General features: G+C 41.0%; 1 protein-coding gene across 1 annotated transcript; it reads right to left on the bottom strand.

The window, feature by feature from the left end:
• Positions 1-35,163: 35,163 nt before the first annotated feature.
• On the bottom strand, positions 35,164-140,601 carry MTNR1A (melatonin receptor 1A). The gene is made up of 2 exons (XM_030563824.1): positions 140,304-140,601; positions 35,164-36,063 (listed from the first exon to the last, which is right to left on the bottom strand). Exons 1-2 carry the CDS (start codon positions 140,482-140,484, stop codon positions 35,195-35,197), a joined length of 1,050 nt encoding a protein of 349 aa, XP_030419684.1. The 5' UTR covers positions 140,485-140,601; the 3' UTR covers positions 35,164-35,194.
• Positions 140,602-144,179: the final 3,578 nt, after the last annotated feature.

The raw sequence follows: 144,179 nt of genomic DNA, 5'->3' as shown, positions 1-144,179 counted from the left end.
GTAGAAATCCAAATAAATAAAATCTCAGGGAGGACATGACTCAGAAACCAATATAGAAATTAAAAGAATAGCTGGAATATACATTTCAGCCTTTTCCCCAGCACAACTCACTAGGAGTGCTCAAAACCAAAATGGGTAACCAAGAAGGTAACATACAGGGTTAGACCAAAGGTCTATCTAGCCCAGTGTCTTGTCTTCTAACAGTGGTCAATGCCAGGTGCTTCAGAGGGAATGAACAGAACAGGTAATCATCAAATAATCCATCCCCTGTTGCCCATTCCCAGCCTCTGGCAAACACAAGCTAGGGACACCATCTCTTCCAGTCAAGGCTAATAGCCATTGATGGACCTATCCTCCATGAACTTAACTAGTTCTTTTTTTTAACCCTGTTATAGTCTTGGCCTTCACAACATCCTCTGGCAAAGAGTCCCATAGGTTGACTGTGCATTGTGTGACCATATGTAAGTACATCAACCCAGGCAATAAATGAATCTATGGCACCCAAAAAGTAGTACTTTTGGGAGTTAGGTTACAAGCATTTGATAATAAGCACTGTATCCCTGTGATTCCCAGGTGTCTCTTCGATAGCCGTTCTCAGGGATGTCAGACAGAGAAGCTAATTAACCTAAAAATACTAGGGAGTCTACAAACAGCCCCATGTCCTGAGGCACCTGCAGCAGGATAAGCTTGTTTGCTTTGAATTACTTGTGCCCAATTGGTACTGTATACATAGCACAATATAAATAATTTGGTGTGCTACAGTAATGTACAGATATAAATTCTGAAAAGTAATAGTTTTCCGCTTGTGTAAGATGGCAATGAATTTTCTTTTAACAATTTCTTTTAATGCTGTTTCCAAAGCTTGAAAATAGCCATCCTTTCGTACATACAGATGAATCATTCTCACATTTCTGTAGATGGTCAATTTGCTGCATAGTATTTGTTAACCCTGAGGTGGTATAATGTACAGTGCTTGCTTTGTGTAAGTGCATGAAGTTGGTGACTCTCAGTAGTGGCCTACTACTTCTAGGAGTACCTATGGGAATTCTCCTATAACCAGGCTCCCCTGCAAGGAATCACTGTAATTTGCCAGATTCTTCTACATGCCTGGTAGCACTGTGGAACAGACTTCCCTGCATGGTGTCACTGTGAGTGCTGCAGTACACCAGTCACCTCTAGATATCTGACAATGTGCTCTATTTACCACAAGCTTGGAGGCCAACACTATAGGCTCTCCAAGCACAAGGCTTTAATTCTCCAGCCCTTGGTAGATCCCTGAGTGAGTTAGGGAAGCCCTCTTTTTGCTCATACTCTTCCCCCTCCGCTGTCTCCTGGGTTATTCCCTAGTGGCGGTTCCAGGAGTACAGGCTGGCTGCTGCTTCCACTCGTCCTCACACCAAGAAATCTCACATGTATACACAAACACACTTGATAGGGAGCCAGGAGAAGGAAACCCTCTTTCTCAGGTAGAGCCAGCTGCTGCAGGAAGTCCAGGGCCAGGTATCAATGCAAAAGGTTTAATAAGGTAGCCTTAGCATGAGTTCTCTAGCTATCATGCTAAGCCTTGGATCAGGGAACTAGTTAAACCACATTGTTTTCCCCTGCTGTAAGTTTATGACTTCTTCAACATACAAAACCATTTTAATTGTAATGGCTCCTCTAAGACCCAGCCTGCTATTCACAGGCATCTGGGTCAGTGGCCAAGGGACTCATAGTAGCTGTCGGACAGAGAAGCTCCAGCCATATTCTTTTATCCCCAAACCACACTCTCCAACCTTCTGGAGGGTGTGATGAGAGGTGACCTAGGAGCTGTTATGCTGGCTCTATGACACTTGAGAATTCACCTACTCTGGCGTGATATTTCTTGGGCCAGATATGCCAGCTTTAGGGTCCTTTCCCCTGGTGGGATTGTGCAAAACAGCCATAGCATATGCTTACTGGCCCACATTCTCTCCTAACATTTAGTTAAATAAAGCCAAAATTTCTCATTCCCTGTTGGTGTAAATTTACATAGTGGCACTGAAGGCACCAGAGCTCTAGCAGTTTAGCACATCTGGCCAATCATCACTGTGATTTCAGATTACCACTGGCATAAAATAGTGGTGAATCAGGCCCAATGATACTTGGAACATTCCTGGTTGGACTGAAAAGGTTTATCTTGATTATCAATCTCTTAGTGGTAAAGTACACTATAGAATATCATTAAGAGTCAAAAATGAGATCTATTTAGCTCTACAAATACATTTTGTTCTGGTAATGACCTGATGTTCCTTTCTTTGTGTCACTTTGTGGTCAGAGGCAGAGCGATACACCATGAAGTCATACCAAAGTTTTATTTCCTAAAGAGCAGCAGTCCCAAGGCAAATGTACACTGTTTGTTGCCAGACTGACATCAGCATTTTCTGTTGTCTCTGACAGCAAATCTTCATGTTTTTGATGGCTAAGATCTCTCCGCTGTGCTTTTGAAGTCCTTTGGCCAGGATCCAGAATGTTACACGAGCTTTTGCCATCCACTAGATGAGGACACATTTTGCTTGTTGAAAATAACTACCAGTTGATCAAAATGGTTCATCCCAAAGACTAAAATGGTCTTCTGATAGGTGTACATAAATTATTTGTGAACATCATTTCTTTACCCTCCTCTGCCCACCTCCCCGAGTACCTTTTCATTTATAGTCATGAAGAGCTCAGCTAACTATTTACAGGGAGTATTTTAAGGAATTCTATCTTTTTCCACTCAAGAATTGTCCACAAAAAGGTATCATAAGTCAAATTTTGATTATCTGGAATTTGCTTTTTTTTGTTTCTCCCAGAGAATAATTCTTGGTCTGCAAATTGTTTACATTGTGATCACAATTAACATAATTTGCATTTCATGATGTAACATTCATTTGAATCATAGAACATCAGGGTTGGAAGGGACCTCAAGACTCCAGTTAAATCATCCCAGCAAGGGCTTCATCAAGCCTGAACTTAAAAACATCTAAGGAAGGGGATTCCACCGCCTCCCTGCGTAACCCATTCCAATGCTTCACCATCCTCTTAGTGAAAATGTTTTTCCTAATATCCAATCTAAACCTCCTCCCTGCAACTTGAGACCATTACTTTTTGTTCTGTCATCTGCTACCACTGAGATCCATCCTCTTTGGAATCCCCTTTCAGGTAGTTGAAAGCAGCTATCAAATCCCCCTTCATTCTTCTCTTCTGCAGACTAAATTATCTCAGTTCCCTCAGCCTCTCCTCATAAGTCATGTGCTCCAGCCCCCTAATCATTTTTGTTGCCCTCCACTGGACTCTTTCCCATTTTTCCACATCCTTCTTGAAGCATGGGCCCCAAAACTGGACACAGTACTCCAGATGAGGCCTCATTAATGCCAAATAAAAGGGAATGATCAAGTCCCTTGATCTGCTGGCAATGCCCCTATTTATACAGCCCGAAATGCCATTAGCCTTTTTGGCAACAAGGGCACACAGTTCACTCATCCAGCTTCTCATCCACTGTAAACCCTAAGTCCTTTCCTGCAGAACTTCTGCCGAGCCATTCAGTCCCTAGTCTGTAGCAGTGCATGGGATTCTTCCATCCTAAGTGCAGGACTTTGCACTTGTCCTTGTTGAACCTCATCAGATTTCTTTTGGCCCAGTCCTCTAATTTGTCTAGGTCCCTCTGTATCCTATCCCTACCAGCATATCTACCACTCCTCCCAGTTTAGTGTCATCTGCAAACTTGCTGAAGGTGCAGTCCACACCCTCCTCTAGATCATTAATGGAGATACTGAGCAAAACCAGTCCCAGGACCAACCTTTGGGGCACTCCACTGGATACTGGCTGTCAGCTAGATGTGGAGCCATTGATCACTACCCGTTGAGCCCGATGATCTAGCCAGCTTTCTATGCATATTAAGTTGCTTTAAGTTGTGTAAGTTAATTATATATTCCAGTGCAAATTTTGCAGTTCATACTTCATGCTGCATTGGAAATTTAAACTGGAAGTTTTACAAACACATACAACTGAAATAAGTTAAGAACTGTTTTCATGAATATTTGTGCTATCACAGCTCCAGCATTCAATACCTGCAAAAAGTGAACTCAAAAGGATCACAAACACTGTCTCTTTCAAATAAATATTCCTGGAAATTTTTCACTTAGCTTTAGTAAGCAAACTTTTGCTTCTTATAGGAGATGTGTTTTGCATTTTTACTTTGCATTTTGAATTTAACTTATGCAAGTGCCTAATGGCTTAGGAGGGTTCATTTGGGTTGACAAAAACATCTGTGAGGTAGTAGTAACTATCACATTTGTAGATAGCTCACCTGCTCACCCCTCATTTTTACATTCCCATAATTTCACTTAAAACATCTTGGGTATGTATTAAGCACCATAAGAGTGTATGGTATTTTGTAGACAAACAAAAGGTAGTATGTCTTACAACCTAGTTTAAGACATGACATTGTTTCATGTACTGCATGTTGGGTTATAAAGTGAAAGGAAGAAAGAGAAATATAAGATATATTGCAATTGCAACTACCCTGCTAGTGAAAAAGTTTTTCCTAATATCCAACCTAAATCTCCCCCACTGCAACTTGACAGAACAAGGAGTAATAGTCTCATCTGCTACCACTGAGAATATCTGAGCTTCATCCTCTTTGGAACCCCCTTTCATGTAGTTCCAGCCACATGCACACAGACTTGCTTCCTCCAGTCTCTTCCCTCCTGCAGCCAATGCTCCTTCCTTCAAGTTCCAGGTCAGTTGCCAGAGACATGATGAGAGATGGTGAACATTGACTGAGTAGCGGAGGCAAAACCAGAGCTGCAACAATTAGAACTTTTATTTGCATTGATTAGTAATGAGAAGATCTTGACTGTTTTACATTTTCTTTTAAGGATCTTAACTAATGTTTGATTCACATTGATTTTTGAGGGGTCCTTATAAGATTTAAACAGATGTTAGAATAATTGTTTTTTTGAAATGAGTAGGATTTTTTGTTTGTTTTAAAAGCTTGGTTTGTTACTTTTTATGATTGTACAAGCTTAGCCAATAATTTTACTAGGTTATACATATTTGGGTTTTTTTCCTATACCTTGTTGGATTATGTGTGCGGTTTTTGTAACCTCTGAAATAATAATTTGGAATGTGGTAATCTAAATCTAATTCAGGTGGCCCTGAAACATATTGGATATCTGAGAGAGCTTTCAGAAACCATTAATCCTGGGACTGTTATAGATGAAAAATATGAGTGAGTTCTGGTTCTGTTAAATCCTGAATCCATCAAAATTCCTTGTTGTGTTGGCCCGTAGATTTGTTGGGGACTGTTGCATTGTCTATGATCACTGCATAAAGATCATGGTATGCTGGTAAGCATATATTTGCCACTTTGATTAATTAAATACATTTTCTTTCCATTGGCCATGAGTCATTAATGAAATACTCACCTACTTACCTATAGACATGCCCACTAATACACCTCATCCTGTTCCCTGACTACCTTGATTGACTTTCTGGATATAGAATTTCCTACTTATGGAAATTCTAATTCCCTGGTTGTGCTGAACTCCTGTTCTGGAGTCCAAGTCTTTTATTCCTGATATAAGCAGGACATTTCCTGAAATTTTTTTTTTAGCACCATGAGTAAATTGTAATGTCTGCCCTTGTCATGGTCTGTTTACTGCTAATCTAATCTTTGTGAGCATTAACATGCACTTCATCCATAACCAAAACCAATCAGTTTTGTCCTCTAATCCTCTTTATCTCTTCAATTACAATAATAAAGCAAAAGTACTGTTTTCTTTTTAAAAGAGAGGACATTTTCCTAAATAAGGAATAAGTAAATAAGTGAAGTAATAAAATCCTAGCTTTTTGTAGGTGGTAAAGACTCGTATCTCTTAAGCTCTTTGGTGAAGCTTTGAGTGATATTCTTATGTCATTTACTGTACTCAGTCTTCTGAAAATCCTGTTTATCCCAACAGTTCTAAGAGTTATACACAATTTATATAGCACGCAGCTCATCTATTATGTGACAAAAATTAGTTTGCAATTTTCTCATACTACCTGGTCCTACAATAGATTGTTTGAAAATTCCGAACTCCAAAGGAGGAGGGGGCAGAGGTATTGGAACAGAGGTGACATCTGAACATTCTGAAATTATTTTGCATCCTGGTAATGGCTAGGAGCACAGAAGCTCAGTGGAGGTCTGGGATTGGTGGAACATGTGTATGTATAAGTCAGTGTTTTTGGTTCACATTGGTTTGCATATATTTATATTGGCACAGAGCTTCAAATAACGCAGCAACATTGAAATTAGTTTTTTCTGTTTTCTTAAGGCCTCGGATCCTGGTGTCAGTGATTACATGAGAATCTCAGCTTTCATTGATAAAAATAAGTTTCTATCCCTCATGGTTGCAAGGAAAAGCTTGAAAACATGAAAGCAAATGTTCCCAACCTCTCATATTTATTCTTATTTAAAATCTTGTGATCTTTAAGCCAAACTCATAATTTGAGGGTGGGGGAGCTGACTCATGACTTGTGAACGGTGTTTCCCCCAGAAATTGAAATTAGTGTTCAACTATACAGGTGGGGGTGAGGAGTATTTGAATATGTAAGGGGAGGAAGGGTGAGGGACAATGACCAGGAGGGCAAAGGTGGGCTGTATCACATCATAGTGAAAACTATAAAAAATGTTTCATGACCACTTTATTAGATTTAATTCATGTTTTAAAATCATAAAAACATTTAAAGTTGGTTACTCATGCCAACTATGAAGCACTACATCTACATCCTTCTTGATTTCTTGTAATTTTGCATAACTCTATTAACAAACTTCTCAAATGCAATGCATTCATCTTTGGTGGCTTCTTATGTGTCCGGTACTTCCAGTCCTTACTGATATGTTCATGATCAGGCAGAAGGCAACTTCTTTCAGAACACACAATTCTATGCAATGAGAAGAGATTGCTCAATTGTAGCTGTTGTGACTGGGAGTAGCAAAAAATGAATTCCTACTTCTTTCATCCCAGGAAACATAGCACGAAGATTGGGTCAATCCACTAGTCACGATAAAGAATAAATTGAAATCAAATCTTTATTCGTTCCTCATATGATATTTCACTCTGTGTTCACATTGTCTATTCTGTTCTGATCATATGGCAGCCCCATTGCTGGTAGTGCTTCGCTCCACTCAACTGTCAGTGTTTTATAAGTCTGGGATCTGTAAAAACTACATAGAGCCTGAGTAGAATTCAGAAGCTGCTGTTATAAATTTGTAAGAATCAAGTCTGTGTACTTTACTTTTCAAGCTGGCTTAACAAACACTACTTGTCCTCTTCATGTAAGGAGTCAGTATAAGTGCCTTAATTAGTCAACTTGTGAACTGAAGTCTTTGCTTCTTCCAGTATGTTGTGGATTTCTTTCTTTTTTTTTTTTTAAAATGGACCTCTCTCTGATCCAAATGTAGCTTTTATTACTGGGTAATGATCTACTACTTTTGTAGCAGATGCCTTTATTGCATTGTTTAATGACCCATGTGATTTCAACAGTAGACTTAGAAGATAGAATGGTGACAGTCTTCTCTGAACTTAGAAAAAGTAGTCCACTACCCTTACTACTTAAATCTGTCCCATCTCAGTAGATACTTTCTAAAGCCAGTAACAATGGTTGCAGTAATTTTCAGAGAACAGCCAAGGATCGCTGATGAGAAAGCCAGTGGTTTTCCCAGGTTGGACTAATTTGAACTTCAGTACCAGTGTACCTTCTATTTTCCAAGACATTCAATCCTTTTGGACTTTTGCTCAAAAAAGAGTATAACAAAGCCATTTAATTTATGGCTTTTTAAATGTCTTTTGAGGATTCTGCAGCTCATTGTGCTAGTAGAAGTAGATGGCCTCTGCAATGTGTATAGGAGAGATTTCTTTGAGCAAAGCTTGTACTCAACTATGTCTTCTAGAGAAGTTTGCAGCTCCATCAAATGCACAAGCAGCCATCTCTTTGGGGTTCAATTTATAAGCATTCCACTCTTCTGAGATGTTGGTTGTGACAGATGCAGCTGATGTGTCTTCTATTACCTGAACATCTAGGAAATGCATCTACTAACTTACCACTGACATCAAGATAACGTGTGCAATGACTTAATGCCTGATGCCTATTTGCATTGGTGCATTCATTGGCCATGTATGCATGTTTTCTGACAGAGTTGTTCATTTTTTCAACTGCTGACACTTTCACAGTTGCACTGCATGCTTCTGAATAGTCAGTTGAATTTCTTGCAGAAAGATAGTGAGCATTTGCTGGTCTTGGTTGGAACCAGTGTCCAACTTCAGGGATAACAAGTGACAATGCACTTAACATTGGCCTCCAGTTTGTAGTATGTGGTATCTCTTGCTTAAATAGAAAGTATGATGTGACAGCCATGTTTGTTTGCATAAACTGTCTCCAGCATTCTTAACAGCCTCATAAAGTATTTCTAAAATTGGCTTTGACAGTGACTGGCTTATAAGGTTTTCTTCATGTTGATGCAGTCCAGAGATGTGGTGTTTTGCAGCCTTTTCACATAGGTTGTCAGCACTGGCTTTGTTGGTTGGTCTGGCAAACCATGTCCTCCACTTTTACTATATCCATGGTATGCCCACATCTTAAATACTATGTGCAGTTCTGGTCATCCTATCTCAAAAAAGATATATTGGAGTTGGAAAAGATACAGAGAAGGGCAACTAAAATGATTAGAGTTATGGAACAGCTTCCACATGAGGAGAGATTAAATAGACGGGAACTTTTCAGCTTGGAAAAGAGACTACTAACAGGGGATATGATAGAGATCTATAAAATCTTGATTGGTGTGGAGAAAGTGAATAAGGAAGAGTTATTTATTCCTTCACATAACATAAGAACTAGGGTTCATCCAATGATATTAATAGGCAGCAGGTTTAAAACAAAAAAAAAGTACTTCACAAACGCACTTTCAATCTGTGGAACTTTTTGCCAGGGGATGTTGTGAAGGTCAAGGTTATATAACGGGGTTCAAAAAAGAACTAGATAAGTTCATGAAGGATAGATCCATCAATGACTATTAGCCAGGATGAGCAGGGATGCAACACCATGCTCTGAGCCATGCCCCAGCCTTTGTTCACCAGAAGCTGGAAGTAGACAACAGGGGATGATCATTTGATGATTGCCCTGTTATGTTCATTCCCTTTGAAGCACTTGGCATTGGTCACTGTTGGAAGACAGGATACTTGGCTAGATGGTCCATTGGCCTGACCCAGTGTGGCTGTTGTTATGTTCTTTTGTAAAAAAAATAATTTTTATAATAAAAATATTTAGTACAGATACTCAAGATGACAATCTCTCAAGATAGCAACAATGTGAAATAACTACCTTGGCAAATAATGCATTTTACAAATCTTGGCCTACTAGGAAATGTATTTTATATAAGTTTCCTAGTCACAAATCTCGCATTCTGGAGCAAAGTCACTAAAAAGTAGTCCAACATCAAATGTTCCTTTAACATACCCCTCCCTTCCCCCTTCACTGCACCCCACTCATAATTGTTGTCCTTGGTCAGGGTCAGTGGAGACCCAGAGTTCAGAGGTGGTTTTGAGTGAGTTCACCTCCCACCCTGGGGGCAGGAGGAGGGAGAAGGCACCTTCCTCGTTCCTCCAGCCGCTCACCACTTTGCTTTGGCTGCTGTTCGTCGTACCAACATTCACTCCACCTCTCTGTCGCTGATGGCTCTGTGCCATCACCTTCTGCTGCCCCTGTCACTGGGACTTCTGAGTCAGTCTCGTGAGGTTCCACCCAGGTTTCAATAATTTCAGCTCTCAGTGTGGCAATCTCACTGCTAGTGCAGGCTGGGTTATCTCTTCTACAGAAACTTAGACCTGATAATCAGCTCTATTTCAGCGCTAGTGGTCATTTAACAAAACAAAAGACTTGAGCTTAATCAGCTCTATCTCTCAACAGAGGAGAGGGGCAGGTCAAATAGTGCCTGTGACTCTTCAGCAGAACCCACGCTACTGAGCAAAACACTTCCCACCCTCTCTCCACTGGGATATGCCATCCAAATCTCTCGCTTAGCAAGTGCAGTTCAGTTGAGGGTGACCTGTGCTTAATTTGTAATGAAAGAGGTGCCAGGAATCAAGCAATTGGCTTCTGGGGCTCAAGCAAGTTTTTTACTTTAATGACTGATGTAGCAAGCCCAGAGGTGCTGGGGCCATTAAGTGCCAAGCCCCAGCACAAATTAAGCTCTGAGGGAGACCCCCTCATTCAGGCAGGCTAAGCACAGTTCTGCTGCCCTTTACTCTTATAATAAGGATAACAACATCTCATTACTCCTGCATTCAATACTAAAGTGATTTGTAACCTACACCAGATAAAATTGATTACTTGGGCAACAGAGCTGTCTGCTGGATACCTAGGCAGAGTAGGTGTCTTCATGTGAATATTGTCTGGTCCTGAAGCCTTTTCCTCTCGCTCCCTGGCTCATCACTAGATGTCAGCAGAGAGCTTATTCAGACCTTGCTTACAAATAATAATCTGAAATTACTAGATTGGCCAACATCACCAAAATGAATGCACCAACATTGTCATAAAAAGCAACAGCTGTGTGAGGAAGCTAGTATTTGTTCACACTTTTCAGACCTATTATGCTTTTTCAGATACAAATATTTTATCATATACTGTATATGCTTTTAAAGTCTACATTATTGCTTCAATTTCCATTCAAATTTTCAACCAATGACTAAACTGGCAACATGGCATGTAACTAGTTCACCCCTGGGGGAAATTGGGGTGTTCGGGAGGAAATCCCTGCTTGTGAAAGCTTGAGGCAGACCATACTGACTTTCAAAGTAACACACAGAAGATTAGTTGCAGACTCTAACTCGGGTCGGTAACCTATAGCACGCATCCTGATTTACTGTGGCACACTGCTGCCAGCCTGGGGTCCTGGCCGCCAACCCTGCTCAGCTGCTGCTGGCTTGTATGGATGGAACCCTGGGTCGGCAGCAGACTAAGCGGGGCCAGTGGCCAGGACCCCGGCTGGCAGGAGCCGGCGGACGGAACCCCAGATCGGCAGCAGGCTGAGCCACTCAGCCCGCTGCTGGTCTGGGGTCCTGGGTCTGGCCCCCCTCAGCCTGCTGCCAGTATGGGGTTCTGTCCGCCAGCTTCTGTAAATGTAAAATGTATTACTGGCACTTGAAATCTTAAATAACCATGATTAAATGAAGACTCAGCACACCACTTCTGAAAGGTTGCCGACCCCTGCTCTAACTGAGTAAAAGATGGTTACCTACCTTTGTAACTGTTCTTCTTCGAGATGTGTTGCTCATATCCATTCCAGTTAGGTGTACGTGTGCCACGTGCATGTTTGTCAGAAGATTTTTACCCTAGCAGCCCCCGGTGGGTTGGCTGGGTCGCCCCCTGGAGTGGCGCTGCCATGGCGCCAGATATATACCCCTGCCGAACCGACCACTCCTCAGTTCCTTCTTGTGAGTTACTCTGACAGTGGGGAAGGAGGGCGGGTTTGGAATGGATATGAGCAACACATCTCGAAGAACAACAGTTACAAAGGTGAGTAACCGTCTTTTTTTCTTCGAGTGCTTGCTCATATCCATTCCAGTTAGGTGATTCCCAAGCCTTATCTAGGCGGTAGGGTCGGAGTGAGATGTCGCAAAGTGTAATACTGCAGAGCCAAAGGCTGTGTCATCCCTGGACTGCTGAACCAGGGCATAGTGAGAGGCGAAGGTATGGACCAAGGACCAGGTAGCTGCGCGACATATCTCATGGATGGGCATGTGAGCCAGGAAAGCAGCAGATGAGGCTTGAGCCCTGGTAGAGTGGGCAGTGAGGTGGCTCGATGGAACATGAGCCAAGTCGTAACAGGTGCAGATGCACAATGTCACCCAGGATGAAATCGTCTGTGAGGAAATGGGTAGGCCCTTCATACGCTCTGCCATGGCAACGAAGAGTTGGGGGGTTCTGCGGAAGGGCTTTGTCCACTCGATATAAAAAGCGAGTGCTCTACGGACGTCTAGGGAGTGCAGCTGTTGCTCCCTGCGTGATGAATGTGGCTTCGGGAAGAAGACCAGAAGGAAGATCTCCTGGTTAACATGGAAGGCCGATATCACTTTGGGGAGAAAGGCTGGGTGTGGTCGCAACTGCACCTTGTCCTTGTGGAACACAGTATATGGAGGGTCTGCCGTGAGAGCCCAGATCTCGGAAACTCGTCATGCTGATGTGATGGCCACGAGGAAAGCGGTTTTCCAGGACTGGTAGAGAAGGGAGCAAGTTGTTATGGCTCGAATGGGGCCAACATGAGTCTGGTAAGAACCAGGTTGAGGTCCCAGGTTGGGGCGGGGTGGCGTACCTGGGGGTATAGGCGCTCCAAGCCCTTGAGGAATATAGATACCATAGGATGTGAAAACACCAAGCGGCCATTCTCCCCTGGTTGGAAGGTAGAGATGGCCGCCAAGTGCACCCTCAAAGATGACACTGCTAGGCCCTGTTGTTTAAGGGACCAGAGGTAGTTCAAGATGGTGGGGATGGAGACCTCGGCGGGAAGAACGTTGTGCTCTCCACACCAGCATGTGAAACGCTTCCACTTGGCCAGATATGTTGCTCTAGTGGAAGGTTTTCTACTACCCAAGAGTACTTGTTGCACTGGGGCAGAGCAAAGCAACTCAGACTGGGTCAACCACTCAGGAGCCATGCTGTGAGATGGAGAGACTGTAGGTCTGGGTGATGCAGTTTGCCATGGTCCTGAGTTATCAGGTCCAGGTGAAGAGGTAGTGGGATGGGGTCGGCTATTGACAGGTCTAGCAACATCGTGTACCAGTGCTGCCTGGGCCACGCTGGAGCGATCATGATCAAGCGGGCTCTGTCCCTGCCTACTCTCAGCAGGACCTTGTGGACAAGCGGGAATGGTGGAAAAGCTTATAGCAGATGAGTCATCCACGGTATCAGGAAAGCATCTGTTATTGAACCCTGTGAGAGGCCTTGAAAGGAACAGAATATCTGGCATTTCCTGTTCTCGCAGGACGCGAAGAGAGCTACACAGGGAAATCCCCACTTCCGGAAGACCGAAAGAATAACATCCAGGCGAAGCGATCACTCGTGAGAAAGGAAGGATCTGCTGAGGCGATCCGCCAGAGTGTTCTGAACCCCCAGGTGAAAGGATGCTATGGGGTCTATAGAGTGGGCTATACAAAAGTCCCAGAGTCGTAAGACCTCCTGACAAAGGGTCGAGGACTTGTCCCGCCCTGTTTGTTTATATAGTACATGGCTGTTGTGTTGTTGGTGAATATTGACACACAACGGCCTTGCAAGTGCTGTTGGAACGCCTGGCAAGCAAGGCGGACCACTCTCAGCTCCTGGACATTGATGTGCAAGGCCAGTTCCTGAGATGACCAAAGGCCTTGCGTGTGTAGATGCCCGAGGTGAGCACCCCAGCCGAGAGATGATGCGTCCATCATCTGGGACGCAGAGGACTGGGGCAGATGGAACGGCAGCCCTGCATACACCAGGGAGGGGGTCAGTCACCATTCGAAGGAGCCTAGGATGCTTGGGGGAATGGTGACGATCATGTCTATGGCATCCCTGCCTGGTCGGTACACAGAGTTGAGCCACAATTGGAGGGGACGGAGGCGCAGTCTGGCATATTTAATCACAAACGTGCAGGCCACCATGTGACCCAGGAGACCGAGGCAAGTGTGAACTGAAGTCAACAGAGCAGCTTGCAGACTCTGGATGATGGCCACCATTGCCTGGAACTGGGGCACCGGTAAGCAGGCTCTGGCGAGGTTGGAGTCCAGGTTGGCGCCAATGAAGTCTATCCTCTGAGTTGGAATCAGAGTGGATTTTTCCACATTGATCATTAGGCCTAGATGTAGGAAAAGGTCCTTGACAAAGCCGACGTGATGGAACACTTGTGCCTCGGAGGTCCCTCGGATGAGCTAGTTCCAGCTACCGACTCGTCAGGGGAGGAGGATGAGGAGAGACCTGGGACAAGCGGGTCAGTCAAGGGCTTTTCTTGGTGGACAGCCTCTGTCTCCCTTGGGATCTGAGATTTGAGCAGGGTTATAACTCTCATATTCTTTCAATGGTATCATGAGGGGTATTCTTAGCATTTCAAGTACTAATATTTCCTTGATTATATGTCTCATCTGAGAAACATGCCCCCTAACATAGTACTGCAGAATTTGGATCAGAATTGATCAAAAGGGAAGAGGACCACCTCCTAATTCACTGATCACACTTCTTGAAGTTATTGCTGGTCCCGTATTCAAGAACCAATCAAACTCAAATTTGCTTAGCTTGTGGCATATGCTGATGTTATAGCATATGCTAGTATGGCTGCAAGTAAATATGAATATGGTTTTAACATGAATTCTTAACTAACACTGCAGTTCTACTATGTTAAAATATACACCTTTTTTAATTGACACAGAAAATTTTTAATTTCCCCCCTTTGAAAAAGTAACAGCAATAACACTTCCAGATCTCTCATCTCGAATCAGCAAGCAAAAACTCTGTAATACTTAGTATCATGGCAGAGTCAATGGCTTAACTCTGTAATACTTAGTATCATGGCAGAGTCAATGGCTTCTGTCTAACAGCCTGGCCCATGATAATAGCAGTTTGCAATAATAACTGGATACTGTGCAAACCTGAAAAAAAAAGAAGAATCTGGATTATAGCACATTGAAAATAAAATGATAAATTGGCTGAGGAAATAGGACCTCAATAGTTCAAAATAATCCAATTTTTTTGGGACTGATAAAGCAGTTCATGTGAGCTGTGAATGATTCAGTCACACTGTGGCTTTGAGTAGTCTTAACTTTATCTGTGGTGAACTTGCATGGCAGCTACAGTAAGCAGACCCAGTCCCACACAAACATGATTAAAATCGAATTGCTTGGTACCTTTAAAGAACCATCAACTGCTAAAGAGATTTAATCCTGAAAATGCAAAGAGAGATGGAAACCAAAAGTGTCATGGGCAGATTTTAGACTGTCTCATTCAGTTGAGAAGGGTTGCATTGCAGATTGCTCTTTTGACAAGTTAAAATATGTAGTTTGAGTTCTGCAAGAAAGAGTTGTCAGAAAGAAATGCTTTACATTTATTAGATGTGTAACCAATACACCTTCTAGATGTTATAGGAATATTCTATGAAGATTAAAGAACTGAAAGAGGTGGAAAGAATTACTGTTTAGCTGGGTAAATAAGAAATTTTTCAATAGAAAAACTGGTTTCTTGGGAGGCTGCTGGAGAAATTTCTCTGGAGAAATTTAACTTTGCATTATAATGAAATAGTGTAGTGGCAAAGATGTTGCTCCAGAACACCCCCTTGCAGCCAGATGCAGTGAGAAGCAACTTTTGCCTCAGTTTCCCACACTTATTTGGCCTATTCCAACTGTAAGAATGCCCTGGTCCTCTTGCCAGACCACATTATGTAGTCCTGTCCTTTCTGAGGCATAAGATTCTATATTAAAATTCAACCAAAATATATAGCGAAGCCAAGCCTTCAGCTCGACTGGACTCTGCTGGCAGCAGCCTCACTGCACATATGCCTCAGTTGCTCTAGACTATCTGCTTGTTCCTCTTGTGGGTCTTCTCTGAACTCTCTTCCATTTATCAACATCCTTCTTGAATTGTGGGCACCAGAACTTAATACAGTATCCCAGCAATGGTGGCACCAGTGCCAAGTACAGAGGTAAAATAACCTCTCCACTCCTACTTGAGATTCCCCTTTTTTATTCATCCCAGAATCACATTAGCTCCTTTTGGCCACAGTGTCACACTGGGGATATGTCTACACTGTCAGAGTTACAGTGCCAGCAGTTACAGCACTGCTCAGAGAGTACTGAAGAGAAACTGCTGTTGTGTGTTCACGCTGTCAGCTGGCTGCACAATAGTGTGTTCACACTTGCGGCACTTGCAGTGGTATTTGGAGCAGTGCACTCTGGACAGCTATCCCACAGAGCACCTCTTCCTCTTCTGCTGCTAAGAGTTGTGGGAAGGCGAAGGGGGTCTCAGGGCATCCTGGGTCCTGTCCCAATGCCCCATGATGCATTGCTTCGCATCGCAGCAATCCCTGTGCTTCTGTCCGCATTTGGTGCCATCTTTTAATGGTTTGTGTACTGTGCACTCCGTCTCTTCAGACTACCAAAATGGATCCCAAACATGGACAAATATGCTGCTCGCTCTGACTAAAACATCACGAGTGGCAGTGGAGTTATTCCTTAAACTACAAAGGCAAGAGGAATGTGATATTGATCTCACTATGCGTAGTAGCTACGACATGAAATTGCTTGTGGCATTCACTGACCACAGTGGAATGCCACTTTTGGGCTTGGGGAAACCAGCACTGAGTGGTGGGAACACATCGTCATGCACATCTGGGATGACTAGCAGTGGCTGCAGAACTTTTGGATGAGGAAAGCCACATTCATGGGACTGTGTGATGAACTAGCCCCAGCCCTGTGGCTCAAGGACACAAGAATGAGAGCTGCCCCGCCGCTGGAGAAGCGTGTGGCCATTGCATTGTGGAAGCTGGCTACTCCACACTGTTACCAATTGGTTGCTAACCAGTTTGGAGTGGGAAAGTTGACCATTCAGCTCATGTTGACGGAAATGTGCAGGATCATTAATGGCATCCTGCTCCAAATGACCATGATTTTGGGCAACGTCCAAGACGTGGATGGCTTTGCACAGATGGGCTTCTCTAACTGCAGAGGGGTGATAGATGACACAAATATTCCAATTCTGGCACCAGACCACCTAGCCACCAAGTACATTAATTGGAAGGGGGAGGAGTGAAATGCCATGAATACAGACTGGAGCAAGGAGATTTATAAGAGGGTGGTGGTGGTGGTGGTGTCTTGGGGGTGCATGGAAAGAGTTTTTTGCAACAGTGGCTGCAGGGGAGGGAGGGAGCAGAGCTCCTCAGTTTCCAGTTCTACAATACCAGTGTCCACTTGGCACTCCATAACACTTTTAAGAGCTGCTCCGTGCCCTCATTCTGGTGCACTGCGTTCTCCTTTCAGTCCCTCTTCTCACTGTCCTTCCATTCTTGTTTTTTGGCTGCAGGGTGCATCATGACCTCACAAGAAAGTCCTCTTTAGTTCTTCATGGCTGCTTTCTAATTCTGTTCAGCCGACCATAACAAAGAGGGAGTTTGGGTTCCGAAGGTCATCTCTGTGAAGCCAAAACACTGCATTTTACAGAAGCAGTATTGTTTGCAACACATAGAACACTGATTCAGTGATTTTAAACAAAGCCACTATTCACATACCTGTCACTAATTGGCCGAAACCAGACAAACACACACGAGCCACAAGACCCCCCAAAATGGTGAATAACTGCAGGGGCAGAGGAAATCAGTGTTCCTGGACCCCAGTGTACACTGGGCACGTGGCTCTCGGGGAGAGCCAGCACTGTAGGAGGGTCCTGATAATCATTCCTGTCCCTACATTTTCCACAGGATGTGATCATTCTGGAAAATATCTCGCTGCTGAGGGTGAGCAGGGAATCAACGGAGGGTCTTCTCCAAGACTGCGGCTTCTGCCCTGGCCCTTAAGTGGTTCACCTGTGTACAGCAATGGTCCTCTCCCAGTGACAGCATGGTGGCATGGGAAAGTTACCCTTAATGGGGCAGGAAACAAAACATCTCTCCAAAGTGGATTGCACAGTATTTCCTTGAGAGATTCCTGTGAAGTGAGGGAGTCAATCAACAACCCAGTTCCACTGCATTTAGAGTTACATCAGTTAGGATATTTTAATCCATTTAATATGTGCCATGTTAATTTTATATCTCTATAGTTTCTTTCTCTCTGTCTCTCTTTCTCTCAGTATTAAGTCAAATGTCTTACAGAAATCTAAATATATTACATTAATACTATTATCTTTATCAACCAAACTTGTAATCTAATCAAAAACATATCTAGTTAGTTTAACAAGATCTATTTTCCATAAATCCACATTGATTTGCATTAGTTATATTACGCCCCTTTAATTCTTTATTGAGTCCCGAATCAACCACTCCCTTATCATGCCACTGATCAATTTCAGAATGACAGCCCAATAATTATTCAGCTCATCCCGTTTACCCTTTCTAAAAATTGGTGTAACATGAGCTTTCTTCCAGTCTTGCTGGAAGTTCCCCAGTGCTCCAAGACTTATTAAAAATGAACATTAATATTCCAGTCAGCTCCTTAGCCAGCTGTTTCAAAACTCTTGGATGTAGTTTATCTGGACCTGCTGACTTAAAAACGTCTGACTTTAGTAGCTTCTGTTTAACATTCCCCAGGCATACTAGTGGAATGAAAAGAATGGTGTTCTTACCATATGATGAGACTATATCATCTGTTTTCCCCAAATACACAACATAAATATTTATTGAACACTTCTGCTTTTTCTACATTATTGATAATTCTACCGTTTCCTTGTAGTAATGGGCCAATACCAGTGTCAGGATTCTTTTGTCCTTATTTTTTTTAAAGGATGTTTCTACTCTGATTAAAGAAATACTGCAAGATGAATGATCGTTTTAACATAATGTGTGGTAAGAATGATTCACAGACTGAATATGATAGTCTATAATTTCACATACTGTGTTTATTTGAAATTGAAACATGTGGCTTATTTTTCAGGACATATCTAGAAGCCTTTTTTAAAATAGCTACTATATTTTCCACCTAATGTGGAAATATTCATTTCCCCTAGAACTTCCTTATTACTCTCAGAAAACAAGTTTAAATTCGACTAGGGAAATGATGATAGGGCAGGTGTAGAAAGCACTATTTTAAAGAGATTTTTCAAATTATTTATTAAAATTAATTCATAAAGGCCAATGTCCCACTGAGGCAATTCTCAGAGGACTCATGGCAATGTCCAGGCAATAAACAGCTCATCAATTCAAATCAAACTGTTACATGTTTTAGAAATACAAAACTAAAATCTTCTAAGAAAACCCTGTTTGCCAGGCTCTCACCTCCTGTTTTCATCCACTCAACCATGGATCTGACCCTACTTCTGGGAATTTTGCTTTTGACTTCAATGGGCGCAGAACTGGGCCCATAACAATGAATATCATGCTAAACTTTTCCCAGTATTTTCAAATTAATAACTCTGCTTATGATGATGATGGAATTTATTTGCATTTGGACTTCAATGATGAAAGCAGTGTAAAATGTTGAAATAATATAAAATGTTGAAATAATATAAGCTTTTCATTTAGAAATGCTGACATGTAAGTGTCTATCTCTAATTCCTTTGATACTCACTATCTGAACAATGATCATCAGTGACCCCTTCCATGCCCAACACATCAGAGTTGTACTCCAAGGGAAGGGCTATTTTCAATAGGGCAGCAAGCAAGGAGATACTGTGTGTGTGCGTGTGTGTGCGCGCACCTAAAAGAGCCATACCAGTGCTGCTTTGCTCCTTTATGTACTCTGTATTTATCAACATTCACCAGGATTAATTTAAATTTAATCTGGCTGGCTTTTTCTGCTTCCCAGAATATTTTACCCTGTAGTTCAGAACAGCGTTCAATTGACGTGTCTGCCTCTTTAAATAACAGCAATTATGAAAGCACTTTTTTACCATCTAAAATTGAACATTTTAGTGAAGTTTAATTACTCCGGGGTGCACACTTACAGCTTTTATTCACAAGAACAGTAATTGCATGCATTAAGGACTGCTTTCATGAGTAAGGTTTGCAGGATCAAATCCTTAAACTGAAAATGCAGAATTTGCTAAAATATTTCTGATGTACTGTTCAGCTGGATTTGATTTCATGTTGGTTAGCTAATAAGATTGAAAGAACAGCATGTATTTATTCTCAGATTCTGCCTTTATTAGATCAAATATATAGTAAGTGGGGTTGGTAGCAACACCTAATAATAAGTTTGCCTGAACTTCCTACTAGAAGACACTGTTTTCAATTGGTTATACCTTAAGTTTGGCTAAACAGTTTGGGCTGATATTTTTCATACCAGGGGCAGGGGCACCAGAACAAAGGGAACAGGAGGCCATGACCCCATCCCTTTTTACCGGCCATAAAGATGAGTGACCAGGGGTTGGAGAAGAGTAATCAGGGATAGGGCCTTGGGGAGAAAGGGCAGCGCCTCAAGGAGAATGGGCAGTGTGGGGTAGGCTTGGGGGTTAGGGAGCTTCCACGTCTCCTGACCAGGCTGAATTTGTTTTTGGAAAATTTTGACCAAAATAGTTCAGCCATTTGCAAGAACAAGGTTAGGGAGAAATACATTGTTTTGCCCAGGTTAACAATTTCTGGTGACCTTTTCTTTATGTTTTTGGATCAGGGACTCAAAACTTGGGAGGTGTGTGGCCTCTGGGTCAGGGATGTGGCTTTTGCCTTCCCTCTATGAACTCTGTATAAAAGTGGCCAAATTGAAAAATCCCAGTCCACACGTATTCAGTACAGATGTCTGAAATTTAGCTGCTAACTTTGCTTAAGATTCTATCAGCACTGGATGTACTCCAGCCTGGGAAGCAGCTCTGGACTGCTGTGGAATGTACTAGGTCCAAGTCTGGGCCCAGGCACTTGTGCAAATAGGATAGAAACTGTTTCTCCTGTGCACTCAGTGGCTTCCTGCTGGGGCTTCCCCATATGCATGAGAAAGTTGCCTGATATGATTGCAGAGGGCACAAGACTTGAACCTTGGGGGATGGGAAGGAGCAGTAGATTGGAATAAGCAGCCAGGAAGGCAGAAACTGGGAGCAAAGTCTGGCTGGGCAGAGAGAAAAATTTGGGATTGGGAGCTTGGGGTGAAGGACTGTCTAGGCAAGGAGCATTGAGGGTGGGGGACAAGGGATAGGGAGATTGGATAAAGAGACGAGGGAGGAAGATTTTGGACTGACAGCCAGGGGGATGAGGTTGTGGGGAGACTGGAAGCCAGAAAGGGGATATGAGTGTTACCTATCAGCTCTGTGTTCTTGGGGAACCAGGGTGCCGTACTCAGCCTTTCTGACTCGCAAAAGACCTCCCTGTCACTCCCCCACCCCTGCAGCCTCTCCTTGAACCAAAGCCAATCAGAAGAAAGACCTACAAAAAGCAATGCAAAAGCAGTGGGAGACACACCTAACCCCCCTCGGACATGGGTGACAAGATTAAGGAAACTCCCCTAGCCTCATTTGCATCGAAGATGGGACAGGGGGGCATCTCCATTAGTACAGAGTGGAGAACAGAGATTCCAAGGCAAGAACCACATGGAACTCCGAGACCAGGAAAGCACTGCATGATGGGGAATCTCTGCTCCAGATGTTAATGAACCCTCTCCTGCACACACCAAGCTCAGTAGTTGGACCAATTCTAGTAAAAAATCCTTTATTGGTATCCAAAATACTGAAGCTGCCTAATTGCATTGTGAGCTCCCTCAAAGGAACAAGCCCATAGCCAGGAATAATCAGTTCCTATTGTCTTGCCTGGACAAAACAACTTCGGTGTACTCTCTTGAGCCATCAGTTTACCCATAAACAAATCTAGTGTTCTCCCTTGAGCCATTGTTCTTTCCCTACAAACCCCCCTACCCATGCTCACATAAGTGCTCTGATGCCTGGATCCAAAATCTGCATCAGTTCCACTGGGACTTCATCTTCTCCTGACTGATCTGTGCTGGGGGCTCTGCCTGTCTCCAGCACTCTAGACCCTCAGCTACCACCTCCACCACCTGGGACCCTCGATTGATTCAAGAGTGGTGAGAACCCAGTGCTCGCTTTCTCTCGGTATAGCCTTCTGACCCTGACTTGTGTGATCAGTTGTTATAGTTTTCTAAACCTGATTTTTATAATCAAATTTAAGTTAGATTTGATATTATAACTGTTTTGTTTGTTTGGCTTCCCTTGCATGATTATTACCTGGCAATAAATAACTTTCGTGCTTAAATTGGTTGCTTCTTTCTCTCTCCTTCTCCTCCTCTTTGGTGTTTTTTTGGCTCCCCATTCGCTCTGCAGCAATGCTCCTCATACCTAAGCTAAAGATCCCTGCAGTGCCCAAAAATCCTGTGGGGTTTGTTCATCAAGTTTACTATGAGAACAATTGTAGCTGGAAAGTGGGGATAGGGGCATGCTGAACCTGAGACATATGAGGGTGGCAGATTGAAAGTGCAGCTTGACCCAGCCTGCTCAGGCGTACTCTATTAGGGTGCAGTGCACATGGCATATGCAGGTGACAGCTTGGGAGGTGTTGTTCGACCCAGCCTGCTGAGTCCAAGGGCATATGAGGGTGACAGCTTGGAAATGCTGCTCGACCCAGACTACTGAGTCCAGGGACATATAAGGGGGGGGGGTCAGCTTGGGAGTGCTGATTAACCCAGTCCTCTCAGAGATGCTCTGTTAATTTGTGCGGGTTAATCTGATTCTGGGGCTGGAAGAACCCAGCCCTGGGGAACCTAGGTCCTGCAGGATAGCTCCATTGGCAGGTAACTTACAGCAGGGACAAGTAGAGCTCCACATGAGAACACAAGCGACACAAGCAGTATATTGATAGAATTACAGAACTCCCCACCCCAGAAGAGTAACCCTAATAAATGAGCGTACCCAAACTAATGGGCAAATCTGGTAAAAAGAGAGAGAGCATAAGAAGATGGGAGTGGAGGACTGGGTCTGGCAAGGCAAAGAGCCTGCAGAGAAGAAGCTGTGAGGTAGGGGAATGGACACGGCTGGGCAAGGAGACTGGGACTGTGCGAGGTGCGGAACACTGAGCTGGGCAGTCTGGAATAGTAAGACAAGGACTGGCTGGACAAATAGACTGGGACTAGGAAGAGAAGCTGAGGAGTGGAGACTTGTGATGCATGGCCAGAAAGGGCTAAGCGTTCTGCAGGATAAATGACTCCAATTCAACCCTTAAAGACCTATGGGGAGATAATGCTTGTGTTTTTGTATATTTACATATATATGGGTAGTGGTCAACAATGTAACCAATAGTCCCTGTCTATCCTGATATTCTGATAATTCAATGATCAAAAGAACATCCTAGAATTGAAATGAACTGTAAATACAGGATGTCACTGCATTTATCTCTTTGAAATGTATATAACTGATAATTTGCAAATGGTAAAAAAACAGGCAATTGCCTTATGTTAATTTGTTAGCTAATTACTGGTGATGAACTTACTTCAAAGTCTCTCTGATTAACTATTGTAAGCCAAGGGAAGTTGGCCTGTCAAAGAAGGCTTCAAATTGTATAAAATATCCTTGGATCCTGATCCTGTCATCTCAGAACTGTTTAAGCTTAATCAGGGAAAGTTTGAGTGGCAAGATAGAGATCCCAGGTAAGCTGGTATACCCTGAATATGCAACTACAAAGCTCACCATCTCTACCGTGAATCTGAACCTCAAGAATTAAGCTCATGTCTGTATGTATATTGATTTTTAACCTATACTCTCTATTTTCTTTTAAAATAAATTTTAGTTAATAAAAATTGGCTGTAAGTGTGTATCTGGAATATTCAATAACCTGGGAGGTAATGTGTCCGATCCTTTAGGATTGGTAGAATCTTTTTTCTTTTATATGCTGAAATAAGATTTTCAGAAATCTTCATTATATTTGATGTGGATACCTGGATGGAGGCCTGAGGCTGGATTACTTTAAGGGAATTGTGGTGTTGGCTTCTGGGCAACCAATGAGGTAATAAAGAAATAGTTTTGTGCTGGCTTGGTAAATTTAAGTATTGAAATATCCACCAGCTTTGGGGATTGTCTGCCCCAGTCTTTGCAGTTCAGTGACCTCAGCTGGCTCCCACTGGGATTCTGGTCACAAGACTGAAACTGGCTAAAGGAGAATAGGATTGGGATGAGGAGCTAAGGGTAGGGACAGGTTGCAGGGGAGGAGCAGAAGGGGTCATGCCTGGGGAAAAAGGCAGTGGAGTTTGTGTCCACTGCAGCACATTCCTCTGCTGCCAGCAAATACTTGTTAAACACACTGGCAAGGTGTTCCACCTTTCTGTAGTGCTGATTCACAGAGAGGATGACCTACTACTATTGTTATCAGTTATTGCCTTAGCTCGCATCGCAGAGGTCTGTGGATCAGCCCTGCTTATGACTCATGTAGGTGCCAATATGATGACACATGACAGAACATTTGGTTTTTTTCACTTTTTTAAAAAAAATCTAAGAAATTTATGCGCAAAAACAAAACCTGTTTTAAATGACCATACATTGCAAGGCCAAGCACTCAAAAGATGCTAAATGCCAGAATTAAAGTTGCCTGTGCAACCTTAGTTCTCTAATGAGTATGCATTATGATACACTCTTTAGTCACAGATCACAAACAATTTTTTTCAGCTGGACCCCATCCTGATTCAGAGCATAGGATGGACTTGCTCTGGTGATGAATCAGGATTGTGTAGGGAAGGCGGAGACTCTGCTTTCTCTTTTGCAGAAGTTGGAAGGTGTTTAGTGAATGAGGCAGGGGACTGAAAGGAAAAAAAGAATGGGCTCAATCTTAAGGCAGTTGAGCACTGCTCATGAGAACTGGACTCTGTTGCAGCCTCTGCCACAGAGTTGCTATGTGATGCTAGTCAAGTTGCCTAAACCAAATGTTTTACAGATGATTACTGATTTTGTGTTCCTCCTTTTCTGGGTCCCTGGGGGTCTGATTTGCAGACGTACTGAACATTCATCTCTGTGACTGAAATCAAAGGGAGCTGGCTCTTGAATATACCGAGTGCTATATAATACTAAATGCTCTGGAAAATCAGATAATAGGTGTCTCAACATTGGTGGATTTTTTTTAACCTTAATCTCTCTGTGACTCATCTTCTCTCCCCATCCCCACTTCACAAAAGCATTGTGGAAATAAATTCATGTTTGTGTAGTACTGAGCTACTGTAATGATGAGTGCCATTGACAAGCCCATGATACATTAATAATTGACTTCAAAGCAAGGTTTGAATTGTGTGCAGGAGTTTGACTAATGTGCAGTAAATAAGCCCTAGGGTCATACATTGAACAATGAGGAGAACACAAAATATTGAATAGCTGCTCATTAAGTGAGCTCCATACATTCTATGCCCTAAGTAAAGCAGAGGTCTATGGAAAAAATAATATGCAGTCATTTAATTAAAGTTTGTCTCATACTGCACACACATAAGGGGATGAATTGAGGTTGTCCTGGGCAACCGTAATTCCTGCATTTCCTAACTTTGGCATGTTTGACTTTGCAGCCTTAACATTCTTTTAATGGAGGATGATGATATATGTATAAAAATAGGATATGAAAAATGTCTCAATGGAGGAGCCTGTATTAGTGTAACTTTATGGGTACTATATTAATATTTATAAACACAGTGCTTCAAAACTGACAATCATTGGGCTTGAGCCTTTTTTCCTTGTATAAAGAATACAAGATCAGCACCTGCTATTTCTTTGCCCGTTATATTCATTAATCCTGTTTCTCCCACTGATATGTCTTCAAGATTTTTGTGGCACTACAACAGCTATTCTCGGTAGCTGAAATTAACTGAATTTAATCAACTTCATCTGTGCAAACTGGAGACATTTTTTTCAGTGTTTAAATACTGTTAAAACATTGCTAAATGCTTGATTCTGTTGTTTCCATCTTTATGCGCATAACAACAAAATAAATTTAATATTTTAAGGCCTTGGGTTTCTTTGTTGTTTCCAGTATTGCCAACTGCAAGCATTCAAAAATGAGTCAGGCACCCAAAATAATGATTAAAAAATTGGAGGGTTTCTTTTTGCTTGTCTTCTGGTTTCCAAATGGTGACACTGTGGTCACATTTTCAAGCTTTACTCTGCAACAACAAGGGCCAGAAACATGATTTTTGTTTTAAATAAAAGCTGAGTTGCTCATCTAGCCACTGGACTCCAGGATCTGTGACTGAAGAACAACAGATGTTGCCAGATTCCCAATAAAACCATAACCATTGGGAACATGGTGTTTCATGTCAGTGATAGAAATGCAGGAAAGTATGTTTTTAATACCTCAGCTATATTGTATAAGAGGGTGTAATTACACATCTTGGGTTCAAAATCCCTTCCCCTCACAAAGAGTTGGTGTTCTCTTGATTTTTTTTCTTATTGCCTTGTACTAGGATGAGAGAAATTTTACTTAGACCCTGATACTCTGAAGTATGGTCAGGGCACCTGTATGGAGTTCCATTGACGGTTATAGGACCCAGCACAGTAATAAGTGTCCACTACATGGATCAGCTCGTAGGATCAGGCTGGAATTTGTGAATTTCATCCTCTGCATTTAGAAACACCTGCTTTGGTACTCCTAATTTTTAGCTTAATCTTACATTTCTAAAAGTTCTACATTCAGTTGTCTGGTAGTTTGAGAGAGATGGCTAAACCTATTGATAAATTCATTTTTCAAACTTGGGGCGTTATGGAGGTAATTAGCTAAACATGAGCTCCTAGTGCAATGCTGTGGCCAAAATGTGCAGGCATAGGCCACACCTACAGTTGGAGCTGGGGGTGTGATTCCCAGCTTGAGTAGACATACTTGCACTAGTTCTCATGGCACTAACGCACTAAAAATAGTAGTTTAGCCATGGTAGCACAGGCAGCAGTGAATGGTGTTGAAATGGATCTTTTAATGGCCCACAGTTGGGCAGTGGTTTACCAGTACCAGTGAGAATCTGGAAACCAGTATGCTTCATGCACAGTCATTTATTTGAGAGAGAATCACACAGGCAGCTAAAGTTATAGTGTACATTCTTTTCCATAAACCTCAGTTTCCCAAGCATTAAACCCTCAGTAATTATGTTGCCTTACACAGTATCCTGATTGGCAAACAAAGCAGATATATCTACTAGCTCTAGATGGAGACTGCTTTTCTTTCCCCTCTAAGGCACTTGGTCTGTCCCTCAAAGCAGGGTCTGTCCCTCAAAGCAGATGACCTCTGAGTCTAAGATTCCTCGAGGCAGGGTCTCAATTACCCTGGTGACTTCCGTCTCACAGACTCAAACCTCTTTGGATATTAATTGGGGAGTTGATCTGATTTCATTTACTTTGCTTAGCATTTATATACCCTTTTGTTCTCAAAGGAACCACATGTTCCAGAAATATGCCTTGTAAGCATTTATTACTGGTTTTCGTCATAATTTTGGAAGAGACTGCAAAGCAAACACACAGACAGACCAAAGCTCATCCATAGTCTACCATCTCATAAATCATTCACTCAAGCTCTTAGTGTGAGTTTATTCAAAAAGGGTCATTTTGAGCCATGTCACCAAGCCTACTGCTCACATGATCTTACATATTCTTTACCTTGTGAGCAGGTTCTCTGCTGACATATTCCAAAAAAAATTGGGATTAAAACATACATGCCCATCGAGCCATTGTTCACCATTCCAGTGCAGTTTCAGCACCTCCAGTAGTATTCCACTCCATTTACCTAATGCTAAGAGACTCTTGCTTCCAAAACCTTCTAACAGCAATTCATAATAATTTGGCACCATTTCAACAAATGGCAGCATTGGCTAGCTGCCCTGAGTACAAACACTCCCAGACCCCTGTGGGACTGTACTCAGGGTGGCTAGTCCATGCTGCAGCTCACCTTGCCTGTGCTACCACAGTTACACTATTTTTAGCGCACTAGCATAATGACAAACATGAGTATATCTACTTGAGCTGAGCATCACACCCTCAAAGAAGGGTAAGGGGTGACTTGATCTCCCTCTATAAGTATCTATATAGGGAACAAATATTTGATAATGGGCTCTTCAATCTAGCAAAGGTATAGCTTCCAATGGCTGGAAGCTGGAGCTACACAAAGTCAGGCTACAAATAAGGTGCATGTTTTTAACAGTGAGAGTAATTAACCATTGGAACTACTTACCAAGGGTTGTGATGGATTCTCTAGCACTGGCAATTTTACATTCCAGATTGGATGTTTTTTCTGGAAGGTATGCTTCAAACAGGAATTAATTCAAGGAAGTTGTGTGGCCTGTGTTATGCAGTAAGTCAGCCTTGATGATCATAGCGGTCTGTTCTGGGCTTACAATCTACGAAGCAATGGTGTGCATAACTAAGTATTCACTTTTACACTTCCATAATTACATACAACCATGTAATGACAGCAGAGTTGGCTGAATAATCAAAGCAATTGAAAAAACTGTATGTGAATTTTTTTTTCAATATGTTACACATTCATGAATTAACATTCAATTAAAATCTTGTGTCATTCTCCAACATGAGGAAGTTATGAAAAAAGTCCATTTATTTTTAAATTTTCACAAATTTCAACCAATTTAATGATTAGACAAATGTTCAACAAAATCTTGATCAATAGCTACGTACTCATAGAATGACACATAACAGGCAAAGTCTGGGTTTCACATACATTTACGTAGCTGTTATGAAATTCAGTGTAATTGAAAGCAGAACTAGGACCATGAGGTTCATTAAACTGCCCAAAAGATCATCAAGTTCATTAAACTGTTCCAAACACTCAGCCATAGGAAATTGGTCTGGCTGCAGATAGACATTTATATGAACAATAATTGTAATGACTACATTTTTTAATACTAACTAGGGAGGACAACCATTTATAACCTACATATTTCAGGAGATTAAGCAAATTATCCCTTGCCTGGAAATTCTTCCGCTAGCTACTTTATTGTGAAGTTGGTCATTAAAGAGGTTGGTTGTCTTCGGCAGTTTGAAGTGACTAATGTCAGAGAGAAGATACTGACTAGATGGACCTTTGGTTGGAACCAGTATTAGTGAGATGATTAAGGTAGCTGTGCTAGGGAGGAGGCAGGAGAGTAGGCTGAGTTGTGTTGTCTATCTGAAGTGAGGCATCTCCCTATTGGGAACCAAACACCACCTCCCAGCTTGCCTTCTCATGGTTTGTCTACACAGAGAGTTTGTACATGGCAAGCCAAGGCTGTGAATCTACAATGCATGAGCTTTCTGCACATTAACTGGCTGTGTGGACCTTTCTACTGTGTGCTAAACATTCCATAGTGTGCTATCAATACTCCTGTTTCAGTGCATGCTAGGCAATAACTTTCCATGTAGAAAATCCTCAGTGAGAGTTTGTTCCCTCCCTCAGTCCAGGAAGCAGGGGAGGGTGAATTGTGACTGCAGAACAAGAAGAGTTGGGGGTGGGCAGCAGTGTAACCACCTACATTTCATGGAAATAAAAACAAACTGTATGAAAAATACAGGACACATCTTTTTAAGGAACAGCACCTCGTGGTCGTTTATTCATGGTACAAAAAATATACATTGGCATCACAGTGTAGAACCCTTTGCATGATTATTGCTTAAACTATATATATATATATATATATATAAACTATAAAATGCTTATCCTTATTAGATATGGGTGGAGGCCCATCTGACGTCCCTTAAAATAAAGGACTGGTTGTTACATTGGGGTGGGGTCACACAGCTGAGAGCACTGCTTGTGAAAGCGTGAATTGGCTACAAACAGGTGGGTGAGGGGAGACAGGTTGGCAGCATGTTCAGAATTGGGGGATAAAGGGCTATGGTTTGGAATATGAAATCAGAGAAGGGTTAATTCTGAAGGGAGAGGGAAGGAATTATCCTGGAATATGGCATGAGCTACGTACTGGGTTGGAGCAAATGCTCAGTTTGAGCATATACATCATCAGTGCAACTATCATTCTTCTTTTCCAAGGGCTGTACACTGGTCTTTTGGATTTAAACATGCATATTTTGATGTATCGCCTGACCATGGACACAAATGTCCACCTGAGGATAGTATAGCTGTCCATCTTTGAACAAATTCTCCAATGTTTCATCGGGTAGTCAGTATTCTGTCACACTTTCTAACTTATGGCTTCTTAGCAGTAATTTAGGTTACTATTCCAGGGCTTGATCCTGGAGCAGTTAAACAAGTAGTTCTTGCGGAAGTCAATGAGTTTACTCCATTTTCATGAGAATGCTTGTCTGAGAAAGAGTTCTCAGGATCAGGATCCATTTACGTGTTTGTAATTAAATGCAATCCTTGAGCACCCATATGGGGGCATCACTAAGGGGAAGTGTGTGGCATGTCAATTTCCATACATCCATAGAGTTACATATAGGTGATACTTTCTGGATATCTGCCAAAAGCTTGTAGGATTTCACCAATGTAGGAACATTGAAGCATGGCTAGATAGCAGAAGTTTAATCAAGCCATTGAGTTAATATATTTACTTTATTTGAAAAATAAATCACATAGACAACTCCATTGGATGAGGTTTATTTTGCAGAGATTTGGCAGGCAATTTCACATTCCTCAACAACCTTGGGATAGACCTGGATAGCTGACAGTGAAGGACTCTTTAAAATTAAGAGAGAAACGTAGCTAGCATAATGGCATGAGAGGTGTCCTGTACATGTATGAAAGTAAATATTGCCAGATCCTCAGCTGCTATAAATCAGTGGGACTATGCTGATTTACATTAGTTGAGGAGCCAGTCTTTTATCTTTAATATTGTTTAATTTATGGGAATAATTTGTTTATAGGCATGTTATACATAATGTATCAAATATTATGTTCAGTATTCAGTAATATGGCTGTTTTGGGTGGCCAATGTGTATTAAAGTAATCCCAGATCAGTTTTAACCTGTGCACCTCTTCCTTTCACCTTTCCTCTTTCTTCTAGAATAGAATCTAAGAGGTGTATAGTGTGGGCAAGTTCCACTCTTTGTTTTATAATTAGAACTTCACAGAAACATACAAGGTATTGAGGTAGGATCTTTTTCTTATAATTGAAAAAAACTGAATCACATAATGGGGTTCTCATTTAAATTAGGCAAAAATTTGAACTACAGAACATGGCATATGAGGCCATAACTACTGTTTTTCTACAGGTTCTGAATTGATAAGCAAGTTTCGATTAGTTGGCACATAGCTAGTCTAAAGCCTCAGTCAGCAAACAGACAGTAGCAAGTCTTAATTCTTTTTAAGTACTGGGAATTATTCATTATAAACAGAAAGAAAGTGCACATATTGGAAAGGGATTAGAGAATATCTGTTATTTTGCCTTACTACTGGTTTAGAAACAAGCTACTTTGAATGCTAGGGTTCTAGGCTTTTTACACTGAGTGTGTGTGTGCTTATTGTATTTATGTTGTTTGCTGTGCAGTTTCAATGGACCAATGAATTCCTTTATGTCAATTCTTTTTGAAGGTAATCAACAACAACATTGCAAAAGTAATTAAAAAAGCAATCCAAAGGTGCAGTACAGACTGGTCGTAGAAGGATGGGTTATTTGTTACTACACAGACTGATTACAGTAGAATAGATTATTGAAAGATAATCTTCTGAAACATAAGGTAAAGAAAAACCAAAAAACACCTTTGTTGCTCTGATGTCCATATAAAATAACACATTATTTGCTGTTTTTCCGTATTGTTCCACGAGTAGCAGAGTAGAGAGAAAGAAATATTGTGACGAGCACTATAAATAAATAATTCAAAATGAATGTACATAGCTGCAAACAATCACTGTTTATATATAATAAACACTAATTTATATTAATGTGTTAATTTCTGTGCTAGTTAAAAGGAAACAGTGCTATACTTTTGTGTTAAAGCTTTCTGCGAAAATCATCACCAATAAAATGACTGTACCAAACACTGCAATAGTGTTATTCAGGATGTGATGACACACAGTGACAGATTGGTTGTTAGCACAGCCAGGATCACACATAAAAAAGAATTTCCATAGGGCAAATTGAGACTCATTTAACCTTTGATCCTACAATTACATTGCAGGAATGGGGCTTTAAAGAGTGAAAATCACCCATATTCAGAGGGCCTATGCACCATTTAAGCCTCCAAAATACAGATTAATTGGATGAAGTGGTATAGCAGCCGTATGCTGGTTTTCTACATGGGGTGAATTTCATCACTTTGAAGGTAAAAATATCTTTACTTATATCTCAGGGCTCATCCATTTGTACAGTTCAATTACAAGACAGTTTGTGTAAACCCACAACTACCAGATCTTAGTCCTATTTTTACTGAGAAAGAAGCATCCAAGGTGCTGTAGACATTACCTATTGATTATAGATGGCCCAGTTCTGTGAGGTGCTGAGCAACTTCCAGCAGTTCATCAGTTTGCAAGCCCCTCACAAGATCAGTCCGTAAATCATTCTAGGGAACTAAACATTGGTACTTTGGTTTTAATTTGCAATCGTTTTGCATTTGGATGTGATACTGGTTGGGAATGACTTCGCAAACCATTCCTAAAAACTTACTATGGAATGGTCAAAAAATAAGCAGAAAAATTTGAAGAGGTCAGAAATAATTTCCTAAAACTTCCAGCCAGCTGGTCATTAATTTGGGGGCAAACAAATAGCTACAACCAACAATACCCCCAAAAGAGCAGGAGATTAATCTTTTTAAATTATTGCTATATTTAGCAGCTCATATCACCACCAACATACACAATTTCTGTAGCTTTAGAATTAATACCAGAATTAATTTCAAAATACCAGAAATGAAAAATGTTCTCAATTTTAATTACAGGCCTGCTCACCAAAATATAGACCTTTTGTATAATATATGATTTATTGTGTTTAGCAAATGAGTTTTTTATTAGAATCAAAAATATATTTTAGCACTTGTGAATTAAAAGGGATTTTAATTCCTCAGATAACCCAGACTAATGGTTGTTTCAAGGCTTATGTGTGTAGAAATGATAAACATGTAAGCTTCCAGTTTGAAATAGGCAAGTGAAGAAATCCTTGACAATACTAAATTCACCGATGGTTAGGCTACTGAAACTACCTTTATGCTACTTTATCAGATTAATCATAAAATATTACATTGTTTTAAGTGAAAATATTTGTTTTAAATAAGGCAAGACTTTTTGTAGTAATTTAAATAGTGTATTTCTTATGTGACTAATATAGGGTGGCCTTGCCTCCCTCATTATTGTGATATAACTACACACTATAAGCAATGTCATTATACAGCTAAGCATCCTCTAAGGATGAAATCACTGAAGGAAGCTGTGATATACTTTATGCTGTTAATCATATCATATTATGATACCACAATAGAAGAGAAATGGTTATTTACACATCAGTTTTTACATTACAGATTTGAATATAAACAAAAATGAGTCAAGCACCTTGATAATGCAGTGAGCGGCTTGTTCATCTGGCAAATGTTTCATCATTGTTAGTTAGGTTCATTATAAGCCTGAAGTGAGTGAAGGACAACATGAGGCACCTGTTTTTAAGGTAAGAAACTATTCAGTTGCCAAAATGTTAGTGTGGTTTCAAGTATGCATGTTCTGTTTAGCTCATAATTTATATTAAGTCAACTGTACAATAAATATATGCCCAAAATACATGAGATGCTCTTAAGGTCATCTACAGTTAAGGAATTATAGAATACAGTGTTTATTTAATGTTTTCAAAGACATCTAATCTGTTGAAAACCAAATATTTTTCTAGTGTTTCATGTAATTATTTTAATGAACCAGTTTCAATATAGTGTATATTTTAACATATAATAACAATGTGCTGATAAGCTATTAAAACCTCTTAGTCCTGTAGGGATGGCTGGAACTGTCTTGGAAAAGCTCAAGCATCAGTGATTGTGGGAAGTAAATATATGCCAGGAGAGGATGGCTAATGATTAGAAAGCTATAATAGCTGAAACTTTTACAGATCTAATTCAGTGGATCATTCCTTTTAATGATAGTGCGAGTTAAGGAGAGAACAGTCCTTGCATAGTGTTCGAAAGGATCTCAGCCCATTAACTGAAAAAGCTGAAACCTGTTCTTATTAAAAAAACAAACAAACAAACAAAAAACGAGTTCACTGGAAGTAGAGATTCACTGTAGAAGGCCAGGGCCTGCCTAGCTGCACTTCCTCCCTTCCCCACCCTCTTCATCTCTTGCCTATGCATGGAACACATCTATGGGTAGGCCACATAGGGGGTAGCTAGTCCAATACTGGGAACCATCTATTTCTTTGTCCCTCTACCACAGGGTAGCGGTGCCTTTTCTTTTCTCTTCTCTATTATTCTGGTCTGTTAATCTCTCTAGGCTTTTATACCATTTTCATCACTGGTAACTATAGATGAGGTATTTAGATACCAACATTTCAATAAGCTTTTTTGGACAATTTTGAGAAGCAGCCAGGGCTCTAGAGGCTTCCAGGGATTAGAACATGCTCATTTTGGAAAGCAGTAAGGGAATTTGATATGATTATCTCAATCCTCCAGGCTTCATGTGGTTGAGAGTTCAGCTAAGCGGTCAGACCCCACAGAGGCCTCGTCCTTCTCCAAACAAACTCCCATTCCTCTCAGATGCCCCTCTTAAATGCATTTGGCTTCCTGAGAGGCCCACTGTCTGGCAATTCCTAAAAACATACTATGGAATGGTCATGGAGGAGCAACAGGCACTTCTCTCTGCTACCTCCAGAGGATATCTCCCCGATTCTCTCCTTTTGGGTGGCTTCCAGGCTTCTCCCATTTGTATTTCTCCTGGACATTAGGGAAGTTGGAAGATCCCATACTTCAAAAAAACACCTGTGTGCTTTGAGCTCCTGCTGAACCCATGTGTGCTCCATGCTACCCACCATGCTGCCCTAGTTGTTCTATAGGCTTATGTAGCTTTTGAGATAATCAGACATCCATTTTTTCCTCCTCTTTAAAACTTTTTTTTAGGAGAACTCAACAAGGGCTGTTTAGTTACCTGAAAGGAGTGGTGAGGCTTTCTTGCCACAAAACTATGACAAAAACTTAAATATATAGACTGAGATTCTTAGTGAAGCATTTCAAGTATTCTCCCTCGTCTTTTCACATTCCCATACACTAGAATGAATAGCTCCCATTTTTCCTTTAACAGAAGTTGTTAAGGGTGGCAGGATCAGTACCATAACCTGCCTTGCAATTTAGGGAGTCCAGCTGGGGGTAGATGATGGTTTTTCAAACAGTTATTATGGCAGTTCAGTTCCAATTCATCTTCAGTTATCTATGTTAAACACAAAATTCGAAAAAGTCTGTAACCCTGTAAAATCGTAAGCATATAAGTGAGTCATTATTTGAAAGATATGTTTTATAACAGGAGGCTCTTTATGTCAAGGCTGTGTTACTTTGGCTCACAAATACTGTACACAGAACATTGTCCAAGTACCTTTCATATAGGACTAGTATTTCACTACAGCACTTCAACTGTGTGGCTAATAAAACAGATCTAGTGCTTGAATGTTGTAGATCGGCAATGGCGAGGGCCCCATTTTCACACAGAGTCTACCTTCACTTGATTGTTGTTCGTAATCAGTGGTGAGGGTTTGGTTTTCATCCTATCTGCTGCATCGTTAGAACTATCCTGAAAGAAAACCTTTGCTGTACAAATTGTGACAATAATTCTCTTGTATTCTCTTCTGAAATTCTGGTTCAGGAGTCCATATATGATGGCATTAAGGCAGCTGTTGAAATATGCCATGTAGTAACTGGATACAAACAACCACTCTGGAATCCTGGGGATTATTGTGTCTGGGTCAACAGCCACAGCCAGGCCTATGAAGTTCAAAGGAGCCCAGCAGATCGCAAACAGTACAAATACCACAAACATGGTGACAAAGTTCCTAAAGTCATGTGGCTTGAGCCTGGGCTTGTTGTCAGGTTTAACCCTTCGCCTTACCTGAATAACAAGGATCCATATTCTCAAGTAACAGAAAGTAACTATGGCTATGGGAAGCATGAAATGAAAAAACACCACTGCTATTGTATACGGTGAGCTCACAGATTGTGCAAATGTGCACGAGTAGATCCGTGGATCATATTGTAGAGAGCCAACAAACAGATTGGGAACAATAGCAACAAATGTCAGGATCCAGATGAGAATGACATAGCACAGAGCATTCTTGTCACTATATAGCTTGTCATACTTGAGGCTGTGGCAGATGTAGCAATATCGATTAATAGCAATGCCTGTAATGTTGAATATTGATCCAATAACACTTAGGCCCATCAGGAAACCACTAATCTGGCAGTGGAGGTAGCCCAGATTCCATCCATTATGAAATACAGATGTCAGGACCAGTGGGTATGGGTAGATCGCCACTACCAAGTCTGCAATGGCCAAGCTTACAACAAATATATTTCCTGCAAAATAAATATGGAAAAAAATATTTATTTTTCTTTTTTCTTTTGTTCCTTCTTCCTTTGTGTCTCTCCATATTTTTTTAACAGCCAGTCTCAGAGGAAAACTCTAATTTCTATTAACACCAAACTTTATTTTCATGTATCAGAAATAAGACACTTATTTTTCTTTAAAGATGAAATGGTTCAATTCTAAGGTGTACCTTTAAAATAAAGGTTTTATTGGGTTTAGTTACCATAAAAATTCTATGTTTATAATGTCACTTACTTGGATTCTCCTACTCACACAGATCCAGAATTCATGTCTTATTAAAATAGTCTCTTGAAAAATGAGCATGAATAATATGACGACTAATATGGTGCCATTTAAAACTCTCATTCACTTTTCACATTTAACTCCATTGCTTTTCCTTAAATTATCCCCAAACTTTTCTACTTCTGAAACTTAAATCTGTTTTCCTGTTTGTATCTCAAGCCTTTCTTGGATGATGTTACCTTAATAAATTGTAAAGACTCCAGCTACAATATTGCAATTGTATTAATATTTAGAGAAGTCATCCTTCTGGTATTTCTCAAGTAAAGAGTTTCTAAAATGCTAAAAAAAAAATCCAAATCTAATTTTTCATCCTAACAAAGATAGTTTTAAGATCTTCCAAATGGAACCCTGATGCCACATACTCTTACTCCTTCTTCCTGATTGTTCTACCTAAAGGTAAGCAAAGCAGATGCAGCAGTAAAGAGAAGTCGCTGAAAAGATACTGTTGACTTTTTAATGGGCTTTGGATAGGGCCTGCAATCAAGCAGGTAAATCAGAATCAATCTATTTTAGATACCAATATAGCATCCATTGCTGTAGCATCTGAGCACCTCATAATCCTTCAAGTACTTTACAAATGTATGAGTTTATATTCAACTAGTTTATTCTCATGCATCTTTAAAACTAGCAAATAAACATGTAGATTGACTTCTATATTGCAAGTATGAAGATTATTATTCTCAAAAGACATTTACATCATACACTGGAGGTCACATGTGAGGTCTTATTGCAACTAGAGAGACTATCTTCCCTCGAGAGTGCTCAATCCCTGGTCTACTGAGCACATACAGAACTCTTAGTTCTGCTAATCCCTAAGGAATAGTGTACACCAGGTTGTAAAATTCCACTCGGTATCACCACTTTATTTAACACACAACACTTAGATATAGAGAAAATGATAAGTTTATTATCAAACAGAAATTCAAGTGATAGAGAGTCAGAATATTGGTAACAAATGGTTACATATAAAACAAAATCATAACATGTTTTCTAGCGACTAACAGAGTATTCCCCTATTTCCTACAAGACAGCTTAGCCCAAGTCCTTTCCCCAGCATTTTCAACCAATTTAGTTGAGACCCTTGCTTCTGAGATCAAGCCTGCTGGCAGCTTGTCTTCACAGACTGAAGTAATAACTGGGGGTTCCTTTGCACCACCTAGATACAGTCACTGGTGAGCTGGAGCTGGTTCCCATCGGTTCGCAGGAACCAGTTGTTAAATTTAGAAACCCTTTTAGAACCGGTTGTAAAGGGCTTTTAAATTTAACAAAAGCTCCAGCAGCTACCTGCCTGCCTTGCCCCCGGCCCCAGCTCACCTGGCTCCAGCTCTGCCTCTGCCTCCTCCTCCGAAGGCTCCCCCTCCGAGCTGATTGGCAGGAAGCCGTTAGCGTGGGAAGCCTGGGAGGGCGGAGAAGGAAGCAGCAGCTTCCTGCAGGTGAGCTGGGACAGGGGGTACGAGGAGGGCTCTAGGCACCGTGCGTCTCCGACCCCCGATCCTGACCCCGGCTGGGCGGCGTGGCTCCGGGCCGGACCCCGACCCCGACTCCGGCTGGGCAGCGCGGCTCTGGCCCCAACTCCGGTTGGGTGGATGGCGCGGCTCGGGGCCACATCCTGGCCCCAACTCCGGCCGGCCGGGCGGCATGGCTCCAGGCAGCGTGGTAAGGGGGGCAGGGAGGAGGTGTTGCATAGAGGGCAGGGGGTGGATTAGGGTTGGGACTTGGTGTAGTCAGAGAGCAGGGAACAGGGGAATTGAATGGGGGCAAGGGTTTCGGGGAGGCAGTCAGGAAGGAGCAGGGGTTGGATGGGGCAGTGAGAGTGAGTCAGGGGCAGGAGTTCCAGAGGCAGTTGGGACAGAGAGAAGGGGTGGTTGGATGCGGCAGGGGTTCCGGGGGGTCATCAGGAATAAGAGGAGGGTTTGGATGGGGTGGCAGAGGGCAGTTAGGGGACAGGGAAGGGGGGTGGATGGGGCAGGGGTCCTGGGGGTGGGCTGTCAAGGAACATGGGAGGTTGGATGGGGCAGGAGTCCCCGGGGGGCGGGGCAGGAGTCCTGGGGTGGGCACACCCCCCGTGGGGTGAGGAGGAGGGAATCAGTTGTTAATATTTTGGCAGCTCATCACCGGATATAGTCTGTCAAACTATTGTTTTAGTTTGAGAACAGGATATCATTCTGCACAGCTCATTTTTTCCTGTGAGCTTTTTTCATTGATTTCACATCCCTCCATTAGCATTTGACTCAGTATGTAAATGTGTCTCTGCTGTAAAGCTTGCAATACTTCACTTTCATGTAGCCAGACAGCTAAACATTCCTTACCTATGTCTGGTGGAACCATTCTAAAACGTCACCTTCCTTGTTTCATGAACATAATTTTTGTACATATAAAACGCTTTAAATATCACCTGAACATACTGGTCATCTTAATGATGGAGAGATGTATGACACAGGCTTTCATTAAGAGACCTTATGTGACGCTCTTTTGTGAACTAGAATGTAAATTCCAGACCGGGGGGATCCCTGTAACCCTAATGCACTGTTAATAGTTGATATCAAGAGGTCCCCAGATCACAATCAGTAATTTACAAAACCTACAATAATAGGTGTTCATTGTCCAGAAGATTATACAATGTAGGAAAGCATGAAAAAGAAAAGCTCTGTAGAAGCTGGAAAGCTTGTCTCTTTCACAAACAGAAGTTGGTTCAATAAAACCTCACCCACCTTGTCTCTCTGGGAGCAATATTGCTACAACCACACTGCAAATTAAGAACAATGATAAGTAAAACATGGAACCAAAATTCCGTAAAAGAAATTGTGGCAGATCATTGATTATAAGGGATGAAATCCTGGCATCATGGCAGTAAATGGAATATTAGCTATTGACTTCAATGAGGCAAGGATATTTTTTAAAAAAGCTGAGGACTATGGGCAATACTAATAATTGGTAGAACTAATAATGCACCAAACAACCCAATGTGTTCTCTTATCTTTCTATATTTTTTTTAAAGCCAATTTACTAAAAGAATTTATCAAAAGCAAAAGTAAATTTGCTAACACAGATGTGTTTGGGACAACGTTTTAGTCAAGTTTTTCAGCATATAAGCAAGTACCATACTGTTAAACTACAACTGAAAATCAGCTTTAAAATGAAAATACCAATGCAGCAACAGGCCCTTTGCACTGCTGCAATTCTCAACATTGTGCTCCACTTCTTTTAATATAATTACATTAATTATAACATTGAAAAAAGCATTTTCTCCTGCTAATCCCATTCTTTAAGTGTTCATAGGGAAATACTAAATCTCAAAACACATGCAGAGATGCAGAAATGTGGACATTATTTGGCTCAGAACAGCATTTGGGTTTTTTTTGTATTTTAACTGTATTCAATTCAGGCACATGACGCCCATTAATAACAGAAGCTGGAATAAACGGCCTTATTCAAAAGATTAAGATACACTGTTTTTATAAGTTTTGTACCTAGTTTTCTAGTTGCCTCTCTCTTGTTGATTTCTGAAGTTGTTTCCTCTTTTTGACTGAGGATCTAATGCCATCCAAAGGTCTGCTTGTGCTGACGCCTGTGGCAGAGGTCCTATTAATTTCAGCGACAGCATGAAAGGAGAAAGTTTGAATAGAAAGAGAAGGAAAATATAAAATCCATTCCGTCTGTTGGTCTTTGCTCACAAAATCTGTCCATGACCCATTGGAAGATTGTTTGCAGAATGCTATAAGTGTGTAAATACAACACTATATAAATAACAGGTGGGGCCGAGTCACTTCCTATTATAAGGCTCTGTTTCATTTGCCCATAACTTTGCCAAACTAACTATTTGGGCTGAAATTTTCCATGCTGGTTTCTTCTGCAGGCTGATTTTTTTCCCCCAAAAAACCCTTCAGTTACAATGGTTCAGCCACTTCCAAGAACAAGACTAGGGAAAAACTCTGATCTTTTCTTTGAAAAAAAATGTGCTAGCATCTCCGGACTTTGGAGCTGGGGCTTGAAATTTGGCAGCAGGAGGATTTCTGCATTGAGGGCTTGCCTTTTGGTTTCCTTGTGAAAATCAGTCCAAATTTGTCCAAATTAACAGGCTCTTGAAAAATCAGTTTGCATGTGCTCAGTAGAACATGCGTAGATTTTTAGTCACTAAATCCCCAAATGATTCTGTCTGCACTGGGCATGCTCCAGCCAGGGGCTGAGCAGAATTCTGCCTATAATTGCAGCTCTGGTCTCCTATTGGCTGGGCTTAGGTCTGGCAACAGAAGTGAGAGCAAGCAGTTTGTCAGCCTGTGCTGGTTTGAATTCAGAATTCTCAAGAGCTAGACTTCATGGGGGCAGGAGCCAGAGGGGAGGCTGGGCAAGGAGGCTGGTGGGAGAGGAGAGAACGTTGTGCAGTAAATAAGCCCTGTGGCTATACTCCGAACAAATGCTGAAAAAACAAAATATTAAATAGCTGTTCATTAATTGAGCACCTTCCACTGTGTGCACTGAATGAGCAGGGAGTTCTGTGGAAAACACAGTATGCCATCATGCAATTAAAGACTGCATTGTAATGCATAAACACAAGGGGAGTTAACTAAGGTTTCACATGCCATCTGAATTCTGGTGTTTCCTAACTTTTGAGTGCTTGACTTTTCAAACTTAATAATGTTCTTTTAAAGAAGTGTGGAGAAAGTTGAGCTGCGCTGACTAGAGTCACTAGGCTCTGCTTTTAGATAGTCCCAAGAAATGCTCCATAAAATATTGGCAGTGCTGTGAATGCAGAAGAAACCTGTGAGACTGCTTTTTAAAAGTACATGTTCCATATCAGACCAATATGCCATCTTACAATTTTTACTAAAGAAAAAAAATGATCTTCCACACAATTCCACTTTCCCAAGAGGGGAACACTACATAAAATGAATGGAATAAATGTGACACAGGGAAGTTGTAGGAAAGACTAATACTATTAATTTTCATGATGCCAATGCCAAAATGGATGGAGAACAGCACAGAAGATCCACAGGTTGTTGTACTGGCAGTAATTGATATCTGTGTAATACATAGCATTTGTATGCTTGTAATGATCTCATAGGCTCTGTGTTTGGGCTTGATCCTTCAGCACTGACGTTAATCAAAGTTTTGCCTGTGACTTGAATGGGAACAGGATATAACACAATATGAGTAGAACTAATAAAGGATGAACTTGCCAATGTTGAACCTCAGACTTAGCATCGAGGGAACTCAGCACCAAGCAGCCACATTAACAGGGAAAGAGGCCCAACTTCTGCCCTTCAGTTTTGCTGACACAACTGAGAGCAGACTTTGGCCTGGAGACCAGAGCTTCCCAAATGTCAAGGGGGAGGTATTGCTAGGGGCAGAATTGACTCTCTCTCTGCTGGAAGGAGTGGTAAGAATAAGAAATTTTGGAGGTTTTAGATCTATGATGCAAAATAACTACATTTTAATAAGGTTGGTGAGTCCTATTTAAGATTTTGGGATTATGGAAAAACTTTAATTGAGTAGTAGAGTGGGAGGCCTGGAGATCTTATTTTAGTGGCAACAGTGATAAGAGATTGCTATTATTTTTCAACACATTTATTTAGACTAATATTTTCTGGTTTACTGTTTTTACTCCTTACTCTCTTATGCTAACTTTTTGTTCTCCACCCAAATAAAATTATTTGATTACTAAATTTATTTTCCGGTGGATTAATGGTCTAGCCACGTTGTTAATCCTTGATGAATACAGCAATCTGTTTTCTGAGTTTCAGGGAACAATTTTGGCTTTGAGAAATTTGGCTCTGAGAAACAAGCAAACCAATAACCAGCACAAGCAAAGCAGCAATAACTTATATATGAGTAGAAACAAAAAAACCTAGAATCATCTCAATGAATGGAAGAAAAACAGACAAATAATTATTTTACATGTATAGAACAGCAGAGTGTTCATACCATGTCAACCGCCACCGATTATTCTATGCTAGAAATAGGAAAACTATTTTCCAGCTAAATAAATAGATCAAATCAAACATCTGCATTCCCCCCCTAAAAGTTATTAAACACCTGTAATTGAGCTTCTCCATTTCAATCTTCTTTACACCTCAGCCTCTATGCCTTTTACCCTAACATTGTTTCAAAAATTCAGTCATATATTGGGAAAAAATATTTTCCTGAAAAAAGACCAGTTTGCACCATTAACATCAATTAATGACATATTTAGTATTTGTTTTGTATTAATAGCTAGAGGCCCCAGCTGTAACACGATACAAGACGCCAGTCCCAATATCTTCTAAACCTGTATGATGTGTATGCATGTTTAACATATTACCTGCAACCTTATTCTAGCTTCTTGCTTAGGGACCTCCCACATCCAAGCTCACTGCTATTGCGATGTGCCATCTGTTGTGTATTGGGTATCCAGGAGCCACAAATACAGACTATACTGCATTCAGGTAAACAATGCCTTCTCTTTCTTTTAGTGGACTGTTCACATTTCATATTCACCTAGTCTAATGGGACACAAGCATGTTTTTACATTTTTCTAAGACATATTTCAGCCTTTCCTTTTTTACCAGTGTTTATTTTGAGGCAGGACCTGATCTTATGGCCACTGAAGTCAATGGGAGCTTTCAATTGACTTTAATAGGAGTTGAATCAGGCCCTTAGTGTTTACTTATTAATTCCCCACTCCCTAATGATAGTGATATGTAACATTTACAATCTAGGGTCAATTATGAAATCAAATTTAGTTTCTGATTAGAATGTCCATGCAGTTCTTAACTGCTTTTTTTTAAATCACCTCTCAAACACGCCCAGATGTGAATGTAGAAGCATTAGTTTCTGATCTTGATATAATTATAAGCTAGGCTTAATTATTGGGATGTTTTTCTATAAATGTAGGTCAAACTTTCTGGAGCTATAACTTGTTCAAAATGCTTCACTGCCAGGATTTGGTACCCTTATCACCATAACTTCACGGTAAAGCACCTTGAATTCTTCTAGTCATATCTTATAAGATTTCTGGTAATTGCTAAAGTTTTTACTGGTTATGTCCAGGGGTCTCGTATTTTATTTAATCATGAAACTATATTTTCCCTTTAGTCTAGATATTTTCTCATTTAGTTCTATAAAATGCACAGGCTCAAAAGATAAATCCAAAGTTGTGCATTATTAGATAGACAAACAGCTAATTCAACATTATGCTCATCAAACACGTGCAGCAAAGAAGGGAGAGTCAAACATTGTGCTCCATAGTCATAAAACCAAACATCCAAACAAGCTGATATTCTCCTGTAAAACTAGCAACACTTTATTAAACTAGCAATCCTACTCCAAAGCAACACGATGCTAGGAGTGACCACAGTTCCAGATTATAGCACTTCACAGGCAAACCAGAAAGTACTGGTCTAGACTGTATGGAAAACAAGTCTAGAAAGCTAAAAAAAGTACAAAGTGAATTTACCTTTGCTTTGCAGAAAAGGCCATGAGCTACTTTCCTCTGGATGCCATTTCTGTTTTGTAGAATAGAACGGTGCATACTCTTAGGAAGCATATCATGCTGCCATTTTCCCTGTGACCACACTGTTTTGTGAGGTCAGTGTCCCCTTTTGGTTTGCACAAAATGGCATTCAAAAAGATTAGACCAATCATGAACAGGCTACCTTCATACTGTGTGACAAGGGATGCCCTAAACATTCCTTCAATTTTAAAATTTGTTCATTAATGACTGCTCTCCAGTGGTTTTCTAAGTGTCCAGCACTATTTAAATAACCTACTCTTCTTTTCATTCCTGTCCTGTAAACAAGTAATTTTAAAAATGTTTCATTTACATTCAAGATATCAATATGTTCATTACTTGGTACAACTATGATGGGCCTAGGTCTGTTAGAAATCAGCTACAGTCTCTGATATAGTCATTTACTACATGGTAGGGAGATGATCCTGCATTCCATGTGCAGACTGATATCCCCCCAAAACAAATTAGTTGCGATATTGAGCGTTCGAGGAAAGCAGGATCAGGCTCCAGTCCAGTATTTTCCCAGCGGCAATGCACAATGTGAAAACTGCTACATCTAAGTATCTCATTTGGAATTCCACAAGGGTTTAGTGCCCCAAAAGTATTATATGGAGAGGAATACTGTACCCAGCAAGTTGAGTCAATTACCATTTCTTCCCTTCAAGGTTACTTCTCAGCCATCATTCCAAAGCTAAATAAGTTTGCTTAGATAAGTAAGTTTGCTCAGACAGTCCCAGTTTCAGTGAAGTACAGGTCCTAGAGGATTAAGAAACTAATGGTCTATACAACTCTGCATCAAAATGGTACAAAATCATTCAAAAGAAATGCAGAAATAAATATTGTATAAACTAGTTACTCTTGGGAACTTCATTCATTTTACTGATCGTAATATCAACTCCCTTAGATGTGAAATGCCTATTTTTAAAATCAAGGCTCTATTTCTAAACCTGGCTTAGATCAAAAATTTCACATGCATATTAAATTTTAATTGCATGATGGAGGCCTTTGGGGTTTACTCCTGATTAACAAATTAAATCTGGTACTGCAGGTGCTCATGCAAGAGGATGTGAATGGCTTTAAGCCCAGCGTGTACATTTCAGCATCAAACACGTGCATGAAAACAACTCACTCTAATTTTCTTTTTAATCTGAAAAGAGATCTTACATTACATTAGGGCTTTATTGTTATAATTGTTAGACAATTTCTCATAATGGAAACAATGTTCAGAAGGGCATGAAAAATCCAGGATTGTGATCCTTGACCTTGCAAGCACGTGCCTTCTTGCCATAGGACTATCATCTAGTGAGGGCTAACCAAACCTAGTGTGTAATTATTACAACCATAGAATTTGACACATCCATAATGTCAGGTAGGAAGCTTGTTAGCACTCAGTAGACAGTATTAAATATTTACACTCCCACTGATTTATAACAAGCCTAGTAAGGCAAATATTTTGAATATCACAGTACAGTTCAGATTCTGTAAGGAGCTGAGTATCTTCAGCTCCTATTGAAGTCAATAGGAACTCACGGTGCTCAGGACTGGACGCCAGGAGAGCAGGAATGATATACTATATGTGAGAGATGAGAAAGAACAAATACATAGCTAGTGGTGTATATAAGTTCATAATACTGTGTTTAGATTATACTTAATTGTATACTGCGGAACAGAGTTATCATACAGAATCGTCCAAAGAAGCAACAGCAACAAATTGATTTGAAATGCCTGCTCATCCTCTATTCAAGGAAAGTATATGCAAATTTGAGTGGTTGGAGGAGAGCAACAGTAGGGACTCCCACAATACATGGAATAAAATATTAGGGATTAGGGATCAGTTCCAGGTTGGCCTTGGCCTAATAGGTTGTGCATATGATGAAGAGTGACTAACAAAACAAATTTGCAAATAAAGGATAATGTTTAAAACAATGGTGCCTAAAGTTAGGATCAAATGTCCATATTTAGATTCTTAAATAAGTTGCCCAATTTCCAAAACGGCTGAGCAGCCACCAGCTCCCTTTCACTTGCACAGAGAAACACATGTGAAATGCTTATCATGTCAACAGTATCTCTGAATTAAAACTAGTGAACAACTGGGAAGATTTCTGCAAACAATTTTGCAAAAATGTGTTCCTATTTTTCATCAAAATGTATAAAATTCAAATTTTTTTGACCAGCTTTACTCTCAATACTAAAACCTGTATAAACAGAGTTCCCATTATATTAATATTCTAGGTTCTTGTGAGCTGCATAGAACAGAAAACTGTCACCCAATTTTAGATTCCTGGGTAATGTATGCTTAAGGACACCTCCCATTCTGACGTTTGTATTGTGCTTCTAACAAAGACCTCACTTGGTGAAAATGATCCAATTGTATTGGAGATGGGAGAATATGGGAAAAAACCCAATGGGGAACCTGGGCAAAAAACAAATGGAAATAAATGCTTGCTTACTTAACCTTTTCCATGCCTCAGTTGACATAGGGCATATTTTAGTCAAACAATGTAGGCTTATTATTATTTTGAATGTATTTATGGGGCAACAATATAACACAGTTTACACTTTATAAAAAAATAAGACACTATCTATCCTAAGCAGCTTACAGTCTACTTCACTTGTAGACAAAACAGATCAAACCCAAATAGTAGGTAGTTACTAAATGATTTTGGAAAAGTTTAAGTAGCTAGCAGAGGTCAGTTTTATAGGCTTTGTAGAAATGCATTTTCAGGAAGGATTTGAAGGAGAAGGTAGGCAGGTTATCTGGGCTACTGAAATAAACAAAACCTCTGTGGACATAATCGTTCTGGTTTTTTTAATTTATATTTTTATAAATATTTTATAACAAATATTTTGGCTCGATCACAGATATGGCTTGATGTCTGTGTACAAGATTTTTGCTTAAAAAGCAGCATCAAATCCATAGGAGAAATATTCTCTAACATTTTTATCTTGAGGTGGAAAATCTGATGCATTAAATTAAAATGAAGGTATAAAAATCAATAGATTTTTAATGCATTGGAAACTATTGAAGAAAGTCACACTAACTAACTACACAAAATCTTCTGATGCCAACAACTGAGATTTGCTAATAATCCATTACCATTGTTTGCATATCTGCAATAACCATTGAAAAAACTGATTGCGATTTAATCACTATCTTACAAATATTTGAAGTACTGTACACTAAACAAAACTTAGTATCTTCCATGATAATCAAAATCAATATCATTCATTGTATCACAATGGTAATCTGAACCATTCATTTTATAAACTGGGTAGAGAATTTCACAGCTGTACAGATTAACAGAAGTTTCAGGTTTGTCAATGTGTTAAAATCCTGCATTACCGAGATGCTTCTATGTTTTAGCCCTCTCCCAAGGTTGTATTATCTCCTTTGGTGCATGGTATGGAAGAGATCAAACAAGCTCAAATAAGTATTAACTGCTGTCCCCCTGAGAGGGTGAAAGCCCATATATATCGCACTCTTGGATCAAAGGACCTAATCATTACGCAGCATTATCAGTGGGTAAACCTGTGGAGTGTCTGGCATCAATCCAATATTGTGTTCAGGGTTAATGCTGTTGATGCATTCTGTGGCTTCCACCCCCACCCCCACACTGGGGATTGAGGGGTAGGTTGAACCACAGACAGGCCACCAGTAGCAGCACAGCATGTGTATGAGCCATGTTGTCATGGAGGTGGGGACTGGAGTCCAAAAGAAACACAATAGCATGTGGGAAGATTGCCTGAGCTCTGTGGTACTGGTTTTGGCTCTTGGGGCATCTACAAAGATGGGAATTCTCTACGGATCCGTGGGCACAGAGTGGTTTGGAGGTACCACCATCTGTCCCCTTCAAATGTCCACTAGCACCTCCTCGAGAGAGAAATGCATCAGAAACTGAATGGATTTACCTGAGTAACTTATCCACTTTCACAAAATGGGTTTATATTGATCATTTCCACCTTTAATTTCTATCATTCATTTACAAAACAATTCCTACAGATCAGACTGTGCTCCAGTGCTATATCTTTGCCTGGATGTTTCAGAACACTAGTGTTGTTATCACAATTGTAGAAACTGTATGCAACTGCTTAGAATAACACTACTTAGTGTCACAAACTACAGCACTGGACCCCTGCAGAACATTTTCTTCCTCAGCTGCAAGCACTGTGGAGACTGAAAAAGAAGTGTAAGGAGATGAGGCTAGAGTAAATTCCAAGCAAAAGGAGGGAAAGGAGATGAGTGGGGCCACAGATTAAAACAGGAATCAGCAACCTTTGGCACAGGGCCCGTCAGGGAAATCCGCCAATGGGCTGGGATGGTTTGTTTTCCTGCAGCGTCCGCAGGTTCGACTGATAGCAGCTCTCATTGGCTGCAGTTCGCTGCTCCAGGTCAATGGAGGCTGCGGCGTGGGCCAAGGAATGTGCTGGCCACCACTTCCCACAGCCCCATTAGCCTGGAGCGGTGAACTGCAGACAGTGGGAACTGCAATCAGTCAAACCTGCAGATAGTGCAGGAAAACAAACCATCCCAGCCCATCAGCGGAATTCCCTGATGGGCCCTGTGCCAAAAGTTGCCGATCCCTGGACTAAAAGAAAGCAAAAGAAAAAAACAGGGCATGAGACAGAGAGAGAGACCCCCCCACACACCATTATTATATTTGTATTGTCAGGGAGCCCAGTAAGGTCATGCCCAAAAAAACTGTACAAAAAATAGGAAGAGATGGCCTCTTTCCTTGAGACCTTACAGTCTAATTTGCAGCGTGACAAAGGTTAATAGACAATAGGGGTGGGGGGAGGAAGGGTGATGGTAAATATAATAAAAATCATACAGTTAATGAGGTTGCTATGTGCAGTTACATCCATGTAACTAACAGCAAAATTTGTATAAAACTCAGCCCAGTAACATGGAGGACCAGACCATGCACTGATTTAGCACTCCATGCAGCCACATTGAAGTCAGTGGTGTCACACAGGGTTTATGGATTGAATTTGTCCACGGTATTATCCTGGGGAGGAAAAGATTAAAAAACAAAGAACAAAACAACATCCCTCCCACAGCCCCACATATAAATCAGAAGTAATATAAGCATAGCTAGCCATCAAAGCAATCCCAGCATTTAACAACGGAATCCAGAGTAGAGAGCCAGCAATGTTAATTAAACATGAGTTCTTAAAATAGCCAGCCCACTGTTTTCTCCTCAATGCAGATATGTAGGACATCCACCAGGGAAATACAAAATAACGTTACAGTAAAAATCAACTGAGCAGGGGTGGTGGTGGTGTTTACTCTTGCTCCCCCCCAACCCAGTCCCCTTTCATTTCTTTATCTCTTTCTTTCCTTCTTGGACTTATTCTATCTCCTCACTCCCCTCTATCTTTCCCCACAGCATCTTCTCTCTTATCTGCTTTCCCTGTGAGTTCCCTCACCTCTCCATTCAAATCCTTTTTCTCCTTTTGTCTCCTAGTTCCTCTTATTGCCCTGAGTCCCTGAAAGAGGTGGGGAGGAGCAGAAAGAAAGAGTCCTTATTTCTCCCCCTCAGAAAAAAAAGTTTATGATGCCTTAGATAGGAGTGCTCAGCTCTGCTGTTACTGAGGGGAGTTGATGAGTTGGTGCAGTGGCCTGCAGCTGCCTCTTTGTCTAGTGCAAGGCAGTTGGCATAACTAGATAACTAAATAGAGTTGTTTTAATAAATTAATTAGTAGGATTTGTTTGTGTGGGTAACTTTACAAAGTGCTCTTTGGCAATGGAACACTGCTGATGTGCAAAGGCGGGAAACTGTGCATGGGGGGGAGAAGAAGGTGATGTTAGTCCCTCTCCAAAACAGCTCCTTGCTCATCAGTTCATTAAGTCGAGGGGGAGAGAGGAGGCTACATGGCTGGGCCAATGGAAGGAGGAGCTAGGATCATATGATCCACTACTATATGGATCTTCTTCCTTGTGAGGAGCTTGAATAAGGGCCTGAGGAATCTACTTCAGACACTGGGTTGCAATAACCTTTCCAAAACAACTCTGCAGGGGCATTCCATGCACACGCGGGGATGGGGAATACTACCCAACATGCCCCTGCCCAATAGTCACCCTAGCAGTTAGATTGCTTTGTCCCTTTCTATTTTAAGAACTATCAGAACAAAATGTTTAACCTGAACAACAGAGTGCCGGTCAAAACTTAAATGTGTCAAGGTTACAATTTATGTTTCAGACACCTGTTTTAGGAATAGCACGTAAGCTAGTAAATGCCAGTATAAAATCTGTGTAAGAAAGCAGTACTCCTGCGACAGCAAGCAAATCAAGTAATTGCAATGACAAATAATATGGTCATGTCAAAAGCTTAGCAGCAGTTGTATAACTTTACTTCTTAGATCAAGAACCCTAGATTCAAAGGTATGATACAGCAGAACTGTTTTACAAAGGTATTTTGGGAAGCATGCAGTTTTTCATGGCATTGATTCAGCAAGGTACTTTCACATGTCCCTAATTTTCGGCATGTGAGTAGTGTCACTGACTCCAAAGGCAACATTCATTAGCTTGAAATTAGGCAAGTGCTTAAGTAGCTTGCTGAATAAGGGCATAGAAAAGTAACATATCTGCAATCAACATTTTGCAGTGGGGAAGATAGAATATTACTTTCAATCCAATATGTATTGTAATTTATTTAATAAAGTTTGCAAAAATCTCTATTGTTTTTTTTTAATTAAAAGGTTAAAAAAAATTTAGTCTTCGGCGCACTATCAATACCTTCATGCCACATCAAATCATGACGTACAATTTTACAAACGCACATGAATTAATCCATCAGTCACCACTGTAGTGTATTCACTAGGTCTTTTCATAAATTAAAAGAATGCCAGTTGGCTGGGATATTGTAGTTATAACAGTGTGAATAGTTCCATCAGAGCTTCACTGATAGCCGATATATGAATTTGGAGTGTCTTGTCTTTATACAATATGACTAGTGACTGCTCATGATAGCTTCCTGTAACAAACCCCGTTGCCTACTCTGTCCCTATATCTACTCTAGCGACACCATCAGAGGAACCAACCACATCAGCCACAGCATCAGGGGCTGATTCACCTGCACATCTTCTAATGTGATATATCCCATCATGTGCCAGCAATGCCCCTCTGTCATGTACATTGGCCAAACCGGACAGTCTATATGTAAAAGGATAAATGGACACAAATCAGACAGCAGGAATGGTAACATACAAAAGCCAGTAGGAGAACACTTCAATCTCCCTGGACATTCAACAACAAATTTAAAAGTAGTCATCCTTCAACAAAGAAAACTTCAAAAACAGACTTCAAAGAAAAACTGCAGAGCTACAATTCATTTGCAAACTTACCATTAATTTGGGCTTGAATAGGGACCAGGAGTGGCTGGGTCACTACAAACGCAATTTTCCCTTTCTTGGTATTGACACCTCCTCATCAATTTTGGGGAGTGGACCACATCCACCCTGACTGAATTGGCCTTGTCAACACTGGTTCTCCACTCATAAGGTAACTCCCTTATCTTCATGTGTCAATATAATGCCTGTATCTGTAATTTTCACTCCATGCATCTGAAGAAATGAGTTTTTTACCCATGAAAGCTTATGCCCAAATAAATCTGTTAGTCTTTAAGGTGCCACCGGACTCATCGTTTTTGAGCTCATGATAGGAAATTAGAACTGCACTATTATTTGGGGAAATGTGAAATATGCATTAATGCTTGTGATTATATCTTTTCCCAATATAATCTTTCCCCCATTAGAGTGAATGATAAAACTTCCTTAGACTTTGGTGGGAAGAGAATCAGGTCTTGCACCCTGGTATATTCTACAAATTTATGTCGGTATAACCACACAATTGTATCTACCTAACTCCTGGTGTAGACAGCGTTACGTCGATGGGAGTGCTTCACTGCACTGCTACCGTCTCTCAGGGACGTGAAGTATTTACGCTGATGGGAGAAGCTCATATAGAGTTCTGTTTTTTTCCTCTACTTAAAAGAAATTTACGAAGCAATGAATATACTCAAAGAACATTCAAGATGTAACAGAAGCTAATTGACCTTTTCTACCTATCCCTAATGGGGTGACTCCTTGGCTATTTCCATAATGCACTGTGTTGTACTTAGGTCATTTGAAGTCAGGCTTTGTCTACACTACCCAGCTTTTAACAACATGGCTGTGCCACTACAGCCAAGCAACTAAAAGGCATGCAGTGTAGCTGCTGTTTATCAGGAGAGAGCTCTTCTGATAACAAAAACCTTCCACTCCCAACAAGTGGCAGAAGCTTTGTCGGCAGGAGGGCTCTCCTGCCAACAAAGTGCTGTTCACACCGGTGCTTTTCGTCAGTGAAACTTGTCCTTTGAGGAGGTGGTTTTTTAAATGACGAAGTTCCAGCGTAGACAAAGCCTTAGGGCTTGTCTACATCAGAAAGTTGCAGCGCTGGTGAGGGAGTTACAGCGCTGCAACTTTGAAGGTGTACACATCTGCAGGGCATCACCAGCGCTGCAACTCCCTGTTTGCAGCGCTGGCCGTACTCCCGTTTTGTCTCGGGTGTAGAGGATCCAGCGCTGGTGATCCAGCGCTGGTAATCCAATGTAGACACTTACCAGCGCTTTTCTTGACCTCCGTGGAAGGAGGAAGCCTCTGGTAATCAAGCTGGTCTCCTTCCCCGGTTTGCTCTCTCGTTCCCGGAACCCCGAGCAAGCAGGTCTCCTTCCCTGCAGTTTGCAGGGTGGCTCCGGGAACGCGAGAGCAAACCGCGGCGAAGCTGGTCTCCTTTCCCGGTTTGCTCTCTCGTTCCCGGAACCCCGAGCAAGCAGGTCTCCTTCCCTGCGGTTTGCAGGGTGGTTCGGGGAACGCGAGAGCAAACCGCGGCGAAGCTGGTCTCCTTTCCCGGTTTGCTCTCTCGTTCCCGGAACCCCGAGCAAGCAGGTCTCCTTCCCTGCGGTTTGCAGGGTGGCTCCGGGAACGCGAGAGCAAACCGCGGCGAAGCTGGTCTCCTTTCCCGGTTTGCTCTCTCGTTCCCGGAACCCCGAGCAAGCAGGTCTCCTTCCCTGCGGTTTGCAGGGTGGTTCGGGGAACGCGAGAGCAAACCGCGACGAAGCTGGTCTCCTTTCCCGGTTTGCTCTCTCGTTCCCGGAACCCCGAGCAAGCAGGTCTCCTTCCCTGCGGTTTGCAGGGTGGCTCCGGGAACGCGAGAGCAAACCGCGGCGAAGCTGGTCTCCTTTCCCGGTTTGCTCTCTCGTTCCCGGAACCCCGAGCAAGCAGGTCTCCTTCCCTGCGGTTTGCAGGGTGGTTCGGGGAACGCGAGAGCAAACCGCGGCGAAGCTGGTCTCCTTTCCCGGTTTGCTCTCTCGTTCCCGGAACCCCGAGCAAGCAGGTCTCCTTCCCTGCGGTTTGCAGGGTGGTTCGGGGAACGCGAGAGCAAACCGCGGCGAAGCTGGTCTCCTTTCCCGGTTTGCTCTCGCGTTCCCGGAACCCCCCTTGAAGCCGCCCAACAGCGCTGCAGTGTGGCCACATCTAACACCACTTGCAGCGCTGGTTGCTGTAAGAGTGGCCACTCTGCAGCGCTGGCCCTATACAGCTGTACTAATACAGCTGTAACAACCAGCGCTGCAAAATTTTAGATGTAGACATGGCCTCAGTCTCATAAAGAAACTTCCTTCTTTTTCCTTCTGTCACACAATCTTAACATTTTTTAGTGTATTTTGATTAATTAAATAATACATGGCTTTGTTGCACTTATGTATTTAGTAACATTAGAATGTGGTTAGAAAGTGCATCTTTCCTCCTATCAGCACTGAACAAAGTACTTAACAATATACAAAGTTATACATCACCAGTGCAATGAGTGCATTGGCAAACGTGGTAGATTATGCTTAGAACAGGCTGGGAAATTAGGACCAAATTCTATTCTCTGTTATAGTAATGCAACTAACTGGACTGACTTCAAACAGGTTGAACTAACCCAATGTACTGAATGCCCCTCCTAATGTGATTATTTAGGATATTATGTTGGTACACCTGAGCCTGGATTTGGTAACTTTAATATTGCACATTTATCTAGGCGTTTCCTCCATGGGTAGTGGAGTTGAATTTTTTTTGGAAGTTTCTGTTTATCTAATGCTTGATGGGTATAATTCAATTACCCTTGGTTCTTACCTCCTGTGGTGCCCAAGCAATTCTGTCAGGTGCAATGCAATAAACAAAGAAGCCATAGTTGGAATTTTTATTATTGTAAATCCCACCTGGATAGTTTCTAAGGAATAGAAAGAAGGACCTCAGTTTAATATCTCAGCTGAAATATTTGTAATCATTGACTTCTTTTTCAGGATACAGAAATGATATCTGCTCATTGCAAGAATCAAAAATATTCACTGCAAAAATCACAAAGTTCAGAGCTTGTCACATGAATTTGAACATAGCTCCCTATGCAAAATGAAAATAAAGATGGAAAATCATACCTACAATATAATCTTATCTCATTTTAGACTCATTGTGTCTGTTATAGCCTTACTGATAGAGCCCTTTCTGCTTTTTTATTTCTGTTTTATGCAGTTTTTTAATCTCTATTTAAACATGCAAGAATAAGTCTCACACCAAAAAAAGCTTTTAAGGAAACTGAACAGCTAAATATAGACAGTTAAAGATAGTTTCCTTTTAAATATTCGATGAGAACTCAGCCTGTTCTCCCTCTAAACCTTACTCTTGAGTTCTCCATCCTTTTTTTAGCTACACATCTATATGCAAACCTACTTTATTATTTAACAAGATTTAACAAACCAGAAAACAACAAGGAAATTCTTCACTTAGGAAGCTAAAAATAAAAAAGGGCGCTTACAGAAGATGGGATAATTATCTCAATGGATAACAATCAAAAATTTCATTATCAAATCTAGAAAGGATGGCAAATGCTGAGAAAATGGAGAGGTACTGCCTAACCAACATATGTACTTTTAAGGCCTAGTAGAATGGCACCACTGTGATACAAATGCATTATAACATTAAGTTTATTATTTAAATAGTGCATTGTGTCCAAGTTATACTACAATCTTAGTTCCTGGCCCCAATGGCAAACCAAAGTGACCAGATTTAAACTCATCCATTTGGTTTTCTTTGAGAAATCTCATTTCAGTAGAGACAATCACCTTTAAGTCTTTTAGAATGGCCATGTAAACTGGCTGAGCTCTTCTAAAGAGGGCTGCAGATTAAAACTTGGCAGTAACCCCTTGGCGAACACATCCTCTTTTCACTTCCTTTGGCATCCTTAATAGGGACTTCTAGCTTTCCCTGTTTCTGTAAACATCCTTTATCCAGATTTTTAGGTGAAGTGGGGTTTCTGGCACAAGGTGGGAAGTGAAAGACAGTTTTGGCCTCTTGGAGAGTCACTTAAATGCAATAGTGGGTATTTTCCCAGGCGAACACAAGACCCTATTCTGTCTGCAGGTAGAGAGAAGCGGATGGATGCCTTTGATAGTAACAGAAAATTTAATAGAAAGACTGTCCCAAATAAATGAGAATGTTTAGTTCTTTAATCTTGTAAACAAGAAAGAGAATCACTTACCCCACCAGCACTGTGCATGGAATTGCTCTGCCCCCATAATGCTACAGTGGTGGTAAAGGGAAAAGGCTTTTTGATAATCTGGAGAGGTGGCTTCTTCAAATCCAGCTTATAAAACTTGGGTGTCTCCATGCCAGCCACTGAAAAGAGACAGCACTATTTGCTACATCTCGATATAGTCTTCTCCATAGGCTAGTGTTCATTACAAGTACTAATTCCAACCCCTTCAGTGAATGATAGCAAAATCTAAGTGTTACAGGTCTTGTTTTGCCCAGCAACATATGAGTTAGGTCAACCAATTTATTTACCAACTGGACTTTTATCTTAACTGCAATTACTCTTATTTATTATGATAAAGACTAGGGCTGTCAATTAATTGAAGTTAACTCATAAAAATTAATCGGGATTAATCACACATAATAGAATACTTACTGAAATTCATTAAATATTTTGGATGTTTCTCTACATTTTCAATATTGATTTCTATTACAACACAGAATACAAAGTGTACAGTGCTCAAGTCATATTATTATTTTTGATTATTTTTGATTTTGTGTGAAGATGTGGTCACCTCATCTCAAAAAAGATATATTGGAATTGGAAAAGGTTCAGAAAATGGCAACAGAAATGATTAGGGATATGGAATGGCTTCCATATGAGGAGAGATTAATAAGACTGGGACTTTTCAGCTTGGAAAAGATACGGCTAAGAGGAGATATGATTGAGGTCTATAAAATCATAACTGGTGTAGAGAAAGTAGATAAGGAAGTGTTGTTTACTAATTCTCATAACACAAGAACTAGGGGTCACCAAATGAAATTAATAGGCAGCAGGTTTAAAACAAATAAAAGGAAGTATTTCATCACACAATGCATAGTCAACGTGTGGAACTCCTTGCCAGAGGATGTTGTGAAGACCAAGACCATAACAGGGTTCAAAAAAGAACTAGATACATTCATGGACGTTAGGTCCATCAATGGCTATTAACCAGGATGGGCAGGAATGGTGTCCCTAGCCTCTGTTTGACAGAAGCTGTGAATGAGAGACTGGGGATGGATCACTTGATGATTACCTGTTCTGTTCATTCCCTCTGGGGCACCTGGCACTGGCCACTGTCAGAAGACAGGACACTGGGCTAGACTGACCTTGGATCTGACCCAGTAGGGCTGTTCTTATTACAAATAGATGCACTGTAAAAATGATGAATTGAAGAATACTATTTCTTTTATCTCATACAAGTACTGAAGTGCAGTCTCTTTATCGTGAAAGTGTAACTTACAAATGCAGATTTTTTTGGCTACATAACTGCACTCAAAACCAAAACAGTGTAATACTTTAAAGCCTACAAGTCCACTCAGTCCTACTTCTTATTCTGCCAAACACTGAGACAAACAATTTTATTTACATTGATGGGAAATACTTCTGCCTCCTTCTTATTTATATCACCTGAAAGTGAAAACACATGGTACTTTTGTAGCCTGTGTTGCAAGGTATTTACATGCCAGATATGCTAAACATTTGTGTGCCCCTTCCATGCTTCGGCCACAATTCCAGAGGACATGCTTCCATGCTGATGATGCTCCTTAAAAAAAGTAATGCGTCAATTAAATTGTGACCGTACTCTTTGGAGGAAGAATTGTGTCTCCTGCTCTGTTTCACTTGCATAATGCATATATTTCGTGTTATAGCAGTCTTGGATGATGACCCAGCACGTTTGTTTTAAGAACACTTTCACAGCAGATTTGACAAAATGCAAAGAAGGTACGGATGTGAGAATTCTAAAAATAGCTACAGCTATTTAAGCAGCAAAGAATCCTGTGGCACCTTATAGACTAACAGACGTTTTGGAGCATGAGCTTTCGTGGGTGAATACCCACTTCCTCAGATACAGCTATTTAAGAATCTGAAGTGCCATCCAAAATCTGAGAGGCATGAGGTGTGGAGCATGCTTTCAGAAGTCTTAAAAGAGTAACACTCTGGTGCAGAAACTACGGAACCCAAGCCACCAAAAAAGAAAATTAACCTTCTGTTGGTTGTATCAGACTTAGATGATGAAAATGAAAAAGAAAATGCATAAGTCCACACTGCTTTGGATTGTTATCAAGCTGAACCCATCATCAGCATGGAAACATGTCCTCCAGAATGGTGGTTGAAGCATGAAGGGACATATGAATCTTTAGCACATCTGGCACATAAATATTTTGCAATGCCAGCTACAACAGTGCCATGCAAATGCCTGTTCTCACTTTCAGGTAACATTGTAAACAAGACGCAGGCAGTATTATCTCCTGCAAATTGTAACCAACCTTGTTTGTCTGAGTGACTGGCTGAACAAGAGCTAGGACTGAATGGGCTGGTAGGCTCTAAAGTTTTATACTGTTTTGTTTTTGAATGCAGATTTTTTGTACATAATTCTACATTTGTACATTCAGCTTTCATGATAAAGAGATTGCACTACAGTATTTGTATAAAGTGAATTGAAAAATACAAATTCTTGTTTTTTACAGTGCAAATACTTGTAATAAAAATAAATATAAAGTGAGCGCTGTACACTTTGTATTCTGTGTTGTAATTTAAATGAATATATTTGAAAATGTAGTAAGCATCCAAAAATATTTAAAATAAATGGTATTCTATTGTTGGTTAACAGTGCGATACATTTTTTTTAAATCGCTTGACAGCCCTAATAAACACCAAACCCTGCTCAGTTATACTGAGCCTGTGTATCAGAGAGATGATATCACTGCCACTTTTGCTTATCACTTTGGTCTTTCTTTAATTATTTGTACTACTATTCTCCAGAGTTGGAGCACTAGTGTACAGGGTGTTGTACATATACATCAAAAGACAGTTTCAAAGGAGAACTGAGAGGATCCAATGGGTAATGACTACATTGTAATTAAAAACCTGTTCCCGTTGACCTGCTCTAGCTGACTCAGGGTATGTCTACACTACAAAATTAGTAGGCTTGCAGGGTTCAGGAGCTGTTTAATTGCAGCATAGATGTTCAGGCTCATGCTGAAGCCGAGGCACTAGGACCCTGCGAGGAGGGTCCCAGAGCTCAGGCCGCAGCCCAAGCTGGAATGTCTACATGGCAATTAAACAACCCCTTCCTTTGTTAAGTGACTCTGATACTAGTAAAATATCTGTGCTTATTCACTCTTCTCCCACAAACCAAGTCCTGTCAGCACATCAGAACACATGTACATTTCCATTGGTTATGTTTGTTTGCAGTTGCCCTTTCACTCTTGATTCTTCATTCTATTACCAAGGGGCAGTATGACTGGAGTTCACTGCTTTCAGAATACTATTCTATTCTTAGATTATGATGCCTGGAAGCAACAGAATTAAAATATTAGCTTTTGCTCATCTATGTCATTCATCTTGAGAACTACTTGAAATGTCTTTGTGGACAGTAGCTCTGGGTTATTCTTTTTTATGCAGTTCAGAAAATAAAGAGCAGGTTTATTTTTTATTGAATTGAAATGGAGCATGAATAAATAACTACATTTTAATGGTAAGATATTGATCTTTGCAAGTTCCAATGCTGTAATCAATATTGGACCAGTCCCCAGATTAGTATACCTGTCAAGTCTGTCTAGGTGTTGGCTGTAGAACTTTCCCTGCTTTTCACTGCTCCAGGCAGAGGTACTGGGGTTTATTTTGTTTTTTTTTTTTGTTTAGTGTTCCTGCTTCTTTTATAAAAAAACAAAAGACTGGGTTGACAACTTGATGTGAAGCAGTAGCACTGAGCTAAGACACCTGTCTGAAAAATAGGTTCTGCTAAAAGGTCAGAGGAAGAAGCAGCAAAAGCTGCTACACTTGGCATTTTCAGGGGTAGGCAAATGAGAAACTCCCCAACCCTAGAGCTGCCAGAAAGCTGCAAAGTTTCTTACTGCACATCTCCACCAGCCAGAGTCTGAAGCTAGATGTCCGGCAGCAGAAGAAACTAGAACTAATTCCCTTATTAATAACGTTCAGTTGAAGGGATTGCAGCCAGAATGGACATTACATGAAGCACATGGGGGGGAAGGATTTCTGTCCTTCTAGGGATAATAGAGGGGAAAATTGAGGAGTCGGCATGTTCCAGCTCCAGTGAATGCCTCATAGATCAAGATCTGACACTGATCAACATTTAAAGATGCTCTTTTTTCTTCTTCAGTTCTTATTATCACTGCATCTTTTTGACGTTTCCTTCATGTAGAGGCTGTGAAAATTAAATTAAAAAAAACTAGCATGTGTCCAGCAGCATATACTCCATGATTCTGGAGCAAAGAAAGACAAAAAGACAGAAGGTAAGTGAGAATATGTACCTACCATTAGTGACAGTTATTTTGATCTTCTTTCTTGGTAGGAACTGGCATACTGCTCTGCTCTGATGGGCTGTAGATAGTTAAAGGAGACCCCCTCCGTAACAATATATCATATTCCCATTTCAACTAGGCAGACGTAGATCATTACTGAATGTCCCAACTTAATTCTTATCATGAAGAATTTGTAGATCATGCAGGCAGTTAAGAGGGAACACAACTATTTCCAATGGCCTACATCATGCTAAAAGTGATTTGATTGTACTCCTGATATCCTCATGTAAAGCTGCACTGGGAGTCTTAAACAAACTATAGTGTAAGTGTCCTTTACTTGAGCTCTTGATTTTTTTTAAACACATGGCAATAATCAATTCTGACTGAGGCTTTATAACTAATATGTAGATTTTCAACAGCTGAGAATTTGAGTGGTTAAAGTTTGGTCAAATTTTAGGCCAAACAACCTTGACAATATGCCAGTAACAAAAGATAAAGCCAGTCTCTATTGATGGCCCACAGACCTGCCAGAAAATGAAAGTCAAAAAGTCCCTAAACTCTGCATTGTAATGTAATACCTTTGAAGTCTATGGCATTACACTAGCATTAAAACACCTTCATGCTTTCTCCCATGATGCCTCTTCTGGTTGGGCTGAGCTCCACATAAACATTCACAAAGCTACTTCACTATCCTTCGTCAAACCTTCTTTGCTATGATAACTACAAAAAACTTGACAATGGTAAGCTCACTGGTGCGTTGAGACCACTGTCTACCCTGCTGACCAATACTGTCTCATTTCCTTGTACTTCCTATTATATTACTTCTAAGGAGGAGGTCCAGGTTGGTCTGCCCATAAGCTTTTTGGGACAGAAACAATCTCTCTCTGTTTGTACAGCACCTAGACAAAGGGGTATTGGTGCTTGACAAAGGCTCCTAGAAACTGTGGTACTACAAATAGTAAATAGTAATAATTAATAAATACAGGATAGTGGAGAATCAAACCTATACTTTTAGCCTTAAATTACCAACATTATGCAAAGAATAATAGATACACAATTCTTATTAAAAATTAACACTCAAACCCTGTCCGTTATTCTATTCTAAAACAATCTGTTAGGAATATTGTTAGAATATTGTTATTCTATTCTAAAACAGTCTGTTAGGAATATTGATATGAACATTCAATTCTTAAGAAACCAAGAGCATTTGAACAACTTATTTGTTCTAGGGCCTATTCCTCAATCACATTACTCAGTGGATGTCATGGCAATGAGTATGAATGATTTTCAAATCATCCTATCAATCATGCTGTGAGATATCCAAAGGGTCCTGCTCCTGGATGGATAAACTTGATATGAGAAGCTTACCATTACAAATGGCCTTATTAACACAAGCATGAAACAGAACTCAAACAATTAAGTACCTAAGAACAGGTCAGCAATGATTTCCTAGCCCTCTTCCAGCATAACATACTGGAGCTAGTAGGTACAATCTCAGGGATTTCAGACTTCTGTTCCACAGCCAGAACTGACATCTGCTCAATCCTATTTAAAATGTTAACTGTAAAAATAAAAGTTTATTTGCTAATCTTTGGCACTGGCTGATGATTATAAATCATAAAACATTATTTATATTTCTAGTTAGTGTCATTGTCTTGCTACAAATCAGCAAAATCAGTATTAGAAGAATTTTTGAAATCTGATTACTTATATATGTTAGATAAACTCTCTTTTGACCCCAGTGTTAACCTACAATTTTGAGACTGATATTACTTGAAAGATACAGAAAGGGCCTTATCATGGCAGCTCAGTCACAATTTGAACTACACAGCTGTTACTGCTAATCTACAATGATTATGCCTAGCCGAGAGAGGGGTCAGGGAGAGTAACGGATGAATACTTAATAGCACAAAGACTTATACATTGAAGGTGATCAACAGTCTTGGTACTCCTCTACTTCTTACCTGGCTGAATCTGAATGGCTCAGTGTAAGAAACTTTACCAGAGGTGAGTAGGAGACATACAAAAAGGAATAAGTGGTGTAGTGTCCGAAAAGCATTTACATTTGGCCACGGCGTGCCTGCTTTTGGAGATTCAATATGTGAACTTAGGGCTGGATGGGACTATTTTGATGAAGCAGGTTTTTGTCAGGATAAGCGGATTCATCAAAACCAAAATGTTTGGCAGAAATGTTTCAGTTTTGATGAACTTTTGCTGAAATACAGTCAGGCAGGGTCCTGACTGAACCCTGCCTGGTTCCTGCCTCCTCGCCTAGTGAACTGCTGAGGCACCCAGAATTTCAGTGGTGGTTCTGGGGCAGCCGCATCATGCTGACACCTCAAAGTTGGGAACCTCAGGGCTTCCTGGTCCATGGAATGAAGGCTAACAGCCCTGGAAATACTGAGTGGACTTCTAGGCTCCCCTACTACCTTGCCTCACAGGGCTTCCTCCAATTCCAGGGAACTCCCTAGGCTGTTCTCTTCTTTCTGGGAGCAGCACAGAGAGTGCCATGGGGGCACTGTGAGGAATCCCTGAATTGGGGAAGCTGGATGCTCTGGTTCTTTCAGGAAAAAAAAAAAAAGAACAGATAACTCAGTTTTTCCAAAATGAAAATTTGGCATTTTCACAAAAAATGCCTGTTTTATTCCAATTTGGAACTAAACATTTTTTAAATGTCATAAGTTGCTGCAGAACAGAAATTCCAAGTTTCTACTAGCTCTATCTGAAATATAAATGGTTCCCAACCCAGAGAATTTGGACCTGGACTTCTAACTCCCTACCCACCAGTTTAGGTAGGCGGGGCTGGTTTAAGCCCATGTATAATCTGCTATGCAGGGGACATGTCTCTGGAATGAATTAGCAGAATCCCAAAGATCCTCAGTTAAGTAAGGTTTATGGTAAGTGAAAATGTTCCAAAGAGTCATTTTTTGGAAATAGGAAGTCACATAACTGACAGCAAAATTTTGCCCAATGAGTTTTGGAAAGCATAGATATACTTGGGAAAAGTTCTGCATAAAGCCAGCCATAGCCACCATTAGGAATATACTCAGTTAATTCAAAGGTTTTATTCATTCAATGAATAATTTTCCCCTAAAGAAGATTCCTGCTGCTTCATAAAGTTTTAATTTACATTCGTAATACATTTTAAAAATCCTAAACAGCTCTGAGCTGTGAGTAAAAAGACATGGAAAGATCTTCTTCCAGGCACTCGTTTGCTCATGCAATAAATTACACACAATATTTACGTACCTGCCAAGCTCCACTCATTTGAAGTGAGACTAATAGCTGGCATGCATTCAAAATTAATTTGCTCAAAGAAAAAGTTACGTATAAAGAAATGCTGACATAGCTAAAAAGAAGCTTTGTTTGAGCAACAGTTGAATATCCAAATTGCAGTGGTGGATCTATTCTAGGCAAATATTCAGTAAATTTAGTTATTTTAAAAATATATTCTATGAATACAACCAAAGATTTGTTTTAAAAACTAGAACAAAGTGACCTGAAAATTGTGCTGTCAGGTTGCTCTCGCCTCTTAATATTTGGGTATTGATTTAGTCTCTTCTCTCTGGGTGGGATTACAGACAAAAGAGGCGGTGAATAGGTTCATAAGTAAATGTAAAGTGGAAAATCTAGAAGGTACTTGTGGCGATTGACAAGGCAAATGATACTATGGACACTAGTTTTGGATACATTATCTTTTAGTTTTTGTTTACTCAGACAATTTTTAATATATTGAATATTTTTATATTTTTTCTACAAAAATTACCACCTATGCAAAAATCTTCCACAATATTCCAGAATCCATGGTCAACTGGCATGTGATAACTAACTCAGTGGATGTTTCCACTGTATCTTATATTCCTTTTAAAGCTGGGGCTAGGTTGAATGCTGCTAGTAAGGGACAGTGGTAGAAATACCACCGTAAGTAGGAAATACACATTCTCCCTGAGGATCTCTGCTATGCTGGAGCAGGAAAGTAATTTGCAAACCTCGTATTCAGGAGGCAGCATACTACTCCCCTGCATCTTCAAGCTAGTGCATAGGGAAGCAGCATTATGGTTACCCACCAGTTCTCGTGTTGAGGGGAAGAGAGTAACGTGGCATGCAGCCCATTATGCTTCCTCAAATACTGAAGCTGCCGTTTAGGTAGCCCTAATGCAGGCCCTGTGTGGGTGTGTTAAGACTAGGCACAATCTAGTCTTTAGTCTTGTACACACAAAGCCACTGTTAACAATTTAAACAGAGTATAATTAGTAATCACTGATTTAAAAGAGAACTTGATAGTTAAATTTGTAATTCTAGTCAATGATCTAAAACAAGATAAATATCTGTATCATAAGGCATACATTATAATATGTGATTCAATACCATTTTTTTGTTGTCTGCTCTCGGATGATGTTGAAATGGAACTGCCAACTCATTCCAACTTTTCCTGAGAAAAATAATTATAATAATAGACTATACTGAATCCAATGGCAAACATGGTAAATGAGTTTTTTCCTAAGCTCTAAGATATTGATGCATGAATTTTATAAACAGGAAAAGCCATTCCAGGACATTGGAGGATTGGGAACCATAAACAGGAGTTTTAAAATGGTCATTTTAGACAAAAGATTGACTGACAGTTTGTAATAAAATGAAGTACCTACAACCACCAAACTAAAAGCCAACAAAGTATAATATGTGGAAGAGTATTATCTTTAGAGATGTACATCTACATTACAAGAAATGGAGATGCTTTGAAGAAATGAGATTCAGCTCCAGTGGATGAGCCTTTCAGCATCTAATTTCAGGCATGTACTCCCAGTTACAGTAATGCAAATACAATATCATCTAAACTACAGGAACAAATTAAGGTCTGCACAATAGTAAAGGACTTAAACACAGTAATTTAAGGACTAGTATTTTCCTACTAGCTGGACGCATGATGAAAAAATATTGTAATTTGGGCACATATGTGGTATATAATGCTTGAAGTAATAAGGAGACTGAATTATGCTGCCAGTGATCCTCCACGGGTATAAAGCATGTGAAAAGCATACCCACTGACAGGTACTTCTAGTGAATTAAAAGTTTGTTTACCTGCATTTCCTAGGCAGTAAAAGTCATAGCCAAATCAGGTAATAGGTCTGAGTCCCTTCTCACTCACCCTAGTGTAAATTAGGAGTAATTCAACTAAAGGCAATAGAGTTTGACCAATGTAACATAATTTGGAGAGGTGAATCAATCTCAGCATTTTTAATGAATATTTAGCTCCGAATCATGGTCAAAACTGCATGGCTATGCAGCGGCATAAGAGAAAGTTAGACCCCTCTCTCTGCTTCCATGTAGCATCACTGGACCTTGGGTCTGGGAACATAAGGGTAAGCAGATTCTGAGCACATGCAACTTCCTCTTTTGAGCAGGGCAGGATGGGCCACAGAGAACACAAAGACTAGGCTCTGACCTCCAATCTTCCAGCCAACTCAGCTGAGACAGCAAAAAGGAGTAATAAAACTGTATTGATATGGGGCCTGTAACCAAGTACCCACTGGAGCAAACTGGGTTGCAAGGAAGGAATATGCTTTGAGACCCCTTTAAATGGAGCCAAAATAAATGCTGGGGAAGAGCCATAAAGATTCACTAGATGAAAAAGATAAAACAGCATTAAAATTAGCTACAAAAGGCCACGTTTGTCTCCATATGAAACATTCACATGTAGCAGAAGTATATCATGGCCTTCTTCACTCTTGTACAGCTAATGGATGTGGCAAGCAGCTTATCAAGCAAGTCTATCTGAATTCCATTACAGCAGTATCAACCAATCAGTTATCTATTTGGTGGCAACGGCTGATGCAGCAATGAAATATGAAAAGCAGTTAGTGAGATGTATTTCTCCAGTGACAAGAGAAAACTCTTCCCTAGTGAGTTATATACTGCAAACAAAGCATTAACCTGTTCCCCAGTGACATAGCACCAACTGGTGAGTGTCAGGAAAAAGGTTAACCTCCTTCAGAAAGTGCCCTGGTCCCCTTAATCTCACTGAATGATACTTTCAAAGCCAGCGTGGGTATTTGAATTCACATTTTACATTAATTGTAATTAGAAACTGGCCCTCCAGCTCCTCTAGGCAGTTTTGAAAATCTCATCCACCAACTTCAACCTTACTCCACTGGTATCCCTATTGATTTAAAATCAGGCCACTTGCAATGTATGGTATTACCCACCATGAACAGAGGTGCCAGAGCCAAGACCAAAATAAAGAGATGGAGAGGGAGGGGAAAGACATTTTTGTCTAAAATCCAAGATGCTATGAAGAGAAGATGAAAACAGATTTCTGTAAAACTTGTCACACTGTATGTCTATGTCACTGTTCTCTGCTGTACAAGCTGTGGTGAAGGATCTCAGAGTGAGGTGATTTTTAGTGACAAATATAGTTCCTGGCAGCAGGATTCAACTTGACTTCTAAGCTTACGGAAAACTGTAAATGTTTTTAGATAAATCATATACAAAAACAAATGCACTTTGTATAAGGGTGAGAACCCAAAGGAAATACTTAAAAAAAATAGAATTAAAAAAAAACACCACTACAATATTAAACATGATCCTCCTGTTGCAATAAGGGACTTTTTCTGAAATGGATTTTAACAAAGAAAATATATTTCTTCAAAATACCTGTTTCATTTTGCCAGCCTCTTTCTTGATCCCTCGTCTCAATAGTTATGTTAGCAGCATTTGTCATCTCTATCTTATACCATTATCATTCTATTCAGTCCTTCTCCTCTCTTCCCCTGTGGCCACGAACCACCTCTCCTCTGTTTGCCCTTCTTCCTTCCCCCTCACGCACAACTGCATCACTTTCTTCTCATCTTAGTACCAGACCCACCTTCTGAGTGACTTCATTTGTCATGTTCATAACACTTCTGATTTCATAGGAACATATGATGTAAGACTGGAAGGAACCTCGTGGATCATTGAATCCAGTCATCTGCTACTGCAAGCAACCCCATCATGTAATCTTACTCACAAATTTGTCAAAGGCCATCTTAAAATTAGTTAGGTTGTTTGGTCCTGGGAATAGTGGAAGCAATCAGACGGGGGGGCCAGGAGGACCATTTGGCCTAGGCCTCAAGCTTAAAGGGGACCTCAAATTTAGGTGGCATTTTATAAGTTTCACAACTTGTTTTTATGCACATTCCTATCAGACCAAAATGTGACACACTCTCAGCTTAAAACTGCAAATTTAAGCAAATAAGAGATTGATTTGGTAAAAGAATTTTTTTGCATAGAAAAAGGCTAGAAAAGCATTTGTTAAATAAAAAGATATTCAAATTATGTCTCTTTTTTTTGGTGCCTTATTTTATTTTAATGTATCGCCATTTTTTATTTTTATTATGGCTAGGGGCTTCAAAAGCTGGAAGTGGCCCAGACTTCTTTGGACCTCTGAGACAGCCTGACTATTCTTAATGGAAAGCTGTTCCAGAACCTCACTCCTCTGATGTTTAGAAATGTTCTAAGTTCTACCCTAAACTTTTTCATGACCCGTTTATACCCACTTGTTTTTGTATCAATATTGTCCTTTATCTTAAAATAGCTCTTCTTCCTCCTTAGTGGCTACCCCTTTGATGTATTTATAGATAGCAAGCATATCCCCTCTCACCCTTTGTTTTGTTATGCTAAACAAGTCAAGCTGTTTTAGTCTCATCTCATAAAATAGGCTCTCAGTTCCCCTGATCATCCTGGTAGCTCCGCCCCACACCTGTTCCAGTTTGAATTTGTCTTTCTTGAACACAGGTGACCAGAATTGCACACAATATTCCAGATGAAGTCTTAGCAGTGCTTTGTACAATAGCATTAATACTTCCCTCTCTCTAATGGAAATACCTCAGTTTATACATCCTAGGATTGCATTTGCCTTTTTCACAGCTGCATCCCACTGATGGCTCATAGTCATCCCAGGACTGACTAATACACAAAGGTCTTTCTTCTTCTCCCATCATTTCCAACTGATAAGGCCCCAATTTACAGCAGGAATTCAGATTAGTCCCTAACTACATGGCCTTGCATTTTGCACTATCAGATTTCACCTTATTTCTCATTCTAGTCTTCAAGGTCATTCAATTCTTCCTACAATACTCTGATCTTCCTCTATATTGATGATGCCTTCCAACATTGGTGGGTGTGGGTGGGGAGAGTGAACTGGTCTGGAAGCATGGGTAGGGACAGGGCTGGCAACAGGCACCAGCGCACCAAGCAGGTGCTTGGAGCGGCCAATGACAAGGGGCAGCACGTCCGGCTCATCGACGGCAAGTCCCTCTCGAAGCGAAGGACCACCACCGAATTGCCAAAGAACAGAGTGGCGGTGGTAGAGCTGCTACCAAAGTGCTGCCGATCACAGCCTTTCCCCCGGCACCCCACCGCTTGGGGTGACAAAAATGCTGGAGCCGGCCCTGGGTAGGGATGTGGAATTATTCACTATAATAAATATAACACTATTGGTTTCAACGGGAATTTGAGTATGTTGTGCTGGGTTCATAAATTATTATGGCAACTAACAAAAACTAGAAGTTATATTTATTGATATGTCATTATTGATAAATTAGACATACTATTATATTTAAAGAACAGTTCACACCACATGAAAAACTTTAAAAAGTATTCAATTTAAGGCAGAATTAATTTAGTTATCATATTACAGATGTGTGCATTGTCAGCAGCTCTTTAACATTCTAACTATGAGTTTTGCACCAGTTAAGTAATTCTAATGTCTTATTCCGGGAATGTACGAAATAACCATTTCAGAGCTCTCTGAAGGAATTTAAAATTCCAGAAGCTATTTTGCCATTTGAAGGCGGCAATAAGAGTCACTGTAACTGCAGGCAGAATGTGCTGGGACTATCACCAGAATTAGATATCATATTATGGGCCTACTAATTTAAAAATAAATAAAAGCAAAACCCATTTCAGTGTAATTAGATTGCCCATCACCCAGAACAATTTAATTTCACAGATGCTATGTTAGAGAAGAAATTTCTTGGGGCCAAATGCAGTTCTAGTATAAATAGGTGTAATTGCTTGCACCTCTTTGCAGAGTTGCACCTGCTTGCACCAAACTGGAATTTGACCCAGAGCCCCTCCAGAGCCATAGCGTAGTTTCACAAAAAAATATTCAAGACAGAGGTGGTTAGTTTCAGAGCTTGTCCTTCAGTAAATGGCACTCTGTTCTCATGTCCTCTGAATTAATCTTTGGAAGAACATTGGTAAGTACTGGTGATCTGGGAGGACAACCATCATAAACAGATAGCTAAGGATTAATGTCTCTTTCACCTGGAAAGAAGTAACCTGAAACACCTGACCAGAGGACCAATCAGGAAACAAGACTTTTTTCAAATCTGGGTGGAGGGAAGTTTTGGGTGTGAGTTCTTTGTTCTTTGTCTTGTGTCTGTGCCCTCTCGGCTATGAGAGTGATTTTTCTATCTCCGGGTTTTCTAATCTTCTGTTTCCAAGTTGTAAGTACAAAGATAGTAAGACCATAGGTTTATATTGCTTTCTTTTGTATTTACACGTGTGTAGTTGCTGGAATGTGTTAAATTGTATTCTTTTTGGACAAGGCTGTTTATTTATTTTTTTCTTTTAAGCAAATGACCCTGTATTTGTCACCTTAATACAGAGAGACCATTTTTATGTCCTTTTCTTTCTTTTTATATAAAGCTTTCTTTTTACGACCTGTTGGAGTTTTTCTTTAGTGGGGACTCCAGGGAATTGAGTCTGCAGCTCACCAGGGAATTGGTGGGAGGAAGAAGTCAGGGGAAAAATCTCTTTGTGTTAGATTTACTAGCCTGACTTTGCATACCCTCTGGGTGAGGGGGGAAGAGAGATTAGCCCTCTCGGTACTTGTGTTTTCCAGGACTGGAAACAGGGAGGGTGGAGTCCCTCTGTTTAGATTCACGGAGCTTGCCTCTGTATCTCTCTCCAGGAACCCAGGGAGGGAACACCTGGAGGGGAGGAGGGGGAAGGGAAATGGTTTATTCCCCTTTGTTGTGAGACTCAAGGAATCTGAGTCTTGGGGTCCCCCCAGGGAAGGTTTTGGGGAGACCACAGTGAGCTACGCACTGTATAAATCCCTGGCTGGTGGCAGCGTTATCAGGTCCAAGCTGGTAACTAAGCTTGGAGGTTTTCATGCTAACACCCATATTTTGGACGCTAACGTCCAGATCTGGGAAAAATGTTATGACAACAACATGGTCCAGAAGCTAGAACAGAACATAGATGTTCACAGTCAACATATTGTGGTAATCAGTGCTTAATTTGTAATGAAAGAGGCACTGGGGCTCAAGCAATATTTTTACTCTAATAACTGACACAGCAAGCCCAGATGACCTGGGGCTATGAACTACCAAGCCCAGAGGTGCCAGGACTCAGCCAATGAAAGCCTTGGCACAAATTATGCATTGATTGTAATATCCCATGTTATCCCTCAAAGTGTGCAGCAGCATCCTCAGAGGGCAAATCATAGAATATCAGGTTTGGAAGGGACCCCAGGAGGTTATCTAGTCCAACCCCCTACTCAGAGCAGGACTAATCCCCAAACAGATTTTTACCCCAGTTCCCTAAATGGCCCCCTCAAGGATTAAACTCACAACCCTAGGTTTAGCAGGCCAATGCTCAAACCACTGAGCTATCCCTTCCCCCACAAGGATCATCTGATCATCTCTGCATGCCCTCCACATTGACAAGACACTGGTAAGATCCATGATAGATGTGTGTTCACTAAACTCCAAACATCCCTCTCTTCACTTAAGATCACATACAGAATCCACAGTGTGCTCACTTGTATATATAGAGCCAAAACTAATTTGGAATAAATCTGATTGTTGATATGAAAACCAAATATCTCAGGCCAAAGTTGTCATCTGCATGTGTACACTGCAGACCCTCTCCCCATTCTCCACCAGAGATAATTTCTGGTGACTCTAATACAAAGACTGCCTTGATTGGCTGATGTAAGATGCATTTCTATGTTAGTAGTTTATAAGTCCTAAGATAAAGCTAAGTGGATGCACTGGAAGGATTTCATCTCTGGAATCAGACATTTTATACATCTGAGGTCAGACACTAACCATCCCAACACTCCCATCTTTCCCCTTTCCACCATTTGTGTTACACTATGTGGATAGCTAAGAAGAATTGTGCTATTACAAGGCCTACACATAGGTCTCAGTGATATATAGCTTTAATATTACATTCATGACCATGTCATAGATAGATATTTCAAGAATATCCATGGCCATAGAATCTGAATGCCAGTGCATTAATGACGACCAGCCTGGCATTCAAGTTTAGGGTGACCAGCCGAAGTTCAGTGTTATTGTCACTCGCTCTGTGCTTTAGATATTTGCTGCCAAAAGGACATCTCATAAATGTTCACCACTTCATGTCTTTTCTCCCCATGCAACTTATAAGAATAAGAGATGCAGCAAAAGGCAGGAAACAAACCAGCAACAACCGTACCAAACCCAGATCCTGCAATTGATTGCACTAGCAACACGCCAGATTTCCAGGGAGAGTCATTCTATCCTCTTAGTTATCTGGTTAGAACTGTGACAGCTGTGACTCTGAATTAAAAAAAAAAAAGTCACCTGCAAGAGGCTTTTTTCTCCCTCCCGTTTCTGACACTTCCCACATTAAAGCAGAATCTGTGTATGTCTGTGTGTGTGGGAAAACCCTCCTAACATCCCCCTCCATTTCAATTACTCCACTAGTGGCACTTCATCCTTGGGCAACACATCTCTTACACATGCAATATCATTCAAATAAGGAAAAAATGTTCTTGTGCCACATTCTTAACGGAAGGGTCAAGAAATAGAATGAAAAACTGCAAACGGTTTGAGAGCTCAGGAGAGACCCTTTCCCCCAGCTCACAAACTCACTTCATGTCTATCAGAACATTTAGATATACTGTATGGATCAGTCCCATGACCGAACTAAGTTGCCACTCTCTTTTGACCACCTAGCTATATACGGTATATCTAGAAAAGGTCAGAGTATGTCAAGCACACAAAAGTGAGATACCTACAGATCACAGCAAATTAGAAAAGGGTTAACCACTTAAAAGCACAAGACACAATTGGAATTGTTACCCACCTTTTTCCCCCACCACTCCTGGTCTTCTCCTCCCCATGGACCCCCAATCTAGAGTTCTTAAACATGAGTTGAAAATAATCTGCAATAGAATCTCTTCTACGAACATTGACAAATACATTAGAATTGGCATAAAATCTGCAGAGTTTAAAGAACATACACTTCCTAGTTCACTGCACACTACACACATTCATTAAAATCATCATTACTTTAGTAAGGGCTTTTTTCCCCAGTAGAATTTCAACGTAGAGTTCCAAAATCTTGAACCGTTTACTTGTTAATTGGCTACAAGCAACCTGGAGAACAAAGAGTTAATCCTTTTTATTCTTGCAGACAATGTAACAACTGGTCTTTATGTTCTGATGTTGAATCTCCCCAAAAGGACATGATTCAAAAGTAGGTGCATTTAATGCTTCAAAGGGCAGATTCACAATAGTGTACACACAGGCCCCACGAAGGGTGCCACCAGAGGCTAAAAGCCCATCAGTCTTGGGAAAAGTCTAGGGAGGTTATTATTTGGTTTGACCATTCATAACTATGAAATATGATCTGATCATGTCCTGAGGTATTAAAGTTGCAGTCTATAAAGTTTGGGAGCATAAAACTTTTAGAAGGTTATCAGAAAAATGTAGATACTTTTTGAGGTTTCCCAATGGTCATCTATGTTACAGTCTTTGAGAAACCAATGAAAGAACCAGGCACATAGAATGTAGACTAGTTTTACAAAGAATTAACCCTTATATCATACTTTTATTAGTTACATTTGAATAATCATCTTCACTATCAACATACCATGTTGCATACACAGTGAGAGAACAAGCTTTTAATCACTGAGTGCATAAATAAGGATTAGGACTCCATAAATCTTGAGAGGTAAAGCTGGAGCAGAACACTGAAGGGTTTTTTCCTAGCTCTTTCTTTTCAGATTTTGCATTCCATTTATGTGGCTGTATGTTGGACATCTACAACTTCATAACTATGAAGACAATAGGAACTGAGGGCACTCACACACCACACAGGATCAACCATTTGAAATCATGTTTGATGGAATCTGATGGGCTGTATTTGGAATAATTTCAGAGTCACGAGCAAAATTTTAGGTGGCAGATGTTTGTGAAATTCATAGAATAAGTACGTGCTGGGCCACGTAAGTTCTCTTTTTAATATGTAATATGAGAAATTATACTGAACATATAATGGAGCTTATGCTCCAATACGTCTCTTAGTATATAAGGTGCCACAGGACTCTTTGTTGCTTTTTACAGATCCAGACTAACATGGCTATGCCTGTGATACTGAACATTATGTAATTCATGCTTTTGAAAGTTTGCTGGGAGATTAACTATGTCCTAGTGGCTCAATTTTATTGGATTTGGAAAATAGTTTTAGTTGCTGTGAAAATTACTGTTCAAGCAGTGATTTGGACAAAAGTATTTTGTACTAAAACTATTCCCAAATGTATAGCTATCTACACATACACATATTGTGACACAGAAAAGCTATGACTTCTAGTTTCATTTCACATATGCCTCTATATAGCCTATAATTTCAGCTAATCTAAACAATATTTTGTTTTCTTTTTCCTCATAGTGCATCTCAGGGAACTTGATAAGTACATTTAAAAAAAAAACACAGATGAATGTCCAAGAAAGTCACAGAGATAGTAGAGAAAAATGAGGAATTAACTTACACAAGTATATATAGATGTATATATGTCTAGTCTCTTTTTAATTTTCGAAAAACTGGTTGCATAAAGACATAAGAAATTCAATAAGGACAAATGCAAAGTAGTCCATTTAGGAAGGAACAATCAGTTGCACACATACAAAAAAGAGAAATGACTGCCTAAGAAGGAGTACTGCAGAAAGGGATCTGGGGGTCATAGTGGACCACAAGCTAAATATGAGTCAATAGTGTAACACTGCAGCCAAAAAAAACACAAAACAAAAAACAAAAAAACACACCACATCATTTTGAGATGCAGTAGCAGGAGTGTTGTCAGCAAGACATGAGAAGTAATTATTTCACTCCACCCTGGGCTGATTAGGCCTCAATTGGCAGTGTTGTAACCAGTTCTGGATGCCACATTTCAGAAAGGATGCAGACAAATTAGAGAAAGTCCAGAGAAGAGCAACAATGATTAAAGGTCTAGAAAACATGAGTAAGGCTACATTTTAGTTACAGGTATTTTTAGTAAAAGTCAAGGATAAGTCAAGGGCAGCCAGGACTTGTACCATATACCTCTGACTAAAATTTGGGTGCTCTGAGGCAGGAAGGGGTGCAGGGGGTGCTCTGAGATAGAGGGCAGCCCAGGGGCTCTGCGGGTGCGTTAGGGAGGTGCAGCTGGGGATCCTCACTGGTGCTGGGGGGAACAGATGGCAGCGTGCAGTCTGGGATCCCCACTGCTGCTGGGGGCGGGCTGGCAGGCTCCCTACCTGGCTCCATTTGGCTCCCAGAAGCAGCTGGCATGTCCCTGCAGCCCGTAGGCAGAGACGCGGTCAGGGGGGTCTCCACGGTGCTCCCACCTCAGCACCTGCTCTGGCACTTTCTGGCAGAGGCAATGCGCAGAGCTGCCTGGCCGCGCCTCTGCCTAAGAGCCAAGGAAGGAACATGTTGCTGCTTCCAGGTTCCCCCCCCCACACACACACAGAGGTAAGCACCACCCAGAGCCCAAACCCCCTCCTGCACCCCAGCTCCTTGCCTCAACCCTGAGCCCTCTGCTGCTGGAGGGCGGGTGGGGGGGACGACAGTGCACAGTGGCTCAGGCAGCCCCCAGGCCAGCCACACCGGCCACTGCATAAGTCCCGGAGGCCCCAGAAAGTCACAGCATCTGTGACTTTCATGACCTCCGTGACAGACTCACAGCCTTACCTATAAGGGAAGATTGAAAAGACTGGGTTTGTTTAGCCTGGAGAAGAGAAGACTGAGAGGGGATATGATAACAGTTCTCAAGTACATAAAAGGCTATTACAAAGAGGAGGGAGAAAAATTGTTCTCCTTAACCTCTGAGGATAGGTCCATAAGCAATGGGCTTAAATTGCAGCAAGGGACGTTGAGGTTAGAAAAACATTAGGAAAAACTCCCTGTCAGGGTAGTTAAGCACTGAAATATAATGCCTAGGGAGGTTGTGGAATCTCCATCATTGGAGATTTTAAGAGCAAGTTAGACAAACACCTGTCAGGAATGGTCTTGCTAATACTCGACATGAGTGTAGGGGACTGAACTAGATGAGCTCTCAAGGTCCCTTCCAGTCCTATGATTCTACAGTAAACTGAAACAGTCCTGAATCAGGTTTTAACAAGCATGACTAATACTTACTCAGTGAGTCAACATGAGTTTCCAGGACCTTGGTAATCTAGCAGTGGTATGTTATCTCACAGATGAGTAATTCTTGAACTATTAAATTTATTAGATGCAAATAGGTTTTCCCAAACCATCATGAATGAAAATCATCTTTCCACCTTGTTCTTTTTTTTTTTTAAGGAAAAAAATTAACATTGATATTGTTAAGAAACTGCAATTTTCCATAAAAATTTCAGTTTCCCCATACATCTTTTATAGTATCTCAGGTTACAGAGGGAATGCCAAGGCTTATTATAGAACAATTTACTTCTTCTTAAAGAAGTCACCTGAACTTAAGGTACAGCCAAACAAATAATGTCAACACACTGACTGGCACTATTTTTTTTAAAATACAAAAAGTTCTCTCCCATTCCAAACAGTTATGAAATCATATCTTCTGAAAAGAAGTATCGTTATTTAGCTGAAAATGTATGAAAATATATCCCATAAAAATGACATAACTGCAGCAGAAAACACACTGGATATTATTGTGCTAATGTAACCCTTCTGCCTGTCTGAGTTGGCAGCAACAAGGGCTGGGTTCAGTATCTAGGGGTTCCATTTCAATAATACTATGCAAAACCAGCTTGAGCCCCCACTCAGTGACATGGGACAATTACATACCACACACCCCGGGCACCTCTCACAAGCACAGAGTCTGAGTGTAGCAAAATCCTTGCAATAAAGGAGGGAAACAATGTGGCATTATGTTAGGGAAACACCACAAGCAGGATTCATAACACAACCCATGAGCAAAAGATCCACCCACAAGTAAGTTTGGCAGTGTCCTTTTCCCCTCAGGGTCTTAAGTCCAAAACTCACAAAAATCACGCAAATTCCTCAAAGTCCAACACCCCAAAAGTCTCTGTCCCTGGTCAGTGCAGCCCCAGAGTTCAAAAGTTTATCTGCAGAGTTTTACCTACCAGTTTGGGGGAGACCTTATATGGTCCAAGACCAACTGCCCCACCTCTCCATGGGGCTCTGCTGCAGTCTTCACTACGAGCCACTCCATCAGTTGCTCCATTCCATCAGCTGTCCCGTGACTCACTCCAGCCATCCCACGAACAGTTCTGCTCCGCCAGCTGCTCAGCAATGTATCTTCAGCCCACCCAACCTCCTTGCACTCAGTGATTTCAGCTTGTAGTAAGGGAGCCTCAGTGCTGGTGTACCATTGGCCCAAAGTGAATTCAGCTCAGCAGCCAGTAACTAGACTCCTAATGGAATCAAAATTAGCTCTGATATTCCACAGTGGAGAGAGGAGGTGGTGCAATTGGTGTTTCAGGCCCTCAAAAGGGGCCCATACCATCAGGTACAAATGCCTGTCCCCAGCCTCTCTCAATTCACTGGGTTTTGGAACCCATGTCCCTTGTCTAGCAAGTGCTACTTAGTTGATGGCGAGTCCCTCTATCATAAAACAGTTACCCTGATTATGTGAATCAAGGACAGTGGAACACTTTATTCTTCCTGCCCCAATAACAGAGAAACTGGGGATCCCACAGCAGCCAATGTGACCATTTGTGCTGCTGTGAGCTCATGCTAGGTGGGGTGAGTGTGCCTATGCAACCATGATCAGCCCCTGTAGTTCTTTTCCACAACTTGCCACAATTCACCACCAGATGTCAAGGTAGAGCTTATCCCGACTCAGTTTACACTAATATAGAGAAACTAAATCAATACTGTACTTTTCATTTATATTGTACTAGTTTTTGGCTTCATTATGACTGATTTTCTCAATGAGAATTTACTTCATTGAGGATTAATTGCAATGCTATGGAACAACAAGCTTGGTACTGAGTACAGCAGAGTTCAATTTTGTAGAATGCAGATTAATCCATCTTGAATTACATTTTGTTAATCTACTAACAAAGATTAAGTGTATGTTCCCATTTCTTACAGCTTACATAGAAATGCTTGCTGTAAACATAGATTGGAGCTCAAGATTCAAATCTTTTATAGTTATGGCTAAGACAAAAAACATTAACTGTCATTGGCAAACTGTTTATGAAATATGAAGACACAGCCAAATCAGAAAAAATAATATTTATATAAAAAGGGGCTTCTTGATGTATCAAGAAATTATTCTTTTAAGGTCTCTTCCTGTTCCCACTTAAGTTAATGGGGCCCTTAGTGCTCTTTTAAAAAATTATATACATATGGCCAAATTCATCATTGGCATAATTACAGTGACATGGAGTAACCCATATGATAAATTTGGCACATAGTATGTTGGTAGACTTATGAATGGGGGCAACGTAACTATATACTGCAGGAGGTACTGAACCCTCACTTGAACTTTAGTTAAATTCAGATTCATACCCAAGTTCCCAAAACTAAGCCATTCTTTGTAGGTGACAAATCTGAGGACTTGTCACAGATTGAAGTGTCACTAGAGGAGGTTTTGGAATTAATTGATAAACTTAACAGTAAAAAGTCACCAGGACCAAATGGCATTCACCCAAGAGTTCTGAAAGAACTCAAATGTGAAATTTTGGAACTATTAACTATGGTTTGTAATTTGTCTTTTAAATCAGCTTCTCTACCCAATGACTGGAAGACAGCTAATGTAATGCCAAAATTTAAAAAGGGCTCTAGAGGTGATCCCGGCAATTACAGACCGGTAAGTCTAACTTCAGTACCGGGCAAATTAGTTGAAACAATAAAATTGTCAGACACACAGAAGAAAATAAATTCTTGGGCAAAAAAGTCAACATGGTTTCTGTAAAGAAAAATCATGTTTTACTAATCTATTAGAGTTCTTTGAAGGGGTCAACAAACGTGGGCAAGGGGGATCCAGTGGACATAGTGTACTTAGATTTCCAGAAAGCCTTTGATAAGGTCCCTCACTAAAGGCTTATACATAAATTAAGTTGTCATGGGATAAGAGGGAAGATCCTTTCTTAGATTGAAAACTGGTTAAAAGACAGGGAACAAAGGGTAGGAATAAAACGTAAATTTTCAGAATGGAGAGGGGTAACTAGTGATGTTCCCCAAGGGTCAGTCCTAAGACCAATCTTATTCAACTTATTCATAAATGATCTGGAGAAAGGAGTAAACAGTGAAGTGGCAACGTTTGCAGATAATACTAAACTGCTCAAGATAGTTAAGACCAAAGCAGACTGTGAAGAACTTCAAAGAGATCTCACAAAACTAAGTGATTGGGCAACAAAATGGCAAATGAAATTTAATGTGGATAAATGTAAAGTAATGCACATTGGAAAAAATAACCCTAACTATACATACAATATGATGGGGGCTAATTTAGCTACAACTAATGAGGAAAGAGATCTTAGAGTCACTGTGGATAGTTCTCTGAAGATGTCCACGCAATGTGCAGTGGCAGTCAAAAAAAGCAAACAGGATGTTAGGAATTATTCAAAAAGGGATAGAGAATAAGATGGAGAATATCTTATTGCCCTCATATAAATCCATGGTATGCCCACATCTTGAATACTGCATACAGATGTGGTCTCCTCATCTCAAAAAAGATATACTAGCATTAGAAAAGTTTCAGAGAAAGGCAACTAAAATGATTAGGGGTTTGGAACGGGTCCCATATGAGGAGAGATTAAAGAGGCTAGGACTTCTCAGCTTGGAAAAGAGAAGACTAAGGGGAGATATGATAGAAGTATATAAAATCACTAGTGGTGTGAAGAAAGTGAATAAGGAAAAGTTATTTACTTCTTCCCATACTATAAGAACTAGGGGCCACCAAATGAAATTAATGGGCAGCAGGTTTAAAACAAATAAAAGGAAGTTGTTCTTCACACAGCACACAGTCAACCTATGGAACTCCTTGCCTGAGGAGGTTGTGAAGGCTAGGACTATAACAGGGTTTAAAAGAGAACTAGATAAATTCATGGAGGTTAAGACCATTAATAGCTATTAGCCAGGATGGGAAAGGAATGGTGTTCCTAGCCTCTGTTTGTCAGAGGGTGGAGATGGATTGCAGGAGAGAGACCCCTTGATCATTATCTGTTAGGTTCACTCCCTCTGGGACACCTGGCATTAGTCACTGTCAGTAGACAGAATACTAGGCTGGATGGACCCTTGGTCTGATCCAGTATGGCCATTCTTATATTCTTATGTTATGGCTCAAGCCCATCTCTGTTATGAACACAGATCAGCTAGGTATTTTTTTTTAAGATGCATTCATCTGATCCAACCTAGTAATTTGATATAGAAATTGTTAAATAAATAGTATTAGAAAACAGTGGGAAACAATAGTATGCAACTTGATTATTTATTATTCATAAATCTTATCAACAAGGCTCATGTATTAGGGTTATATTTTCCCCCTGTTGAACATAAACCAGTCTCATTAATATTACTTGGACTGATTTATGCATATTAAGAGGTGAAGAGGACTTTTAGCAACCGCACTAGCAACTGCATGGATACGTGCTCAAACAAGCCTATCATTTACTTCTGTGTACTTGTAGAAGTCATTATCTGAAACTTTTCAATCATGCTATGTAGGCCGGTTTGCTGTCTTTGTAAATATTTGCAGTCCGCTACTTACAATGCCTTTCAAATGTATACTTTTGAACATCTCCTTGATATATTTTACACAGTATTAAATATATCACTTCTAACTTATTTAGCATCCTGAAAAGTTCTTCTTATTAGGCATATAAATTCATTATTAGTCAAGTCATTATATTATGAGAAAGCCAGGCACAGGCAAGTGATTGGTAGGAAACAAAGTTTCAAAGTCATCATGCAGTCACATTCCTAACAGATTAAATGAAAATTATAGTCTGGTAACAACTTTTCAGAAATTTAAACTAACTGCAAACAAGCTTCAAACATACAACTTCTAATCTGGTTAAATATATACAAAACAATCCACTTTCTTATGGAAATTGATCAACTTGTAGAACTCCTTTCATTAATATTTGGCTGCTTTTGACTATCATGACATAAGTGCTTATGCTCCATCTTTGATGCTCAGCTACATATGTGGCTGCCCCTGTGGGTACTGCTTGAGAAAATTTTCCCACGCTAGTGCACAAGACACGCACTGCCTACAGCATAATAGATATGTGCAACACATCTCAAAGAACATTAGTTACAAGAAGATGAGTAACCATTTCTTGTGGAGAGATGGATATAAAATAAAGAAAGGCTAGCATGGAAGAAGCATGTACTTTTCATTTTGAATGGCTGCCAACCTAGCAGTGAGAGGAGACAAAGTTAAGTCTGTTGGTGAAAACTAGGCAATAGTAAGAATCTTCACAAATAGGTTCTATATAGATTAACCACAATAAAAAAAACTTAATAACTTGAAAATCTTTTTACAGCAAATAGTAATTAAGGCAATCATGTAACAAAATCCAGACTCTTATTTTTACACTGGTATATTATTATGGAATAATTAATAGTTAACTATGGTATATCCAACTGCATTTTCAAAAAATACACTTTTTTCCTGTAAAACTGTTTGCTCCAGAGAAAACTGAACAGCATAGAAAAATACAAAATAAAGGCAAGCAGAATAAACTGAAATTGCTGAAGAAAACCACAGGCTATAATTTGTACTGGGATAGCCATGAAGAGTAATTTAGCAACATGTTCAATATATTTTTCATCAGGTCTGTGAACAGTGACTTTATTCAAATAGTCTTAAATTATCTATAGACGAACTCCGTTCCCTTCATATTTTCTTGGACTTCATAAGGACTAAATGAGAATCAATATAAAAGGATAGCGGTGGTTCTGTTGATACTGGTGGAAATTAAAAGTAGAAACACCTCATGCATAACGGGAACAATCCTTTTCAAATATTCAAAAATGAACACAAAACATGACTTCATAAAAACAGGGAGGACAATTTTATTATAGATTTTCTTTTCTTTTACAGAACATGATCATCAGTCCTTCCAATGGACTTGCATTCTCTGTGCAGAGAAGCTCTAGTGCTATCAGTCATGAGCTGGTGAATAAAATGAAGCAATTTTGCTGTTTCATTCCAGTGAAATGAGTTCTGTTGCCACGAGGAGGATTTTCTGGAGGGGAAGGTTAAGGCCTCCAGCTCATTATTCACTGTGTAATTTTGGCTTTGAGTTTTCTTTTCCTTTGCTTGCTTATTTTACTTATTTCTTTTCACAACAGCATTCAAACCTGTTCCAAATCTCTGAGGGTGCTGAGGAAATAGATTCACTTCTAGATGGCAATAAAATGAGACTGTGTGGTGTTCATATCTTCCTTATTCTGGATTTTTTTCTTAGTAACCCAATTTTATAAAACAAAATGGTGTCCTCCCCATAGCATGACCTTGCATGCCCATAGAGGACACCATTTTGTAGTTTACGCCTTGTATGCAAAAAATTTGTGTCACAGTATGCCACTGCTCAGGCTGAGTTTTAAGACATTCAGGTGCTACATATCCTTGTCTGCAAAGCTTTCCAGATATGACCACGTCACTGTTTGCCTATACAGTCCATGTGCACACTTTGTACTATACTCTATACCCACTCCTTCTCTTCAGGTTAGAGATTTGGTTCTTTATTCAGCATACTCTTCCTATTGTAAAGCACTGATGGCACAATATAAATAAGAAGACCAAGAGCAGCAGAAAAGATATTGGCCAATCAGTTACTCAAAAACTCAAGCATCACAGCCAGTTGGTTATTAAAATAACATAGCTGTTTTCCCTCTCTCTTTTTTGATGGACTCTGATAATAATGATAATAGGGAAAGGGGCTGCTGATAGGGTCTTCTCTGTGAAGAACAGAAGTACAGTAACTTTCCTAAGTGAAAGATTACGTTGATCATGAGAGAGCCATACTGAAGAGAAGAGGTTGTAAATGCCATTCTTTGTCCCAGGTTTGAATTACTCTCTTGCCTTTGAAAATAATCACATAGCAAAACTGGATAAATCAGGAGACTCTCCTCTTTAGAGTTACCATTTGTAATCAGTGAGAGTCTGTCTACCTGGGCAGGAAGGCTCATTGTCAGCTGGATTGTAACTATCCCTGCAGTGACTACAGGTGTATATATAGGATAGGTATACTAACATTCTGTCTCTTGGTTGTTTGGTGATTAGAAAAGAGTCAGTGGCCTTCCTAGCAAACAGATGTTTGCAGATCACAAAAACCACCACCAGGTGATGACTCTGATTGGCAATCTCAGCAGAGAGGCCAAATAGTGAATGGATCTGAACTGCATGCTCACCTGTAAAGGTTCTCAATCAAAGGAGGCAGCATATTGGCAATATGGGGAAGTGTGTGCTATTGATAGCTAGATTTAACTTCATTTTCTAAACTAATTTTAGAAGAAAACAGTCAGAGGGAGAAAGTTTGTCCTGAGAATCCAAGTCAAAGTCCTTGTTACCAAAACAAGAAGTGAAGCACTAACAGTTTTCTTATTGGAAAAAAACAAAAAACAGCTTCTTGTAGAGGATCTTTGCTGGATTCTGAAAAAAATCTGTAGGTTCTTCTGAGGACATACTTTCTTTTCCATACAAAACAAAAGAAAAAAAGTAGTGTCTCCTGAAGCAGTAGACTTTTGGCCATGTCTTCTTCCCTTACTTGCTATTACTATGCCAGGTAGTGGAGGTAAAAGACTGCTATTTCATTAACAAGATTACAAAAATTGTTCCCTGCAGATATATAAAAAAAGAAAAGTAGAAATGTGGGTAATTCATTGTTAAATGAAACAATGTTAAAAAAACCCTAAATCTCTCTGAGAAAGCGAGTGCCAGAATATCAGAACTGACACACATTGAGGGCACAATATTCTTCTGGTAGGAACAACAGTAAGCTGCTCCTTCATTTTAACTGACTGATGATTGTTAGCTTTAAAACTGCTTTCAGTTCTCTGCAAGAATGGTCATAACTAAGTAGTAATGATTAGTAGACATCTTTAGAAAAAAATGCAGCACTTATAGTTAAGTGTGTCTACTGTACTGAGAAGGGGAAAAAGGAAAACATTAAAACTGGTTCTCTTTTGGTCTAATCCTACAAGGTGCTGAAGTCCCTCAACTGTTGAAGAGAGCTAGAGTTGGGGGACCTCAGCACTGTACGGGAGACATTCTGATTCTGTACCTTAAAGGACCAGAGCTTCTGGGAAATTCAGACACATTGTAGAATATGAGACTGATCCAGCAGTCCTTAGTCAGGCAAAATTCCCATTGAATTCAGTGAGGTTTACCAAAGTAAGGACTGCATGATCGGGGTCTATCATAGGCTGATTGCAAATTACTGCTCAGTAAAGAAATACATTATGGTGCACAGTGCTGATTCAAGAAGCTATTACAAGATGATTGCTGTATAGTCAATCAATTGTTACTAGTGCTAGAATATGAGTGAGAAATGCTATTTAAGTAACAGTATTCTATTTATGAAAATTGGTGGGTAAGGTGAAAAGTTCTACATTTTGGATTGTATCTCTAGGCTCCAAAAATGTGGAATATTTTTCCCTCTGGTGTCTAAGAGGTGAAACTAAAACTACTTGAATGGATTTTTGAGCAATTCCAGTATTTTAATGGATTTTTAAAGATTATGAAACTTTGCTATAGGTCAACAACATGTTTAGATATAATTTGAATTTAGTAGACTTTATTTTCTGATTAACTATAGATTGTGGGCCAAATCCTCCTCCCACTGAAGTTAAAGACAGACTTGCCATTAACTTCATAGGACCTGCATCCACCATTACAGGGGTCAGCAACCTCTGGCACGTAGTTCGCCAGCCCAAGCACCCTGTCAGGCCAGGCCAGTTTGTTTATCTGCCACATCGGCAAGTTCAGCTGATCATGGCCCCCACTGGCTGCAGTTCACCACTCCAGGTCAATGGGGACTGCGGGAAGCGGCACGGACTGAGGGATGTGCTTGCCGCAGCTTCCCGCCACCCCCATTGGCCTGGAGCGGCGAACTGCGGCCAGTGGGAGCCGTGATCGTCCGAACCTGCCAACGCGGCAGGTAAACAAACTGGCCTGGCCCACCAGGGTGCTTACCCTGGCGAGCTGCATGCCAGAGGTTGCCGACCCCTGCCCCATTATAATAAAAATGGGAAGAGTGGAGGAAGCTACTACAAAAATTAGCTGCGTAAGTTAATTTATATCATACCACTGAGTCATAAGAAAATAAAATTTTAGTAAACGGCAGTGAAAATGGCAAGAAATTCCTGTTGCACAGGAAAATGTGGATACTTTAATAGGGGAAGATGTGGAACAATGCTCTGCTACATATACCAGTATAATCTGTAATAAAAGGCCATAGCTTCTAGACGTGGCCAACATACTTTTCCAACCCCTCTGCAATCTTAGATTAAGCCTACCACTGAGCCCCACTATTTATCAATGGGTCTTACAGGCTTAAGGTATTCACTTCTCTGTTAAATTTTACCACAAGACTCTGCATATTTTTGCCTATAAATTTTGCCACTCAGGACTGTCCCATTTTCTATAACTTACTTGCCAAAGTAGCATTTGCAGCACTTTGCTGTTAATGACTCCTCACAGATTTTTTTTTCATACCAAACTCCTTCCCCTCCCCACCCCGATGAAGGGTCTGCCCATTTCCAGAAGCAGCATACTCCCATCCTCGCATGTGGAGGAAGGTGGAGAAAAGAACAGGGCTATGGTTCCTCCTACTCCTCACCATTCCCTGCTCTCGAAGGTTCGGAGTGGGGGAGAGCACAGAACTTTCCTGCTCTCCCTCCACCCAGGCTGAATAAGACTTGAACGATCACACAGAGGGGAAGAGTGTGCTGGACTGAGTCACAATCAAGTCACCAGATGTTAGTCCCAGTGTTGCTACTCTCACAATAGCATTGCAAGTTTCACAATAAAATCAGACATTACAAGAAAATCTCAGCTCCCTGATTTGAACCACTTTCCTAGAAATGAAAAACATACTTACTAATTCCAACTGATTTTCCAATTTAGTTTAGTTAAATGCCAGTTTCAGTAAGGTTCCAGGTTTCATGGTTTGTAGGGGAGAGGGATAGCTCAGTGGTTTGAGCATTGTCCTGCTAAATCCAGGGTTGTGAATTCAATCCTTGAGGGGGCCATTTAGGGAACTGGGGTAAAAATCTGTCTGGGGATTGGTTCTGCTTTGAGCAGAGGTTTGGACTAGATGACCTCCTGAGGTCCCTTCCAATCCTGATATTCTATGATATGTCATTTAGAAACACCGTATGTTGGTGTTCCTGAAATGAATTTTTTTTATTTTCAGTTCATGGAATTTTCTAAGCCATATCTTCTGTGCACTAGAAATTCTGAGTTTCGGCCAGCTCAGGTTAAATCTCATGAGAACAGCTCACAAGACATATGTGCTATTGATTCTGAACTCATCCCTAGCCCTGATTTAACTTTGAATCTATTCCCAGACTCTGATTCAGTCTCAAACCTGAACCCTACTCTGAATGTCATCTAGTTCTGGAATCAAATACCATGCTTTTGTTCATCTCTACTATTTACTTTGATCAACTTTTCAAATCTCTTTTCCAAAAATCACAAATACCATTATTCCAACTTTTTTATTGGACCTATAGTATTACAAATATGATTTTTCTGTCCCCTAGGTAAGAAAAGATGCACTGGACTAAAAAAGGCAAGCCTCTAGGTGAAGTGAAAATCATATTAAGGTTTCTTTTTATTCTCAAGCAAGTAACCATTCATGTACGATAGTTAAAAAGAGCGAGCAAGATGTCGTACTTCATTTCACTGAACCAAAATAGCAGAAAGAAACCTTTGTTCTTTAGTAGTGCACAGTCACAATACAATCTGTTTAGGTATATATCTACATGTGTACCCTAAAGATATTTATCTCCTCCAGGGGGGAAAAAAAAACCTAACCAAACATGGGTTTTTGTTGGGATTGAAAACAAGAAAAAGAATTAATAACTCAACCTTTCCATCAAAATATTTACTTTACTGGGACCATGGAATACCATCCGCTGACAAAGGCTTAAATAATTCTTTCTGAAAATGCAAAACAAATTGAAAAATTTGTTAGAATATTTATGCCTGCACTCTAAAACTGGCAATGGTTAATTATAATTTCTATTAACCTTCACAGCTGATGGGAGAATTATTTTCAGTTTATACAATATTATCTGCTTTGAATGACGAAGAGTGTGCATCATTGTTTCTACTGCAGTTAAGCCTTACTTTCCCACCTGACCCCAATGAACAACAAACCAACACAAACAGCAAAACAGGTACACGTGGACTATTTACTAGAAAGGAGACTAATGAATGTTATTTTTATTTTATTTTCCTGCTGAATACATCCAAACCATTGTGTGTGACTTCAAAAACAAACATTTTTACTGATCCCAGGTTGAATGTATCATATGGAGCAAACGTAAAGAAGCAAGGGATTTAGGAAAAGTGCCATCAAATGAAAATTAAAAGCCTAGCTTATTTTTTCATAAGAACATACAGACATAAGAGTAGTCATACTGGATCAGATCAAAGATCCACCTAGCCAAGTATCCTGTCTTCTAATAGTGGACAATGCCAGGTGCCCCAGAGGGAATGAACAGGTAATCATCAAGTAATCCATCCTCTGTCAATCATTCCCAGCTTCTGGCAAACAGAGGCTAGGGACACCATCCCTGCTGAACACCTGTTTTGTAATGAAAAGACTTGAATTAGCTCTGCAGGGTTTCAAGTAACAACAGCAGTGGGAGAGATCATTTTCAGTATGAATGAATAAAAGGATGATACCACCCTCCCAACTAGGTTATCATAAACCTTACCCTTTCCTCTTTTCTTCCTGTTACTTTGTGTTCTAAAGTATACGAAAAGGAAGACTAATTTTGATGTAGGCTTTAATGCAGAGTTTAACATATTTGAAAGGGTAAAGTACTGTATTTTATTAAAAAATAAGAAGTAAAGTATGGAAAATATTTGATTTTAATGGGTTAAGTTTTGAAAAGGGCCACAACCTAAATTTGCATTCAGAATTTTATAGAAGATAACCACCTGTGGTTGCTAATAATAGAATTCATATATCTCACTTTCTGACAGCTTTGACAAAAGCGTCTACTGGACTAAGTCCTCCACCATATACTTTCTCCCAGCATACAGTTGTCCAGTGGTACTGAATGAAGAAAGGACAAGCATTCCAACTCTTCTCTGATACAGTCTCATTCCTTTGATCCTACTTCTCTTATCTACACTCATTTAGCACCTTAAATACTGTTCCCTTTCCATTTCTTTTCCTTCTCTTTCTTCTCATATTCCCTGTCTTCCCTTGCACTCTCAGTTATTCATTCCATGGCTTCTAAATTATCTCTCTTTTTTTGCTTCTTCCCTTCTGCACTTACATATGCTGTTATTATTCCTATCCTAATAAAATCTTTACTCAAGCCACCCCCTACTTCCCTTTTCTCCAAACTTTATGAATAAGATGCCTACTTCCAGAGTCTCAGCTTAATCTCCTCCAGTGCTCTCCTTGATTCTCTCCATGCAACCTAAACTGCCCTTGAAGTTACTCATAACTTTTCCTTTCAAAATCTCTTCTCCATATTCATTCTTCACAATCACTCCTCTGTATTTGATATTGTGGAGACCCCTCTTTTCCTTAGGTATCTGTGACTGTTCTTTGCTTGCTCTCCACCTACCCTGGTGACTGCTCCGTCATTACCTTTACATTCCTCCTTCTTCTTACTCTGCACTTGAATTTCCCAGTCAATCTATCCTTAGTTCCCTCCTTTTTCCCCTTCTATACTAGCTCTCTGGTGGCCTAATCCACTCCCACTCTCATCAGCTCTGCACTAATTGCTGTCAAATCTCTCTCTCCTCATTACCGCTTTGCCCACTGGACAGACTGCTATCTCTAGTGGTTGCTCTTATATCACCTTCAAGGATTTCTTACAGCTCCATAAAATCAAATTTGAGAAAAAACAAACTTATCTTTCCTGCTAAACTCTCACCTCTGCCTCCTTCTCCATCTCCACTGACAATCCCTTCATTATCTACCCAGTCACTCAAGCATGCACTGTTGTGAGGATTTGCCATTACCTCTGTGATAAGGAAAAAGAAAACTTAACAGGAATATTTACCAGCTGGAAGGAACAGAAATGCAGCAGAGAGCTGCCAAATGGATACTATATTTGCCAAATGGAAAGAGCTAACAATGAGAAAAGCATGTTGGGAAAGATAATCAGCATATTCAGCCAGTTATTACTATTCATTATTTGCACTACAGTAACACCTACTTGAAATATTCATAATTCTAATAAGGGAATGGATATGATCAGCTTTTCAGTCTGACAGCTAGTTTTCTCCTTTAGAGACTCTCAATAATTGCAATATAGGCAGTCTCACAGTGATATGTAAAACTTACCAAAAAAAATTATATATCTGTAGAAGCAAGTTTCAATGCCCTGTGACAATCCAATATAAATATACTCTATGCGCATCAATAACTTTTGTCACTAGATGTTGAAACTAAAAAAAGCTGCATCATATTATTTCTAATGTACTTTAATGAAGACAATTGCCCTATGGGGGAAAAAAGTTCCAAGGAGTGTTCCATTCAATATTATTACAGTGAACATTTTAGACATGTTAACTACTGCCAAAAGCACCGCTAACAGATTATTTTCAAAATCTCAGGCAGCAAAAAATCTTATAAAGCTCTGGTGAGCTGTAAAAATCTGATGTTTGTTGAACCTTTGGCTAAGTGGTGTCAAAGGAAGTATAAATCAACTACTTTGCCTAAAATGGCTTTTTAAGAAAATCCCTCAGAGTTTGCTGTAGATGAATTAACAAGCAATTGGTTGTAGAGGGAGTTCTGTACATGGCAAGCTAATGAAATCTGACAGGTTGAATGTTGCAAAGATAATGGGCTGAGCTGTCCACTGACTGTAAAGCAGAAGCTGATTAAGGTTAAGATTTTGAAACAAAAACCAAAACCCAAACCCTAGAATTGGGTTGAAAGGAACTGTGTGTTCAGTTTAAGGGTTCAACTGCAAAGGTTCAATTTTCTTACTCAAGTATAATCTAATTCAGGAAGAATAGCACTCTCTACTTTATGCTTATATCATCACTGTGTAATTCACCATTGCCTTGATTCTCATGATATCATTCATCTCTCCATTCTAAGTGTGAGCACACTTTAGGCATTCTAATAGAATACCAGAAATTCTCTCTGATTCAGTTCAGCATAGAGATTCTACCATCACTGCATCAGAACACCACCATTCCTTAGAATAAATGTTCAAAAAACACAGATCTGTCCTGAATCAAACTGCAGAAGTTGAAGAGTTACAATAAGATAAATCCACCAGTTCAAAGAATTGTTGAGCAATTTAACTTATAGCAGAAAAAGCATGATTTGGTGCTTTTAAAATAATGGGCTGCTGTCAGCAAGACTATATGTAAGAACAAATACAAAAGAGATATATCTGAGAATGATGATTTTTTGGTCCACTTCAGGGTCAGCCAAAAGTCATAGTGAGCTGTATAATCAACAAAAGCTATCACTCTATAACCACAACTCAGGTGCCAGCTAATGCAAGGCGTTCTCCTAAAAAGATTCGAAAGCTCCACAGGGTCATATTAGAGCCAAAGATGTAATCTGAATAGATTAAGGTGACCATATACTTTTGCCAAATTGACTTAATCACAGGAGACTTAGAAAGTGCTGATAAAAGTGCTTTTTACCATAAGATGTATTAAATGCTTACATCAGTAAAATGCAATTGACAAAGCCCAGCGAGAACTCTCAGGGTACGGAACACACGGATAGGGTGTTCTCAATGGAAAGCTCTCAAGTTTGAAAGACTACCTTGCCAGCAACCAGCTTGGGTTGTGACTTGCCACTCTCAAAACACAACACAAAAACTTGGAGTACTGTAAAATAGATCAAGGACATTTTTCCCTTTCAAAAAGAAATCTCTCACCAAGCACACCCCATATAAATACTACATAGCTTTAAAAGGAGCAGAGAATTTGGGATCCAATCCTACAAACATTTAAACATGTGTATACTTTTACTTGCATAGGTTTAAATGGGATTACTCATGTGAATTAAGTTATGAGCTCACTTAAATTTTGCAGGACCAAGTCTATGGTCTTTAACTGGCAGAACTGTTGGGCAATTTTCATTAAATGTTTCTGGGTGAAAGTAGAAGGAAATGACATTTTGGTGATACATTCTTCATTTTGTATCAGTTCTATTAATAAGAAATCAATGATCCTCTTTTTAAAATCCTTGTATGAGACTCCTAGATGCAAGGCACATCAGGGATAGTGAAGGTTAGCAACTCCTGCCAGGAAAACAAAAATTAAAAAACACAGCAGACTGATTGAGTGGTACCTGCAAATGCTATTTTGCCAAAGTTGTTGCTTCCAGATTATGATCACTGCAAGCACTGCACTAGAAACAGGAAGTAAGGAGACTAGGCAAACAGCAGCCAATTTCCTGATGAGAGTGAGACTTAAAGCTGATCTCTGCTATTCATAAACTCCACCATTTACACAGAATTAATTTAACAGGTTGCTAGAGAAAGTGATGGACAGGAAGGAAGTAGGAGATACGTCCAGTCTGAAGATGTAAGAGAGCCCTTCATGTTTTATCCTGAAAGAATGCAAAGATTAACCAGATGCAGCACAGGAGGATGTGGCAAATCAGAATTTCTTGCCAAAAGCAGATGCCGTAACTAATATGCCTTAGGGCCTGACAAATGCCTCAGTGTCTTTAATAAAGCAATTCATCCATTCGTCATTATTATTATTAATTATTTGTATTACAGTTGTGCCCATAGGCTTCACTGAGCACTGTTTGCAATCAGAAAAGCACATTACACTCATTACAATCTATCAGCTAGAAACCAGAGAACAACTCATATGTACACTTAGTTTCCAGCCTCTTCAAATTTGCTGATGTGAAACACGTTTCTAGTTAGATAACTAGAATGTGTAAGTATAATGACAGATGGAGTGTAAGAAGGGTTCCCATTCAGTGTAAGCGCCATTCACAGTAATAGACAGTTTATCCATGTCTGGAAGAGGCATTCCTTTCTTGAAAGTTTAGCTCAGAAGTCCAAAAAAAATGAACGCGCACCAGACAGATATTACTTTATCACGATGGCCAACCTGTTAGAAAAAATTAGGAAAAGTTGCTGTTTGAACTAGCACAGGAGACACAATCAAAGCATTAAGTCATCAGATGCAGCAGTAAAGCAGTTTATCTGGTTGAAGTGATCAAATCTGACCTATTGTTACATGAACCTTAGTAAAACATTCTGAAAATGGAAAAAGATGCCTATTAACAGTGTCAAACAGAGTTCTTCAAATAACAAATATTCTAAGATAACATGAAATGCATACGAGACAGATGGACTAAAATCATCCAGAAATTGACTTTATAAACCAGGTAATCTAACTTCCAGAGACCATCCTGAACTTCAGATTGAATGAGATGAAAAAGTCAGTTTTGACCACCCAGCATGTAAACAAAGGTATCACAAATTTTATGTTGATTAAATGCAGCTGCAACTATTAACTTTTGTGAAAAATAATCAAGCAGCTATAAGAGCCCTACTCCCATCTGTAGGAAATCCCACACTGGTACTGTTAAATACTCTATGTCCTTTGGACTATTGATGGCAAGAGCTTGTTTCAGTCACATCATATTTTAATATTCAGTCCCAAGACTATGCATGATAAGGAAGACAAGGAATGGCAGAAGAAAGGTGCCATTTGATTGGGGAGGGCAGAAGGCAATGGTTAGGAGGAGATGGCTGACCAGGGGCAGATAGCAAGAAGACATAAAATAGGAAGCAACTGGAGAAAGGAAAAATCATGGCACTAACAAGACATGCCTCACCCTTGGCTTTAGTCATTTTGCTAGTATGTTGTGTGCTTTTGATACGGTCTCTCACAGTATTCTTGCCAGCAAGTTAAAGAAGTATGGGCTGAATGAATGGACTATAAGGTGGATAGAAAGCTGGGCTCAATGGATAGTGATCAATGGCTCCATGTCTAGTTGGCAGCCGGTATCAAGCGGAGTGCCCCAAGGGTCGGTCCTGGGGCCAGTTTTGTTCAATATCTGCATTACTGATCTGGAGGATGGCGTGGACTGCACCCTCAGCAAGTTTGCAGATAACACTAAACTGAGAGCAGTGGTAGATATGCTGGAAGGTAGGGATAGCATACAGAGGGACCAAGACAAATTAGAGGATTGGGACGAAAAATCTGATGAGGTTCAACAAAGACAAGTGCAGAGTTCCACACTTAGGACAGAAGAATCTCATGCACTACTACAGACTAGGGACTGAATGGCTAGGCAGCAGTTCTGCAGAAAAGGATCTAGGGGTTACAGAGGATGAGAAGATGGATATTAGTCGACAGTGTGCCCTTGTTGCCAAGAAGGCTAACAGCATTTTGGACTGTATAAGTAGGGGCATTGCCAGCAGATCGAGGGACGTGATCATTCCCCTCTACTCAACATTGGTGAGGCCTCATATGGAGTAGTGTGTCCAGTTTTGGGCCCCACACTACAAGAAGGATGTGGAAAATTGGAAAAAGTCCAGCGGAGGGCAACAAAAATTATTAGGGGGCTGGAGCATATGACTTATGAGGAGAGGCTGAGGGAACTGGGATTGTTTAGTCTGCAGAAGAGAAGAATGAGGGAGGGATTTGATAGCTACTTTCAATTACCTGAAAGGGGGTTCCAAAGAGGATGGATCTAGACTGTTCTCAGTGATTCCAGATGACAGCACAAGGAGTGATGGTCTCAAGTTGCAGTGGGGGAGGTTTAGGTTGGATATTAGGGAAAAAACTTTTTCAGAAGGTTGGTGAAGCACTGGAATGGGTTGTCTAGGAAGGTAGTGGAATCTCATTCCTTAGAAGTTTTTAAGGTCAGGCTTGACAAAGCTCTGGCTGGGATGATTTAGTTGGGGGTTGGTCCTGCTTTGAGCAAGGAGTTGGACTAGATGACCTCCTCAGGTCCCTTCCAACCCTGATATTCTATGACGTCCATTGTTTCCTTTATTCTACCCTTTTCCATTGTTCAAACCTTTTCAATTTTCTATTTAGATCCCAAAATCTTTGAGGCAGGGATTTGTCTAACTCTATATATGTGAGGCACCTACCACATTTTGGCACTCAATAAAATAATAAACGATGATAATACCAAAGCTGTTCCTGGATATTTTTTTAAATAAAAAAATCTTATGAGAAAGACTTTTTCTTTTAAACTAAATGTATTGATCTCTAGTCAGAAAAAAAAAACAAAACAAAAAAGCAAACCCATAATCATAGGGCCTGAAAACACAATCCAAAAGTTTTGTGTGTTTTTCCTCCCTAAATCATGGGCTTCAGTGAAGTGGTTACCTAAGGTCTGTTCCTACTCCATAGAAGTTAGAGTTTTACCATTGACTTTAAGGGGAGAAGCCTATTATTTCTTAAAGATGGATTAGAACAGTGGTTCTCAAACTGTGGATTGGGACCCCAAAGTGCATCACAACCCAGTTTTAATGGTGTCACCAGGGTTGGCTTAGACTTGCTGGGGCCAGGGGTTTAAGTCCTTGGGTTTTGGCTCCCTCCCCCCTCAAGGCAGTGGGGCTTTGGCTTTTACCCCCCTCCCACCAGCGAGCAGGGCTCAGGTGGGCTCAGGCTTCAGTTCCCCCTCCTGGGGTCATGTAGCAATTTTTGTTGTCAGAAGGGGATCACAGTGCAATGAATTTTGAGAACACCCTGGATTAGAATATGCAAAAGTAATTAGAAGGGGGCATATCTTCAGATGGTGTAATTTGTCATAGATAATGGAGCTATGTCAATGTACACCACCTAACGATCTGCCCCCAAGATACTAATCAACTGGTTAAAGAGAAGAACTGCCTAACTCTGTCATGACACATGAAACTCCAGTATCACACAACCAACTATGGGCAATGCAGGCACTACTGACACACTTAAGTGTAAAAATTCAGCAGGTTTGAACATAGTTTGGCAGATTGCACTGAACTTCCAACATACAGATGAAATAATACATTGAAGTGAAAGAACAGATTGAGAGACTCAGCAGGAATCTCTTAAATCCTGTTTGAAGATCAATATACCAGTAGAGCTGCATGTATTGTGAGGACAGCTATTCCAAAAACCTGCAATTAAATGTGTGACTATTAATTAAGATCAAATGATATTCTGATGATTAATAATAGAGAAGTTTTTATGAACCTGCTCACTTGCAATCTGCCATCCTCTAACATAAGTAATACACAATTTAAGGCTACAATACATAGACTTAGAATGTAGGACAAACCCAAAATACTCATTTAGCTCATTTCTAATTAATTGATTGTAAGTCCTCTGGGACAGGGACCATTATTTTGTTCTGTGTTTATACAGTGCCTGCCACAATGGGACCCAGGTCCATGACTGGGGCTCCTACACATTAGTGCAATACAAATAAATAGCAGTAGTAATGGCCATGCTATCCTGGTAAGCATAGTCCTTCCCCCCGGCCACACCTTTTTCTGAACACTACAGTATATTACAGTCTCATGAAAAACAAAACAAAAAGTGTGTAGAAAAAACAAGAAATTCTTCCTTCTAAATACTCACATAAGTGGGATTGGAGAGAAGGAAAAAAGTTTTATTTTGGGAAAGTAGAGAGCTCTAGATCTAGTGAGCTTTTGATCCTGGTGAGTTTTGTATGTGTTTATAACGGCTGTAGAGCAAATAGAGCAAACAGATATTGTGGCAGAGCTCCGACCTTGTCCCCATAGGTCCTGCACTTCTAGGCAGTTTATGCTAGCCTCAGTGGCTCACTGTGACCCTCCACGTAGCCCTTCTCTCTTAAGGGCCAAGGTTACAGCCTACTAAGCCATTTTCATCACAAGCCAGCAAGGAGGTTGGTGAGAGAACTCCCACAGTCTCTGTTGTCCCCAGGGGCGGCTCTATGTATTTTGCCACCCCAAGTACAGCAGTCAGGCTGCTTTTGGCGGCATGCCTACGGGAGGTCTACTGGTAACGCAGATTCAGCAGCATGCCTGCAGGAGGTCCGCTGGTTCTGCGCATTCGGCGTACAACTGCTGAATTACTGCCGAAGCTGTGGGACTGGCGGACCTCCCGCAGGCATGCTGCCGAAGGCAGCCTGACTGCTGCCCTCATGGCAACCGGCACATCGCTTCCTGCAGCTTGCTGCCCCAGGCATGCATTTGGTGTGCTGGTGCCTGGAGCCACCCCGGTTGTCCGTAAGGGCTTATTTCAGAACAGTTTAGCCTCTTGTTCTGACAGCACTTGTCCTCCCGTCCCAGTAGTGGCAGGTTGGGGGAACCCGGGCCCGCCCTCTTCCTGGGTTCCGGCCCAGGACCCTAATGGTAGCAGCTGTTGGCAGCCAACCTTTCACTGCTAGAGTTGCTATATTTCTCTGGGCCACTTCCCCACAGCTCTCGTTCTTCTCCCTTCTTCACTCTTACCTTAGGGCTCCCTAACCGATGGCTTGAGGGTGTCTTCATTAACCAGTCCTTCAGCCACACTTCCTCTCCTCTGGTGCCCTAGCTCTCTTCAGCCTGACTGGAGTGAGCCCTTTTAAAGTATCAAAAAGGGCTTAGAGTCAGGTGTTCACATTACCTTAATGGCCTCACCTGACTCTTTGCAGGTTAATTGGAGTCAGGTGCTCTCATTAGCCTGGAGCAGCCCTGCTCTGGTCACTCAGGAAACAGAAAACTGCTAATCCAGTATCCGGTATATTTGACTTCTACAACTTTGTTGTACCCAACTCGCCAAGGTCTATCACAATATGCACAGGAATATGACATTCTAGATCCTCAACCCTCAAGTGTTGTAAATGGAGAAGCACTACACCAACCTGCACAGCACTGGCCAGCTAAACCCAGGGTTGTGAGTTCAAATCCATTTAGGATCTAGGGCAAAAAATCTGTCTGGGACTTGGTCCTGCTTTCAGCAGGGAGTTGGACTAGATGTCCTCCTGAGGTCCCTTCCAACCCTGATATTCTATGATTCTGTGAGGTCATAGCACTCAGAATTACCCTGGAATTTCCACACACAAAACCCACTGGGACTAATAAGAAAAGTCTGTCATCTGTATGTGGAAATGTTAAAGCTGAAAACTTGAAAAGTTTCACATATAAGGGGAAGTCAGAGTCTGCTAATCAGGTTCTTACTGACTACTTAGGACAGCATCATTATACTATTTTACTTTGAAAGAAAAATAAGTAAGAAAGATTTCAAAGTTAACATCACTGACAAGGCAACAGTAGAGGTAATAATTTATTTTTCCACTGTCATGGGTATTACACTGTTTCCTATGCACAACTGAAACAAGATGTTCATTAGTAAATTCCCTAATATAAACAACTGTGATTGATAGGAAAAGCATTAAAACTGGGAGATGAAGTGAGAAGATTGGGAGACACTCTAGAAATCTCCATGCCTGGCTTCACAGGAGAACGAGTGTATAGAAACGGAAATTACCACATCTGAGACTTAGAGAGCTTAATGAGCTCAACTCGGCATAAGGGAATAATTTCCCATCACAGAATGCTGAAAAAAATTGGCACGGGATTGCTAGTCTGGTAGCAAGAATGTTTCATGAATCCATGTATCTATCTATTTGGGGGGAGTGGGGTGGCTGAAGAATAGATAACATCAAACCTATATTTAAGAAAGTGGCGGTGGGGAAGTGATCTGGGCCATTACAATCTGACCTCAGTAGCATGCAAGGCTTTAAAACAAACCGAATAAAAGAATAATTAAATTATGGGAGGTAAATGGCAAAGGAGAAATAATGCAACCAAAATAGATCATGCCAGACTAACCTGATTTCCTTCTTTAAGAAAATAACTGATCTTTTAGATAAGGGAAACACAGTAGATCTAATATACTTGGACTTCAGTAAAGCATTTGACATCATACCACTTCAGAAATTATTAGTTAAATTAGAGAAGATGGGGATTAATATAAGAATTGTAAGGTGGCTGAAGAACTGGCTAAGAACTGGAAAAGGCAATGTGTTGTGCTATGGGACTGGAAGGAAGTTACTAGTGGAGTTCCTCAAGGATCAGTCTTGAGACCCATATTATTTAATATTTTTATTAAAGGCCTTGGCACAGAAAGTAGGAGTGTTCTAGTGAAACTTGCTGAAGATATAATGTTGGGAAGCATTTTCAATGCAGAGGATCATCAGAATATTATAAAGGAAGAGCTGTATGACCTCGAAGACTGGAGTAACAGAAATGGGATGAAATTCAATAGTACAAAGTGTAAGGCCATGCACTTGTGCTTTAATAAGAATTTCCGCTACAGACTGGGATCTCAGTTGAAAGTGACAAGGAGGAGGAAGACCTGGGTGAGCTTGTCGATCACTGGATCATTATGAGCCACAAGAATGGTGCAGCTGTGAAAAAGGCAAATGCAATCCTAGGATGTGTCAGGCAAGGCATTTCCAGTAGTGATAGACATGTATTAATGCCACTGTAAATGGCACTGGTAAAACCTCATCTGGAATATTGCATACAATTCTGTTCATCTATGCACTAGAAAGGTGAATCCAAACTGGAACAGGTGCAGAGAAGAACTAGGCTGATAAGAGGAATGGAGGGCCTATCTTAAGAGAGGGGAATGGAAGAGCTTGGCTTGTTTAGCCTAAACAAAAAGGTGGCTGAGAGGAGATATGACTGCTTTCTATAAATATATTAGGGGAGTAAATACTAGGGAGGCTGAAGAGCTATTTAAGCTAAGGAACAACGTTGGCACAAAAAGAAATGAGTAAACTGGCCCTGAACAAATTCAGGATGGAAGTTTGATGATTATAAACCTTCTTCTGAGCGAGAGTCTGTAACAGCCTCCAATTATGAGTTGGCAGCGGGTGGGAGGAGGAAAACATTAGTTTTAAGAAAGAGCTGGAGAAATGTTTAAGTGGAACTATTTGACGGGGATCTTGTGATGGTAGGGGGCAGGGTAGCAGCACTGGGGCTTCCTTATGGTTTGTCTTATGTTTTTAAAGCTCACGCTTCAGAAGTTCAGCCACCCCCCTGCAGGAGCCACGAAAGCATTCTCTCCTCCCATTCTCCCTAGAGCTATTTTGTTTTGGCTTGGCTTGTTCTCCTTCCTCTAAAGCATCATAGATGGCCACAACCGAAGATTGGGCAGGGAGGGCCAGGGCTTTTAAGCCACACTGAGCGCTCTCTCTCTCTCTCTCTCTCAGGGCTGGCTGGCTGGCTCTTGCTCAGGGGCCCAGGATCTAACTGATCTCCATATATGGGTTCAAGAAGGAATTTTCCCCTGGTCAGATTGGCAGTGACCTGGGGATCACCTTCCTTTGCAGTGTGAAGCTGTGGGTCACTTGCCAAGATTACCTTAGCATATCCCATTTAGTCAATTCCCTGCCATTGCAGGGGCCACATGAATTGGTGCATCTCAGTCCCTCTTATTCTCTGTCTTTCACACATAACAGTTTAGTCTCTTGAGAGCTGTAGTTATTGGATTTAGTTTGTAGTTGGTGGTGGTCTGTGATATACAAGAGGTCAGATTAGATGATCCAGTGGTCCCTTCCAGCTTTAGACTCTCCTTCCACCTAGAGATTTTTAATTTTTAACCATTAAACACATTTTATAAATAAATAACACTGCCTTAGACCAGGTCCGGCGCGTCCATTGAAGTGAACTAGGCAATCGCCTAGGGCGCCAGGATTTTCGGGCGGCGGCATTTTTCCGGGGGGGAGGGGGAAGAAGGGGAGGTGGCAGACGACTCCGGTGGAGCTGCCGCAGGCATGCCTGCGGATGGTCCGCTGGTCCCGCGTGGCTCCGGTGGACCTCCCGCAGGCACATCTGCGGCAGCTCCACCGGAGCCGTGGACCAATGGACCTTCCGCAGAAATGGCTGCGGCAGCTCTACCGGAGCCGCGGGAGCAGCGCAGTGAAATGGCCGTGCACCTAGGGCGCGAAAAACTCTAGCGCCGGTCCTGCCTTAGACTAAACACAAGTTCCATTATTGTCTTTTTACGCCACTTCACCTTTTACTCCAAAGTACTCAAGTTATGTGTTAAATCTTAAAAACACAAGACTTATTTGACTCAAATACAGGCTAGAATTTAATCAGGTACCATGATATATCCTAAATGTCAGCAATCAAAATATAAATGTAAGAGCAGTGCGACCTTTCTGCCCTGGATACCCAATACTATACTATCACTTTAAAATATACTGTTTGGCATGAATATTAACTAATTTTATTGTAAACTATTAACAGATTAAACAATGATTGCACACTATTTGCATTCTCTCATTTACTTAGGCTTTTCTGCTTTACTCTCATCTATGAATTATTTTGGTAATATGGGCGTGTGAAATAACTGAACTATTTACTCATATGACATAAGCTCATTATATGTTCCACTTCATTCTCCTGAAATAAAGGTTACCTGCCTCATGCTTTAATTTTTCAGTGTAATGCTTAGGGTTGTTTTTTTTAAAGGGGAGCCTTTTTTTTTTGTAAACAACATTACTTTGGAATGCCAGTGGAGCTTCATTAAAAGATGCTTTGAATCTTAACTCTTTTTAAATGCAGTTTGTTGTTTGCAAATCCGTAGTCAAATTGCAAGATTCTACTAAGACTAAGCTTTGTGAGGCAGGAATTGCGTCTCCTTCCATGTCTTGTACAGTATGACATGCTCTGGCTGCACAGTAATAAAGTATGAATATAAAGTGCTGTATAAATTAACTATACTATACACTTTGGTTCTTGGGTTTTTTTGTTTTTTTTAAATAATTGATATTTGTAATTCTCTCTAGAATACTTTATAACTGTCTTCACTGTTTTGTTGAGCCACTAGTCCTGGGGTAATTATGTATCTTATGGTTCACAGAAACATTACTATCCCTAAAACTGAATTACTAGTATCCAGATTTGAAAGGGTGAGTTCAGTGAGTATCAAAAATTTAACCTGGATTGGGTCCAGCTGGTACAAAATACAGACACCTGACTACCCATGGGCAATAAGTGAATTTACAACTACAACTTTTATTGCCTTACACTTTCAGTTTGCCATAGACCAGAACTAAGGCCAAACAAACGCCTTGTCAGGTTAAGGCTGAAGTGTAACCAATAGTCTGCATTAGAAAGGATACTGAAGCTTTTGCACTTTTAAATGTCACACAAAGCAGCTGGAACATATTTGAAATGCCTCACAAAAAATAAAACACAAACAAACAAGGGCAAAACCTTGTCTGTACATTGTTTACTTCTGCATAAGCACCCCCTCAGCAGCTGAAGAGGTGGTAAGACATCCCTACATTGTGGGGCTATGGAGGATTCTATTTAGTGGTAACTGTTGTACTTTAGCTTCCACTGAGACAAAGCACTGAACACTGGGAAGGTGAGGACTGGAATCAAACAAACAATGCCAATTACTCTGTTCTGAACTCTGACTTCTGGCCAAATGCTGATCCTTGCCTCTAGCAAAAACTGTTACAACATTCATTTGGCAAATTATGGGATTTTGAGATGGCACAGCTACATGTAAGCAGTGGAGCCGGACAGCAGCTGCTCTAGATTGCATGCTCCTCTGAGGAATACACTAAGAAACTGCACCATCTACTCAGGACACTCCCTACACTAACACTGGAACAAACCAACATACCCTTAGAGCCCCGACCAGGGTTATTCTACCTACTACCTAAGATCCACAAACCCAGAAATCCTGGACGCCCCATCATCTTGGGCATTGGCACGCTCACTGAAGGACTGTCTGGATATGTGGACTCTCTACTCAAACCCTATGCCACCATCACTCCCAGCTATCTCTGTGACACCACTGATTTCCTGAGGAATCTACAATGCATTGGTGACCTTCCAGAAAACATCATCCTAGTCACCATGGATGTAGAGGCTCTCTACACAAACATCCCACACACAGATGGAATACAAGCTGTCAGGAACAGTATCCCTGATGACGACACAGCACAACTGGCTGCTGAGCTCTGTGCCTTATCCTCAAACACAACTATTTCAAATTTGATGACAATATATATCTCCAGATCAGTGGCACCGCTATGGGCACCCGCATGGCCCCACAATATGCCAATATTTTTATGGCTGACCTGGAACAATGCTTCCTCAGCTCTCGTCCACTCATGCCCCTTCTCTACCTACGCTACATTGATGACATCTTCATCATCTGGACCCATGGGAAGGAGTCTCTGGAAAAATTCCATCATGATTTCAACAGCTTCCACCCCACCATCAACCTCAGCCTGGACCAATCTACACAGGAGGTCCACTTCCTAGATACCACGGTGCAAATAAGTGATGGTCACATTAACACCACCCTATACCGAAAACGTGTCGACTGCTATGCCTACCTTCATGCCTCCAGCTTCCACCCCGGGCACATCACACAATCCATTGTCTACAGCCAAGCACTGAGGTACAACCGCATCTGCTCTAACCCCTCAGACAGAGACCAACACCTACAAAATCTCCACCAAGCATTCTCAAAACTACAATACTCGCACGAGGAAATAAGGAAACAGATCAACAGAGCCAGACGTGAACCCAGAAGCCTCCTACCACAAGACAAACCCAAGAAAGAAACCAACAGGACTCCACTGACCATCACATACAGTCCCCAGCTAAAACCCCTCCAATGCATCATCAGGGATCTACAACCCATTCTGGACAATGATCCCACACTTTCACAGGCCTTGGGTGGCAGGCCAGTCCTCGCCCACAGGCAACCTGCCAAGCGGAAACATATTCTGAACACTGAACACATATTCTCACCAGTAACTGCACACCGCACCATAGTAACTCTCGCTCAGGAACCAATCTATGCAACAAACCTCGATGCCAACTCTACACCAGCAACACCATCACAGGACCTAACCAGATCAGCCACACCATCACCGGTTCATTCACCCGCATGTCCACCAATGTAATATACGCCATCATATGCCAGCAATGCCCCTCTGCTATGTACATTGGCCAGACTGGACAGTCTCTACGGAAAAGGATAAATGGACACAAATCAGATATTAGGAATGGCAATATACAGAAACCTGTAGGAGAACACTTCAACCTCCCTGGCCACACTATAACAGACCTTAAGGTGGCCATCCTGCAGCAAAAAAACCTCAGGACCAGACTTCAAAGAGAAACTGCTGAGCTTCAGTTCATCTGCAAATTTGACACCATCAGCTCAGGATTAAACAAAGACTGTGAATGGCTTGCCAACTACAAAACCAGTTTCTCCTCCCTTGGTTTTCACACCTCAACTGCTAGAACAGGGCCTCATCCTCCCTGATTGAACTAACCTCATTATTTCTAGCTTGCTTGCATTATTTTATATGTATATGTGTGTGTGTGTGTATATATATATATATATATATATATATATATATATATATATATATATACACACATACACACACACACACATATATACATATACATACATATATACATGTGTAGGGGGTACACAGGGCAGGGGTGTGTGTGTATATATATATACATACATATACATATATATATATATATACATACACACACACACACCCCCCTGCCCCTCGAAATTTCCACTACATGCATCTGACGAAGTAGGTATTCACCTACGAAAGCTCATGCTCCAAAACCTCTGTTAGTCTATAAGGTGCCACAGGATTCTTTGATGCTCCTCTTTGAATTCCACAGAAATCATCTCTGAAGTTTATATTGCTCAGAGCATCATTAACTCCATGCACTTTGTATCCCTGTGGGGGTTTAATGCACAGCCAAGGAGACACTGGAGGGGAGACTGAGCAAGCTGTGCTGCAAGAGGCAGGAGGACGCTTCACAACATCATGAGAAAGGGAAAGCAGCCCTGGGATCATCAGGGCTAGTTCAAGGATTCCTTGTAAATATCTGAGCTCTACAAAAATGATAGGGACCACTCTTTGCTCCAAGTTTGTGCCTGTGACTCTGTTGTCCCAACCCACCACTAACTGAGGCAAAAAAGTGTCAAACTTAGTTTCCCCCCTTCTGCATGTTGCTGCTTGGAAAAGGATTATTTGGTTTATAGTACTTTATATGCTTCAAGCAAGACACAGACTGCTTCTCTGGCCTTTCAATAGGATTCCCTTGTGGAGCAGCACACACCTTGTTTGCAACTCCTAGGTTTCTACTCATGCACAAAGAACATAGGGATTAATAAATTGCATTAAATACTATTGCAAATGCCTGGAACATCTTTGGCATTCATAAAAAGAAGAGACAGCTCATGTTGGCCTCCCAGAGAGCTGAAGAAGGCTAAAAAGCAAATGAAGAGCAAACAAAGAACTTAAATCACAGAATTAGCCTAAAAGCTTCTTAAGGTCATTGTCTTTAGATGCAGAATTATATACACATGGAGAAGAAAACAAAAAGTAGTATGTCGCGAGTAACAAATCTCTCTGTTTTTTAATATAGATTTAAGTTTCTAAGAAGGAAATTAAAGAGCAACTTGAAACAACTGCAATTATGACAAAATGAACTTTTATCGAGTAGGTAAAATCTAAAGAATTAAGTGAGATTCTCATGGTAACCCACCATTATGAATGTCTCATACTCTATGATGACACTGACGAGAAGAATTAGTTGGAAGCAAGACACACAGGAAGGAAATGTTAATCTTAAACTGTAGGAAATTAAGAAACATATTTTGCTGACTTGTGGCCTGATCCAAAGCTAACTTAAGTAAATGGGAGTTTTTACAGCTATCATGAAACATTTTACATTATATTATTCCTCCACACCTAAACAGTCAGTCTGTCACAGATCCAGTCAAGTACCCCATCTTGGCCACTTACAAGACTACTGGGAGTGGATCAAACAGTTTTAAACCTCCGGAGTCTGAACTCTGTCTAAGTGTACAATCTCAGGGTGCAGATCCTCTACACCCCCTTCTGAAGGGAGCACCCCCTTCTGAAAGCAGAAGCCTCAGTCTTGCCCGTTACTAGGGCTGACCCAGCTCAAACACACCAGCTTCAAGAATTCCAGCCATGTGTGTGTTCTGGGTCTGCAGGTTAACTCTTCAAACAGCACGCAGTAAGCATAAGACATAAAATGCATACAATAGACTTTGCACAGGATTCTAAGACACCATTGCTCTTTATTTAAGCACAAGAAATATACAGAATATATATAAAGATGACAAAACATTCTGAATGCAATGCCCCTGACTTTACCTCACTCTTCCTTTAAGGGACCATTTGAATTCAAAGCAGAGTTCCTTCCTGCCACATCGGACTCCTGCAGCAGCTTCCATCTGCTTGAGCTGGTGAAAATGGCTGAAGACCATGAACAGATCAACTTCTGCCTTTTGTAACTTTCCAGTCCTTCTGTTTACAGGATAAGCCTCCTAAAGTGATCCCAGACCTTTACCATGAGACTTCCTATGATGAACCAGCATTCTTGAGTGGAAGCCAGTCTATTGTTTAGCATGTTTGTATTTGAATGAAAGGCCATCAAGACTTAACAACCCTCTTTTGTCAGCCCTGTATCACAACCATGTGAAACACTAGTCAACATGGAGGTAAATGGACAAACAAAGAAAACAAAGGCTGCACCTTTAAAATGGAGTTTTCAGCTTGGTCATGGAACAAAAAGTGAGTTCACAACCTCACAAAATTCATGAATTGTACAAAACAGATTCCCCCAAATCAGAGTGTTTTTTTTTTTAATTTACTGGAGGACTCCTTACATGCTTAAAGTTAAGTACATGTAGGATTGTAGTCATCACATTTACAGTGACTGCAATGAGCATGCATGGAGTATGCTTGAAGACCACTAAGGTAGGTCCACACTGCTGTTAGGTAATAAAGCAAGTCCTCACTCACCTCTCCAACACCCGAGGTTGCTGCGGAGTTGGAATATGGGCCCACAATTCTGTCAGAGACCAGACACAAATGCGTTGATCAACGGGCACACACTACCCCAAAAGCTTTAGAATAAGTGTGGCCCCTTTATTAGGGGTGGGCATCAATATTTATACACAGAAGTAAACAAAGTGATTAACAAAAGATAATGGTCATGCATAATCAATCAAGATTTTACAGGAAGAGCAAGTTTAACAAGTAAATGCATAGAGATAAAGGCTAATGGCTACTTGAGGAAGGGGGTGTCATGAGTAGTTTGCAGGTCAGTGCTTTGTTCAAAAAAGGTTCAGAAAGGATTATGCAGAGACGGCCAGTCTGGGTGTTTTTTGGCTCCAAAGTTCACCAAAAGTTTAGACCCAACATTCCTCCATTTGTAGCTTTGAGATAACTATTAATCAAAAAGCTACACCCTATTTCAAGATCTCAAGGGCCGCTTGGCAATTTCAGCCTGGGCCAATTCGAAGAGAGTAAGGCTTTTAGCTGAAGTGGGAAAAGAATAAACTGACTTACATGAGTTTATGAGGGAGGGGACACACTGAATACAGCAACACAGTATTATAAGGACTACCATGGCCCCAACAACACCCACCAAGAGGTTTTTAACCCACCCAAATCCGGGCAGCCAATTCCATAAGGCTCCCCACCAATCATAAGGTGGCTGGCCAGAGGAGTAGTTTTTAGCCATTTCCCTTAGGTGTTTGGTACGTTGAAAAGTGTCAGAGTAGGTGTCATTTACAAAAACACAGCATTCTTCATTTATGAGGGCGCAAGTTCCTCCCTGGGCTGCTAACATCATATCTAAAGCCATTCTGTTTTGCAAAGCCAACTGGCGCAGCTGGGACATTTCCCCGGCCTGGTTTTCAAATAGGGTTGCAGTTTCATTGGTCAAAGATTCTAATAGTCCCTGTAGACGGATGATAGCACCCTTTAAGCTAGTGTGACCAGCCCACCGCTGCCAGGACAAACCAGCACGGAGATTAATATCTCTGTCAGTTTCACGGATGTTACGAACGTGGGGAAAATGAGGGGGGGTGAGGGAGATCCGAGAAGGCGGTGCTAGCCATGCCAAATAACATGACCCTGCCCAATCAGGGGAGAGGAAATAATAAGCCTTGGGCCCGCACACCCAGTATGTTCCATATAATGCGTTTTGGGTATTCCATTTCTCAAAGTAGGAGGTAACCCACCGCCCGTTGTACCACTGTTCCCCTGGTAACGCAGAGGGGTCGTTGTGTGAACTGCAGAGGCACAATTTGGTAGTGTTGTCCTCAAAGGGCAGTGTAGTACTGCTTGAGCAGTTGTAGAAGGCAATTGTGTATCCTTTAACAATTAGTTGGACACCCTCGAGCTCTGAGCAGGGCTTTTTAAAAACTGACTCTGAAAACCTGCCCCTCCATGAAAAAGTTGAAAAGGTTGGATCGGGGTGAGGGATCCACATATGGGATAAGTGGGATGCGCAAGGCTTGAAGCCAAGATTTTTACTAAAGGCGGTGCCATTAAAATATATGTTGCATTTACTTGTTCCCACAAAAGTTGACCCTATTTCTTTAACAAAACACAGTGATCCTGTTTGATTGGTTACCCTGAGATATTTGTTAATTGGCACTTCTGTTTTGTCCCATGTAAGATTGGGTTGGACTGGATCTTTTATTCTAGTCGGTGGCATCCAAGTCATATTAGCAGTGGTTAGGGGAATGGGTGTGAAGGGGAGTCCCTGTGCTGCATTTACTGGAAATTGAGTACATACCCAGCAATCACTTCTATTTCCTAAAATACGAGTTTTAACCTCATGGGAATATCTAATAAAAGCATTATCTTCATAAGCAGAAAATAAACTGAAAAAGCATAAAAAACATACAGTTGTCAAAATAAAGGGTCCTCTCATTTTTTTCGAGTTAATTTAAGTCTAATGTCTGAGAGAGGTAAGCTGGTCCACTGGTCGAAGGCAGTGTCCTCAGTGGTGACAAGAGCTGCTGGTCCGTCACTGTGGTCCACTACGGCTGGCTTGACGTGGGAGTGGTGGATCCAAGATTTGCGTCCTTCCAGGAACACTGCAGTCTGGGTTGTCAAAAGAACCTGGTGGGGTCCAGTAAACCTTGGCTGGAGGGTGTCGTCACGAACGAACTTTTTGGCCCAGACGAAGTCCCCTGGTTGGAACGGGTGGATTTGTTCCTCCAGCGGCACGGTCTGGGAAAACTGCGAGGCTTTCCAAAGGGTACGGAGGCGAGCCTGTAGGGAGAGAAACTGACACGCAGTCATATGATCCCCTCCCAATAGTGAAACATCAGCACGTGGTAGCGCCCCGCCTTTGAAAGGGGGGTGTCCATAGAGCAGTTCAAAGGGGGATAATCCCAATGCGCGGGTTGGGCGAGTACGAAGGTGAAACAGGACCAAGGGAAGTACCTGAGGCCACTTTAATCCTGTTTCCTGACAGTATTTAGCCAATGTAAACTTAAGTTCCCTATTTATACGCTCAACTTTTCCGCTAGACTGGGGGTGGTAGGGTGTATGAAAGGAGTGTGAAATGCCCAGTCCTTGTTCTAAATGGCCAAGGACATGACCAGTAAAGTGAGGTCCGCGATCTGAGTCGAGCACAAGAGGGATGCCAAAACGGGGTACAATATCTCTAAGGAGAATCTTCGCCACTGTGGCAGCAGTACAATTAGCAGTAGGAAAAGCTTCGACCCAGGAAGTCAGAGGGCAAACCAAAACAAGGAGGTGCTTTTTTCCAAAAGCCTTTGGCATATCTGCAAAATCAATTTGAAGATGTTGAAATGGAGCAGCAGGCGGAGGTCTTCCACCCTTAATTTTGTTAAGAGGTGGAGCAGGTCCATTACGCTGACATGTGCTGCATGCTTTCACTATTGATAGGCAATAGGGTTGAATGCCTGGAGCATACCAAAAGCGAGCGATAGTGTCCACGAGGGCGTGCGTGCCGTAGTGACCCCCTTTATCATGGTGCCAGCGAACTGCCACAGGGTATGTGGAGCGAGGGAGGCAGGCTCGGCCATCTGGCATAAGCCAGGTCCCTTTGACCAGAGTGGCCCCGAGGCTTTCCCATGATTTTAGTTCAGCAGCGGGTACTGGTACGGGGTGCGGTGGAGTAAAGGAGGAGGTTGCAATAGCCAATGTGGGCATGGCTAAAGGTAAGGTGGCAGCCTTCTTGGCGGAGGCGTCAGCCAGGGCATTCCCACGGGTAACGGGGCTGCTATCTTTAGTATGGGCCCGGCAGTGAACTACAGCCAGGACGGAGGGTTTTTGGAGGGCGTCCAAAAGCTTGTGGATGAGGGGGAGGTGCTGAATGGGTTTACCGGCAGCTGTCTGGAAACCTCGAAACTTCCAGAGGTGGATATGACAATGCACAACTCCAAAAGCATATTTGCTATCAGTAAAAATGGTAACGGTCTTACCAGCGGCCAACTGGCAAGCTCGGGCCAGGGCATAGAGTTCAGCGGCTTGGGCTCCCCAGTTGCCTGGCAGTGAGGCGGCCTCTTGAATGTCCCATTCAGAGGTGACAGCATAACCAGTGAAACGCTTGCCATCAACATAGAAGGAGCTTCCGTCCGAGAAGAGGATGCAATCGGGGTTGTCCAGTGGCACGTCAAACAGGTTGTCTCTTATCTGTAAGATGCTGGAAACTACTTCCACACAGTCGTGCTGGTCCTGGGGGACTGGCAGGTCAGGAAGCAAGGTAGCTGGATTAAGGGGTCCACACCTTTCAAAAATTAGGTTAGTGTCTTCTAAGAGTTCGGCCTCTAGCTGTTGCTGACGATGGGCCGAAAAGACTTGGGTTGTGCCCCTACGCAGAAGGGCTGATAAGGCATGAGAGGTCCAAACCGTGGTAAAATGACCCAGGGTTAGGCTCTTTGCCTTTGTGATCAGCAGGGCAGCTGCTGCCAGAGTCCGGGTGCAGGATGGGGTTCCCTGAGCGACAGGGTCGATTTGCTGAGAGTAAAAAGCAAGCGGGAAATGGTGGGGCCCGCTCAGCTGGGTAAGGACACCACTAGCAATTCCGCCTCTCTCGTGGACAAAAAGGTGAAAGGGTTTGCTGTAATTGGGGGGGCGGAGAGACATGGAGGAGGCCACACTGTCCTTGAGTAACTGAAAGGCTTGAATAGTGTCCGGGGACCACTGCAAAGGGTCAGGAGCAAGGTTAGCAGTGAGTCGGTGGAGCGGTTTGCTTAACTCCCCGCAGGACGGCAACCAGGGGCGACAGAAGCCAATTAATCCTAAGAAACCTCGAAGTTGTTTCTTGGTGTTCGGTAGAGGGCAGTTTTGAATAGTCTTTATGCGGGCTGGGTCCATCTGTCTTCCTTCTGGGGTTAACAGGAAGCCCAGATATCGGACCTTCTGTGAGACCCACTGAATCTTTTTAGGGTCTACCTTGTGGCCTCTGGTGTGTAGGTATAATAAAAGTGCCTTACCATCGATGCGGAGGGCAGCTTCTTCGCGATTACCTAATAGGATGTCATCTACGTATAGGACCAATGTGGATCCCTGCGGACTGGTGAAACCTTCCAAGTCGTGGCGGAGGCACTGGCTGAAAATCGTGGGGCTGTCTCTGTAGCCTTGAGGAAGTCGTTGCCAGACATAACTTTGTCCCTCCCAGGTGAAACCAAAGAGATACTGAGAGTCTGGGTGCACAGGAATGCTGAAAAAAGCTGATTTTAAGTCAATAACAGTGAACCACTCAGCATCCCAGGGGATTTGGCTGATGATAGTAGCTGGGTCAGGAACTACTGCATGAAGAGGGACCACATACTGATTAACAACTCGTAGATTCTGTACAAAGCGCCAACGAACAGGGTCTCCGTCCTTTTTAGGAGGCTTTTTGACAGGCAGTATAGGGGTGTTACAGGGAGTGCGCTGAGGGCGGACTAGCTTTTGTGCAATGAATCCCTCAATAATGGGGCGGATGCCTTCCCGGGCTTCCAGCGACAGGGGGTATTGAGGGACTGACGGGGGGGTTAAGGAAGGCTTTACCTGAATCCTTACGGGCTCTGCCGAAAGGAGCAGGCCAACATCAGTGTCAGAAATTCCCCAGAGGGTTGAAGGCAAGTCAGTGAGGTCAGGGGAGAGAGAGGGGGGTGTTTCCCAATTACCCTGAGTAGGGGCCGAATCTCCTAACACTGTCATCAATAATCCTACCCCTTCAGGAGTGCAGGTTAAAGTAGCCTCAAGCTTACAGAGTAAATCCCGGCCCATCAAAGGGATCGGACAAGCTGGGGAAAAAAGAAAACGGTGAGAAAAACATTTATCAGCATAAATAACATTCAAAGGCAAAGTGAGTCCCAGAGACTGTGGGTTGCCCTCCACCCCAGTCGCAGTTTTAACCTCAGAGGATAGCCAGGGAGAGGGGGCATGATTTAAAAGAGAGAAAGTAGCCCCAGTATCAATGAGGAAAGAGACAGGCAGTCCCTGGACTGAAAGGGTTAAACGAGGCTCTTCGCTGGGAGGAGAGAAAGTGAGAAAGGAGCCGGCTAAAGACATTAAGGAAATAAGACCATCACATTGTTTGCCTTCGCCCCCGGGGTACCGTCATTGAGGAGGCTGAGTTTGCTGCGGCTGCTGCTGTTTTCCATAGTTGATCCAGGCCTGGGGGATGGGCTGAGCTGGTGGTGCAGGGGTGTATTCCTCACTTGTGTAAGCATCTGCGGATGCAGCCAGACCTTCTGGGCGTCCCCAGGGGCATTCACGTTTAAAGTGACCAGGCTGTCCGCACTGAAAACAATTTCCTGATGGCTGGGGTCGCCAGGACCCTCTTCCCCGGGCACCCTGGAATCCCCTGCCACGGCCACGGCCTTTGCCTCGAACACCACCGTGAAAAGCTAAAGCCATCAGCTTATATTCTTCCTTTTTCTCTTTCTTTTTACTACTTTCCCTTTCTTTCTCCCAGGCAAAATCAGCTACTTCCAACACTGAAGTGACTGACTCACCTCCCCAACCAGGGCGAAACTTTAAGAAGTAATCCCTTACAGGGGGCACCGACTGATTCACAAAAAATGAAATAAGAGTAGGGTGGTCTGCTTCTCTCTCAGGATCCATCTGAGTGAACATTCGGGCCCCCTCCAATAGCCTCGACCAGAACTTTCTGGGCGGCTCATCAGATTCCTGCCGAATCTGCATGAACTTAGCCTGATTAGGCGAGCGGCAAGCCATTTCCTTGAGTCTCTCTAACAATCGCTCTCTATCTGTTCGCAGCTGAGTCAGCCTTAGCTGAGTCCAGTCTAGGGGATTCCAGCCAGCGGCCAGATCCCGCCTATCCATCCAAGTAACATTAGCTGCATTGCTATCTCCCCATGTCCTTTCTGCCATCCACAATCTACTACGTTCTTCTCCAGTCAAAACTCTACTTAACAACTGATCCACATCCGTATAAGTAGGATTATAACTTAAAAACAATCTTTCTAGAAGTTCTATGATCTTTCGGGGATTTTCCCCAAAAGACCCTGACAACTGTCCCCACTCTTTCAAATCCCATTCTAGCCATCCTTTATATTCCACAATACTAGCATGTTGCAATTGTCCATCATTGCTCATATAAGGTTGATCGTGCACCTGTAAAGGCATCTCTATAACCATACTTTTATTATTCGCAAGAGATTTGACAGAGACATCCTCTAGGCTATCCTCAGGGGGGGGGCATGCACCCTGCTGTACCTGCTTGGACCTAAGCCTAGTAACTACTCCTCCCGAGGTTGGCCCCTCCAATTCCTCCTCATCCTTCTGCACAAATTCCAATCTGGGATTCTGCAGATTCCCCTCTGCTACAAGGAGAGAGTTCCCCTGCGGAGGAGGAATAGGGGCAGGTGCAGAGGGGACCAGCTGACGAGTCAAAACACGCCGTGGTCTACACCCTTCATCGAAATAACCTGGAGGGGGTTCACTCTCGGGAGAGTACCTGACTGCCATAATTTTTAAAGATTTCCACAGCTCTGCTGCTGTGTCCCAACAAAACCAGTAACATAACTGTCCCGGATGGTCTTTTTCGATCTGGCTCTTTACTCCTCTTAAGGCAGCCTGCTCGAAAGAGCCATACGAAGGCCACCTCATCTCCGAGTCGGCCAATACCGCGGTATACCCAGTCCAATTCCTTACACATAGTGTGTACAACTTCTTCCTAGACATTCCTGTCTGTACTGGGAGTTTCCCTTCATTCCATAACTTATTTACAATCCCCAACGGACTCTCAAGAGGCACGCTAGTCCCTTGACCCATGGTGTCTGACAGGAGCCCTCCAACTGGCGTTTACCCTGCTGTCCAATACACGACCTCTCAATATTGAATTGGCTAGGAGAAATCTCCTGTGGCGCCTTGCCAATTCATATATGAGTGGTCTGACCACTGGACAGAGGTACCGCACCAGAAGGAATCCCGGACGAGCCCCCAAATTGTTAGGTAATAAAGCAAGTCCTCACTCACCTCTCCAACACCCGAGGTTGCTGCGGAGTTGGAATATGGGCCCACAATTCTGTCAGAGACCAGACACAAATGCGTTGATCAACGGGCACACACTACCCCAAAAGCTTTAGAATAAGTGTGGCCCCTTTATTAGGGGTGGGCATCAATATTTATACACAGAAGTAAACAAAGTGATTAACAAAAGATAATGGTCATGCATAATCAATCAAGATTTTACAGGAAGAGCAAGTTTAACAAGTAAATGCATAGAGATAAAGGCTAATGGCTACTTGAGGAAGGGGGTGTCATGAGTAGTTTGCAGGTCAGTGCTTTGTTCAAAAAAGGTTCAGAAAGGATTATGCAGAGACGGCCAGTCTGGGTGTTTTTTGGCTCCAAAGTTCACCAAAAGTTTAGACCCAACACTGCAATGTGAGCCCATGGTTAGTAGAACTTGAGTTTGCAGATACTACGTTTGTTAACGTGGGGCTTGAGCATCTACATTCATTTGTAACCTCAAGTTAGGAATAGTTAAACTCTGGGTCCTAACCTGGAGCTCCAATGACCATACTGCATTATGCAGGTCCGAGTCCAACCACTCATATTCCAGATTTCCTAGTGCCCTCCCAAAATGTGGCCACTCTAACCCTTTGTTCATGGTACAGTGTGGAGAAACCTGACTGTCCACTAAACTTGACTGTCCAGACAACAAAGAAAATCACCCCATGAGCTTATGGGATACTTTTGGTGGATGTCCAGAGCATGAGTCAGGTGGGGCTGCATTTTCCCTGAAAGGCAATAGGGTTTGGACCCCAACTTGACTCAGGCTTAGATCCTCCATCCCCAGTTGGGTCCTGGGACCTTGAGTATGAGACCTTGGTTATCATGATTTGTGTGTAGATGGAAGAGGGAGGGGTCAGGCTTGAGCCGGAGTTTGAATCCTAGTTTACACTGCAGTGTAAACATATTCCAAGAACCTTCAGCTTGCTCATAATGTAGCTGAATGAGTACTAAGTGCATTTCTTAGACAGGGGAATTTTACAGTTGCAGTCCAGGCAATGCCCTCACTTCCTTCCTGTCCAAAGAGTGAATCTGTCTCTCTATGTTTGACCTTTACTATACTGCTGGTTCCGGCATCACTGCCATATTATCCAACTCATTTCCTGCCTGCACCAGTTCTTTGCACACTCTTCAATAGCCAAATGCACAGGAGGAGAAAATAGGAGAGAGAATAACTGGGGGCTTGTAATAGTAAATGCTCTGTTCTTTTACTTCTTTTTAACAGAGATCTTCAGACAAGAGTTTTAAAGATCCTGTAGTAAGGTGATTTTTAAATTTAAGTGAAGATACATATGAAAGAGAGAGCGAGAACTCCAACATAGCTAACATTTTTAGGTGCTGAATTTGGCAAGGGAGAGGAGGAGAGGAGGGGAGGACAGGAAGAGTTGTTAGTTTCGTAACTACATGCAATGGACATCCCCGAAAAGAAAAATTTATAAGGGAACACCAAAATAGCTATTTCAAATAGATGAATGACAGAAAGGAAATAAAGTAGCCTTGAAAATAAAGTTGATAAACTAAGAGGTATATTTTATATGTTCAACATACAGAAATCTCATTAGCATCAATCTGAATTCTATGTGTGGATGAAGCATAGAATGTCAGTTTAGGAGCAGATTCTTACCTGAAGATTTAGGACCAAATTCTACACTTGTTCACACTCTGTTAAATTTCATTTAAACCAATAGGATTGCATGATATAACATCAGTACAAAAAGTTCTGAGTTTAGCTCATGCATTAAAATCAGAATATGACAAAAATAACTGAGTAGAAGAAACAAAAACACAAACATGACAAAATCTAAAACAAACTTTTCTGTTTTTAGGGTTATGGATTTTTGTTTTTTTTTAAACAACAATCTTCTCTTCCAAATTTGGGACCAGACACTTAGCTGGTGAAAATCAGAAGCGTATCATTGATTAAGCCAATGTACAGCAGCTGAGGAACGAGCCCTTTATTTTTAAAATAGTATCCACTAGTAAATGTCTGCTGAAACTAATTTGCAGACATTGCTATTGTCATAAACAGATAGTTAAGGGTTAATGTCTCTTTTACCTGTAAAGGGTTAAGAAGCTCAGTAAACCTGGCTGATACCTGACCAGAGGACCAATAGAGGGACAAGAGACTTTCAAATCTTGGTGGAGGGAAGTCCATTGTTTGTGCTCTTTGTTTTGGGGGTTGTTTGCTCTTGGGACTAAGAGGGACCAGACGTCAAACCAGGCTCTCCAAATCTTTCTGAATCAGTCTCTCATGTTTCAAACTTGTAAGTAATACCCAGGCAAGGCGTGTTAGTCTTATTTTTGTTTTCTCAACTTGTAAATGTTCCTTTTTTGCTGAGAGGATTTTACCTCTGTTTGCTGTAACTTTGAACCTAAGGCCAGAGAGGGTTCCTCTGGGCTATATGAATCTGATTACCCTGTAAAAGTATCTTCCATCCTGATTTTACAGAGATGATTTTTACTTTTCTTTCTTTAATTAAAAGCTTTCTTTTTAAGAACCTGATTGATTTTTCCTTTTTTTAAGATCCAAGGGGATTGGATCTGGACTCACCAGGGATTGGTGGGGGGAAAGGAGGGGAGATGGTTAATTTCTCCTTGTTTTAAGATTCAAGGGATTTGGATCTGTGTTCACCAGGGAATTGGTGAAGTCTCTCAAGGCAACCCAGGGAGGGGAAAGATTTGGGGGGGGACAGAGAGCGTTCCAGACACTGGAATTCTGGATGGTGGCAGTGTACCAGATCTAAGCTAATAATTAAGCTTAGAAGTGTCCATGCAGGTCCCCACATCTGTACCCTAAAGTTCAGAGTGGGGAAGGAACCTTGACAACTATATAAAATTGTAAACCAAGAACAATATTTTCTGTGCATCTCCAATCCCCTCAAATGCAGCTTCAATTTTGCTCTCAGGTGAGTAAGTTCAGCAGGCAGGGGAACTGTATATTGTTTTTAATGTGACAGAGGCTGTTTAATTTAGGAGGGTATTCTGTCACAAATTTTGTATCCACACTGTAACCTCAAAAGAGTGAAAATTCTTCAGTGATTTCCTTTAAATCAGAATATTCATTGTCTGTTAAAATTAGCATCAAATTAGCAAAGTAACAGTAACAGCATAATATACTGAACTGCTCTTGATGTCTATGGTGTGAAGAAATAGAATTTGAATGATAGTAACATGCATTACTAGCATTATCATCTACAATTTTAGTACCAGGCTATGCCCTTCATCTATGTTGTCCCTTGTTGTCAATGGGATTGTCACACAAAGATTGAGGGCAGTAATTGACCCTCAGCTGGCATTTTATCCTGCTCACAAGAATGAATAATTCTTAACAATTTCATCAAAAGCTTAAAATGATTCTCAAACTAAAGAATACCTGGATTTCTCACTATAAATAGGTCTCATGGAACTCTTTCAGTGGGAACATCCGAAGGACAAATCAAGGACAATATTCACTTTTGAAGCTGTTTAAAGGAAGATGATGTTTTAAAACTCCCATGAGTTAATTCACCTGACTTCCACAGGTCAGTTTAATTTCAGCTTATGGATGTTTCAAAATAAATATTTGCTCCCTCTGATGTGACATCGCTATTATTGCTGTAAACATGCCTAGAATGTGAAACAATGAATTAACATGTCAGATGAAGCCTAAGCAGTAGGAACAGATGAACCATCAGAGTAGAATGATCCTTTTGTCCCACACGTCCATAGCTGACTAAAAAAACACAACTTAAAAACACCAGGAAAGGAAGATAAAAGTATAAGCAAAATCGCTTTAAGTATTTCTCCTTGTCTTGGTAGATGAATCTCAAAGGGTTAAAAGGTTTGGGGTATGATTAAAACCAGTGATTAAAGTGGAATGTCAGACACAGCAGAATTCTAAACACACCAATCAATTCTCTGTTCCCTTTACATTGTGCTAATTGGCTAGTAGTCTTCACTAAGAACAGCTCTCTCTTCGGTTTCTGGAGACAATTACTGATTGAGAAGTGAGTTTATAATCCCTACCCAAGGTATTCTTGAGGTCGGTATCTTATCCACACAAGATCACATTTTACACAGCAACACACTCCTGGGTCTCCCATTAGGCACTCTGACCACTCCTTCAGACTTATTTTCCCAACAAGGCAGGAGGGGAGGGAAACAGTCCTCAGAAGCCAGTTTTCATATGTTATTTAGTACAATTTGGCCCTATTTTACCAATAAACAAGATTTCCAAAGAGCTGAATTACCCTCTCCAAAGTCTGCTTCTCTTGGCTCTCATTCTAGTTTGACTAGAACAGTTTTACAGAATGCTCAACATTTTGATTTACTCAATGTGCATCATGGAATCCTAGTAATTACATTTGTGCAATTTATTGGTCCAAGTTTTACAGCAAAATGAAGTCTCTCAAAAGAAGGGAAAAGCTGTAAAATCCCTGGCCAGGACAATACAATCTGTTTTGCTGGCACAAGAACCTTCTGTATGTGACAACTAAGTGTGAATAATAAAATCTTAGAACTTTTTGTAAAAAGCAGCTTGGATGCAAGGATGACACTTCCCAAGCCCAAGGTTGGCTTCTACAAATTGTTAGGAAATTTTTGTTTTTATTGAAAAATATGCTAATGAATTTGTCCAACAGAAATTGACAAAATTCCAGTAAATATGCAATGGAAACAAAAAAATCCTGAGTATCTCAAACAAACCATGCCACATGTACACCACATTGTAGTGACTACCAGGCTGCCATACTTGAATAAATAACTTGTGGCTGATTTAAAAGAAAAAAAAAAGGAGGGAAAGCTAGTATTTACTACTTTGTTTATTATTAAACAATCTGCACAGAGATGCAGGCTTGATTTTCATATAGACCTTGAACCAGCTTCTGATCCCATTGAAATCAATGAGAGTTTTGTCATTAGAGATGAAAAAGATCAACTAGGTTATCTAGTTCACTCTCTAAAAGTGAAGGATGATATTCAGAAAATGCTTTCTAGTGCTTTCTCCAGTTTGCTGTTAAATGACTCACTTATACAACTTTCCTTTAAAAGATCGTTCAGCATTGACAGATCACAGGAAGTTTTTCCTTTTTCTGATATTTTCCCTAACTATTCCCCTCTCTTAATTGCATCACATTACAGTTCTATTTTCAACCTAATCAAATCCACTCATATTAGTGTTTGCATCTTTCAAACATGTAGAGGACAAAATAAAGTACAGATGTATTTTGAAGCTGCTGAGTGCATTCCATATTATCTTTACATAATTTTCCATCCTGGAAAGAGATCCATGGAATACCAGTTTTTCTCCTCTTGAGCAAAGGGAAATTCAAAGTAATTTCCCACTGCACTACACACAGACACACACTCAACTTGTTCTGTTTTTTGCTTATATTTTGCTCAGTACTACCTGGGCTAATAGCAAGCAGAAAGAAAGCAATAAATCTCTCTCACTTTGAAGAACATGGAACATTCTATACATCAGGATTTTTACTCGTTCTGTTTTTGCTACCAGTTCAAATGGAGTATTATGCCGCAGCAAAACAGGGAGAGAAAGTATGAACACACTCAGGGGAGGAAGACCAAAAAAGGAGAGGGGAAACGCAAAAGCAGGTAGAAAGAGGAGCATTAGAAAAGTCTACCTGGGCTAGTGTTCTGTTTCAGTTACAGTGCTCTATCCTCTATGGTCCCTTCCCAATACTAAAATGGCAGAATAAAACCTTTCACATCTCAGTGTCCAGGAATCCAGTGATTATTAAAATTATTGGACTTCGAGGATAAGGACACTCAGTGCTCCCCAATTTAAATGTTCACTTTCAGCTTATTAAGTTTCTGAAGGTTAAAATAGAATGAAAGGTTAAAATACCATAAATGGTTTTGATAGAGAAGCTGATATGCAGTTCCAAGCTGTTCTGCTCCCTAAGCACCTACTGATTAGAGCATTTTTTTAAGTTTCTAACATGTAGAAACTTCTGTTTTATGTATACTGTAGTCACAAAAATAAGTAATGATGATAACTTATCTGATTATTACTGAACCACTTTGCTGTCACCTTTGCCTTTCTATGCAGATACTTTGCAGTATTTGCACATCCCTCACTCAAATAATTTTTCTCTGGCCCACTAGACTATGAAATATTTTTAAATACCGTCTGATAATCTGACAGTTTTCCAGAGAAGTTTATGATGTCATCTAAACAAAAGAGTGCTGATTAACATAACAAATCAGCTCTAGCAAATGCAATAGTAATGGGACTGAACACATTACTCTAATATTCCCCCCACCCTCCCACACACACTTTAAAAGGAAAGAAGCCTTGCTACTGTGTTTCACTTGCCAATTGTTTGAAGAAAGAAAAATGGGGTTGAACTAAGCATTACTTTAATAATACACATTGCTGAACTTCAGTACCTGAGTAGGAACTTCAGCACACACTGTAACCAGCCACAGAGCATTAAAGTGGTGTGTAATCTTCAATAACTGACATTGCTAATTTCTAAGGTATCTACATAGCTCAGCTTTGGCCTCTGTTGGGTTACCTAAAGCACAGACAGTCATGCCATGTTGTTTCTGGCCATCCTTGAGGAACTACACACACACAGCAAACTCATTTTACCAGTAATTTAATTTAGCTCTGAGGTTTCCAGCCATGAAAGGCAAATGCATTATCTGCTGTACCACCAGGCATCCAGAACGCAAAAATTCTTCACATTATGTCTCCGGAAAGCATACTATATAGCTTCACAGATTGTTAAATTAAAGTAGACAGCCCAACAGATATGATTGTTCCTCAAAGATCACCTACTATCTTCTAAGACAGACAGACAAACGTCTCCTAATTGTCACCCACCTTGTCTCTGAGGCATAATTTTCTAGCTAAATGCCTATAATTCAATCCTTATGCATAAAGATTCTTGAGAATAATCTATGCAATTCTATAAATTATTTGAATGAGGGACGTGCAAAAAATTCTCACTTTGTTACAAAATATACATAATTTCTGGAAGGCAAGAGATTAAATATAACTGGATGAAACATTTTCTATAAATCATGCTGGACAACAATATACTATCATCCACTGTAAAACTTCAGAATTGTCTTTCAAGTTAATACTCTCATCAGTAGGTTAGCCACACATGAGTTACAGTAGGTGTTCTTATCACAGCTGTTTAATGGAACTCTTTGCTCAATGATATCCTTCTTCTTGATTTATATGTCATACTCCATAATCGCATCCTATTCAAACTGCTTTGTTGACTTTCTACAAGGCAGAACTTAAACAAAATAAACTTTAAAATTGTACTGGTGGCTATTTTCTGAACATGCACATATTTCCCTAAATTATGTCATTAAGATGGATCCAACTTTCTTTCACTGCATTTCATAAAATTTTTGGAATCCATTTTGAGTGTGCGCTCATGTCTCTATTTTCCATGTTGCACCCTTACACCATGATTCAGAAAGGTACTTAATGATGCATCTAACTTTAAACTAGTTCCAGTGAAGTCAGTGAGACAACACTCATGATTAAAGGTAAGCATATGACTAAGTGCTTTTCTGAACCAGGTCCTATATATCCTTTGGTTTGTTTTCACACAAGGTACAAGAGCATTTTAATAATGTTTCATTCCACAACATTATAATCCACTAAGATTCCTGTAAATTTAAAAAGACATTTTCAAGATTTGGGGCCTTAGAATTTATGTACCTCAACAACGATCTCATTTGCTATATAACAGGAGTCAGCAACCTCTGGCACGCAGATCGCCAGGGTAAGCCCCCTGGCAGGCCAGGCTAGTTTGTTTACTTGTCCCAGGTTCAGCTGATCACGGCTCCCTTTGGCCACGGTTCGCTGCTCCAGGCCAATGAGGGTGGCGGGAAGCCACAGCTAGCACATCCCTTGGACCGTGTCACTTCCCGCAGCCCCCATTAGCCTGGAGCGGCGAACCGCAGCCAGTGGGGGCCACGATCGGCTGAACCTGCCGATGCAGCAGGTAAACAAACTGGCCCAGCCCGCCAGGGCGCTTACCCTGATAAGCTGCGTGCCAGGGGTTACCAACCCCTGCTATACAATATACACTAAAGATCTGTTAATGACTCATCAGAAAATATTTTGTTTAGATAACAATTTATTATATTTTCTGTCCTCTCTTCCTATTTGTTTTGTTCAGTTTATTACTACTAGGCAAATTTGCATTAAAAGTTTATTATTTAGGTTTTCATCTGCTCCTGTGGTTTAGCCCTCAACTGAAGTCATAATCCAGTTTGGGACCACAGACATCAAGCATCAATGTCCACGCTATTCCTTCCAACACTGGGAAAAATGAATGCTAGTACCAGTAAGAGTGGTTCTGTTTTGTTCTCCGTGGTTGATTCTAGCAGAGATCCTTTTGTTAATCTGCTCCAAGTGCCTCTCTTGGGAGCCATTAGGTCTTTGGACTGCCATCAGGAACGTAGCTCAAGGCCAGTGCCAGGGTTCATGAGTGTCCTGATTAATTTAAGTCTTATCCTCTTACTTCCTTTTCCTAATCCAGCATCTACTTTATCCAGGCCCTAAGCCTCAGGTAATACAGATTCATGGAGGCTTTCTGGACCTCTTCATCATCATGGAGCCATGGGTTCCTTTGGCTTTTTTGGTACCTCAATATTTAGAGTCAGAACCAAAGGGCAGATCTTGAAATATGTTAGACAGATGTCTCCTTCCTGAAAATCTTCACCTAAGTAAGATCTATCAGTCCTCCTGCTGCCGCCGCCCACACTCGGCGTTCCCACAACTCTTGGTTTAGACTGAGAGGTCAATAACAGAGATTGAATGTAGATGGGTCCAATGAGCCAGTCAGAAAGACCTCCACCATCCTCATATTTCCAAGAGGAGTTTGTAGCCTCCCTATCTCCCCCCACCCCCGCCACATCTTGAATCAGTTATAATTTATATCAAATCCCTTAGAAGAGCGTCAGTATCTTTAACCCACATCTGACAGGTTTCCTATAAGTAGCAGTGGCCCACTGGGTGGGCGGAAGGAATCTGACAAGGCTGGATCATTTAGATTTATGTCCAAAGATAAAAATGTCTTCTAGTCCTATGGCCCTTTATATTCATTAGTGCTGATATCTGGTTTTGAGTACCAAAAGTACGCTTAGCACTTAAATTGCCCTTGCCCAGTCTAAGATGAAGAGAAAATACAGATCCAAATAGTGCATAGTATGTAAATATACGAATCAGAGGTGGCACAGGAAACTTGCAATGATCATTTTTGAAAGGATTCATAGAAGTAGTAAATGGGAATTTTAGATGCACAGGGACTACAAGTTCATATCTGTAATATCTTTAATTGAATCACACAACTCAAACTCATTTTCAAGATTCATATTTTTCCTTTTCCACATTGTCATTATCCTGGGAACTCTTAAAGGCAAAATTAAGTCATTAAAGTAAGTAATCTGTTCGGACAATTAACGGAGCATTAGTTACTGCATTAAACAGCTTAGCTGCAGCAGATTTTTTTTTCCCAGAGGTTTGAAGAATCCTTAATCCAAAGAATTTAAAGCAGCAAGAAGCAAAGAACACTGTTAATTAAATCTCTTCAAGAGCCTTGCACAATAATACTGTATTTAAGATAGATTGGTAGTAAATTGAGAGCGAAACAGTGTTTTTCTTTTGAAATAAAAAAATATAATCTATATAGAAAAGACTGATCCAAATCTGAACATCTGTGGGTGCTTTACACTGACTTGTAAACTGAAGAGATCTGATATGGAAGTTACTGAAAGAGAATAAATACGAAATGTCAAAGCTGTAATTTTTAAAGTCTTTTTTCTAACTGTAGTCACACTTTAAAACTGTGTAGTGCTGTGTACTGCATATTGAAGTAATGGATTGAGAAATGCAGAAAACAAAAGAAGCCAGTGATTTTTAGCTATTTTCTATACTGAGTTAATTTAAGTACAGCAGCAGAAAACTATTTTTATAAGAAATTAGAATTTTGTGCACTGGAAAAGGTTAAGTAATGTTATTCAATCGAAAATTACAATACAATGTATTTTAATACAGCATTTTTCATGCAGAGTATCACAAAATGCTGTACAGAGAGTGAAAATTATAATAAAAAGGGAAAAGGGTTTAAAGGTGAGATTTAAAGAAAAGGAATGACTCAAGAAGGAAAATGTAAAGGTAATTATGACAAATGAAAGAACAGTCCCAAAATCAAAAGTCATAGGGGGAGAGAGAGGAGGAAAGTTTCCAGACATGTGGGATAAGAAGCAACAGGTCCACGAAGAAGCCAGAAGTACAAGAGGACAGTTGTGAACTCAGTTTGGAGATGGGTGTATAGTTAAATCAGTGAAGATTATAAAGGATATGTTGATATGGTCCCATTTGCTAGAGGAAACAGGAAACCTCACTGTAAAATTCTGGACTCTATGAAACAGAGTAAGGCTGCAGGAAGATCATAGAAGAGTTAACTGAAGAAGTCATAATAGAAAATAATTAAGGCACAAATGAGAATTTTTTCAAGAAGCACAACCGAGTAAAAAGAAATTATGGTACTGAACCAGAGGTGATGACAAGGAGATGTGGCAGATGACAGGGAGCAGATAATTTTCAAAATAAAAAATTTCTGAAATTTCTAGCCTTGGGAGCTATGTTTTCGGAATTAAGAAAATGAACAAAGGCAGAAAAATGGAATAAGGAGAACTTTTTTACCTAAAGAAAGAATGTCAGTGGGAGACAAAGGGATAGGGAGAATACAGATGAATGTGAAATGGGAAACCACCAAAAAAATTAGACATCCCAGAGAGAGTCTGAAGCATTCCATAGAAGAGCAGATGGAGAACAATTTAAAATCTCCAGTAGAAGTGGAAGGGATTATGTAAGTAGGATTAAAGCCAGGATAGGAGAATGCTGGAGAAACTGGCTTCTTCTATGATGTGCTCAAACCATGATATGTGAGCCATATACTATAAAAGAACATAAGAACAGCCATACTGGGTCACACCAAAGGTCCATCAAGGCCAGTATCCTGTCCTCTGACAGTGGCCAATGGCAGGTGCCCCGAAGGGAATGAACAGACCGGTTATCATCAAGTGATTCATGCCCTGCCACCCAATTCCAGCTTCTGGCAAACAGAGGTTAGAGACACCATTCCTGCCCATCTTAGCTAATAGCCTTCAGAACACCCTCTGACAAGAAGTTCCAGAGGTTGACAGTGTGTTGCATGAAAAAATACTTTGTTTTAAACCTGCTATCTATTAATTTCATTTGGTAGTCCCTTGTTCTTGTATTATGAGGAGGAGTAAATAACACTTCCTTATTTACTTTTTCTATACCACTCATGATTTTATAAACCTCTATCATATACCCCCTTAGTGACTTCTTTTTCAAGATGAAAAGTCCCAGTCTTATTAATCTCTCCTCATATGGAAGCCATTCTATACCCCTAATCATTTTTGTTGCCCTTTTTGGAACCTTTTCCAATTCCAATACATCTTTTTTGAGATGTGGTGACCACATCTGTATGCAGTATTCAAGGTGTGGCCATACTATGGATTTATAGAGAGGCAACATGATATTTTCTGTCTTATTATCTATCCCTTTCTTGATGATTCCCAACGTTCTGTTCACTTTTTTGACTGCTGCTGCACAGTGAGTGGATGATTTCAGAGAACTATCCACAATGACTCCCAAGATCTCTTTCTTGAGTGGTAACAACTAATTTAGACCCCATTATTATATATGTAGAATTAGGATTATGTTTTCCAATGTGCATTACTTTGCATTTATCAACATGAAATTTCATCTGCCATTTTGTTGCCCAGTCACCCAGTTTTGTGAGATCCTTTTGCAGCTCTTTACAGTCTGCCTGGGACTTAACTATCTTGAGTAGTTTTGTATCATCTGAAAATTTTGCCACCTCATTGTTTACCCCTTTTTCTAGATGGTTTATGAATATGTTAAATAGGACTTGACCCAGTACAGATCCCTGGGGGACACCACTATTTACCTCTCTCCATTCTGAAAAATGACGATTTATTCCTACCCTTTGTTTCTTACCTTTAAACCAGTTATCAATCTATGAGAGAACCTTCCCTCTTTTCCCATGACAGCTTATTTTGCTTAAGAGCCTTTGGTGAGGGACCTTGTTAAAGGCTTTCTGAAAATCTAAATACACTATATCCAGTGGATCTTTGTCCACGTTTGTTGAGCCCTGTATCTATTGGGTTTCTGGGAAGTGGGCGGGCAGAAGCCTTTAGCCCACTTCCCCGCCCACTGCTAAAGGATCCCCCCCAGCCTAAGGGGGGACCACAGGACCACAGAACCCACTGATTATGGGGGACAACTAATAAAAGAACAGGGACAGGAGTGCAGTCAAAGGGTCATAAGAAGGGAGCCTGACGGGGACACCGATGTTGACCCCTGTAGTGGGTTGGTTACCCGCTCCTGCCCTGAGGGGTTTAAAAAGCTGCAGATCTAAAAGCCTGGGCTGATTGGGGAAAAGTAGGCTCAGCTGTGGCAATGCTCCAATCAGGCCCAGCTGGCCCTTAAAAGAGGCAGTAAAGGGAGAACCTGGCTGCAGTGAGTTAGACACAGGGTACCTGAGTGGGGTAGGGCTGGGGAAAGGCAGAGGAGCTGGGAAGCTCCTGCCTGGAAAGCCCCAGGCTGTTGCCTAGCATAAGGCCAAGAGGTACTGGGGACTGCAGGGGGCAGCCCATGGGTAGGCAAAGGCAGCAGGTCCAAACCCCTTTGCCTATGAGTGGCTGATACTGTAGTCTGCCCCAGGGCATGGGTGCTAGATGTAGACTGGGCAGTAGCCAAAACTGAGGCAAAGTGGGGATAGTGGGTTGGGCATTCCCCAGAGAGGGGAGACCCAGATTGGTGGGGGACTGCCAGGGGGCAGCACCCCAGTTAAAAGGGCACCAGGGTCCAGGGAGGGACATGGGAGCCAAGAGGACAGGCAGATCACTGGTCTGCAGAGGGCACTCTTGGCTGGAAAAAGAGCTAATTCCCTGAGAGACCAGCAGGAGGCACCACAGGGGTGAGTCCACATGTCTACAACCCCCCTCAAAGAATTCTAGTAGATTGGTGAGGCATGATTTCCCTTTACAAAAAACATGTTGACTATTTCCCAACAAATTATGTTCATCTACGTGTCTGACAATTTCGTTCTTATTCATGGAAGATAGCCATGATGGACCAATTAGCCAGAATAGGCAGGAATGGTGTCCCTAGCCTCTTTTGCCAGAAGCTAGGATTAGGTGGCAGGGCATGGATCACTTGATGATAACCGGTCTGTTCATTCCCTTAGAGGCACCTGCCATTGGCCACTGTCAGAGGACAGGATACGGGGCTTGATGGACCTTTGGTGTGACCCAGTATGGCCCTTTTTATGTACATTTAATTACATTTAAAGTTGCATCACAACCCATCAGCCCAAAATCTTACAAGTGTGAAAACAAGAACCTAAGAAAAGAGTGTCCAGTATTTCTTCAGACACACCACAGAGCCACAATTCTTCTCCTGTTTCCTCCTTGTTCCATGGGAGGAGTAACTTACTATTGGACTACCCCAGCATTAAATTATTTCCTGCCTCCCACACCTCTACTCATGCTAGGTCAACTTCTCTACCCAGTGAGGGTTGAGATGGAACCAACGCTTACCCATTCCCTGAACACCTGTTCCAGGTAGAGAGCATGCAGGCATGCACTTACATATAAGCATCCAATGCCAAGGTCCAGGCAATCACAAAATGATGTAAACAGAATTCCTAGTTCACTTGGGCCCAGGCCCTCCAAGCTAGTTAGGCACCTAGCTCCCATTGAAGTCAATGGATCTGAACCTTTGAGGATCTAGGCCTTAGATTATATGGCCACATAAAGGACTAAGCCACAATTTAATCCTTGCTAATCAACTGAATTGGGAGTGTAATGTCTATTATGAAATGTTCTCTGTACATTCAGATTTTTTGCTATTTAACAAATATGAAATGCCTGCAGTGCTTATATATTTAAGATATTTGTGTTTGAGAGTCCTTTATTTTTCAGTAACAGCCCACTGTGCAAAAGCATACATATTTCTGAGAGTTTATAGAAGAAATGATAAATCACATACTTCAAAAGCACCTTTCATACAGGCATTAACACAAAATAAATAAATAAATAAATAAAATGTAAAAGCCATGTTTAAACTCAACCTCATGATGTAACTGCTGCCATATGTTACTCATGTAGTAGCTTCTGAATTTCCATTAAGCATATAGCAGGAAAGAACAGCTATGAAGGAGTTAATGATTTAAAGATCAATTTGCAAAGGAAGCAAGATTGATATTTCTACATATGGTAAGCAAAAGATGTAGACAAATATTGTTGTCCTATCACATGGAATTGTCAGCAATTCAATACACAGACAGGTGAACCTCATGGAATGATGATTAAGACGTTTTTATGAGGAAATATGGTAGGAAAAGAATGTAAAGTTCTGAATTCAAGTAAATATAATATAAGCTCTTCTGGTAATCTACGACATCCTCTCAACACAAGAATAGCATGCTCAGAGAAACTGATTTCAATCAGCATGTTGTCGGACAAGTTCTGTAGCGGCTACTGCTTGAGGGAAGCAAGAGAGAGACCTAGAAACAAACTTACAATTAAGTCATGTAAAAGGTTTATGACAAATGGGTGATATCCCAGATAGAAAGCAAATGCATATAGGCAATTGGATTGCCAATTCACCCTTTCCTGAGATCCTTGATCACAGCTTACTTACCATTACCTTAACTTCAACCAATATGTCTACATTAATCAGGTCCAACATCTCTTTTCAGGGCCTCACATTACTTGTGGCGACTAAGATAATTCAAGGCTTCAGGCTTTATATCAGAGAAGCACACAAAGTTCTGTTTAATTTCACAATCATTTCTAGATTGTCTTTATGATGTTACACAAGTCTTACAAGGAAAAATGACCGGGGGAGAATAGCGGTCTCTTTTAAAATGGCAGTGTGCTACGCCCTGAGAACATTTCAATAGCCTAACATTCCAGAGACTAATAAAACAATTTCAGAAAATGTTTAACATGAGCCTTGAAGGAAAGCCCACTGTCAAAACCAGCTAGTAATTCCACAAGATTTCAGAGCAAAATTGAAATATCTATCATCAAAAAAAGAGAGAAAAGTATTATTCAATTAAACACAGAAGGTAACTTAAGAAAGATGGTGCAAATTTAAACCTTGCTATCAGTAGAGTAATCCTTCAGTATGAGAGTGGTCACAGAAACTACAGGAATCCTCAGAAATATCGGGGAGTGGTCTTCATACTTGCATATTAAACTTATGAAGTATCCATTGAAAGCATTCAAATGTACAATAGAACCAAGAGGAATTCCTAGGAGCTTCCAGAAACTACTGGAAAAAACTGGATAAATGAGACAAGCATATAATGCTGTATGGACTGAGAAAAGGTAATCTTTAAATAATGCAAGTTCTGTGCCAAGAAAGCAGTGAAAGTCAATGTAAGCGTTCCATCAGCTATCAAAAGACCTATAGTCAACATTATTTTCAGTCACTGCAGAGATCCCCAGTAGTAGGATTCACTGACTGTGGAAGAGACAAGGCAATCAAGAAGTGAGCTGAAAAGGTAGGCAGACTTACCAAAGAAACCAAAGAAACGCTAACATATTTGCTAAAAATAATGTTTAAAATAATGCATTTTTTTGGTAGGAAACAGCAAGTGTGAGAATCTTATGAGCTTTACATTAGTTACCACCACATAATGGGACAAATCCTTGGCCCTGCTCCACTCCCATTGTTCCTAGCCAACCTGTGCACAGAGGAAGGAAAAATAGCTTAACCAGCCATCTGGAGATTATCCTTGTTGGCTCTACAGCACTCATTCTTGAGCCCATCCCTGATATACTCTGTGTGCACACATACATGCAGACAAATACATATATGCATATCATCTATATAAACACTCAGACTAGCAATTTTATGCAAACAGCTCATAAATTTGCAAAATTTGATAATCTGGAGCATTTGCTTTTGACTAGAAGGCAGAGGGGGGCAAAGAACATTAAGAACAGATTGATGTTATCCATCCAGATAACGTGGATCCAAGCAAACTGTCCTTGATCCACTGAACACAAAATCCATTTACTGAAATGTTTAGATAAGAGAGGTATTGCAATAGTCCTTGGTCTTATCCTTGGCCGCCACCTTTCCCCTCCACTCAGAGAATCCTGAATCATCATCTGAGTCATAATTTATTCATCTAGCATCTATGAAATTTCAACTGGCTTTCTAGTACATACTCCCCAAAGGATACAGGGATTGGAGAAGAGTTAGTAGATAGCTGGCCATATGTACTGAATCTATGTAGCCATGTACTTCCACTAAGTGTACTGGTCCCAACTATATAGCTCTCTGGACACCTGCACTGAACGTCAGCCCCACTGCAAGCTATGTAAGGAGAAGGGGGAGCCAGACAGCACAGCTGGCTTGGTGGTCATAGTCTAGACAGGACAGTTCTAGGTTTTTAATGATGGTCCCAGGGTACACACAGGATGGGGAGAAAGATGTTATGACTTGGTCCCTTACTGCAGTTACTATTCATGCATAAAAGGGTAGCTATGGCAGGGTCCCCAGTGCCTGGTAAGTATTTGGATCCTGACTATGGCAGATCAGGATTCCTGCTTTTCATAGTCCAATCACTGGGCCTCTCCACAAGAAGATAATCACCTGTAGGTGAAGGGGCACCAGATATAGGTCAGATTTTTTTTTTTAATTTTAGGGAGAAATGGGATCTCCATGGGTTCTGGCCGCTTAAGTGAAATCAAAGCCAGCTGAGGCCTTGAGATTTAAAATATTCATGTTACAAATCACTTCAAGGTCTCTTCAGAAATCATGCACATACCCTTTCCCTGCCAACTCCCCCTGAGCAGACTCCAGATTACCCCCATTTATTGTCAGGATATTTTGAAATGCTGGCATCTCTCAGCAGCCATGTTGCTTTGGTCCCTCTATTTAAGGTAGAAACAATGGAATTCAAAGCTACAACGAAACTAGCTTCTGCTGAGCTTTCTGTGGGAAAATCTACAGGTTCTGAAGGAGAGCATGCTGTGTCGAGAAACCGTTCCCCAGCCCCATGATATTTCCACCAGTCACACTACCTCCCAAAAGCAGTAGAGCCCCAAACATGTTTTCTTCACATGGAGGGCTTCACAGTTCAGGTGCCAGGGAAAGCACACTATAAGACTCCACCCCTCTGCTTTGCAGCATAATTTTCATGATTAGATGAGGTTTGCTCTTCTCCCTGCCATGCAGTTTTAGTTTCACTTAGCTCAGAGCCAAAAATATTCAAATTTCATTATCTTAAAAAAATCATTTGAATTTAAAGAACCAGATTAATGAACATCCCACGCTCAACTGGAATATGGAAAAACACGTATTTTGTTTCTTTAAAACTATTCACATGGTAACAACAAAAGGGTTGGTATGTTTTGACTGTAGAAAAAGCCATCCTGGAAGCCCACAGTTACAAAAATATTACACTTCCAGCCTATAAATGTATCAGTAAATAAAAACAATTTGCAAACTGAATCATATTAAAAACTGTAATTATCTAAATGCCCGATTATTAACCACTGCATTATTAAAACATCAACATGGATTGTAAGTAAATCAATCATATGAACCTGAAGTTAGATTAACGGTATTACAGTACTAAAGTATTATAATCAGATGGAATCCCAGTAAAAATGAATTCATCAAAAGATAATCTGAAGAGATACTTTCTATGTAAAGATTCCCCATAAGTGAGCCATGACAAATGCATGCACCTTACTAATAAAATAAAAATGTTTTAAAACATTTTATTTGCAGATCACCCATACTAATTTGCTTCCCATCCAATATTAAAAAGTTAGCTAAACTCTCTCCTAGAGAAACTCTTTTTGAAGTCAATGAAGTTGTACCAGGAATGAATTTGGTCCATATGAATTTATACAGACATTTATTTATAGTTAACGGCCAGTGTCTAGCTTTTCACCAAACTTAAAAGATCTTTAGTCCTAGCCTAACAAAGCTTCTCCACGGTCTCAAAACAAGTCTGTGGATACCGACACAAGCTAACCTATCCAAGGGGAGCTGAAGAAAAGCAAAAACGTCAGTACACTTCTCTAACTCAACAGCCAGGAACTACAGAGCTGCTCAGAGAGTGAAGGGGTGAAAGGTGCTATATAATGAGAAGTGATCATGGAAGTAGCTTCTGTCCTTTCAAGCTTTCCAGGTGTACATGTTAAACTTGTTTCCCCCACCTCCAATAGGGTCATATCACTCTGTCAACTCTAGGGGTGAAGTAAATGCACTTCTTTGCCCCCAACACAGATTGGGAAAGGAATAGTTTCTTACAATTAGGTAGGAGTAGCGAGGCTCATTCAATCTAGCTTGTTGATGTTGACGGTAGAGGCATTAAGTTTATTGCTGCTGACAATGGAGAGGAGACTACCCACAAGAGTTGCTCAAAAGTTTTCCACTGAAACTGTTTTTCAGTAGAAAACTGAGGTTTGCATTAAACAACATTTTTCCATGAAAAGCATCTGCTTTTTGGAGAACTTTTTGGATATTTCATCAAGGAAACAAATGCCTGAAAAAGCAAGATGTTTTTAGCTCTGGACTGAAATATTGCAGTTTTTGGATGAAACACATTCATTTTGGACAAAATATTTCCAATTTTGATGCTTTGCCAAAAACATTTCAAGGAAATTTTTGATTAAAAAAAACCAAACAAAAACCTCACTTTTGTTGAAATTTACTGTGGCAAGTTTCCTACTACTCACAAAAGCAGTTTTTTTCTGGGACTTCCAGTATTCCTCCTCTACACACTCTTCACCTTCACCTCCCTTACAAAGACTAGGTTTCATAGACTGCATGAAAATCCTCAAGACTGTATATGGCACTTACCCTTCCATCTGCTTGGCCAACAATTCCTGAGTGGTCAGACAAGGAAAGGCCTGCATGGGTTTTTTTACCTATTCTTCTAAAGATAACGAGTGGTCACAGTTCCCATTGACTTCAAATGGAGTTATGAGTGTTCAGGCCCTAAATGTCTTCTGTGGCTGACTAATCCAAGATTGTACAGTAGTACTGTACTCCTATTCAGGCTTAGTTGACATGGCCTACTAACAAAAGCTATGTTATTGATTAGTCACTTGGAATATCAGTCAGCAAGATAAGAACCGATTCTTGTGTTAGGACACGGGGAGGATTTATTTACTTGGAAAGTCCTAACCCAGGAAGTCTCGCTCAGAAAATACTGCTAAACTTGCAGCTGCCGAGGGCTCCATCCCAACAGTGACAGGCTAAGGTGCTAATGCACAGCTTACCATTCAAATTCCAGAGCCCGTGGTTTGGCATATAGGCTGTTTCACAATGAGAGCTCTGTGGACAAAAATTAAGTTCCCTGGGGAACACACATTTGTTTTGATCAAATTCCCAACTGAACTTCACCCTATAGATCACAAACCTTCTCCCTGTTTTGATGGCAGAGTTATTGGAAGTAGGGTGATTGTGTAGGGTCCAGAGAGAGGTATATACATGAATCTTGGGCCTTGCAGAAGGCGACCCAATTGAATAGCTTTACAGGAGTCCCAGATTTGTCCCATTCAGCCACTGTGAGGCACCATTCCCATAAATATGATGGTCATATAGGCCAGTTAAGTGAAGTGAAGCCAAAATCCATCCTTGAAAGGGGAAAAGGACAGTCAACCACATGCATTGAATTGCCAAAACAACATAAGGGGATTTAGCTAACTTAATTCATTAATATTAGTCAGAGTCTTAAGAGTAAATGTGGTGACACGAGTCAAAGGAAAGAATAATTTGTATCCTGTTTTCTACCTTTGCAAGGAATGTCACCTTTAATAATTGAAAAATGGAGGTTATACATTTAATGCATAGTACATACATAACCGCTATAAAATATCTATGTAGCATAATTTTATGTTAAAATAAACTTTTCAGTTCTGAGTTGCTCCAAATGTTCTTCACTGTTTAAAACTCATTGGCTTTACAGAAATGATAAAAGTATGTTATTAAAAAAAAAACTTTGAGAAGCCAATAAACTATAAAAAGTACATTTGAAATATAATTACTTTTTGGATCTCCTTTTTGTCATTAGAGGAGAAAATGATGGCGCATATTCTTCAAATTTTGTACCCGGACTTCAATTTCTAAACCAACAGGAGGAAGATCTATTTCTCCACTGTCATGTAACATATACAATCACTTAGTTACACACATGCAAAGTGTGGGGAAAGCCCCTATTGTAAAATGACAGCATTTTAATTTCACTTTTATTTATGTTGGTGGAAACTACCAAACCAGAGGTCAATTTCCTGACCTCGTTAGGACACTCCCTACTGGAACCATGAGCATATGCTTCTATCTCCTGTTTTCGCTGGAAGAGCAGGGGTATGAGGGAGAGGTGCTTTAAACTGCAATCTCTATAGTTTGAGTCCTTTAGGTCTATCCTAGGACTCTAAACTATAAAGACTGCTAAGAGTCCTCTAGGAGTCTAGAGAATGGTCCCTAATCTAATCACATTACTTCACACTATGCAGTGCTACAGCTATCACTAAAGCCACATCTCTAATCATGTGTAGGTTAGGGACCATGCCTTAGGAAAAGTCTATATATTCAGTATGTTATGGAGAGTTTCAATGGGGGAAAACAAGCCATGGGTGCTGGGGAAGAAGAAACTTGAGGAGGGGAAGTGGAGGGAGACAGAGAAAGGGAGGATGATGGGAAATCTTTGGGGCTGAAGGGAAAAGAAGGTAGCAGTATGCAAACAAAGTAACACATATCAGCATATTTCTGTAACTGTGGCTTTACAAGGTATGACAAACAAGGCAATAGGCACAGAAGAATCAAGAATAGAATTCCTGAGCAGGTGCTAATCCTGTCTGAAAGTGTGGAACCAGAAGCAGTGACATTCAGGTATGATTTTTGTTTGTTTGGGTCCTCTAACTATTGGGGTGAGTTGGCTGAAGATATTTCTGGTGCAAAACTACCTTTAAATGGAAATTGACATGGCTTTGCACTTTTTAAAAAATACTGAACTTGGAGCTTTTGTATTATTACTGCACAACAAAAGGTGTCCATCCAGTGCTCTAAGTAACTCAACCCATAAGTTACAAATCATAAGATAAACATCTTCCTCAAAAGCCTAACATAGGAGAGGAAGATGGGATTGCTGCATACCCACAGGGCTGACAAATCTGTTCTCTGGCATATCATAGGATTCTTATTTCGTTTGTTTCATTGTATTTTCAATCCTTTAAATGACATAGGTCAAAAGAATGGTGAGACTCATTTCAGCTTGAAAGGTACCCACCTTTACAAACCTATTCAGCTCAATCATTGTCCCCAATGCTGGTGGACTTTGGAAGGGCTACCCAGCTGGAAGGGTACTTCTCTCTTGGTAGTATTTATATAATAAAGGCTCAAGCATTATGTTTATTTGTTTACAAAAGACCCCTAAAATAATTTTTAAAAGCTATTAACACCATACGTTTTTGTCTCATTCCAAAAAAGAACTCCTTTACTAATCACATTTTCTTGGAGGAGATGTTGGCACACATTACTCAAAAGTGGAACATTAATGTGATATTTCAGGCAGTTTTGAAGAAAGTGCATAAGAAAAAATGATTGCCAACAGAAAGAGTGCAAGGTGATTTTTTAGGCTGCAAAATTGCACTCTGGATGCGCAGTCCTGGTCTGACATTTCATAGGGGAATAAAAAGTCTGCAAGCACGCCACAATGTCTAAGAGGGGTTTGTTAGTAGTGCTACTGGTATCGGATATCTATTGCTGGTAGCATTTCTATCATTAGAAACTAGAAATATTGTTAGTATCTAGAAACATATGTAGTGGTAGAGAAAAAACAGCAAAGAGATAAGAGTAAAAGAACAGAGTACTGGGAGGCAGGGGAGGAAGAGAGGAAGTGAAAAGAGACTAGAGACAACAGGCGAAGAGGAAAAAAAAGAAAACAGAAAAGGTGTGCACTAAAAACTAGAAGAGACAAAGCGTTTTCAACCAGAAACAGTGTTTCATGACAGCAAGAGACCCAAAGCATTGCCACCAAAAAGGTAAGCCAGTTCAGAAAATTAAAAACTGACGGAAAGAGTAAGGAAAGACTATCATTTGACAGAAGCTACAAGAAAACCACACACTTTTTTTTAAAAATGTTTACCCCTAATTTTTGGTTACTGAAAAGATGAGGTCTCACTTCAATAAGTTTCTGAAGTGAACCCTAATCTTGAACAAATTATTAACCACTCTAAAGGAATTGTTTTGTTCAAAACTGTATATCTTGCTTTGTAATTTTGTCCATCAGGTGGACAAGTTCAACAACTCAGCTAGACATTTCCCCTTCCACCCTCAATTGGCTTACCATTTTTGCTACCTGAAGTAACTCAAGTCTGAAATAACAATGTTCATTGCCATCAATATGTCAGTCAATTTTCTTCAGACCCTTATTTTGCGTGTTATTATTTGGTCTTCTACAGCTATTCTCTCTCTCTGATGATCCAAACATTTCTTGGGCTACCCATTTTTGCCTGGGTATGCAAAAGTCATCCAGGGAAATCTGTAATAAAGACAATAATTCCTTTATGTTTCACAACAGAAGAAGTTTGGTTTCTTTTTGTAAGCAGATAATGACAAATATTCTGTTAAAAAAGTTCTTGACATTAAAAAAACATCATCAAGAACAACTACCATAATGAAAAGGCTGAATGAAATCCGCAATCTGATCATCTGAAACCCCCCATGTATAATATTTCCAATAAATGTAAATATTGAAACTAAGAAGTCTCTTCACCAACCAGATTAATATGCTGCTATGTAACATATTTAATTTTTTTTAAAAGGCCCAGTTCTGTAAGCCCTCCATATGCAGGATTCCAACTGACTGTGCCCCTGATTCTAAAAATACAACAGTATTAATAAAAATACTTCAGGTTATTTTTTATTTTAAGGGACTTTTTAAAAAGACATTTCACATAAGAAGTTATCTTCCTTCATTTTTTCCTGGATGTCCCCAATGAACATACAAATTTAATTTGGGGCTGCTCTCAACCTCATGCACTGCTCTCCTGACATTCTTGGTCCTATCTTTACAAACTATACTTCTTGAACCTAATTTAGCAAAGAAATGAATTCAGAATATAAAAATTGCCTTCTCTCTTCTTTGCTTCTGTCTTGAGTCAGGAAGATTGTTATGCACACGCTGAAGCTTAAGCATGTGAATAATCCTGTTACCTTGCTGTATCAGGGCTTTGGAGCTGTATCAATATCAGAACCTCTTTTCTGCACTCTTAGCTAGTGACAATAGTGTTTGTTGGTAATAAACATGCTGGTAATAGATTCAGCTACTGATTTGGGAAACTGAACAAACATGTATAAAAGACCAAATTCATCCCTGAGCAGAAGCAGAGTGTACAGCCATCAATGGCCAGGATGAGTAATTCCAACAGCCAGAAATAGGCCCGTGGTAGGAAAGGCCGGGTCACCACTTCTGGCCTGTGGAAGAAGGTGAGGAGTGGAGGCTCCCCAGGAATTCAGTGGGTGGCTCTTAAGACCACTTTATGACTCCTTTATGCTGGCTCTGCCAAGTAGCCATGCTAAAACCGATGACCTTGGCCCAAATAATACAGTTTGGAAGGGAAAGAGGAAGAAGCTCAAAAGGGATAAGACTGAAAGCAGCTCCCTTTATTAACTAATAAGGTCCCAAACCTCCAGTCCTTGTGTATGCAAAGCTCCCAGTGATTACAATGGTTGTTTTGTGCAAATGCAAAGAGTGCAGAATGAGATCCTAATAGGGGACAAATCATTTTTAACTTACCATGTAATAAGCTATTTTTTGCGACTGCTTCATCTCCTTGTTCTTAATGCATTGTTTTCTTGACAAGGAGAACAAGGAAGGCATAAGGACAGTCAATCATATGAATTCTTACTTATAACATTTTATAAACTTCTTTAAGTTACCTGCTTTCTAAATTCACTGAGGTGCTCTAAGATTTTGCTTTTTTAGTTTTCACATCGCATAACGTTATGACTATCTGTATTTCTCCACTTACCTTCCCTGAGGCTAGTCACTTTGGCCCAGATTTTTAAACTATTTAGGCGTTGCTCTACTCAGCACTGAAAGGCCCAAGTGACTCAGGAGCCAAAGTCTCATATTCACAAGTGATTTAGGCCCAGAGCCTCAAAAGCTATTTAGGTGCCTAACTCCCCCTGATTTCAGATGTTAAATACCTTTGAGAATCTGGGTCTTAGACACTTAAGCGTCCAAGTCACTTCAGACTTTGCAACACTGAGCAGAGCAACTGAGCAAAAATCTGTGTCTTTAATTTTTCAATTCAGGACTTTTATTAAAAGAATTTATCAGCATAAGCTGATAAGAATTATAAGAATTTATAAGCATTAACAAAGAATCATGAAACACATTCCATGATTTATACTGAACCTATTTATAAAAAAAATAAGAAAGCACATGAATAGTTTACTAAAGTTTCACCTATCTGGACATCAGGTCAAGACTTAAAACATCAGATTTCTTATGCCTTGAATGTTTCCCATTAAATCTATGTCAAAGTTAAAAGACATCAGGAGCCAAATTGAGCCCTGATGTAAGCCAATGCGACCTGGGTCACAGCTGCTTGCACCGAGACTGAACTTGGCCTAGTAGTTTGTTGGATCATAAAAATCACCATAACAATAAGTCAGAACTATGAAACCTATTACAGTCAAGTACATTAAATAAAAGAGAATCCTACCAGTTGCATCATCAGCTTCTGTGTCTAGAAGAGCATCTACTGAAGCCACGTCTGTGACTATGAAGGAGTCTGGTGTATCAGACACTCCTCGCTTGCTGAGACAAAGCTTCTTTGAGATACTGACTCCTTTGCTTTGATCACAGTACCTCACTAACCTTCTGACTGGCAGGCAGGTGATACCACTTCTTGTGAAGGTTTTTCTAGGTTTTCCTACTATTCCCCAGGGCATATGTTAGCAATAAAAGAAGTCCCCGGATCGACTTTGTAGTTATCTTCCCAAAAAAATGCGTGTGTCTGAGATGGAGACGCAAGATATTTTCCCAGACCACATCCACCTGTTTTGGTACAATGTTAAATATTCCATAGTTCAGTTTGTCCTCTTTTCAGAGAAAGAAGAGAAATCTTCATTGAAATACATATTCTTCAGGAGACATCTTCTGCTCCTCCCTGACCTGTTTCAGGTGGAATTTTCAGCCTGTGTCCTGTTTTTCCCTCAATGAATGTGTCAGCAAATGTCTTATTAATATGTGATGCTGCAAAATCAGAAGTTTCTTTCTCATTATGGCTCTGCAAATAGTTGCAACTTTCCTTATAATTAACAATTTACAAATAAGATGTCTGACATTTAAAATTTTGCCTGTTCCTAAATATCCTAATTTAACAGCAAAAAATTAAAGAAAATCCTCCTTTCTCTGCTCAAAATAACATAAGGCCTGGATCCTAAAAACACCTACACACATTCATAACTTTACTCCTGAGTGGTCCCACAGAATTCAGTGTAATGTTCAATGGGGCTACACACATCTTTGAAATTATGCACTGCTTAAATTTTCACTGGGTGGGGTCTGAAAAGTTACAAATTAGTTGTATGAGGATTATAAGATTTGTTTGTTTAACCATTTTCTATGTTTCCCAAGACCCTGAATTCTATACATTTTCTTTCAAAGTATTCAAAGTTTTTCTTACAGGACAGAAGTTTTAATCTATCTCCTAGAAAACTACTTTGTTTTACTCTTAAATTCTATCCTGAAACATAATATGAATTATTTCCTGCTATTAAGCCAGTTTTTTAGTTAAATTACAGCAGTATCTGTCCCACAACCTAGCCTAATACAATTCAATATCCAAAGGACTTTCTGTGGCCTTGGCTCTATGTTATAATTTGCTGCAGTTCTCAATAGCCACTGAGAAGGAAAAAGGCATTGAGTGAGAAATGTGACAAGTGAGCACTTGTGAAGATGTGAGTGAGATGTGCTGAGAGCAAAAGCAGAACAAATACAGATATAAGAGTCTAAGGATTCAATTCTACTCTTAGGTACACATCACTATATTGTGTGTGGTTCTGTTACTATGGCTCTCTAGACTTCAGATTCCCAAGAGAAGAACTGAGGCATGTGAATTAACACTGGGGTTTATCTAAATCCATTAACTCTCACTCATAGACCCATTACAAATATACACCTACTTCAACAAAAAATCCCTAGCATGAAAAGAAAGATCTACATGAGAAAAAATGGCAAGACAAAGTTCAGCTTGACTTGGAATTCTAGAATCTGATTCTGTGCTCACACCACTTTTGGTTTTGATGGAAGTACTCTTTATTTACATCAAAGTAAATGACAGAAAGCACCAGTATCTACATTTTACATCAGTGATAACTACAGAAGAAAACCAGTTTGACTTCATTTTAATCATGCTTATTGACATTATTTTAATTACCTTACTTAGAAAGTGACCATGAAACCTTTTATGCCATGTCAGTTAGATTTATAATGCAAACAGAGAACAGTTACATAGCTGTTGTCTAGATTCAAACCCAAGCTTCCTCTCTCACATCAGTGTCAAGTCAATCTAACTCAGCTGACTTCTGTGGAGTTAACAGTGAAATTCTGCAGGCCATTCACCAATAATAGGATCCAATCCTTTACAATAGTTTAAGGGGTGGAAAAAAATAGCAACACCCAGTCCTGTTTTGTTTAGCACCGCAGCTCCCTGCATATATTGCCTCTCACCCCATGAAAGTTTCAACAGGGCTTAGAGTGCACCCATTTGGTACACGTGCGCAGCAGCTGGTCTGACGTGATAAAGCAGAACGCCTCTGAAGGAGAAGTTCCGGTCTGTCGGGCCAATAATCGGTAAACTAAGAGGGATTTACTCAATAGCCCCTCACAGATCCTATCCTGTCAAAAATCCACTTTTCTGAGGCGTGCCTAAATCTGCTTTTCTGTCAGATGGTTTCAGTCTTTAAAAGAAGTAAACAGCAAGTAGCTGGTGAACAAAGAAAGAATGCCTTCGTTTATTCTGAATTATGCATCAGCCATAACTGAACCTTTTGACTTTGTCTGATGTCACAACCCTGTTATTTTATGCAGAGAGATGTATCAAATAATATTAAACTTAGAGATCAGTAGCGTGACATCTGGAAGATTCACATACTACTACTTGCTACGGCACCCTCTCTCCCTCCGTGTTTCATTCCATTGCAAAACACAGTTTGTTTGTTTGTTTTTTATACTGGCTTACACTTTTACTGAACGAAAGCTTTAAATAGCACCACGGTTTGGTTGCAGTTGCTAAAAATACACATCAGAGAGCTTGAGCTCTGATTTGCCGTGAAACACGCCGCTTTGGGCATCTGTCACATACTGTATCCGCGGTCTCGCAGTGAATTTTAAAGCCCCATCCCTAGTTTTATCTACAAACGAGCAGGATACAACAGCTAGAAAACCTCCAGCTGTGGCCGGTTAAAAATAGTTCTGCAGAAGGGGGCTGGCCTGAGGCTCGGGTTCCAAGGCACCGCGTTTGCCACAAACGTCCCATGCCTCAGCGCCAAGGCAATGAGGACCAGCCCTCCCGGGGTCCCAACTTTCCGTGCCCAGCCGCTTGGCGCGAGCGACAGCTGTTGGCTAGCAGCGCCCAACGCCTCAATGAAGCAGGGAGGCTGGGGTGAAGGAGAAAGGCGCTGGGGCTGGCAAGGCCCCCTCCTCTGCCCTCCGCCGTGCACTTCCACCCCGCCTCCGCCACCCGACCCCCACGCCCTTACCAGCGTTCCGCAGCTTCTTGTTCCTGTACACGGACAGGATCACCAGCAGGTTGCCCAGGACGTCCACCACGATGGTGAAGATGAGGATGGCGGCCAAAGTGGAAGCCACCCAGGCGGGCCGGTCCAGGCTGAGCTCCGCGGGCGGGTGGGAGGCGTTCAGCCCGCTCCCATTGCCTCTCATGCTGCTGCTCCTCGCCCCAGCCTTACTAGCCCAACATCCCGGGGCCACGTTGGGGCGGGAGGGGGAACAAGGAGCGGGCTCGCCTACAGCCGTCGGGGATCCGCCCGCCCGGCTCAGACGGAGGGTGTCCTGCCCGGCGCAGGCTGCCCCAGCGCCTTTCACGGCCGCGGCCGGGCTCCGAAGTTTCCCTGAAGTCTGCACGTGCTACGGGGAGTTACTTTTATAGCCTCCCCTCGCCCCCTCCCCCACCTGCCACCGCTGCCTCCAGGTGACATCTAGCGTTGGCGGCGCTCGGCCTCCTCAGCCCCGGACACGTGCGCGGCCTGGGGATTCCAGCCGCCGCCTCCGCCAGGGCGGGGCAACAGCGCCCCGGTGCGGCGCTGAGGCGCAGCGGCGGGCGAGCGGTTCATTCATTGCGAGCGGGCGGCATGTGGCTGCGCAGCGGGGCCCCATTCATTCTTTTCCCGGCTCTCCTCATTGACGCGTTCGTTCATTCATTCATTCATTCATTCCTCTGGACAACACCGCGTATGGTGCAAGCGTAGGCACCCGTCCCTCCTCCCCTGCTGCTGTAAGCGGAGATCGGTGCCCTTCGAGCTCCGTGTCCCAGTATTTGGGGCTGCTTTTTTATTTACTTATTTTTGACCGGTTGGGTTAATATCTCTTGTTAATTGCACTCATACTAAATTTGTCCTTTACTGACGGACAGGCGGACTCAATCACTAAAGTGAAGTCGACGAGGAGAGTAAGAAAGCCCCAAGCTTGGATCTGTTCTGTGTGCTATAAAAAGCTCTTTGCGAAGCTGCTTGCGGGGGGGAGGAGGGGAACCTCGGGACCCGAATCCCCAGAGCAGCACATGCAATTGCTTCCCTGAAAGCGAGACAGAGCGAGAGATGGCACTGACCGACTGGCTGTCTGCATGAAAATACACAGTGGAGACATTTCTTCCTTTGCAATGCAGCCTCATCTCCTTTCCAAAACGTGATTCGGGGAGGGAGGAGGGGGGGAATGCATGTGCAAATGTACGAATCTGACACACAGTCTGCTTTCGCCGCTTCCCAAAAGCATGAGACACAAAATGAGGTGCCGTTGCTAAAAAGATAGCAAGGATCTGATTTTAGTGAACGTGTTATTTCTCGTGCGTAGTTACACTGGATTCTATAATAGGAAATTCTCATTCCCCCAGAAAGTGTTTTCTGTTGAATGTCAATCGCTGTATTGAAATACCTCGTTTATGTGATGGTATGTTGCATGAGACTAAAAGATGTAACCCGAGAAAACTGATCTGCACAAAACGTCCTAGAAATCGCAGTTCTATTCGGGACCTGCCAGCTGTGATTTTAAATGGTAATTCACGTTGTGTTTTGCTAAATGCCACAGTAGTGGATCTAACCCAGATAAAGTATTTGCACTATTCAAACAGCCACGATCTCCAGCTCCTTAAATTATGCTTGAAACCTTCAGCAGGGAGCTGTCTCGTGGACTTGAAATCTAGTGGGGAAAGGGATGATGGAAGCCTAATGTCTTCTGCACAAAGAAGAAAGTTACACTGGGAAGAATGAAAACTCTCATTAGTTCAATTTGTGTAATTTGGGAAACTGCTGTTTTCAAATTGCATAAAATGTTCTGCTGATTATGATTTTATTATAATACAATTTGCACATTTTGAAGACCTGGGTGATGAATAATTAAAACCATAATGATGAGCAGTAACAACATAAGTATGGATCCATAAACTAGTTAAGTCACAAAAAAGTCATACATTTTAGTAGGAAACTAAGTAACATTAAAATAAGCAAAGTTTAAGAAATGTAGGTAGCTTTTGTTTGCCAGATTTTGACCTGTCATTTATGAAGAAATTAAAATAAAAATAGAATCCAATAGTAGAAAATTCACTCCCTGCCAGAGTTGTTTTTCAAAATGTTTTGATGATAATGTTGACAGATATTCACATTAAAAACCTCAACAGTAAATCTACAGGTGCCTTATCTGCTTACTCTGAAGTCTGATAGCACAACTCCCACTGACTTCCATTGGAGGAAGATTGGGCTTATTTATACCAGAGCTGCAAAAGCTGTTTAGAGCTCATTCCCAGCCAGGGAACTCTTGTCTCCCACTGAAGTTCCTATAAGCTGAGGGTGCTCAACACCAGAGAGGAGCAAGCCCTAGGAACAATTCTGTGGTGGATTGTGTTTAAGGCTAAAATCCTGCTGGCCTTACTTGAAGGCAACTTTCATTTGTTTGTTTTGTACCAGACCTGGTGCCTCCCACTGCATTCCATTCAAGTTTTAAGTCTGACTCTTGGCATCTAATCATCCATTTCAAGTATCCTGTTGCACTGATGAAGGGACTGTCCAACCCCCACTAAATCCTCTATCTCTTAATTTGCCCTTAGTACATTGAGTCTGGCTACAACTGAGGAAGTAGCTGACTGCCAAGTGCAAAATACCCATCCTGAAGGCATGACCCTGTCATAACATTTTTCCCAGATCTGGACCTTAGCGTCCAAAATATGGGTGTTAGCATGAAAACCTCCAAGCTTAGTTAACAGCTTGGACCTGATAATGCTGCCAACAGCCAGGGATTTATACAGTGCCTAGCTCACTGTGGTCTCCCCAAAACCTTCCCTGGGGGACCCCAAGACTCAGATTCCTTGAGTCTCACAACAAAGGGGAATAAACCATTTCCCTTCCCCCTCCTCCCCTCCAGGTGTTCCCTCCCTAGGTTCCTGGAGAGATATTCAGAAGCAAGCTCCGTGAATCTAAACAGAGGGACTCCACCCTCCCTGTTTCCAGTCCTGGAAAACACAAGTACCGAGAGAGCTAATCTCTCCTCCTCCTCTACCCTCACCCAGAGGGTATGCAAAGTCAGGCTATTAAATCTAACACAAAGAGATTTTTCCCCTGACTTCTTCCTCCCACCAATTCCCTGGTGAGCTGCAGACTCAATTCCCTGGAGTCCCCACTAAAGAAAAACTCCAACAGGTCTTAAAAAGAAAGCTTTATATAAAAAGAAAGAAAAGGACATAAAAATGGTCTCTCTGTATTAAGGTGACAAATCCAGGGTCATTTGCTTAAAAGAAAAAAATGAATAAACAGCCTTATCCAAAAAGAATACAATTTAACACATTCCAGCAACTACACACATGTAAATACAAAAGAAAACAATATAAACCTATGGTTTTACTATCTTTGTACTTACAACTTGGAAACAGAAGATTAGAAAGCCAGGAGATAGAAAAATCACTCTCATAGCCGAGAGGGCACAGACACAAGACAAAGAACTCACACCCAAAACTTCCCTCCACCCAGATTTGAAAAAGTCTTGTTTCCTGATTGGTCTTCTGGTCAGATGTTTCAGGTTACTGGTGTTACCCCTTTACAGGTAAAAGAACATTAACCCTTAGCTATCTGTTTATGACAGACCCAGAATGTGAAGCAATAGATATTACATCTTATGCAATAGTCTGTATCTGTCTCAACTTCCCTCCTTTTGGTTGGGGTCTTCTATTGCACCACTTAACTATGCCTTGATTTCCCTGGTAAAGGAAGGCAGTTGGCTTACCTCTTTTTGGGATTTGGTTAGGCTTTCTCACACCTTCCCTGCATCATCTGTATGAAGCACTACTCCTCTTTAAACCTGCCATACTAGAGACTGAAACTGCTACCTGCTGGGGCACTCACCACACCATACAC

The sequence above is a fragment of the Gopherus evgoodei genome, chromosome 5 (genome assembly GCF_007399415.2).
Source record: "Gopherus evgoodei ecotype Sinaloan lineage chromosome 5, rGopEvg1_v1.p, whole genome shotgun sequence".
Taxonomy (NCBI): domain Eukaryota; kingdom Metazoa; phylum Chordata; order Testudines; family Testudinidae; genus Gopherus; species Gopherus evgoodei.
This window is presented reverse-complemented; position numbering and strand designations above follow the sequence as displayed.

Excerpts from the sequence above, each read along its gene's own strand:
- MTNR1A (XM_030563824.1), bottom strand. The coding sequence starts at position 140,484 with ATGAGAGGCAATGGGAGCGGGCTGAACGCCTCCCACCCGCCCGCGGAG. Across the intron at positions 36,064-140,303 it reads CAAGAAGCTGCGGAACGCTG|GAAATATATTTGTTGTAAGC; the intron begins GTAAGGGCGTGG and ends TTTATTTTGCAG.